This window comes from Mandrillus leucophaeus, unplaced genomic scaffold (assembly GCF_000951045.1).
Source record: "Mandrillus leucophaeus isolate KB7577 unplaced genomic scaffold, Mleu.le_1.0 Scaffold281, whole genome shotgun sequence".
NCBI classification, from domain to species: domain Eukaryota; kingdom Metazoa; phylum Chordata; class Mammalia; order Primates; family Cercopithecidae; genus Mandrillus; species Mandrillus leucophaeus.
In genome coordinates, this window is record NW_012102932.1 from 156,257 (window position 1) to 269,399 (window position 113,143).

The 113,143-nt window shown below is 41.8% G+C and overlaps 1 protein-coding gene across 1 annotated transcript; it reads left to right on the forward strand.

The window, feature by feature from the left end:
• The first annotated feature begins 24,333 nt into the window (after positions 1–24,333).
• ZNF366 (zinc finger protein 366) lies at positions 24,334–92,013 on the forward strand. Its single transcript, XM_011985218.1, has 5 exons — positions 24,334–24,813; positions 70,844–72,189; positions 75,430–75,621; positions 84,480–84,654; positions 87,634–92,013. Exons 2-5 carry the CDS (start codon positions 70,858–70,860, stop codon positions 88,167–88,169), a joined length of 2,235 nt encoding a protein of 744 aa, XP_011840608.1. The 5' UTR covers positions 24,334–24,813; positions 70,844–70,857; the 3' UTR covers positions 88,170–92,013.
• The last annotated feature ends 21,130 nt before the right edge of the window (positions 92,014–113,143 follow it).

Here is a 113,143-nt window from a genome sequence, read left to right on the forward strand (position 1 = left end):
TTTTTGTATTTTTAGTAGAGATGGGGTTTCACCGTGTTAGCCAGGATGATCTCGATCTCCTGACCTCGTGATCCGCCTGCCTCAGCCTCCCAAAGTACTGGGACTACAGGCGTGAGCCACTGCGCCCGGCCTTTTGTGTCATTTTTTAGAGTGTCTTACATCTAAACAAGTTAATTTCCTCTCAGAGGCCATTTGCCAGGGCTCCTTGCCTACACGCAGGAGAATGCTGACAGAATCTTCCCACAGGCTAGGGCTGGGCAAGCAGAGCCGGGCTTCCAGGTCAGAAGTCCTTCAGAACTATTTCCCTGGAGGCAAAAGCAGACCCAGAAGCTGCCTCTTCTATGTGTTGGCCTGGACTCTCTAGTGGCTGCTCAGCTTCCCAGAAAACCTCCCTCTGTAGTCATAGAGAGTTTCACTGCCTGGTCATTAGTTCACCTTGGTGGCAGAGGCATCCAAACCCACTTCAAGTGGCAGGAATTCAAAATAGCTCTCCAGCTCAAAGACATCTTGGATATCGGAGAAGGAAAAAAGAAAAAGAAAAAAGAGAGAGAGAGAGAGAAAGCTAATAGAGCTGGTCTTTGGGAATGCATTTTCTTCTTGGAAGCCTGCATGCAACTTTACGACTGGTTCTTACGTAAAATGTCATTAGACTGGAAATAACCCACTCGGTATGCCCTCTTGGCGTCATTCCACCCACATTGAACAATGTAACACTTTCCTTTCCCAACCCTCTCCATCTGCTTCTGCTACCAGAATATTGCCTGGCCTCAGAAAGTACACAGAGGGATGGCCTCCCTTCCTGACGTGTTACCCCTAATCCTTCCACTCCCACCACAAAGGAAAGGCCAATCATAATTCACTCTTCAAATGCATGGCCACTCAGAGGAGTCTGAAGAAACTTGGGACTCTATTGGAAAAGAGGAAGGGAGAAGAAATTGTTGCGCAGATAGCCAACTATATCTTCACTTGAATATTTTTAGTAAACCTACTTGTATATTAATATGTTTTCAAATATTTGTTAATAATTGACAACATGGATCATAATGCACTTGTTCTCAAACTTGACTGCGTACGGCAATCATGTGGGGAGTTTGAGAAAATGCTGATGCCTGGGTGCTTCCTCCAGAGGTTCTGGTTTAATTGATCTGGGACACAGCCTGGGCAATGGGATTTTAAAAAGCTCTCAGGTGATTCCAATATACAGAAAAATTTGAGAACCATTGTCATAGTCTGAATGTGTCCCCCAAAAAGCATGTGTTGGGAACTTAATCCTCAGTGCAATGGTGCTAGGAGGCAGGGCCTCATGAAAGATGTTTAGGTCATGGGCACTCCACCCTCATGAATGGATTAATGTTGATTATAAAAGGGCTTGAGACAGTAAGTTTGATCCACCATGGATAACACAGGAAGAAGGTCTTCACTGGATGCCAGCCCCTTGATCTTTGACTTCCCTGCCTCCAGAACTGTGAGCCAATCAATTTCTGTTTATTATAAATTACCCAGTCTGTGGTATTCTGCAATAGAAGCACAAAATAGACTAAGACGTAGTCCATCACTATTTTACACATACCATCTAGAAAACAGAACCAGAAAGGTAGTTGCAGTTAAAAGCTAATGTCAATAAAGCCAGACCATTCATAAATGATATATTTTTAATCTATTGTAATTGGTATGATCTGCCATGTGTACGAACAAAGTTAAAACTCCATTTTAGTGTTTGAAATAATCATTTGAGTCTCCTCTCTGTGCCCCCCACATGCTAATCAGTAGAAAACCCTGCCTCCTTCTCTAGGAATCCCCCTCATTCTGACCTTGAAATTGTCCAGGAAAATCTTGGCGCTTACTGAGTACCAAGTGCCAGTCCTGATTCTAATCATGGATAAAAAAATGTGGGCTGTGTTCACTCCTCCAGCAGGCCCTTCGTCTTCTCCTGCCATTGCTTCTGTGCCTGCCACATGATGCCATTTCATTAAGACAGATGTACGTGTGCTGTCTGCTGCTACCAAGATCCCTCTGCCAGAAGCAGCCAGCAATAGTTTTTTGACTATTATAAAAATAATAAAGCTACACTTCACTAGGTACCCACTGTGTGTTTTTATTCACTCTTGCAAGTCCTTAACTCAAAGGAAAAAAAAATTGTTTTGTTTTGTTAGCTGGTGAGATGAAACTTGAGCTAGAAAAGTTTTCTTTTAAAACTTGCTACTGACTTCTTTACCTGCCTGTAATCTAAGTATGCCCTCTTAATTATACAAACATAAGATGAGTAGGCACTTAATACTCTGGAAGTTTAAATGACATTTATAACTTAAAAAAAAACTTTACTTTTTGTTGTAGTACCTCTTTTTATGCAGAATTGGCCCATAGAGACTTAAACGTTTTATAGAGATGGAGGTAAAGAAGGCTTCTGGAATAAGAGAGAGAGAAGATCTCTCCTCTTTTGAAGTTCAATATGGTTTTGACTGAAGTATACCAGCAGGACAAGGCCTTGAGGGCCCTATCAGGGTAACCCACAGCAAGGGAAGGTGTGGAAGGGGCTCTGGCCCCTGCCCAGGGCTCGCTAGCAGTCTTGGATATTCCTGTTTGGAGAGCTGGTTCAGCTCACCATGTGTCTGAGACTAGAACACATCCGCAACTCCCCAGGAATAAGGGGATGAGGTGAGTGTGAGCCAAAATGCTTATCTTGGGAACTCCAACAGGGGGCCTCACCCAGTCCATTAACAACCCTGAATGCAGCAGGAAGAGGGGGCAGCTGCAGTCCCAAACACGCATGCTGGGACACTGTCTAGATGGGCAGCCACTAGCCACACATGGCTTTTGAGCCTCTGAAATGTGGCTATTCTGAATGGAGACATGTGCTCGAAGTGTAAAATGCATATTAGATTTTGAGGACTTACTGTAAAACGGTATCATAAAATTTCTCAATTTTTATGTTTATTACCTGTCAAAATAATATTTTGCACATATTGGGTTAAATACGCTATATTATTAGACTTAATTTCATCTTAATGGGGTTATTAAATATAATTAAGAATCCCATATGTGGCACGTATTTGTGGCTTGTATTACATTCCTATTGGACAGTGCTGGTCTAGAAGATCCCATTGTCACTGCTGGAGCCATTTGGAAGCAGGTACTATCATTAGGATGTCTTAGTTTCAAGGAGTAACAACCCCAACTCAAAGTGGTATTAATAATAAAGAAATGCATTATCTCACAGCAGTTCAAGGCTAGAAAGCACCTCAAACTTTGTTTTGAACACCATGGCTTGCTGGCATCATTAGACCCAGTGCTTCTCACTTTCCCACTTTGCTGTCATCTGGCTCATGCGAGGTCAATGTGTATCTATGGAAGTCCCAAGTGTCCATCTAATGTCCAGAGAAAACCGGGGCGGGGGGGTGCGTTTTCTTATCTCTCTTATTAGAAGTGGAGACATCTTTTTAGATGTCTACTTAGCCAAAATTGGGTCACATAAGTTTTGCTGAACCACTCACTGGCAAAGTCATTGGATGCTGAATGGCTTGGAGTAATCTACAGTGAGAAGTCTGTTGGGGAGGAAAGAACCAAGGCCATGATAGGAGGAAAGAACATTTTGGACCAACTAACCCCTGATGTTCTTGGACAATTTAGCGAAAGATCACAGGTCTCACAAGGACTACTACATATTCTGCTACTGAGACAGGGCTTATTTAGTTTGAAACACAAAAGAGATGTTATTGTGTTTGTATTCACAGGCTATTGTAGCTTAACAAACAAATAACTTTATATAAATAGACAAACAAAGCAAATAAAATCCCATAGTTCAATGTGGCAGAATGGAAAGAGCACTGTATCCAAATATGGCAATCTAGAGACTTGGCTTTGCTAATACCTTGACTACTAATTTGTTGTGGCAGCTGTAAAGCTAAGCTAACTTTTCTGTGCTTCTGCTGGTTAACCTCTAACATGAATGTCCAAAGATTATGAATCCATATGGCAAAATAATCACATGAATCCTTCATTTGTTCTCTAATACAAACATATAACGCATGGTGATAGAAATGGAATATAACACATTTTTAAAATACACGTCTTAGAGAAAACAGGAACATCTCTTTTAAAAATAAAAAAATAGCAAATATTTGGAAAGTTGAAGTTATGGGGCACATAGGGAGTAGGTGCTGTCAAATTTCCTTTGGAAATGAGGGTCAAGAGAACTCTATTCATCATGGGAGACCAAGCTCCTTGAATTAAGCTGGACAGCACCTCCATCCAGGGAACTGGGGACTGAAATTTTTCTGCTTGACCACATAGCTATGGCTAGAAACATTCTACTTGCGTAGAGAGGAGCCCACGTAATAAAGAGAACCAGGCTAGCACAGGGCACAGGTGTAATGCGTTACCTGCTTGAACTGAATGACTGGAACTTTCATGTAAGACTATCCTGAAGGTGTGAAGTCCGGAAGGCCAGGCTGAGGCAACCATGGGAAGGAACAGGCATTCAGGAAAGTTGCATGCAGGATGAAATCTCAAATAAAATCTACAAAGCACACAGAAAAATTCATTGCAACACAAATCCCTTATGAGATTCAACGAGTGAGAATTCATACCCAAAGAAATTGGAATGACATATAAATTTCAAATAACTTTAAACTTAACATGCTTAGAATTCTTAAAGAGATTAAGGATGTATTAATAGCATTCTTTCGATATTAAATTGGAGGTTATATGGCAAGAACAAGAAGATATAAAATAAGCTTGTTGAAAATTAAATTTTATTCCTTGAATTAGGAAAAATCACACTCAAAAAATAAACCTTAATACTTAGCATAAACAAGAGACTGGGCAGACCTGAAGGCAGAACAAAAGAATTGGAAGATTACACTGAGAGGGGTCATACAGAACTTAGCCTAGACCTAGCCTAGAAAGAAGAGATAGAATAAAAGAGTTCAGGTAAAAGAAAAATAGACAGAGAAATACAGACCACACATCCAATGGGAGTTCCAGAAGGAATGAATCATAAAAATTGGGCAGAAAAACTACTTAAAAGTATAATAACAGAAAAAAATTAATTGAAAAAATATAAAAATCCTCAGACTGAAAAATCATCCTGAATGCTTAAGAGGACAAAAATAAATAAAAATAAAATTTACATTTAGATAGAGTGGTCTAAAATTAAAATGGATGTTAAACAATTAAAAAGGTGTCTTGATTTTATGAATTTATTTTGAGGCTCAAATGAACAATGGGTGGGAAGGTGCCCTGTGGAGAAGAGCGGGTAATGCTACGATGTGCTGCGGTTAGAGGTGATAATCAGTCATATCTCCCCCCAACTCTAAGTTTGGAATCAGTTGAGAAATAGTCACAAAAGATGGAGAATGAAGATACAAATATCACCTTTATTATGGATAAGCTAGATTGGAGAACACTATCCACCTTCAACCAAGATGATTCTGATACATGGGGGGCTGGCCGCAGCGGCTCACGCCTGTAATCTCAACACTTTGGGAAGCCGAGGTGGGAGGATCACTCGAGGTTAGGAGTTTGAGACTAGCCTGGCCAATATGGTGAAACCCTGTCTCTATTAAAAATACAAAATTTAGCTAGGCGTGGTGGCACGCACCCACACAGGAGGCTGATGCAGGAGAATTGCTTGAACCCAGAAGGTGGAGGCTGCAGTGAGCCAAGATCGCACCACTGCACTCCAGCCTGGACAACAGCATGAGAGACAAAGGGAATCACTTGCTGCATTCCTTTTCTTTTTCTTTTTGGGGACAGGGCCTTGCTCTGTCACCCAGGCTGGAGTGCAGTGGTGTAATCTCGGCTCACTGCAACCTCTGCCTCCCAGGCTCAAACAATTCTCCTGCCTCAGCCTCCCCAGTAGCTGGGATTACACCTGCCACCACACCTGGCTAATTTTTAAATTTTTTTTTCAGAGAAGGGGGTCTCACTATGTTGCCCAGGCTGGTCTCAAACTCCTGGACTCAAGCAATCCTTTTATGTTGGCCTCCCAAAGTGCTGGGATTACAAGTATAAACCACCATGCATGTCCACTGTACTCATTTTATATTGCTGTGTAATACATATTTTAAATTTAATAGCTGAAAACACAGATTTATGATGTCACCATTCCCACACATCAGGAATCTAGACATTGCTTAACTGGATCCTCTGCTTGGGGCCTCACAAGATTGTCTGCAAAGAATTGACCAGATCTCCTTCCTTCCTGGAGCTCAGAGTCCTCTCCTAAGCCTAGGGGGATGTTGAGCAAGAGTTAGTTCCTTGTGGTTACAGGACTGAGGCTGGAAGTTTCTAGAGACTTCCCACAATTCCCTGCTTTGTGACTCTCAACATATGCAGTTGACATGATGGCAACTTGCTTCTTCAAGGCCAGCAGGAAAGTCTTGCTTCTTCAGTCTGCTAAAACTTCTATCACAACATAATTATAGGGTGATAGCCCTACATCTTTGTTGTATAATCTAATCTAATCAAGGGAGTGATAGCCCATCACTTTTGCCACATTTGGTTGGATAGAAGCAAGTCACAGGTTCATCAACACCTATAGGGAGTGGATTACACAGGGCTTGAACATCAGGCAGCAGGAATTATCGGCAGTCACCCTGAGGTCTGTCCAACACACTCACTGTCCTAATTTATAAAATGGGAATATTTCACAAATGGGAATATTTGTTATGATTATCAAATAAAATAATAATATGAGAAAGGACTTGACACAAAGAAAATGCTCAGTAATGTGAAATACCCTTTTCTGGCCCAAGAAGAGGGTCAGTGACGATCAGACCACAGGGTAGTAATCTAAATTTTTAGCCAATGCCTCAGTGCTGAAGTAGATTGTCCAAGGACTGTATTTTTAAAAACACAGAGAGGATATGTCATCTGCCCAAGGTCCTATAATGATAGAGCACAGACAACACAGAGTCTTTGTCTGACTTCACAGTCAGCACATCACAGTGCCCACCTGCTCCTGTCCAAGGACCTGAGGCCTCTCAGTTCCCCTGTAGCCCTACAATTTATGTCACTCTGGAGGTCCACCCCAGGGCTCTGCTTTTTAAACTAAGTCTGGAATCTCTAGATTTCTTTATGTACCCCTTCCTCAAATTTGAACATACATCCCCAAAATGTGTATCTGTGTTTGATTGTTTATAAATTATACATACAAGCTATCATATTAGTTTATTATAAAACATACCCAAAAGAACTTTTCAAAGGATAGAAAACATGTAATAAACCATACGTTAAAGTTTTCTGCTAATTGCAATGGCTCTCTTCTTCATGAGCTGATTTTAGTTGGGGTTTCCATTAACGATTGATGGTTTAAATCTATACTTCAAATAACCTTCTTGATGGAGTTCAATACCCTTTGGCCTCAGTGTAGGCTTCTTTGTGGATCTGATTCAATTATCATTATTTTTATTTTGTAATATGATTGAAGGAGTAGGAAAAAATGTCCGCTCTGCCATTTTCTTAATTTTTGCAGAATTATTAATTGCATTATTATTAATTGCACTATTATTCTATTTAACTTATTATGCTATTTAACTTGTAATCCTATTTAGTTTGTAATTTAGAGGGCAGGAGTCTTTTAAACAATTGTTTGTTGGCAATATACAAACTGTATTGTGTCACAATACACTAAACGCCAGTGAAGGAGTGATAGTATAATCGTCAACCACTTCACAGTGTGAATTCCCACTTTTCCTTCAGGATAGCTCAAGTTCTGTTTGTGATCCATGACCAGCTTGTATATGCACCAAGTGAGAGTACCAGTGCCATTATGTATACTAAATGTTGATCAATCTAGATTGCTTATGGGGGAGGATGAATAAAAATAACTTTGGAAGTTCTGCAAGCCTGTCTTTAGAGACCAGTGAATAGGATTTTTCAGTTGTGAATCCAAGTTAATCAATATTGGAGATTCTGGCATCAATATGAATAGTCATTTTGAAAAGGTATTTAGAACACCTTTGCCACCTCTAATGTATAACATTTCCGTATGTCACTTAAGAGATCTTGCCAAGTGAGATAAATGAAGCTTAAGAGAATTCAGTTTTATCTCAGCAGAGGGCGTCCCTTCCTTCAACAAGAGGCTGTCTTAAGACCTAGAACCTAAGTAAAGAGGTCATGAGAATAATCTCTAAGTCTAAAAGGACTAAATTAAGCTCATCCATTATCCAACCTAATGTCCTCATTTCCTGTGTGAGCTGAAGTCCAGGGAACTGCTCAGAATTCCATGGTTAGCTGATGACTAAAGCAGGACTGGAATTCAGGCCTCCTATCCTCAGCTCAGGGCATTCTCCAATATTCCCCACAGCCCTTTAATGCACATTTCTTAGGAAATATTTATTAGGAATATTAAGGCTAGCTCATTTACATTTAATGGAATCACTGATAAATGTGGGTTTTCATCTAGCATCTTATCTCATGATTAATATGTTCTACCTCTTCTATGATTCTTTTTCTCATCTCTTGACTTCTTTTGGATCAACTAAGATATTTTAGTCATTAATCTTTCCCCTTACTATTTTGGAAGATTTACAATAACTATCTATTCTTTTAGTGGCTGGCCTAAAAATTATTATCATTTTCTGTTTATTATTTTATTTTTAACCTTTCATTGTTATCCAAATATAATATAACTGTTAATCTCTATCATTGGCCTATACAATTCAGAAAGCTTAGAACACTTCAATCCCATCTATCTACATCCCAATTAATTGGCACTTGTCACAACTTAACATTCTACATAATTTTTAAATTCTATATTTTTATTGTTTTTTCATCTTCATTTCTTCCTGAATCTCACATTTTCCATCTGGATCATTTTACTTGTCCCTTAAATACATCCTTTAAATTTTTCCAAACCCATTTTTTTTTAAAAAAGTATTTATCTTTACCATATATAATATAAATGGATATATAACATAATAATATATTAATAAATAGAATATCTCCTGGGAATAGAAATCTAAGTGAGCAATTATTTTCTGTCAACATGTTGACAATATTATTTTACTGTCTTCTGACTTATTAACTTTAAAAAAATCAGTTGTCAACTTAATTTTATTTCTTTAAAGGTAATATGTCCTTTTCTCTATGGCTGCTTTTATCATATGGTGTGCTTACTGTTCAGTTTCTTTGGTTTTCTATGGTTTCACTATAATGCTTCTGGCAGTGCTATTCTTTACATTTATATTGTGTAAGCTCCATTAGGCTTCTTGAATCTATTGATTGATGTCTTTTATTAATCCTTAATATTCTTGGCTATCATATCTTAAAACATTGCCTTTAGCTTATTCTGTCTGTTTTCTCCTTTGAATACAGCAGAATTATTTTATAGTTTGTGACTAATAATTCCAACAGACATTATTTCCAGTGATTATGGGTCTATTTGTGTTGTCTGTTGTTTCTGCTGGTGTTGTTCAATGAGCTCTGTTTCCATGTATGACTGGCTGTTTTTGACAATGTGTTGGACATTGTGTTTTAAAGATTATTTGTACTAATTTTCACAATAATTTGAGGCCTAGCATAACATCATCTTCTTCCAAAGAGGATTTTCCTTTGCCTCTGCCAGACACTTGAGGTGCTACCAGTCTGGGTCTATCTCAAACCAAATTCAAGGCTTGCAGTTTCCTGGACCACCCAAATGACATAAAGCCAAATCAAAAATTCTTTGCAGGGATTAGCTCACTCATGATTTACCTTACCTGGATCCTTTGGGATCCCAATTTAAAATGGTCATGGTTTATTAAAATCCTGACTTCTGGTGGATCACAGGTCTTGCCTTTTGCCTCGTGGTCCCAGGAATTTGCCAAAAATACATTTCTTTAGGATTAGCAAATGTTCCTAGGGCAAAATCAGATTCAGATGTTGGTCTCACTCTCTTGGTTCTCCTCTTCTAGATTTTGTTTTTGTAATTCCTCAATATATTGTTAACACTTTGATTCTTTTGAGAAGATTTTTAATACTTCATTCAGTTCTTTATGTTTCCTTAGTGGGAGGATTGGTCCAAATTTTCTAATCATCAATTGTTGTGAGTAGAAGTTTCAGTTTATGTATTTATTAGAAGAAAGAATATTTTTCATAGTTTTCTATTTCTACTTTATGTTTATGAAATTGTTAGTCACTATAGAGCACTTTATATATACCAAGAATATGTGTGTGTGTGTATATATATACATATATATATGTAACATATCCTACATAACCAAAATTGTTATATAGCATTTATCAAGTCCCTTTAAAGGACTCAATCTGGTGTAATATGAAATTGTTTATAAGATAATTTTAAGTTGTGACTACTTCAGGTGTTTGATATTCAGTATGATAAATGTGTGCTTTACCAACTCATAAAAATATAATGGAAGATTCAGGGATCTGTATGTAACATACATACATAATGTCATATCTCACCAAAGATGCTTACTCTTCCCACTGAATAAAAGTGTCTTCCCCTTCCCTGGTCTCTTTCAGGTCTTTTCCTGTCTCTTATACACATCTAGATGTGTATAAGAGACAGGAATGAAAGTGTCTTCCCCTTCCCTGGTCTCTTTCAGGTCTTTTCTGTTATCCTCATTTTCTCAGTGAAGCCTTTCCTATATATCCTATTTAAAATTGCAAACTCCCCCACCCCATTCCTGCATTTCTTAATCTAATCTTGTTTTTTTGCTTTTCTCCATCATACATACTTATATACTAAACATTATATATCCTGGCTCTATCTATCACTGCCTCTCCAATCTTGATAAATCTACTTAACCTCTCAATTCCTCATTTTCCCTAGACGTAAAAGAGTGTGAAGAAAAGCATCCCACTCTTTTTCATCTGAATGTCTCACATTGAGTATGGTGATAGATCACAAAGAGGGTTAAATTTTAATAAGATCATTACCATTATTGTTGCATAATAACTTTTTTTTATATTAATGTGCTGGATTGTAAGAAATGACCAAAAATTCCTCCTATCTATATATGCACACATACAGTCTAATCTCCATTCTTTTAAATCTGGATAGCCTTATGACCTGCTTTGTGGTGGAAATGACTGTATGTTTTAACTGCAGGCTTCAAGAGCCTACATAACATCCATTCTTACCCTCCTAGAACCCTGAGACATTTATGTGAAAAAGTCTGGGTTAGCTTCCTTGAGAATGAGAGACCACATGAGAAGAGAGGCCCAGCCAACTTCTTGCATCAATTACCGGTGAGTGAGAATGTCTTTGACCATATAATCCCAGTCAAGCCACTAGAAGAATGCAACCACAAGTGTAACAATAAACAAGACCAGCAGAAGAGCTGCCCAGCAGTCCAAGCCCCAACTGCTGACCCATAGAACCATGAGAAAATAAATAGAAAACTGAAACAAAAAGTATTTGCTAAAGAGCAAAATTGGCTATGTCAGAAAATATTTGAATAGTTATTTGTTCAAGAAGCAAAAAAATAAGAGTTATACTCCCTTTTATAGTAATAAACCCCTACCTAACCAACTTTTCTGCAGATAATAATTTAAAACTTTAGAAAAACAGAAAAATATCTGAGGGGAAATAAAAGCAGGCAGATATTACAGAAGAGTCTATACTTGAAGAAGGAAATACCATGAGTTAATTTTTATGTTTTTCTTTTTTACAGCTTTAATCCTGAGAGCAGGCTATAGCTGGTGTGACATGGGGGTCACTGAAACTCAGATAGAAACCCACAGTCTTCCTGGCTTGCAGAACCAAATGTCAGAGTTCAAGGCAACCACAGCTTCTTGAAAATGAGAGGGAAATTCCATGAAGGAGATAATCACAGAGAGAGAGAGACAGAGAGAGAGAGAGAGAACACCCAAATGCTGCCTAGAAATTTCTGGTTGAATCCTATGTCTCACATTTGTGGGACAGAGCTCAGGTCTCTCAGCTGAGGCTAAGAAAACAACTTGGATTTGAGCTGCTGCCCAATTCAGGGCATACAGAATTTGCAATTTTAATTCAGCCAAGATAACTACCTGCCTAGAAAAAGCTGCACAATATTCTTCAGAATAGCATAACAGAATACAGAGTCTCTTCAATATATCATTTATAATAGCCAGAATACTTTCCAAAATTGCTCAACATTTGAAGAAGAAAAATGTGACCCGTTCTCAAGAGAAAAAAACAATTTAGAGATAATGCAGGTGATATAATTGGCAGACTAGATTTTAAAGTGGTTATTGTAACTATACTCAAGGACATAAAGAAAAACATACTCCTAGTAAATGAAAAGATAAGAAAGCTCAATAAAGAACTAAAAACTACTTTTTTTCTTAAAAGAATCAAATAAAAATTCCAGAATTAAAAATTATAATATCTAAAATAAAAAATTTACTGGTTGGCCTTAACAGTAAAATAGAAATAACAGCAAAAAGTTAGTAAGCTTTAAAATCATTCAATAGAAGTTATTCAATATGCAGAGCAGAGAGGAGACATTGAAAAACAATGAGCAGGTCCTCTGGGAACAGTGGACAATATCAATAGGTCTAATACATATATGTAACTGGAGTCAGAGAAGGAGAAGAGAAAAAAATAGGTCAGAAAAAATGTTTGAAAAAAAAGTGTAGGTGAAAATTATTCAAATTTAGAGAAAGGCATGAAGTTACAAATTTGGGAAGGAGAGTAATTCCCAAGCAGAAGAGGATTAAACACACACCTACACACACACCCCACACACAGGAACATCAGAGTCAAAGTGTTAAAAACCAGAGTTTGGAAGAATAATCTTGAAAGAACACAAAGGATCTTATTGTAGACTCATTCTACACCAAATAAAATACTACATCCAGAGTTTCATGAACTGTTTTTATTCAGGAAATTTTCAGTGTAGGAGAAATTGTGGCTTTTCACTGGAGAAACAAATCCTGGGTGTGAGAAGCTGATCCACACTGTCAGAGACCAAGGAGGTGGGTGGCCGAGGAGGAGACTAGCAGCCTTTCACTTCCATTTCAGCTGGGGAAGAGCTTCTGGAGGAGACAGGATGCTGTGAGCTCTCTGGAAGACAGTAAGATTTTGACATAAATAACTCTAAAATCAGGGAAAGAGAAGTGAGATCCTCATGGTAAACTTGAGAATGACCCAACCAGAGAATCTAGTGCCTTGGAGCCAAGGGAGTTTTTGAAATGGAATTAGTAGAAAGAAATTTGGGGGGAATGGGGAAGGCCCAGAAGATTTTAATCCTTACAGCATGTATTTCCTCATATGCTTTCCCTCCTTTCTCCCACGATTTAGCATAACCCTATTCAGGGTGGATCACTTTGAAATATAAGGAGGTAGATTCTTTCCCTTCCTTTTCACCAATAGATCAGAAATGTCTGGGGGTAGCTCCCCTGGGGAATGTGTGGCCTCGTTTTGACAAATGTGGACCTCATAATTCATAGAGAATGATGTTAATAATTGAAAACAAATAAATAAGAAAACCTCCAAATGTAAACCCAAAGTTTGCTGCTTGTTATAATTACGTTTTTCATACTAGACTGGAAATAAGGCTATTGTGTTTTTGTTTGTAGTGTAAGCCTCTTTTTCTCTTTTTATTCCCCCTCCTTTACTTCCCCATCCCTGCATCCCACACCATCTTGTTTTAGGGGCAATATTCCCAAGAGAGGGTAGTAGTCCAAGACATAGCTGGAGGCTGGTTGCCGAGGTTGAGGCAAGGGCCTGGTGTGATCCCAGGCTGAGCACCAGTGGGGAATAGTGCAACGTAGCAGCATCATGGCCGGTCTTCCAGCCCGTCTGCAGCTCTTCCTGGAACACAGGCCTTTTCCTGTGTTTGAACTCACCGCCAATGGCTGTCCTACCAAAGGTAAACAGCAGCAGTCTAAGCAAACTACTCTGTTTCCAAAAGAAAGCTTTTAACTTTTCTTCTGGAGGAGGCAGGAGGGGGTTGTTTGAGGACTGGGTGGAGGAGAGAGAGGAGGTTAGACCAGAGGAAACACAAGTGACCCTGGAGCCTTGCCCTGCTGTGTTTCTTTCTTTTCTTTTCTTTTTTTTTCTTTTCACTGCTCTCATTATTTTTGGCTGGCTCCTTTGTGCGTGCTGCCTCTATTCACTGACAGCTGCTTTGAACATCAGTCATATCAGGTCATGTGCCAAGCTGTGCGCCTCTGGTCACATCGCTCTGAGGCCTCCGGTTTTTCAGCTTCAAAGCACCTCACAAGCAGCGACTCGCCTCCTTCGGGGAGGGTGTTAAAAAAAGGGGAAGCCTGGGACAGACTCATGAAATCTCTGGTGTTAACGCTGGAAGCTTCGATCTCATTTGGCAGAGGAAGAAATTAGGACCGAAGAAGAGCGACAGAGGCCTACTTCCAGGGTCTTGTGGTCAGTAAATTGAAGGATTGGGGGTAGAAGCCAGATCTGTTCTTGTCTAGTCTGAAGGTATTCTTCTCACTCTTTGGATTTCAAAACATATTTCTTAAGAAGTCTTAGCCTACCTCAAAAGTGCCTCATTGATGATGACGTTTTGAGAGTGAGATGGGTGAAGGGGTGGGGAAAGGAGGATACTCCATGGACAGAACCATCCTCCTCCAAGTGGAGCCTCTTCTCTTTGGCCTCATTTACTCACATATTCATTCATTCAAAGTTGCTTGTTGAACAAATTTCACATGCCAGGTGGCTTCCAGACACCGGAATACAGCAGTGACCCAGCAAAGTCTGATTCCCATGAAACTTACATTCTGTTGTTTGAATTTATTTCCAACAAGGATTATTTTTTGGTGAAAGAGTTCTGTTGATTTTTTTTTTTCCTTTAAGGAAAATAACATCTTTTCAACATCTAGCCTTCAGAGTATTAACTGGTATTCATTAAGCACTTGCAACACTAAGTATAGTCATCATCTGAAGCAAATTAGCTGGTGAGCTTCTAACCCATGGTAATGTAAAATCTATAAAGAAAAGACACCTAAAAAGAGAATTTGCCTAGACAGCATCACCTCCACTCACTAAAAAATATGGGAAAGAAATAAACAAGTTGATGGCATAGATGGTGAGTTGAACTCCTGTGGCTTGTAGTCTACAAAGGGACTCAATACATTCACTTTTTTGTTATCCCATACATGATATAGGGTGGTGAAAAAATATGTGACTATTTTACAACAGACCCCCTTCACTGGTGGTGTGGTGAAGGCGGATGCAGCAGTTAACAGCCTTAGTTAGTTTCAGAGTCAAACTTTGAGAGCCACCCACCTGTGAATATTCCTACCTGGGATTTTTGGTTTGAAAAGTTAGAGCCAAAATTGTAAACTAGCAGCCTCTCAGCTGCTGAGTTTATCACTTATCTTTTGCTGCATAACAAATTATACCAAAACTTACTGGTTTTAAAATAAATGTTTATTATCTCATAGTTTCTGTGGGGGCAGGAATTCAGAAACAGCTTATCTGAGTGGTTTGGCTGAGGAGCTCTGATGAGGTTGCATTCACTGTGGCAGGGGCTGCCATGGTCTAAAAGTGTGCCTGGCCTGGATGCTGGATCCATTGCCAAGACAGTGCACTCAGAAGGCTGTTAGTGGGAGCCCTCAATTTCTCTCCATGTGACCCTCTCCAGAGATTACTTGGGTATCCTCATGACATGGCTGCTAATTTTCCCCCAAAGCAAGCAATCCAAGAAAGTGTAAAAAAGGAGGGAACTCCAATGCCTTCAATGATTGTGTCTTCTAAGTCCCTTACTGTCACTTCTGCCTTATCCTGCTTTTATGTCCAACTCACACTGAAAGAATGGGTAATTAGATGTCATCTCTCAAAGAAAGGAATATCAAAGAATTTAGAGATGTATTTTAAAACCCTAACACTAGGTCCCCTTCACATATATAATTTATTTTTTTCTTAAGTTATTTTATTTTATTTTGAGAGGGTCTTGCTCTGTTGCCAAGGCTTGAGTGCAACGGAGCAATCACTGCTCACTGCAGCCTTAACCTCCCAGGCTCAAGCAATCCTCCCACCTCAGCCTCCCAAGTAGCTGGGACTACAGGCATGTACCACTCTGCCCAGCTAATTTTCTTGTTTTTCTTCTGTAGAGACGGGTCTTGCTATGTTGACCAGGCTGGTTTCAAACTCCTGGCCTCAAGCAATTCTGTGGTCTTGGCCGCCCAAAGTGTTGGGATTACAAGCCTGAGCTACCATGCCCGGCCCAATTCTAAAATTTTTAAATTGTAGATTCCACATAAATATTCAGATTTTTTCTTATTTATTTTTTTTTTTTAAATCTGGTCACACTAGGCCTACATGCTCACAAAGCACTTTATATTGAACACAAACTCTTCAATTTGCCATACTCCCCACCAAATCCTCTGTATTAAACATGGCACACTTATTTAACACATGTATGTTACCTGCTTGCATGATTTAAATAGTTGAGTTTAGCTCTAAGTACTATCTAGATCTAATGAGACTGGAAGACATGGCAATGGAATTGAAGAAGGAAGAAAGCTGACCCCCGGTGTGAGTTGAATCCCAGAAGATTGGGAAATGAGACAGGTTGTAGGTTTTCTTAGAACGACAGCAACCTTGCATTATACCTACATAGGGCTGTAGAGATGACAGGGGCAACTGTGGCAATCTGGGCATGAGGCAATAGGTCAAACAGACTTGGCAGATGTTCCTGTGACGGAACCTGACACTGAGTGTGTAGAGTCACCAGGGGAACCAGCCCCCTTTGACAGGACCATGAATGACCCAGCATGGATCAAGGCTTGGGGCTGTCTTCCTAAGACTGCCTGAGCCCTAGGTCTGGGACAACCTAAGGAAGGGTGTGGGATCCATGAAAAATAATGATATAGAACTGTTAGCGAACTTTGTCAAGCAGAGGAACTCTAATCATACTTAATTTAATGTATAAAAATAAAGAAAGTTATTTCCTGTCCCTGGTGTGCCACAAACACATAAATAAGCATTTAGAATGCTTAAAGAGAGCCTACAAGCAGAAGAAAAGTCCCTTACAACCTCTCTGGAGGAGACTGTGAAAAGGTGAGCTTCATTGAATTACAGAAATGAAGACTGCAGAATGATTGGCCTAATAATAAACCCACAGTTGACAGTGCAGTCAAAAGGCTGTTAGTAGGAGACCTCCATTTCTCTCCACATGGCCCTCTCCCTAGGTTACCTGGGTATCCTCAAGACATGGCTGCTAATATCCCCCCAAAGCAAGCAATCCAAGAGAGAGTAAACAAGGTCATGCCTGTAATCCTAGCACTTTGGGAGGCTGAGGCAGGCAGATTATCTGAGGTCAGGAGTTTGAGACCAGCCTGGCCAACATGATGAAACCCCGTCTCTACCAAAAATACAAAAATTAGCTGGGCATGGTGGTGCATGCCTGTAATCCCAGCTACTAGTGGCAGCTGAGGCAGGAGGATCACTTGAACCTGAAAGGCAGAGGTTGCCGTAAACTGAGATCGTGCCACTGCATTCCAAGCTGGGCAACAGAGCGAGACTCTGTCTCAAAAAAAAAAAAAAAAAAAAAGAGTAAACAAGGAGGACTTGTTTTACTTTTAATATTACTACAACCACTCCCCAACTAAAAATGCCTGTTTGCTCGTATCAGATATTTGGAGTTCAGACTGCATGTTCCTTGGTTAAGTCCACAAGCCAGTTGTGATATGGTGAAATATATATTTGGCCTTGGTCCCTATTTCCTGGCATACAACTCCTAAAATCTTTGGAATCTTCAAAATGATGTGTCTTTTGGTATGCTAATGAGTTTACAAGTGGCTGGCAACCCAAGGTAGCCTCAGGATGGGGGCTGGTCACAGGAAAGACCAAGTTGTAATTACAGAGTTGGGACTCTCAGCCTCACCCCCCAACCTCCAGGAAGGGGAGAGGGGCTGAAAGTTAAACTGATCATCAATGGCCAATGATGTAGCCAATCATGCCTGCATAATGAAGCTTTCATAACAACCCAAAAGGACTGGGTTTGAGAGCTTCCGGATGGCATGCCCAGAAAGGACATGGAAGTTCTTCCCTATTCCTCCATATTTTGCCCTATCCAATTCTTCATCTGGTGTTCATTGGTATCCTTTGTAATATCCTTAGTAATAAACCAGTAAATGTAAGTAAGTCTGCACCTGAGTTCTGTGAGCTACTCTAGCAAATTAACTGAACCTGAGGAGGGAGTCATGGGCACCCTGATTTATAGCTGATTAGTCAGAAGTACAGGTGAAACAACCTGGGGCTTTTGACTGGCACCTGAAGTGGAGGAAAGTATCATAGGACTGAATCCTCAACCTGTGGGATCTGATGTCTCTAGGTTGACAGTGTGGACACTGAATTGAATTAAAACACTCTACTGGTGTCTGCTGCAGAATTGGTTGATTCCTAGGTGTGTGGGGAAAACTCCCACACATCTGGTGTCAGAAGTGTTCTGTGTTGTGAAAGACTAGCAGGAAAAATGGAGTGTTTTTTCCTATATCCTCAGACCAGTTCTTAAAACCATAATGTGCTGGAACTCTGTTATAACACCAGCAATCTACCAAGTGTAACAGTTTTCTTAGAAATTTCAGCCTGGGTTCCACACGGAATGCCTAGGGTACATTTTCTCCAACGCTAGTAGTTCAAACACTGAGTTCTACTCCATCCCTCCCACTTACCACTCCTGGGCTAGCTTGGAGGATGCCACTAGCTTTTTGGTAACAGCACTGGGTGTGTGTTAAAGGAAAAGGAGCTCTCCGTTGGGTGAGTGTTGAGAAATTCAGACATGGGACAATGACAGCAAGGCAAGCAGACAGGAGGCTGGGGTGGAATAAAGAGGGGTGGGCACTCAGCTTTGGAGGCTCTGGAAATTGGGGATGGCAGGGGAATGGTAGATATTGCTGTTTGAAAGTAGGAAGCTTTCATAAGCCAGTTATTCTTAGGCTAGGCATTGCCTATATTCATTCTCCAATAGACTCTGTTCATACAACATCCGAGTGCAGCTCTTAAACTTGGTCGTCCTATGACATCTCCAGGCACCAACACTGAAATCGCCTTTGCAAAAATTATAACTGAGGAAATTATGACAGTGAAAGAGATCAGACCTAATTGACTCCATCTTGCTTCTAACCTTTAAGCTATCCTTGTTCATTCCTGGGCATAGGCTGAACTAACTTTGGGAAGGAATTCAGCTCATGGTTTGACTGAAACAAAATTGATAATAGCCCTTTCCGGAAAAGACCCCCTTCTTGCCTGGGGACCAGTCTGCCTTTACAGGACTAACAAATAGCTACAAGATTAGAAATTACAGTTTAGAGGTCATGTAGCCTCTGGCTCCAAGAGTCTGAACCTCCCCAGATTGCTCCTGGGGACAACATCACTATTGTCAAGTCTAAAATCAGTGTGTGAGGTATTTTGCAAACTCTGCAGTGGATGGATCAGCTGACACCATCCAGACCAGTAATATGGCTCAACCAGTTCTGCCATCCCACCCAGGAACAGAAGACAGCAAGAAGACCTGACTTCCACCCGCTGTGATTCCATCTCCAACCTGACCAATCAGCACTCCCCACTTCCCAAGCCCCTACCCGCCAAATTATATTTAAAAACACTGATTCCCAAATGCTAGGGGAGACTGATTTGAGTAATAATAAAACTCCGGTCTCCCTCACAGCCGACTCTGCGTGAATTACTCTTTCTCCACTGCAATTCTTCTGTCTTGATAAATGGGTTCTGTCTAGGCAGCAGGCAAGGTGAACCCACTGGGCGGTTACAACATGTCCACCTATGTCTCTTGATAGGCCTTACTGGCAGGATCGAACTTAGCCTAGACTTTACAGCGGCTCATCTGCTTCCACTCTTGCCCCCCTTCATTCTTTGCATAGTGACCAAAATAGTCTTTCTGAAATGCAAACCTGATCATTCTATCCCCTTAGTAAAATCTTTAATGATTTCCCACCCTTCTCAGGATCAAGGTCACAATTTGAACCCAGACCTGTCCGACTGGGCCTTGCATGAGCTGCCCCTCACCATCTTCCCTGACTCATGGTCATTCTTGAGGTCTCAGCTGACATGCCATTTTCGGGAGGAGCCTCCTGACCTTCTTGTGCACATTTGGTACCCTGCTATATGCTCTTGTAACTCCCACACTTAATCTTCAGAGCACTAACCGCCATGGTAACTGTTTAGGTATTCAGGTATGGTTTGTTTGATTTTTTTTAATGTATCTCTCCTCTACGAGGCAATAAAATCCAGAAGCACGTTAACCACACCTAGCATGGGGCTTCCTGGTCCTAAAGACATGCTTATTAAAGAGCTGCCCAATGAACCTTTGTGTCTTTTATATTATAAAACATGTGGTTCTCCAATTTTAGGGAGCAGTCATTAGTTTTTACCATGAGCCATGCAGTGTTAGTTTAGAGAAAAAGGTAGGTTAGCTTTGTGGTTAAAAATTAGGGCTCCGAGCCAGAATTCCCTGGGTTTGAAATCTTACTATTTGTGTGGTATCAAGGAGGTAGTATGATGTCTCCTTTGCTCAGTTTCTTCATCTATAAAAAGGGCAAGGGGACAGTGGACGATAATAGCACCTACTTCATAGGACTGTTGTGATGACTAAGTTGGTTTGAAGTGTGAAGTGTTTAGAAGTGTCTGGCACATGGTAAGTATGTGAAAGATGTTAACCTATTCTTATTTACTCCAAACACTGTAAAAAATAGATGTGTTCTTATCCCCACTTGTCATATGAAAAAAACTGTATGCATAAAATAGACTTGCTTCAATAACCTGTCTAAATGAATCCTTCATGTCATCTTTTCATGCTAAATAAAACTTAAAAGGAAGAAAGAAATGAACATTCTCACATTTTTGAGAGTTGGGACTTGGAGGCTTTTGGGGTTTGGCAAGTTGAAGACAATAAATCAAAGAAACAAAGGAAGTTTCAAAGCAGTTTCAGTCCGGGGACTGTGCCATCCCTCCTGCACTTTGATATAACAAAACTTAGCATGTTCGTGAGAAACCCAGAGCGGGGAGGAGAGACATATTTTCCATCAAATCTGTAGTGGAGATGGGGAGCTGCTGGAGCGTGACTCAGAGCAGCAGGAACTAGCATCTCCAGGTTGCTACAGGAAGTGAGAACAGTGGCTCCTAACCAGTGCCCAAGCGCCTCAGGAACTCTGCCAGTGTCTCCAAAGGCATGGCCATGTCCTCAAATCAAAGTCTTTTGATTTCTTTTTTTAAATCTATGCTACGCATCCCCTTTGAGAGGAAGTGGGTGCCAAAGGATACCAAACAGAAAGATTGTGAGTCACTGGAGTGGCCAGTCTTCCTGGAGAGAGATGAGTCCTGCATCAGTCTTCTAAAAAGACATCTGGCAGGGACAGGGATATTCCTGGCAGCTCATTTGTAATGGCTCCAAACTAGAAACAATCCCATGTCTGTCTTAAGTAGAACAGACATATAAATGGTTGTATATTCACAGAATGAAACCCTATCCAGCAATGAGAGTGAATGAACCACAACTATACTCAACAACAGGGACGAATCCCACGAATATACTATCGAGGCAAAGAAACCAAACAAAGTGCAAGCCAATACCATTTTCATGTAGATTCAAAACCAAGTAATGTGCATCCATGTCAGGTGCTAGAAGTCAGGGCACCGGACAGGAGGTAGTGACAGGAGGGGCTTGGGGGCCTCTGTCCTCTTTCTTAATCTGAGCGCTGGCTACTCAGATATGTTCCTTTTGTGAAGTTCCCTGACTGGTACACTTACGTTTTGTGCACTTTTCTGAATAATATGTTCTATTCCAAACCTTTCTCCATTCTCTCCTACCCTGCTACCTCCATGACCTGAAATCAAGTTAGTCTGGGAGTCAACAGATGACCCCAGAGTCTGTGTCATTGGAAACTGGTGCCATACAAATTAGGACACTTCAGAGGCAGGACGCCATTTTGAGTAGAGCTCCTATTTCTGTGGTGCTGGTTCTGAGGGTTGGGGTCACAGCATTGTCCTCACCTTGGTTTCCCTCCTGTCCTCCTATCTAGTCCCAGGGATGGGCAGCCCCTCTCTCTATTCAAGTGATCTCTATAATACGCTTTGCAACATGGGGCTTTCCTGAGGGGTGAGAGCCAAGGCCATGTGCCATTCCTGCTCATGTGTCCCAGTTGGATCCTTCACTTTCAGTCAGGATCCAGATAGGCCAGGACAGAACTAGAGCTCCAGTGGGCTGATCAGAAATCTCTCCTGCCAAACCTAATGGGAGGGTTGGGAATTTCTGCTCCTGACACCCAGTGGGTGGTTTCACAAGTTTTGGAGGGTGACTGCTCAGGTGATTGGCAGCATGGGGAAACAGGGAAAAGCCTTTTCTGTGACTCTCACAGGCAGGGTTGCAACGCAGTGTGAGCATGGAGCAGCTTGACACAAGGCAGCGTTGAGAGTCTCCTGGGTAGCTGCAGGGATGATGTCTGATCCCGACTGGATGCTACCCCATTCAGTCAAAGCCACGCAACCTGATATGGCACATGTCCCCATCCAGGCTGTCTGGGTGGGTCAGCTGGCCTGGAGACAACAACACGGCCTCAACGTGACAGTCCCCACATTCTGCAGACTTAAAAGGGAAATCCTTTGGATTCTGCCTGGACTCCTGGGGCTCAGCTCTGGCCTTGCCCTTGGGGTTGCAAAGAGGAATAAAAATATAGGAAGGCCTGTGTGTAGCTGCGATGGATTCTTCAAATGATCAGAGGCCGTTTCCTGCCTGTGAGGAGTTGGTACCCTGAGCTTCTTGTTCCTTGGATCCCTCCTTTCCTCTGCTGCTGATGCCCCCAACACCTCGCCCCCTCCCTATTGCTTCTCCTCACCCCACCTCAATCCCCCGGATGTCTACTTTTTTTATTGTGAATTTCAGCTGCCTGCTTGTTTCACCTCCAGTTACTCAAAGGTTTGCCCCAGTGTTGCTCCCCCTTTAAAAGACTCCATTCCTAGGCCTTCCTGCTCCATTCTCTCGTGCGCTTCCCTGGCTTTCTCGGATTTTCATTTTCATTTCCCTTCCCATTTCTACAAAGGCAGGATGCAGAGGAAGGCCAGCAGAGGGCAAAGAGCCCGAGAGCCGGGATCAGGAGACAGGAACGTGTTGGCGTGTGGCTATGGGCAAACCATAGATACTGTCTCTGGTCATCCATGTTCCCCACTGTTGGTGAGGCTGGGTCACCCAGGCCAGAACTCCAGTGCTGTGGGGTGTGCAGTGTTGGTGCTGTGGTGGATGCAAAGAATGGGACTCTGCCCTGGCTTGCGCACACCTACGGAGTAACAAAATCTTCATGTCTCTCTCTAATACATGCACACATATTCAGGTAGCTAGGTAGACAGAGAGATAGATAGATATGTAGCTAGATTAGATAGATGATGGGTGGATAGATAGATAGATATGTAGCTAGATTAGATAGATGATGGATGGATAGATAGATAGATGATAGATAGATAGATAGGTAGATAAATAGATGATAGACAGATAGATAGATAATAGAAAAAATGTGTCAGAATAAAAACATAATCCTATAGGCCAATAAGGACTCAGTCAAAATCTTACAGGGTCACTGAATCAAAATCATTCTTCCCCTTAACTTACTTTCATGACTCTCTGCAATCAGGTGTATCTGTCCACCCCGTTTTTTTCACAATTGAGTGAAATGAGGAAGTAGTGTAAGGCCGGTTTTTCTTTTGCTGCCACAAAGGTCTACATAGCTGCTGGTTCCTGTTCACAGTGAAAATGGTCCTAACCAGATGAATGAGGGACACAAGAGACATAACACAAATCAGAGAAGTTAAAACCAAGCTTATTCCTAAATGCAATTAAACCTAAGCAGAGTTCATGCCTGCCTGCTGAAGCCCCAAGTCTTCTACGTTGATAAAGGGTGCGCCCTCCATTTTCTCTGCTCCTGCCTCCCCCATCTTTTTTCAAACACCGTGGCTGATTTATCTAAGCCCTATGCTGCCTCGCAGTATTTTGAAAACAAATTAGAAAGCTCCTTCCAGTTTTCCAGAGGTGATTAAATCCAAGAAGCCTTAGGAATGTAGAGGATAGAATAATATAAACAACAGATCTGAGATAACCATGTCCGGCAGCAGTTGCGGTTAGTTGCTTCTTTTCCTTTTTCATCCATCAGTGATGGAAGCTGGATTGAGTCCACTGCGTAAAGTTCGGTGGGCATAAATCTGCTATTTGATCCTGGAAAAACTCTGAGGATCTAGAGTCAGTGAGGAATTGCAGCAATGCTGGAGTTTCAAAGGGCCTAGGAAAAGCCAGGAGTCCTGGCTGACCAGCCCGACACTGTCTTACAGGCTGCAGGTTTACCTCAGTTAGCACAACAGGCCAAGCTCTCCCTTGCTCTAAGTCGACATGACATGATTTGTTCCCTTTCGGCTGTGTCAGTTCTGCAAACCAGATAGCAGAGGCTGCAGGCTCAGGAGAGCCTGCCTGTCTGGAACACCGTTTGTTTGGACAGGCCAGGCCACTAAGGCGTTTCATCTCTTTAAAACTCCCAGGGCAGACAGCATATTTGAGGAATTCCTTTTTTCAAAGATTTTTTTTTTTTTTTGCCCCTTCCAACATTTTGTTTAAGAGAAAATGAGATGTCTATCTTCTGTTTCCTTATTTTTTTTCAGGAAAGCAAAGGGTTGTTGACTTCCTCCCTCTCCCCTCCCTTCCTTCCTTCTTCCCGAAGGTACTCATCTGAGAAAAAGAGAACGAAGTATTGTTCCTGTTCTCTTTCTTAAGTCATTCGAAACACTGTCCCTGCGAGTTCTTTAAGTTCCCTGCAATCTGTACACAAGAGAAAGAGGGAGAGAGAGAGGGAGAGAGACAGAGAGAGCAGGGATCAGGTAAAGGAGTGGGGCTGCTGCAGCCATTCAGACCTCAGGAGCTGGTAAGTTACCCATGCAATCATTTCTGCTTCCATTTCAAGGTTCCTGGGTGGATACTGCTGTGGGCATCTTCAACAGAAAATACCTTACAGGGTATAGTCCTTAACCAAAGGATATGAGTGATAGATGGCCCAGAATTTAAGCTAATACTTTTTTTTTTGGTAAGAGAATACTGATGCCTTGCAGAGCTAAGGCTTGCAAAACTAGAAATAGAATTACATTGGGACTAAGGAGGACACTGTGTTAAATCTGAATTTTGGCACAGATCATGTGGCTGGGTGAACCAGGAGCCACTGGCATGTGAGATGTGTCCCACTGGAGAATTTGCTTTTCCTCAGTACTGTGTCCTGGGAATCTTATCAGGGTATCTGTCAAGGACTGTGGGTTTGCTCTGGGGTTTTTGTTAACACGTTGCCTGGATTGAGGTGCCCTTCTCCTGTTCTTTTCTTTCCATTCAGCATCCCCCTAAAGGAGGACTGTTAATTGTTGTATGATGGGTATTCTGCATCACTGAAGTAGGAGGGAAAGAGAGAAGGGAATGTCACTTGGAAATAGTTCTGCATGTGGGGAGCTTATGTGTTCAGGTTCCCCATGCGTGTTGAGTGTAAATTTATTATTCTCTGTCAGTGGAAGATGTCATCTGCCACATGACAGAAGGCAAAGGTTTTGGGGCATATAGCTTTAGTTTTGGAAAACGATATGCAACTAGAATGGGAGGATTAAGATGGATTGTTTATGTCAGTAGGTGGGAAAAACTAAGTTATAGACGCAATTGAAAAACATTCACCCAGTGCCTGGTTTTCCAAGCACCAAAGAGGGCATAGCAAGCTAGTTAAGCTTATATACACAACTTGTTTTTAAAAGTCTAACTTGCTTCGATTAAATTTGTCATAAAGGATAATGTTACCAGGAACCCATCATCACAAGCCATGAGGGAGCCGAAATCATGTTGTCAAAAATAGGTCAGCAAGGTCACTCTGCGAGACTCGTTATGTTTCCCAATATTGATACTTTAATTCAGAGAGATGTCGAATGGATAAAAGCCAATGGCCATGCATACTTTTAAAAAATATTCACTGCTATGAAATTTACTGATTAAAATCATCTGGGATGTGAAGAATAAGATAAAAATAGCTGGACTCTCATTTTTAAAATTAATTTGGCTAGACTATGCTTTAACCACATTCTAGTAATTAATCTTTATTCAAAATTGAACCATCATCTTACTAAGGATGAGAAAACATGATAAAACTAGACTGTGATGTAGCTTTTGTTCCATTAGTCAGACCTCTTTTTTCTTCTCCTTTTTTTAAGAGACTTTCTTTAGGAGCACCATAAAATGAGCAATATAAAGAGACGTGAATAGTGTTTGCCAGCTTGCGGATGCAAAATTATTCTAATAACAATTGAAAATTTTTTACAGCTACCCTACCACCTCCCCTAACTACTTCATTTTCATAGATCTTCAGATCAAAAGGTAGCTGGAATAGATTGTCGAGGGCATTTTTGCATCATTTATCAGCAACTGTGGCCCCAGAAGAAAATGCAGGTCTGCGATCTTGACTTGCTCCTTTCAGTTTCATTTCTCTTGATAATGTATTGAATTTTGTGCTCAACAAAAACAACATCACAGAACACATTCTAGTTTTGTTTATTGAGTAAAAGCATCAGATGCAACACAATAGGAAACAAATGACAGCAGAGTCATTTGTTAAAGACAAGGAAGGCAATTAAATTAAAGACAAGGAAAGCACAAGATGGGTAGGCCAGTGGCTCAGAAAACAGCCCCAATGCTAGCATTAGTATTCACTGTGGCTTGAGATTAAGAAGCTGAGGATATGCAGTTTTCTTTTAAAGAAAAAAGTGTATTCAATATTTCCATTTAAGTTGTTAAGTCATTGCTGTGAAAATATTTCTTGGATACCGGGGGAAAAGAATTTTGGCTACCCGAAAAATAAAAGCCATCAACTAGTTTAGTCTAAGTCACTACCACTCAATCTATCTTTACTCACTCAACTCCAAGGAGTGAGTTGGCATTTGTGGAAACTTCCAGTGTGTGATTCTTTGGGGGTCATCAGAGGGCTCTTTTGTGATATCATTGGGGGAATTCCAGTTTGAAGTGATCCAGAATTTGAGACACACAATATTTTATTCGTTAATTTCTGCCAAAAGTGTGCACATAACTAAATTACAATTTCTTATGCACATTTTAAGTTATGTTAGGATGTGTGTCCTGTAGATCTGTGTGCTGGGATGTGAGTCAAATTAGAGTGAGTAGAGCACAGGCTCTGTTGTTATACTAATTTTGGTTTGAATTTCAGCTTCATTGCCTACTGATTATGGCCCTCAGGGCAGGTATTTAACTGTTCTAAGTCTCAGTGCCCCCAAATGTAAAATTGCATCAACATAATGGAGTTGTGAGGATTAAATACAACTATTGACATAAAACACTTAACATAATATTTGGCAAGTAGTAGGAGTCAATCAGCGTCAGTTATATACTTTTTAAGAGTCATATATTAACACTTAAGAGTACTGTATTTTGTTAATACAGATAATAGAATGAGTCTCCTATAATCTGTGTCATTATTCTTGCTTGATACTATATCAAGGATCTGACAGAGCAGATATTATTCCTCACAGCTTTAGAGTTGGGCACACATTGAGTGAAGATATTCTGAACTCTAAATTCTTATAAAATAAAAGAGTGTAGAGTTTAGTGTATTGACATTCATCTTCACTAGTGGCAGAAATGGCAGATTTAACTTCATTGAATGCAGCTATATTCAACACAGCTCAATGCAGGGGCAAGTTTGTCTTGGGATAAAAGTTTTCAACTTAGATGAACGTGCAAAGAGACTTCAGTTATATTGTAGACATTTTATTCTCCCTTTCACCCACTTCCCCAACTGCTTGAGCTCTGTGTTATTGGTGACCTTTTCCCTGGTTGTGGAGGGCTGGAGACACTTTTTTTGGAGACCATCGTGGTTGTACCATGACTCAGCTAAAGAGAAAAGGACTTAAAGTGACACATTCTCCTCCTGCCCAGGGCTGAGCACACTTGGGGTTCTCTCTCCTCAAACATTCTAATAGTGAGCCACTCGCCTTCACACACAGAAATAGAACACTGTATCACCATGGGTGTGCGTGGGTGTGCGTGTGTGTGCGTGCGCACGCACACGTGTGTGTGTGGTGCCTGATTGATCCAACTGCTATTTTTCTTTCACTCTAAACTTTAAGACCTGTATGACCATTAGTTTGTCAAGTAACAATGATACTTTTTCTTAGGTCTTAGTTAAATTTCTCTCCACTTTCCAAAAGCAAAACACACAACAGCAAAAACAACAAAAAAACTACCACCAATAACCAAAGCCATTCAGGTCCTTTTGTTAGACTGAGAGCTTGTGATACAACAGATACGTATTTGGACACTTCACCTTAGGGACAAATCAAAGCTGAGTTGTTCTGCACTAACGTGTAAAAGGTGCCCTCTCATGTGGCTTGGTGGAGTAGAAAAAGACCAGATTGGGAGTCAGAATGCTGCTGTTCTCATCCAATCTCTGCATTTCCTAGATGCATGACTTGACAGGTTTCTTTACTTGCTTGGACCTCAATTTTCTCATCTGTGAAATGACAAAATGGGATAAATAAGTAATTTTCGAGGGGTGTGTGTGTGTGTGTGTGTGTGTGTGTGTGTGTATTAGAAGTCACCTGGGGGCTTGTTTACAGTCTCCCCCTGCCCTACCCACTTCATGGGATGATCTATGAGACTCTTGCTGACATGCTGTGATTCTCTAAAACAGATGGTCAATGTCTTGCTCCGTCTTCTTCAGGGTGGCATTAACTGTAAATGCTCGTTTGAAGAGCCATGCTTTCAAATGGAATTCTTATCCAGCACTGGATGTTCTCTCTAGAAGGTAGTTCTGAGTATATCAAATGTTATTTTAGAAGCTATTAGTATTATGAAATAAGGAATGTCCTAGCCGGTTGAGCAATCTGATGATAATGATCAATGTTCTAGAACCATATGTAAATCACAAGATCAATTACTTAGATCTGTAAACATTATAAATCAATATAAATAGCACTTTTTTTCTGACACAGAGTCAGGCTCTGTCACCCAGGCTGGAGTACAGTGGCACAATCTCAGCTCACTGCAATCTCTGCCTCCCAGGTTCAAGCGATTCTCCTGTCTCAGCCTCCCGAGTAGCTGGAATTACAGCTGCCTGCCACCGCGCCTGGTTGATTTTTTGTATTTTTAGTAGAAACGGGGATTCACCATGTTGGCCAGGTTAGTCTTGAACTCCTGATCTCAAGTGATCCACCCGCCTCGGCCTCCCAAAATGCTGGATTACAGACATGAGCTACTGCGCCCTGTTGAATAGCACTTTTTGATTTATCCATTCCTATATTATTTGCATCTTAGAGTGAGCATGTATTTGTTAATCAAGAAAAACACAAATACTAAGCTTTTTCTATTCCCTTTAAAAAATATTAGTAGATTCTATTTCATGAGGTTTTGTTTCTTAGTTTTTTACAATGTGTGCTGAGATGAGCCTATTTTACAAGTTAGATCCTTGTCCTTAATTTAATGGTGAGTAGAAAGGTAAAAAGATTGATAATGGTGTTTGAAAAACCAGCATTCACACGTCATATTGTATGCTTCAGTTATAAGGAAAATATAAACCTTATAGGAAAAGTTGTTCTAATTTTCCTGATTTGGTTTTTACCTAAATCACTCTTTTTTTTCTTGTATGATTATATGGATAATGAAGTAAAGCAGTAATGGACACAGATCTCCCTCTGACAGTAACATAGAGGCAACAAATAATTTTAATGTGCACCCTCAGAAACAACTAGCCTAATGATGTCTGTTCTTTTTGACTACTCAAAAACCAAATACATTTACATAAAGCAATGGTATTTACATAAAAGAATAAGAACACTTCTTCATCCAGCATTATGTGTAATACAAGGTTCACAAGAAAGTAAGCACCACGAGGACAAGGACTTTATTTTGTCCACTGTTGTTTGCCCAGGGCCTACAATAGCACAGAGCCTGTCATAGATGCACAATAAATATTTGTTAGATGAGTTCATGAATCAGCGGGCTGTAGAGTGAAAGATGCTATCTTTATACAAGGCCAAATGAAGCTGTCAATTTGTAAAAAAAAAAAAAAAAAGAAAAAGAAAAAGTTAGTCAAACTTTTTTGGAGTCTAGACAATGCCAAACTGCCAGCTTGATGTATTTATCCCTCACCTGAATTGACTGGAATTATATGGGCTTGTTCTGCTGTTGTGTGCATGGGGCTGCTACATGTGTATTAAAATGTCATCTTGGCAAGCACCCCCAACCATTTGTTCATGGGAAATTAACATTTATCAGATAGATACACAGAAAAGACTGTTGTTGCATTTTATTTTCCATTTATTTTCCGGGCAGATGATGGGTTTGCAAATTGTTTTTGGCGAAAGAGAGCACGGTCATTTGTTTTTCCTTGACTAAAAGAGCTGTGAGCCAGGATCCAGCCTTGTAGGAAATGTTCAACTCTCTGGTTTGTTATAGGCAAAGGCTGTGAACTCAAGCTAAAGGAATGCCACTTGGGCTGAACTGACAAAACACCATGGGGTAAATTCAGGGAGAGAAATGTGATACCCTTGTTGAGCACAATGCCCTTTCCTTTCTTTAATTCAATGCAATTGAAGAAAGCCAAAACCACTGGATCGAGGCAGTTTTATACTTACTTGGCAAATTTAAAGTGGCAAATCTACATGCCTAATACCAAAAGTTGGGATTTTGGATGATGCTTTTTACATTTAACAACATTGGGGTTCTAGGTGTCTGTTAATTGGAGTAGAAACCGAAAAGGCTCTTTCTATTAACATTGATAAAATCTGTCTTTAGTGTCAAGTACCAGGGCACACAAAGATAATTCTGGACAATTCTCCTATATTCCTTTGATAGATTATGGCCCCACTCTGACCTCATTCTGTGATGGCCACTGATACTAAATGGGAGAGTGATTTACCAACAGCGGCACTACCACCACCAGTGCCAGCAATTAAGGAGCAGTCATTACTAGGTTTGGGGCCTCCTCAGAACTTTAGACACTTCATTTCACTTACCCCATTCTCAAGTACGTGCCTTATTCTCCTCATCTTAGAGGTGAAGAAAGGCAACCACCTTGTTTAACAGATAAACTAGAGAAAGTACGTGATTTGCTCAAGGTCAGTAAATTAATGTTGCTTGTTTTCAGTTTCCTTAGTAAGGAAAAAGTGTCATCTGTAGCTAATAATTTCTTTAAGAAAATGTGTATCCTTTAAGGTAGTAGCCTTCAAATGGGGTCTAAGGACCAACAGCATGACACCACCCAGAAGCTTGTTAGAAATGTGGAATCAATCCCAGCTCCACCGCAGATCTACTGAAGCAGAATCAGCATTTTAATAAGATCTCCAAGTGACCAGTTGCACATTCAAGTTTGAGCAGCACTGCCTTATGGTTCTGAACTGTTGCACACAATTTGATCTGGGAATGTAGGTCCCTATTCCAAGGAGTTACAAAGCCATTTGTTAACTTTGACCTTGTCCAAGACAACATACCTCCCTATTAAATAGTGGTATTACTGTACCAGTCTCCCATCTATTCAGCTGTGAGCAACAGTAGGCATGATTTCTGTGATCTCCCCCATGAAGTTAACTCCATTTCATGGGATCCTAGCACTCTCAGAGAGGAAAGGTTGATGGTATTATTTTCAGGTGCTTTCTGAGCACCAATCATCAGAGTTACCTGAGGCAGATTTCTAGGCCCTTCCCCAGATCTAACAAAGTTGAAGAGGGGACCAAGGCTTTGCTTACTATTCAAGCTACTGGCTCAGGGTAAGAAAGCCCCCGGGGAGGGTAGTGATGAGTATTTAAGGGAGATTACCCTAAAAAATAGTTTAGCTTTTTTCAGTAGCTTGAAAAAAACATTTAAAACAGCAGTGCACGCATGAGGGAACCGCAGAGTTCTTCCAGGAAGAAAAGGTACTCTGCCGGTTTCTTCCTTTGAATGCTTGAGAATGGGGACGAGAAATCTTGCCGTCTGCCCTGTGTCTTCCTCAGGGAGAAAGGGAGGATCCCCTTCTCTAGCATCACAGCCAAGGAGGAGACGCCAGTCCACACGCCTCCCTCTTCCCAGTGAGAAAACTCTGTGGAAAGAATCTTTAGAGTTTCCTTTGCACTGGGGACTCACCGTTCTCTCCTGGAACAGAAATCAAGAGGGGACTATTGTTGGAGGGGTGGGGGAAGGAAGCAGCGCCGGAAGAGAGCGAGGGAGAGGACCGGAATCGCCTCTGGTTCGCTGAAGCCCGGACAAAATGGGGCCTCTGCCCGGATGGAGCCCATGGCATCTCTCCCGTTACTGAGGACCTCTGGCCACCTTCCATGGAAAGTGAAGGGAGATGAGGAATTTCAGGTTTTCAGCGCTGTTTGGTGGAACACCTACCTCCGTAGGGTCCACCACTTGTTTCTTGCTGTTTTTCTAGTTCAGGCATTTTCTTTCCCACAGCACAGTGGAATTTCCTCCTTTCACCCCTACTTCCAGGGAATTTTTTCAGTTGTTTTTTCTCTTTTTTAAGTACAAAGAAGGGTCTTCTAGCATTATCCTAAAAAATGTATATATTGAACATTTTTAGGGTACTGAAGAGTTCTATGCGTAATCTATAAAGGCAGGGTTCCTGAAGTGCTAGAATTTGAATTCTTAGGGTGAGGAACATGTGAACAGTTCTGAAAGGTTGCTGGCAGGTATATCCAGAATCTCACCTCCTACCTGGCTTTTCAGAGATCTGGGCAAGGAGGGACTATTCCTGGCATTGTCTTTCTTGACATTCAGGAAACATTCAGTGATGCAGCAGGCAGGCAAGCAGGCGTCTCCTCCAACATGGTCTGCAGCCCTCCTGGCACCCAGTGATTTCATGGCACAATCACCTGTCTCTGACTGGGAGAAGTCTCCAGGGGCAGAGAGTTCTTCTGGTGGCAGCCTGGACCCCAGATCTAAATGGGGATGTTTGTGAAGGAATAGAGACACCAGTTTTGTGGGTAACAAAGTTCTGCTCAAAACTGCATCATTTTGCAGAAGGTAATCCCATTCCATGTGTCTTCACATCCTCCATATATTCAGACACATCCCACTATTCAGAATGACTGACATTGGCTCTTTTCCCCCTTGAGTCTCCTAGGAGAGAAATTTCAGCATCACATCTTTAATACAAGCAGTTGGGAAGGACATTTAATGGTGAGAAAATCCCATTTCAGAAGGATTAGGACATAAAATGCCAAATGTATTTGCTCTTCAAGCAATATGGATATTTTGGGAGGGGTTGTGCTTTGCTGAAGTGCTATCACTATGTACATGGTACATGTACCTTACGCTTGTGTACACATACACACACTGCCGACACAAAATCATTGGCTCTTATAAAAGATTATGAGCCAATGGGTTAGCCCCAAATTGTGTGACTCGAGAATGTAGTATCTGATGTTCAATCTCTTAAACTTCCAAACAGATTTACTGTCCTAATTATATTTTTCTTAGCAATGTTAAAAAGAGTTTGAATATTGTTAACTAGTGGGGGCAGGGAGAAAATGAGAGAAGATTCAAGTGTTACTACAAGCAATTCATAAAGCACTTCATTCACTTACTGTGTGTTGTTTTGAGAATGTGAGTAACGCAGGAAAGAATGCTACTTAGAGTCAGAGAATAGAGGATTGAGTGTACATACTGACACATGAATGGAACTAAAATGCATATGGGAATTTAGTATATCATAAAAATAACATGTATATCAGTGGAGAAAGTTAAATTATGTAATTAACGAGATTGGGACAACGGGGTAGCTATTTGGAAAAAAAAAACTTATATTCCTACTTGATTTTTTAAATTAAAATAAATTCCAGATAGATCAAAGACTTAAAATGTTAAAAACAAAAATATATGTGAACTTAAAATTTTGCTTTAAAAAGTCTTAAATGAAACAAAGAAAACATAAAAACTGTAGAGATTTTTTTTTTTTTTTGAATTGCAGAGTAGGAAGGGCCTTTCTAGTTTTACACAGAAGCCTTAACATTTATCATGCATTTTATTGCATTACAATAAAAAGCTTCTGCAGGGCCAAAACTCAATAAACAAAGTCAAAAGACAAACAAAAAACCGGAGGAAGCATTTGCAACATGTATCACAAAGAGCTTAGTATAAACAGAAAAATGAGCAAACGACATGAAACACATACGTCACATAAAATGAAATATAGTTGGCTTATCAACATGCACAAAATAAAAGATATTTTAATTCATAATAAGAAGATGCAAATTAAAACTATGAGATATCAATTTTTATTTACTTTATCGACAAAGATGAAACATTTGTTAACCCATTTTTCTCTGGGGTTCTGGAGAGAGCTCTCAGATATTTCTGGTGTAACTGTGAATTAGCAGAACATCTACAGAGAGCAGTTTGTGAATGTCTATCAAAATGTAACATTGACTCCTCTTGAATTTATCCTGTATAAATAAGATGCAAAAAGACAGACCTACAATGCAATGTATCTTCCACAGCATTATTTGGACAGAAAATAATTAGAAATAGTACAATTGTCCATCAATAACAGACGAGTTAATTTAGTACAATGGAATATTGTGCAGACCTACCAAATGAGGGAACATAATAGAGTCCAGAAATGGACTCTCGGTATATGTTCCATTGATTTGACAAAGGTGCCAATGAGGGGAAAATAGTCTTTTAAACAAATGATACTGAAACGATTCCATGTCTATAACAAAAGAGAAAATGAACTTTGGCCCTTATCTCACACTATACACATATATTAACTTGGAGTAGATCATAGGCCTGAATATAAGAGTTAGAACTATAACATTTCTATAGGGAAACACAGGAGAAAATCTTTGTAACTTTGGCTTAGGCAAAGATTTCTTAGTTATGATGCAAAACATGAAATACATGAAAACATTGATAAATTGGACTTTATCAAAATTAAAGACTTTTGCTCTTCAAGAAAAAGATACCGTTATAAAAAAAAAAAAAAAAAGACAAGCAACAAACTAGGAGAAAATATTTGTGAAACGTATATCTGATAAAGGACTTGTTTTAAGAATATCTGATAAAGGGCTTGTTTTATACATATTTTAAAACTCTTAAAATTCATAATAAGGCAAACAACCCAATTTAAAAATGGACACACATTTTGAATAAATACTTAAAAAAGATATAGAAATGGCAAATCAGCACATCGAAGATACACAAAATTGTTAGATTATGAAAATGCAAACTAAAACCATGATGAGCTGTCACTACACACCCAGTAAAATGTCTAAAACCAAAAAGATGGAAAATATGAAGTGTTGGTAAGGACGTGGAGAAACTGAAATTCCCATATGTTGTTGGTAGGAATGTAAAAGGGTATTGCCTCTTTGGAAAACAGTTTGGTAGTTTCTTAAATAGTTAAATATATGCTTACCATACAACTCGGTCATTTTACTCCTGGGTAACTACACTCAAAAACTGAAATCACGCGTTCCCATGAAGACTTGTGAGCAATGTTCACTGCAGCATTATTTATAATGCCCCCAACTGGAAACAATCCAAAGGCTCATAAATTGGTGAGTGGATAAGCAAAAGCTGGTTTATCTATGCAGTGGAATACTACTCAACAATAAAAAGGAACTATTGACATATGCAACAATGGATGAATCTAAAAATCATCATACTAAGAGAAAGAAACCAGACACAATATTATTAAAGGAACCAGACACACAGTACCTGTTGAATGATTTTGTTTATAAGAAATTTCTAAAAGCACAAAACTGTAGAGACAGAAAGTAGATGAGTGCTTTCCTGGGACCAGGGGTGGGAGCAAGATCAGCTGCTAATGGACATAATGGAACTTACTGGAGTGATGAAATTATTCCAAAATTGGATTTTTTTATGGTTGCACAACTGTATAAATTTTCTAAAACACCTCATACTACATATTTTAAAACACATGAATTGTATATCATGTAAATTATACCTCAATAAAGCTGTTTAACTTGAAAAAAAAAATGAGGCAGCTTTATAAGTTCTGATAAGGGAGCAATCTCCAACCTATATAGTTAAGTAAAAAGGCCGGGGTACTCTAATTCTACAGTGTATCATTTTTGTTAAAAAAAAAAAAAAGAAAAGAAAAAAGAAAACAAAGTGTATTTTTCATGTGTATAGAATATCTCCAGAAAGATACAATAGACTTGCTGATAGAATTTACCTTTGGACGAGGGAGTAGGATGGCTGGGAGACAGGGATGTAAGGAAACATTTAACTATATTTCCTTTTTGTACCAGGATGGGGTGGGGTTTTTGAGACCCATGTGAGCCATACCAGCTCTTTTATAGTGGGCAAATGTCTGAGCCTTTGTTTTCTCATCTGTAAAATAAAGCCAATCTTTAAAGATACTTCTGATTTTAAGTACCATGCTCTGAGAATTTCTTTAGGGATGAGCATCTCTCGCCTGCCGACATTCTTCTCGTTCTTTCCCTGCCAGCATGTCACCAAATGCCACATATAAAACCACAACCAAAGGCTTTGTTCCTTTTCATTCAGTTGTCTCTCAGTTTATTGGGGCCATGTTCTCTAGTCACATATGTAAAATATGTCAACCACAGTGAAACGGCAGCCTAGAAAGCTAGGGGCAAACACACAAGACAGTATACAGTATACAGGAGCAGTTACAACCATGTCCTAGGGGCAGCTGCTTGAGATGAAACCCCAGCCACCTTGCTTGCTGGCAGCGTGACCGTGGGGCGTTCACCTGTGCGGTTTCTTCATCTGTATAACAGGTATAAAATAGCATCCCCTCTTTGGGTAGGAATTTAGAGTGATAATTCATGTAATTAGTAATATTAAATAAGCAGTTAGCCTTTTTAATTATTAATCTGAACTCCCCTACTCATGGGACCAGGAGCTTTCCTGGGAGTCGGGGAAAGAAAGGCATGTCAGTTAACAGGTTGTATATTCATTACCACTGTGAACTGGGAGTCCTGGCAGTGATGAAATGGCTTATTTTTTCATGCAACAACCCAAAGGGAGAGGCAGGAGTAAATTCTGCTCCCCACAAGCCAATATCAATGAGGGAAACTTCTTCAAGAAACTTCTTCCAAGATTCTATCTCCTGGAGTCAGTTTCATCCTGAAAATGTGAAGAAGGCAAGCTGTAAAACTACAAGATTGTGACATTATGCGGGGGGTTGAGCCAGTTAAGTTACAGTGAGTTTCAGTTTACATGATAAATGTGCCTTAAATTACATTTGGATTAAAATATTACTGAATATTAATATGGGGACACTTGCATAACCTCCTTGCCATGGTAGTCATTCGACAAAAATGAGTTGTTGCTTCAAATCAAACGAAACCAAGCCAAACACCTCTAATTACCATGAAATGTGCATGCCCCTGTTTCCCAACTTCAGTCTCAGTGCAGAAGCAAGGGTTTTATCTAAATCCAGACAATTATCTGTGAATCCCTGTAACTTCAAGGGTCTCAGTCATGGATAGTAGCCCTCCTGACACCAAAAGAAAAAAGAAAAAAAAAAAAAATCTCTGACAGCTTTTAAAGGAGCTGAATTTCCCCTGTGTGTATAAGGTGATAGCAGACTCCTTTTCATGATCAGATCACATTTTAGAACCGGATTCTAGAAGGCACAGTTCAGTTTAGTGGTTGCTCTGCTTAATAATTCTTTCGTGTCTGTCTTTTCTTCTTAACTACATCAGAACTGTGTTTGTCAGGAACCGTATTTTAAATGATGTTTGTACTCTCTAGGACAAGAGGCTCTCCAAATTCTTGCTGGTCTCACATTAATTCTTTCAGATCCTTTGAAGAAATAACAGCTCTTATTATCCCCGTTTTAGAGATGAGGAAACTACAGCTCAGAGAGAGTAAAGGATTCGGCGAAGTCATATAGCTCCATGGATCTTCAGGAAAATGTGAAGTAGGGGAATGTAGAGTTATTGCAAAGAGGCTGTATGTAGACGTCAAGTGCTTAATGTTTTTCGACTGACTAAATAATGGTTTAGAAGTATATGGACCTCTGTTTATGTTATAGTACATGTTATGTTATGGTTATGTTACAGTAATTAACTCATTCATTGATTAAATATAAATTTTAAGACTGGGCGTGGTGGCTCATGCCTGTAATCCCAGCACTTTGGGGGGCCAAGGTGGACGGATCACAAAGTCAGGAGTTTGAGACAGGCCTGGCCAACATGGTGAAACCCCACCTCTACTAAAAATACACACACACACAAAAAGCTGGGCCTGGTGGCTGACACCTGTAATCCCAGCTACTTGGGAGGCTGAGGCAGAGGAATTGCTTAAACCCAGGAGGCGGTGATTGCAGTGAGCTGAGATCATGCCACTGAACTCCAGCCTGGGCAACAGAGCAAGACTCTGCCTCAGGAGAAAAAGAAAAAAAAAATGTTAATGTTACTGAATTCAAAATAGCTTTTATTTTGTATTTTTCTAACTTATTAGTAAGGTGCAAAATGGGTTTATTTTTTAAACTTACAAGAGGTCCTTCATCTGAGAAGTCTGGAATCCGCTGAAGTAGACCAAAGCTACGGCTCACTAACAAACTGCAGAAGGTGTGTTTAGAAGAATCTAGGTCTTCTGGTAGCAAAGAACATTTCTATTCTTCAGTTGCTACCTATAATAGGTTTGCATACTTGATCAAAGTCTAGAAAATGGTGGAAGTATTGATCATCATTGTTTAATTTCTTCCTTCATCGAACAACTATCTCCCAAAAAACTTCTAATTCTTTCCTTTATTATCTGTGTGACCTTGGGAAATTTGCTTAACTTATTTGTGTCCTAGTCTCCTCATTGACAAGGTAAGGAGAATAGTAGTACTTACCTCAGAGGGTGCTGTGATGGTCACATGAGTTAATGCCTGTGATGTCTTTAGCACATTCTTGTCACATAGGAAATACTCAGCAAATATTATTGTTGCTGAATACTTGAGACTGTTTTTGACACATAGTTGGGGCTCGATAGACATTTTTGGAATGAATTAGTAAATAAATGAAAATGTGAAGTAGGAATAAGGGCAGTTCTATATATATAATTTTTTAATTACAATTCCTTGGTCACAGGCAGGCAATTAGGACAGCTGCTTTTGTGCCGAGGCTACATTTGGGGAATATTCATTTCGGTGAGCTCAAGCTAGAGAGCTGATGATGTTTCTGTATTTTCTGGCCCAGCAGACTTTACAGGTTTATCAGCTTTATCTGCTAGATGTATCACAACGTGCATTTAAGGGATCAGGCGGGAAGAATTTGGGCTTGGAACTGATGTGAAGTAAAGGCTTTATTCCTCATTAAAAACCATAAGAGGGAACAAGGCCGTTAGACCCTTCAAATGGGAGAAGAGAAGCGATGCTTTCTTGCCACAAACCAAAATGCTGAGGACCACAGCTGTAAGAAGGTCAAAGGAAGTTAGAATGACCTTTCATAGCAGGCTCAGTGTTTAGCCAGCTTAAGATTTTACTTTCAGATCATCCCAGGGATAGCTATTTGGTTTACTACATGAATAACCTTCTAGCCTTATAGAAACAGTTGTTTTTGCTTTTGTTTTGTTTTTGCTTTTGTTTTGTTTTTGTGAGGTTTTGAAAGTAGAAAAAAAGAACCTATTGCTTGACTTTAAAAGATGAGCTGTCCTGAGTTTCAGCACTGGCTGACATGGTTGGTTTTTGTTGTTGTTGTTGTTGTTTATTGTTTAACAAAGGTATCTGGCAAATGGGCCAATGAAGAAAAAATCAGTTTCTCAGACTCCACTGCTTTTACCAAGACTAGGTAGTAATCAGATGACAAGTCATAGTGATACCCTGTGCTGATGCTACAGACACTAAAGTAAGACCCATTTTCTCCCTTACAGAACTTTCTAGGCATAGTTACAATAAGGGACGTTAATATGCTTCCCTGTCACCTATATTCACTGATCCCGTGTCTACCCACTGGGATCAAATGAAACAAATCAAGTTCTTTTAAATGTCAGCTCTTAAGTATTTAAACATAAGCCATCAAGAATCTAGGTCTCCAACACACTTCCTTATTAACATACTAGGGAACTCTAGCCATCTAAGTAAGGTATGGTTTTATGTCTCCTCACCAGTAGGTCACATTGCTTTGCACACTCTCTAATTTGTTCCTCTCCATAATGTTTGACCCAGAACCCTCCTCCACCACCACCATCCCAGTGGTTTTGGCCAGTACAGAGTGGAGCTGGGCTCTCCAGGGCCAATATTCAGTATTCAGGGTCAGAGCAACTGCTGGAATTCTTCCTCAAAAAGCCCAGTGAAGGGACCTGGAGTAAATAAATAAGAAACTTGAAACAAAATGGTTGATTTTCTTTATTATATTTTTAGATCCCCAGCCCTAATCTTGTCTCAGGTCTTCCTCCTTTCTCTGTGGAACCATGAGAATATTTTCTAACCAGTGTTGTTAGAAAAACCAAATACTAGTATACTTGCCGTTTATTAAGTGTCTTTTTCTGGTGTTTTAAATTTATTATTTTATGAAATCTTATAATAACCAGGCAAGTTGGGTTATTAGTATTTTTTATCCCCATTTTCCATAGGAGGAAACTGTGGCTTAGAGATTAAGTAACTTGCCACAGTTCTAGAATTCAAACCCAGGGCTGCCTAACTCCAAGCTTCTGCTCCTTCTCACACATCACTCAATGTCTCTGTGATATATTAATAACATACTTGGACATAGTTAGTACTTTGGCTGGTCATGCTAGGTGCTCAATAAATGTTAGTTTCCCTTTTTCTCATCATCCTTCCTCTTCTCCCAAATAATCACATGCAACCTAAAAATGAAGAAGAGGGCTTAGAGTGGACACAAGTGTGTGCCAGGTTCCCAAAGTGGTCAGATAACATGAATTCTGCAATGACGTGCCTTTGGCCATGTACACCCCTTCTGTGGGGCTGTGGGCCAGCTCTACCTCTATTAACATGTACTAGGCCAACTCGTTTACTATCAAGGAATGTCTGGCAGTTCTTTCTAACCAATCCCTACCCCATATAGTTTCTCCTTATTTCTTCAAATAATTCTATGCACTCCCTAAACCATTCCATTAAATCCAGTGACTTTTGAGAGCTCCACAGCAGCTCAGAGCTGACCCTGTCTTCTTTGGACTCAGAGTCCACAGGTCAGGGAAAGATGTAGATAGCACATGCCATCAGGGAGAAGAGGGTCTCAGGGCAGATTTCTCTTTGGCTCCTCCTACCATTGCTGGGGTTCTTTGCGCTCCTCTGAAAGCTGCATACTATGTTACGTACAGCAACTATCATGCTCAAGTTCAGTAGTTCTCAACTGGGGGCAGTCCAGTGCCTACAGAGGTATTTGGAAATAGGGAGGGTGCTTTCTGGTTTTCACAATTACTAAGGGGCACTTTTAGCATCTGGTAGCTGGGGGTGGGCAGGGATGCTAAAATTCTGCAATGCACACAACAATCTGGCATGATGAAAAATGGACCCCAGGCCGGGCGTGGTGGCTCACGCCTGTAATCCTAGCATTTTGGGAGGCCAAGGCAGGTGGATCACAAGGTAAGGAGTTTGAGACCGGCCTGGCCAATATGGTGAAACCCCATCTCTACTAAAAATACAAAAAAAAAAAAAAAAATTAGCCGGGCATGATGGCGTGTGCCTGTAGTCCCAGCTGCTTGGGAGGCTGAGGCAGAAGAATCACTTGAATCCGGGAGGCGGAGGTTGCAGTGAGCTGAGATTGCACCACTGCACTCCAGCCTGGGTGACAGAGCAAGACTCTGTCTCAAAAAAAAAAAAAAAAAAAAGAAAAAGAAAAATGGACCCCAAATAGCAATGCTGTTGCCCCCATTGAGAAGGCCAGAGCCACCACTGTCTTCTTGCCATTGTCCCTCCATGCCCAGCACAGTGCCCATCCCTTCACAAAAACTAAGTACAAATCTCATGAATGAATGCTCTCCTTGGTACCTTGCCATCTTTCAGCATGTCTCCTCTCCCACGGGAGCTGTCCTGCTTGCCTATCATTTCTGGAACCGACTTTAAAAGTGAAGGCTTTATTCAGCTCTATCTCATCTGTTTTCCATTCCTTTTTCCTTCCCTTATTCTCAAAATTTTCAAAATTGACCTTCTAAATTGACCAATTATGATTTACCCTTTGAGTAAAACTCAAAGACGTGGCTTTGTAGGGTAATTTTAGGTAGGAGCTTTTATCTCCACAATAGAAGTAAACACTCCAAAAAGGTATTTACCTTGATGGTCTAATTGACTAGGTTGTTAAATGATTAAGTGATTTGGCCAAAGCAGCAACAGTGGCCCTTGACTTCCCTTCTCTGACCCTTGAAGCTACTCTTGAAGCCTGGAACTTGTGGAGGAAGGGAAGGGGTCTTAAAGAGTCAGCAAGGAAGAAGCTCAAGCTCAAGCGCTGACCTCTTCATCATCCCTGCTGAAATGTCAGGAAAGCTGGTACTAAGCAGACCAAGGACTGCAGCTCCCTCCTGACAGATAACCTGCTGAAAGAGAGTCAGAAATGTGTCCCCATGAGATGCCTGTATCCTGATTCCAGTTAAGTGATAGGAGCATGATGCTGCTGCAGTATGGAGCATTATCTGTGGTTGGAAATTTTCAGAGGTCATGGGTTTTACTTTCTGGCTGATTCCCTTGAGAAGACCCTTAGCTTTTTTCTTTTTCATAAATTTCAGAGAGAAGGTTCTCTTCCCATGATGGGAATTCCCAACTCTGCTCCATTCAGGGGCTCTCCCATTTTCTTAAAGGGTATTAGGGAATACTTTTAAAGGTCTTAAAACAAAGTTCATTCTCATTCTTCTCAAATTGAAAACAACTTTCTGAAGGGTAGCAAAGCTCAGGGCTGGTAAGTGTGGGCTGGGAAAAATCATGGAGTGGAGAAATTTGGTAAGAGGGGAAAGAACAAACATTTACTTAGCACTTGCCATGTGCCATGCACATTACCTATTCGGTACATTATTTAATCTTCCTCCAGTTCCACAAAGAAATACATTAGTCTGGATGGACGAGGTTATGCTCCATTAACAAACAACCCCTAAATCTCCCGGCTTTTTAAAAAAGAAAGAAAACAAGAATATATGCCTTACTTGTATTACATATCCACTATATGAATCCAGATCATCTTACCTTTAGGCCCTAGACTGACAAAATAACTGCTATCTGAAATGTTTCAGGTTGCTATGGCAGAGAGAGAGAAAATAATATGAGATTGTGGACTATTTCTTTCTTTTTTCTTAATTTCTTTTTTGAGATGGGGTCTTGTGTTGCTCAGGCTGATCTTGAGCTCCTGGGCTCAAGTGATCCACCCACCTTGGCCTCCCAAAGGACTGAGATTACAGGCATGAGCCACCACGTCTGGCCAGAATTGTGGGCTATTTGTTAAAGATTCCACAAGGAAATGACACATGTCACTTGTGCTCATGTGCTCACATTTTTTTATCCAAAGCAAGTCATTTGCCATGCCCGCCTATAAAGGGATAGAAAAATGCAATACAATCATGTGCCCAAAAGAAGAGCTAGAAATATTTCATGAATAAAGTATTCTTGTCTCTGTTTTATAGCTGAGGAACTGAGGCTTAGGGAAGTTAGGAAGTGATGGAGCTGGCTTTCAAGGCCAAGCGTGTGATGTCAGCTCCTGAGCTCTTTGCTCTCCTATAGTGGGTGCATTTCACAAGCATGTTCCATACATGGTATCCAACCTCTTCTCCAAATGCGGTTGCTGGGCTAAAGTGTTCTTGGGGCTTACGGGGGTATGCACATGCCCCAGATGTGGACAGGTTAAAGCGAAAGCTAAATCACTGTGGCTCAGCTATTATTTCATTTTACCCACTTCAATTCTCCTTCAAGGGATTCAACACATTCGAGGTGAAATCATATGTAAAAGAAGTGGTATCTTTGACCACATGCTAGATTTTTCTTTTTAATCCTAGTCTCAAGTATCATAGATTTCCTTGCTTATTACTTTTATTGGTTAAATAATAAGAGAGCAGTTGCTCTATTCTTACTTTGGTAAGGCTGCTGCCTGGTGGATGTTCATAACCCAGGGAAAAGAATGTCCCCAAATTCCCTCTATTTCTTTCACCCAAAACAGTCTCCAGGAAGGAAAAAAACCTTTGTTCAAAGGAGCAATAAAATAACAAGACTGAAAGACTGATTCCACCAGCCCTTAGAAAATCAAGTCCAGCATTTCTTCCTCCTGGAACCCAGAGGAAGCACCCTGTTATGTAAGTTCTTTGTTTTCTTTCTTTCTTTCAGATAGGGTCTCACTCTGTTGTCACCCAGGCAGGACTACAATGGTGCAGTCTCAGCTCACTTCAACCTCTGCCTCCTGGGTTCAGGCGATTCTTTCCCCTCAGCCTCCCCAGTAGCTGGGACTACAGGCGTGCACAACCACACCTGGCTAATTTTTTTGTATTTTTAGTAGAGATGGGGTTTCACCATGTTGGCCAGGCTGGCCTCGAACTCCTGACCTCAAGTGATTCACCCACCTCAGCTTCCCAAAGCATTGGGATTACAGCTGTGAGCCACCGCACCCAGCACCCTGTTATGTCAGTTCTTCTCAGATGTATCTATTTCTAATGGGAGGGAAAAGTCTGAAGAAGAAATCCTAAGCAGCCAGCCACAGGTAGAATTTCAGACTTTAACCTCTCCTGGTATTTCGCATTTTGCTCTGTAACATACCCATATTTGTCCACTACTGCATAACCCAAAAGACACTCTAACTTATTCTGTGGTTTCCACCACACCTAGGAACTTGAACTTAAGCCTTCCCCATCTTTTAATGTCAATATGCTTACCATCTGAAAGTGGGTCCCTGAGGGAGAGGGACAAGGGTTGCTGTCAGGCTAGGGGCATGGCGGTTGCCCCTTGGTAGCTAGAGTATCCCAGAAGCCAAAGAGGATGAAGGAAAGGAGGAGGAGGGGTGGGGGATTGGGGGGAGAAGAAGAACTGTGAAATGATATCAGAAAACTAGGAATAACCCCAAATATGGCCTAAAAAAGCACATGGAAATGACTTGGAACCAAATTACTGAAAACATAGTTGTTAGGGGACTACATATATTATTCATTATATTGTTCTGATTCATTAAAGAAGACAAAGTACTTTGTCCAGAGCAAAGCAGGTTTTAGCCTGAGGCAAATTGTTTAACCTTGCTAGGGTCCAATCCATAAAGCAGAGCTCAAGCGCTGCTCAGCCTAATGAGGTGTAAAGTTTGCAAAACTCTTTGAAGGCAGAGAGTTCAATTTGACTATTATGCATTATTGGATAAAATGCCAGTTTAGGAAGAAACTGTCCAGTAGCATTATATGTGCCTTAACTGGTAGCCAACCAGTAGAGCTGGTTGTCGAAGCTTCATGACAGAAAGAACCCAATTGTTGATCACTTAAAATGGAAAATAAGCATCTGGGTGTGGTGGCTTATGCCTGTAATCCCAGCACTTTGGGAAGCTGAGGCGGGTAGATCACCTGAGGTCAGGAGTTTGAGACCAGACTGGCCAACGTGGTGAAACCCCATCTCTACTAAAATACAAAAATTATCTGGGTGTGGTGGCACTCGCTTGTAATCCCAGCTACTCAGGAGGCTGAGGCAGGAAAATCGCTTAAACCCGGGATGCAGAGGTTGCAGTGAGCCCAGATCGGGCAACTGCACTCCAGCCTGGGTGACAGAACAAGACTCCATCTCAAAAAAACAAAGAAATAAGGCAGGCAGTAACAAATGGCATGCACCATTACAGCATTGGCTTGGTTCGGAGACAGATTCCTGAGCTAAAGAAGGCCTCATTTACTGGAATGGAAAAATATAAGGCCAGGAAATTGCTCAGAGGTCTCCTGTCTTTTCCTGTATACATGGGATGCACTAAGTGTTGGCTACTGTTTTGGATCAGAATCTCAGTTTTAGAAATAGCCCAAGTCTGTCCTTGGGAAGGGAGAGAATGTTGTGGTATATTTGCGTGTGGTGGTGTGGGGCAGAGGAGGTACAGAGGATGTTGGGAGGAGCCAGTTAGACCCTGCCTGAATCCAAACTGTTTCCTTGGGCCTCACAGTCATCAGAACTGAGCTGTAAGATTGGGCGGCCAATCTGAGTGCAGGGAGCCTCCAAGTCTCCTGAACTAGCACCGAGGTAGAGCCGAGTTGGTCCCACTGACAGCACAGGCCAATTCTGCATGTTCAAGTCCAATGGCTGGTCTCAAGTCTGCCTATTTTTCAGGTGCATAGGCTGAGCTTTAGTCTCACAGACAACAGATATTTGCCAGGCAACAACCTCTCACCAAACATTATTTTAGACAGTAGGAATATATAAGGAAACAAAAGACAAATATTCCTGTGTACAGGGAGTTTGCATTCTAGTGGAGGAAAATGAACAATGAATACAGTAAGGTACACAGTGTGTTAGAAGATATGGAGAAAAATTAAATCAGGAAGGAGAGAGAATAGGGAGTGCTTGGCAGCCGGAGTTCAGGTGGCCTCACTTCAGACGCGGTATTGAGCAAAAACTTGAAGGAAGCAAAAGAGGCATGTGGGTATCTGGGGGAAGAGCTGTCCAGGCAGAAAGAACAGCAAGTGAAAGGCCCTGGGGTGGGAGAATGGCTGGTGTGTGCCAGGAACAACCAGAGGCTGGAGAGTGGGAGTGGAAGAAGCAAGTGAGCGGGTGGTAGGGCATGAGGTCGTAGGAGTAACAGGGAGAAACTTCATGTAGAGACTTGTAGGCCACTGTGTAGACTGTGGCTTTTACTCTGAAATAGATGGAAAATCACTAGAGAGTTTGGGGCAGGAGAATGACAAGATCTGATTTACATTTTAATAGAACCTGCCTGACTATTGTGTTGAGTAGATAGGAGCCCAAGGGAGAAGACAGGAGAAGAGTCAGGAGGCTGTTACAGTGATCCTGGAAGGAACCTCTGGTGGCTTGACCAGGGTAGAGGCAGTGGAAGTGGTGAGAAGTGCTTGGATTCTGGACAGATATTGAAAAGGGAGCACATAGGATTTGCTAATTCATATACCAGGGTACTCAGGTGGCCTGTCCAGGAACACATTAGTGAACTGGGAAGAGGTAATAAAGAAGGAAGGGACATAGCTAGAGCAGGCAGGACTCCAGTTGTTCTTCCTTTGTTCCTTTCTTTAACTGAGGGTCTGTTATGGGGCAGGCACAATAGTGACTGTGAACTAACAGGATCCCTGACCTCATGGAGCAAACAGTATGGAAAGAGTCAGACATTAAGTGAATAATCACACAACAAATCCATGTAAAATGACACTCTAACTTAATGTGCTGAGTGTCGGTGTTGAAAAATATTATTTCAGCATTTAATCAAGAGAATACAATAATTACTAAATATTTTTAATTTTTTTTACTAAATTTTTGAAATCCAGTGTGCATTTTACATGTGCAGCATATCTCTATCCAGGTTAGCTGCATTTGATGTGCTCAAAAGCCACATGTGGCTAATAAGTACTGAATTATACAGCACAGCTCTAAACCATCAAGCCACACACATTTTAAAGTCATGAACAAAGCGCTGGAAATATAGGTCCTTCTCCAGTAATTTTGAAAGTAGGTAATACCTTAAATAGAGCCTCTTGCATTTTAAAATTGAATACTTTGTCATTAATTAGCTGTGTGCATTTGGGGACATCAGCTTACTACCCTTTGCCTCAGTCTGTAATAAGGAAGTGTGATGGGGCTGGGTAATGTGTACCTACCCTTTCAGTCTTAATGATCATTGACTCTGGATAAGGAAGTCCAAATAGTTTTTCCTGCTCTTGTCATCGCTCCTGAAGAGACCTTTCCTTTCAACCTTAACTCTTCTATGGTATCTGAAAGGTGGAATTTGACTAGTTCAATAGTGAACTGACAAAACTCCAAAATGGCCTTCACTCCAAAGCAAAGAGTTGAATTTTTCTAGAGAAATATGAATACTGACTATTTAAATGATTAATGAAACTATTGAGTTTTAGGTATAATATACTATTGTGGCTAAGTTTTAAGAAAAAGTCCCCATGTTTAAGAGATATGTTCTGAAATATTTATAAATGAAATAATATGATGTCATGGATCTGCTTCAAAAGCGTCCCAGTTGGAAGGTGGGGAAGGGAGTGGGGTATAGATGAAATGAGATTGGTCATGAATTGAAACTAAGTATAAGCACAGATATTATCCTGTCTACTTTCACAGTTTGAACTTTTCCATAACAAAAAGCTTTTTTTTAAGTAGATCTTCAGACTTTCTTATATTTTAAACTTTCCTTTAAATACTGTGTATCCCTCATGGTACAGAAGAGAAAATCTGCTTGAGGGCCAGGAGCACGTGATTCTTACTTAATACTCCAGTGGGATGAAGCCCTGGGCCCATCATTCCCATCATAGTTTAAATATCTCTGGCAGTTTTAGCGGTAACACAACTTTATTCTCTCATCCTTGCCCCATACAGTTTAGGATCAGTATTTAGAAGTGAAAGGCTGTCTCCACTGTGATTCAAGGAGAACCCCAAACTCTGCCAGAGCCACACAGGTGTCCAGGGAGCATGGTGATATATCATGGGTTTGTACAAAGTACACTGAAAATCTAGAAAGGTGCAGATGCTTGGCTCACAGGCACAAATAATGTTACTTCTTCCTCATATTGTGGAAGCTACGTGCCACAGAGACAGGTAGGGGCTATCTGAGAAAGGATCTCAGAGGGAATGTGACCTCAAAGGCCAGGAAGTCAGCATCTGGGACCCACCACAGGGGTGGGTATAGGTTTCTTGTTACCCTGGGTTGCCTGGGCATTATCTAAATGTCTGGCATAATGCTCTAAGTTCAGTGGGAGCTTTCTGGTCTCACCTGTTCACTTTACCCTCTCAAACATCATGATAGAGGATGAAGAAGCTGGACCTCATCTCTGAGTTTCTACCCAAGACATTGTGAGGGGCTGAATGGTAAATGGAGACCAAGGGACAACATTGCAGGATTGACACCTTCAGGTACCTTTGCCTGACCGGCATAGATCTTCTAGCTTCAACACCACTAGATGCCTGACTTCTCACCATGAATTACAGCATTCACTCATTTTTACTTCCAAAGGAAGACTACTGCTAATTTCTTTAAAACAGTGTCTACAAAGAAAGAGAACAGGACTCAGTCTGGGAATGTTTTCCTTTTGCATTTTCATCAGCCAAAAAAGTATTGAGTTTAGGGTACCAACATACGGTGCAAATGTTAATTTTAAGGGAAATTGGCACACTCAGCATGCTAAACTGTGCTACTTTCTACACATGTGATACTTGGCTTCAGTGGTGGCAATACAGTGCCAGATTTTCTTAAATGTCAGGCATTTTAAGAGATGGGTTTCTCAGAATTTAAAATCATACACACACACACACACACACACACACACACACAAAATAGAAATGCGACTCTGATGTTTCTAAATAAAATAAATTTGACCCCCATAGGAAAACAAGGCAACAGCTCTCTGGAGCCTGTAGTGGACCATGGGTTGACTCTCAAACACCTACACAGTGCTGTTTTAAGCTATAAGCAATATATTGTAATCCCATAGTACATTAACATGATGATAATCTGCAACATAGCATATCCAATCTTTACGGCACATAGATGGTTTCCCTTGAAGGTGCCCCCTGTCTGTTGAAAGAACTCACTTATGGCTGGGCACTGTGACTCAAGCCTGTAATCCCAGCACTTTGGGAGGCCAAGGTGGGTGGATCGGGAGGTTAGGAGATCAAGACCATCCTGGCTAACACGGTGAAACCCCGTCTCTACTAAAAATACAAAAAATTACCCGGGCGTGGTGGTGGGCGCCTGTAGTCCCAGCTACTTGGGAGGCTGAGGCAGGAGAATGGCGTGAACCCGGGAGGCAGAGCTTGCAGTGAGCCAAGATCGCACCACTGCACTCCAGCCCTGGCGACAGAGCAAGACTCCATCTCAAAACAAACAAACAAAAACAAACAAACAAACAAAAAAAACTCACTTATGCTACCTAAATCAGAGAAGCAGGTGAGAATTATCCAGAGGAGTCCCAGCAAACGTCAGCATTTGGTAATCCTTATTGTCAGAATAGTCCAATACTTTAATACATTGAGCTGAGCCTGGAACCCCACACTTCTTCTTACTAAACTTCCCCTTGACTACTTTGGTTTATCAAGTTTATCCTAAGCACAGATCTGACTCTTTCAACTTCATTGGCTCATTACATGATCTTGGGGGATCTTTTCTAGGTCATCACCCACGTCATAGAGAAAACATTCATTTCAAGACTGTTTTGTCTCTACTTATGAGTCCGAGTCCAGATTTCTAGTTATTTTCATACTCCTGGAAGAGCAAGAAACCTAATGGTATACTTCCCAATGGACTGATGAAACAGTGCAGGGGAGGAGGAAATTGAGAAGGATACAAAGCTTTACAGGGACTAGGATAGAGCCAAAGTCATCCGGCAGGAAGGAATATACGAACTGAGATTCCTGACATGTGGGCTCTAGAACTTTAAAACTCTCATATCTTGCCCATGCCTCTATCATGAATAAACATGAATAAAACCTGAATTAGAGGATATCAGAAATGCTTTCCCATGCTCTAAACATTCTATAATTAAATATCTTCCCCTCAGGGGTTTTGGGGGAACTAAACGTACTAATGGGTATGAAAATTTTTGAAATAATTGAGAGTTATCTCAGTGTAAGTTAGCACAACGTCATGAAATAATTATCTCAATAAACCTAGAATTGTTTCTTTTTCTTATTATAGTGTTGGGTCAAATGTAGGAGCTTACTTAATGTCAGGTGGAAAATAAAAGGTGTCATAGAAGACAAAAAGACACATTTATAGAAATGAATAATGTAAGTATAAATTAAGTTGACCTTTTGGGAAAACAATTTAGCATTATGTATTAAGACCTGAAAATTAATATACTTTCACTCTGTAATTCTATTTCTAGATAATCTAATCTAAGGAAATGATAGAGACGTAACAAGGATTTATGAACAAAGTTGTCTACTGCAGTGCTATTTGTCTAATGCATAGAGATATGTAGTAAGTAGTGCTGTAAAAGAAAATATATTCATGCATAGTAAAAGAGTTGAAAGAAACAGACCAAAATATTAACACAGTAACTCTTGGTGGTAGCATTATTGATTATTTTAATTTTCTCTCTTAGATATTTCAGCATTCTATTTACAATGGTAATAAATTTATACTATTTAAAGGTCATTAAAAATAAATTGTATAAATTTGTTCACCTTAATCTAATCCTGGTACCAACACATTTTGTCTTTTAATATGTCTGATCAGTAGCCAGCTTATCTGAACTGCTTTCAGGGCTTTCTTCTGTTCTTTGCTAACCATGAGGCTGCATGGGCTTTATATTATGGCTATTATTTGCCAACAGCCCTCTGACACCCAGAGAGCTGAGTCACCTGTCCATTTTAGGGTGTCCACACATGGTGTTCCTTCCGTCCTTCAATATTCCCTTCATTCTTTCTCCACACGAAGTTCACAAGCTGTGAAGTGGCCCAGGGCTCACTTCTTCGGCAATATGATATACAGGAGCTCTTCAAGTGTGGCTTGCTTAATCCTCCCTACGAAGCAGTCTTCACTCACGTTGAATTTTCCATTAATTTCTACAGAATAGCTATTTACTCTGAGAACCCAAAGGTTTTAGAAACTATAGGCGATTCTGCAAAGTCTAGATTGAATTTGCTCATATTTTGTTGTTATTAAAAAGACTCAAATGAATTCTCTCTTTCCAGGTGAGACCCTCAGTAGAAAGGTATTTTGTTATTTATTCATTCCATTATTTATTTATGCGTTCAAATTAGTTCTGTCTTAGGTTCACCTCACCAGTTCTTCAATCAGCATAAATGAAGATGAAAACTTAAAAGGTTCATTTCCCAAATGCCCATTAAATGTTATCTAACATACTCCTTTTATAAGGAAGCTAGAGAAGGTTAGTGATGAAACAGAATCAGCCTGTTACTCCACCAAGACAAGGGGATTGTGGGGAGGGAGGGAGTACAGAAAGGGAGGGATATTGATTGAAATCCACCAGAACCAACTCATTCCAAACCACTAAAAGTCGAAAAGCTCCAAGGAACAGAAAATAAGTTATGGGAGATCATTTAAAAGAACTCTTCTTTTGCCAAACCTTCCAAGAAAATATTCTTTATGCAGAATCTTCTTCTAGATTCAGTCTGTGGCATCCAGTCTCTCAGAATAGGCCCCTCAGTGTCTTAACTGGCTTTCCCTCAGTACCTCATCAATTTGTCACACAATTCTTATTCAATTTAGATCCAGCTATTTCTGCACACTTTCACATTGATTTGGAAAATGTCCTTCACACTTTGGTTTTAGTCTCTACTCATGAAGTGTCATTTGCATTAGGATGATTTAGTTTCATGAATGGATTTTTCTCATGTATGATTTTGCCTTAGATGAGCCTTGGAACGCGTATACCACATTCCAGCCATTGCTGCAAAACAAGACTTTGTGAGCCTGCTTGCATCTCCTCCTTAAATATATCTGTTTTTTCACCCTTTGTTCACGTTCTCAGGTTGAAGTCTTGGTTATATTTGTATGTGTTGTTTTCACAAGTTTTAAACCTGAAATTCAGTCCAATCTCTGTCTCCAGTCTTATACCCTCCAGTCGTCTAAGCTGTCTCAGGCAGGTGTGTGTTTACATAGGGAGATTACACATGCTTGTGCACACACACTTGTGCAACTTAAATATGCCAGATATGTCCTGTATATTTTGTCTAAACATCTCTATTACTGGTGATTCCATGATAATTAGGTATCTGGTGTTACTTGAAACTAGCCCCCAGAAAAGTTTTAAAACATTTGTCATTAGTATTGTTCTTCTACATTGCATTTTGGTGGCTGTTGCCCAGTTTTCCACTTTAAATTGTCACTTTTCTGATTGATTTACAGAAGCTTTCAGACATTGAATAATGTTAATTATTTGTCACATGTTGAAAAAAATTTTTGTGGTTTGTCATTTCCTTTTAAATTTTATGTGATTTTTGACATACAGGATTTTCTTATTTTAATTTTTTTAATTTTTAATTTTTTAATTTTTTTAATAAATAGAGACAGGGTCTCCTTATGTTGCTCAGGCTGGTCTCAAACTCCTAGGCTCAAGCCATCCTCCTGCCTCGGACCTCCAAAGTGCTGGGATTACTGGTGTAAGCCACCATGCCCAGGCAGGATTTGTTTTCTTATATAATCAGGTTACTCAACCTTCCTAGTTTCTGACTTTTAGTCAGAGGTTAAAAAATCATAGGGGTAAGGCAGACTCACTAAAGCCATCTCTACCAATGAGTTGGAGCTTTGGACTTGGAATGAAGCTTTTACAGTGTTTCCTATTGCAATAGTATTGTTGAAATAAATGGGCAAGGGTTAGGTCTGGGATAAAGGGCTGGATTTACACTCATCCTCAGGAGGAAGAGCCCATTTGAAACTAGAACAGAAGTAGAAGGAAAATCTCTTGGAGGAAAGCAGGGAGGGGGGCGGGGATGGTGATCAAACAAGTGTTTATAAGAGTCATTTATGTGACTAGAAATTGGATGACTATTCTGTAACCTTTTCCAAGTTCCTGGGCTTTGGACTGATTTCAGGGGATTTTTAGAGGCCAATGTCTTCCCAGACTTGAGCCATCTGAATGATTCAGTAGACAAAGTCCCCTTGGGGTGGGCAAACCCTTTCAATGGCCAGTTCCCTAGCAGGTGCTACCACTTTACATTTGCAGAATATTCCCCCCCTTTGCAAAAATCTTTCACCTACTCTATCTTGCTTGATTATTACAGCAATCATGTAAAATGAGTAGATTTACTAGGACTTCCTTTTCTTTTCAAGGGGTGAAAATAAATAGAAACTCAAATTTAACTGACTTTCCAAATTCAGCGATTGAGTTAAGCAAGGTGAGGTGTGCAGCTCACTCTAAAGGAGCAGTATGGACTAATGAAAGGTGTACAGGCAAAGAAATTGGGCACATTTGGGGTGGAATGCCAGCTCCGTCACTTACTCACTCCCTGACTTCAGGCAGGCCAGTTCCCCTCTGCACTTTGATTTCTCATCTATAAAATGGAATAATGGCACCTGTCTTGCAGGACTGATGCAGGGATTAAATAATACAATGCTCCATTTCCTTCCATTATTCTATCTTTGTAGTTGTGTATGTTTTTGTGTGCCACCTTGAAACTTGCATAGAAGGGGTGGTATATCAAGACACTGAATAAATGGGAGAGTGTGAAGGGCCCCCACACAGGGCCTGGTCCTCTTTCACTGCCCAGCTTACAAACTCCTGGGAGCTATGACGCCCTTGGAGGCTTTCCCCTGAAGGTTTCTTATGTAGTCTTACAATCCTACTCACTCAAATGTCTTTTACCGCCAAAACATTAAGAGTATTGTTGGAATTCAGAAATAGGATTCATTTAAAAAAAAAAAAAAGACCCTCAATTATTTACCCAGAAGGCCATTATATAAGTGGGCTCAATGACTGTTTGCAATAGTTCTTATGTCATGACTAAGAGCAGAAATTGGCAAACTATAGACCCAGGTCAAATCCAGCCCACCACTTTTTTTTGTTTTTTGTTTTTTTTGTAAATAAAGTTTTATTAAAACACAGCCATTTTCACTTGTTTATGTGGTGACTGTGGCTGCTTTCATTGCCACTGGCAGGATTGAGTAGTTGCAACAGAGACTGTGTGCCTCAGAAAGCTGAAAATATTTACTGTCTGATCCCTTATAGTAAAGTGTTGCCAACCCATGGCTAAGAACTGCTACTTCCAGGCTATGTGACCTTAGATAAGTCATTTACATTTCTTGTGCCTCAAATTCCTTATCTAGCAAATAGGGATAATTGTACTGATTAAACCATAGAATCCATGTAAAAGACTTGCATGTGGTAAGTCCCCAGTTAATAACAGCTATCATTATTATTACTAGAATTGTTGATTTGCAGCGAAGCTCTTTGGGTAAAACACTAACCCAGGAACAGAAACCTATTTGGTCACGCTCAGTTTCAAAGGTCTCTCCTGCAGATATCAATAGCAGCTAGAATGGTCATCCTTCCTTGTCACAAAAATGTTTTCTTAAGATCAGCCATTTCAATGTTATTAGCTCAACTTCCAGGACATTAAAAGCATACCCTGCCATTCCTCCACACTTAATGTAGATGTTTGAATCAGTGCCACTGGATATTTTCCAATAGTCTGTGTACCCTCTCTGGGAGAGAAGGAATTGAATGAGGCATTTTGTTGAAATTAAATGTCAAGAGTACCAGCTGCTTCTTTCTAAAAATATGAGCTAGATATTCCAAAAGGTGTGAACCATCAATCAAAGTACAAGGGAAGATTTTGCATTTAGTTGTTTGTTGTTAGAAATTTTTTTTAATGTTGTAAAGAAAACCAACCTTTTGACAAATGGCATTGAAAGCCATTAAGGGAGTTGAAAAACCAGCAGTTCCACTTTGTCTCCTCTATATGGTGGGAAATGCTTTCTCAATGTAAAGAAATCGTATCCAGCAGTCCAACCAGCATATGGAGGTGATTTCCAAGACAGAAGTGAAAAAAAAAAAATCCCACAGCCCAACCTTTCAGAAGTATCATAGTCATGCAGAGAGAAAACGTCCTGCCCTCTTCCTCATTGTTTAACTTTGTGGGTTAGAAGAGCCATCCCTGTGGGGGTAGCATATCTCCAACTCAGCTTCTCATCTAGTGGCTGGGGAGGGTCTTGATGTGGGATGGAGAGAAGTCTTCCACTCAGGACTCACATGCATACAAATGGTGCACCTGTGAGCACTCCCCACTGCCACCAGGGGAGAGCACAATCTGTTCAGGACCTTTCCTTTGTGATTACCTGGACCCCAGATGGCCATTGCCTGGGCTATGCCTCATCAACTCAATCTTGACATACAGAAAAATTTTCTCCACACCTCCAACACCCTATCATTAGTATCCTGGGTGGGTGGTGGAAAGGGAGGGATGACTATAAGTCATAGGGCTTCTTCCATCAGAATGTCTCCTCTGCCATGCTCACCCACTCACCATGACCATTCACACTTCCCTTATTGCAGAGACTTGTCGTTTACATTGAACAGAGATTCACTGAGCACTCCCTACAGTACTTTTCAGCCTAGGGTGGCCATGAGAATCACCTACAATACAAAGCTCTTAAAAAACATTGATGCCTGACCCCCACCAAGAGATCGTGAGGTGATTTTGGTCTGGGAAGGAGCCTAGGTTTCCATTTTTTAAGGGAGGTGGGCATTGTATGTTTAAAACTTCCCAAGTGATTCTCGTGTGCTGACCTACCACGTGCCAGCCATTCTTCTACAGGCATACAACAGTGAACATAGGCCAGGTACCTGGTCTCATGAAACTTAGAATCTAGTGGGGCAAGTCAGAGGATAAACATATGAATGGCCGAGATATTTTTTATGGTGCTACCAGGAAAATAAAACTTGAGGCTGAGAAAGAGAGAGCCAGGGATGCAGAGATTTGTAACTTTAGAGTGGTCAGGGCATCATTGTTATGGAGTCATACTTTGCTTCTTTGCACGTGATGAGCTCAGTGCTACAACAGGGCTGCACTCAGATCCTGCTCCTTGTTCATGATGGCAAGTGTCACTGCATTCCCCAAGCCCAGATTTTACAGGCTGATGGACAATGAGAGCCTCTGATTGGGCAGATCAGCCCAAATCAACCACTGCTGCTGGAAGCCACCTTAGAGGGCATGGCTTACCCTCAGTGATTTGGTTCCAGAATGCTACAGCCCTCTTTGTCTTTTACCTACTACTAAATCAATAGCAGAACTTCTTTGACTACCTCACTCCAATGTGATATCCTATTATCAGTATCATCTATTGAATACAATTTTCTGACTTGTATATTGATAGTACTAAAAGCAGATCAAAACTCACTTATTCTGTACAGGCCCTCTGCAAGATAATGGTCTCATTGAATGAATTGCTAAGGTAGGCACTATTAGCTGAGTTTCATAAATGTGGAAACCAAGCCTCTGAAAGGTTAAGAGAATTTAGTGCGGCTTACCTCTGTACTCCTTTTAGGTTCCTTCCGGCTCAGACAATCTGTGGTCCTATGATCTTTAGTGAGTGGTAGCAAGCCTCTGAGGGAAGGCATTTCATCGTACACATCTTTCTTTGCAGAAGACCCCCTTCTCTCCCACCCACCATAGGCCTTGCTTGTGGTGGGCAGCAAATATATCAGAGACCAGTCCGTGAAGGCAGCTTGATGCTCATCTTGAGTCCCTGAGCCCTGTAGGAAGGTCTTCAGGCTGCAGGCTTCAGGATTGCTGCTCATAAGCTCTTGTATGTCAGAGCAAAGATGGTAACTCTGGCTTTTCTTCTCAAGACTCCAGGGTGAAGTTCTCAGTAAGCAACTTTGAGCCTCTTCAAAGAAGCTCCCAAAGCATCTCACAGGCTTTTGTAAAGGCTTCTGTGGGTCTTTGCCCCAAGATCTGTCCCCTGGACAGAAAAAATTCACCAGAAAAATTCTTTTATGCTACCCCTCCTTTCTTTCTAATTAAATTTTTAAAAATTGAGATTAAAATGCCAAATAAAGAGTCATTGTAATTCCTAGACTAGGAATTGTTATTCAATAAGGCAGACTTAGAATTCCAAGTAGTAAGTGGATTCTGTGGTTAAAGATGTGGAGGATTCCATACAGAGAAGGAAATTCCAGTAAGGTTACTAAGGGAACTATATCTTGGAAGGGATCCCCCTGTTTTGTAATGTAATGCACACACAAAGAATTGGCAACTTGGATTACTTTACATGGCTTGTGTGTGTGTGTGTGTGCACATGCATGAGTGTATGTTTGAGACAAAAAGAAAGCAAGGTTATGAATGTGATGAAATCTCATTAAAAAAATTAATGTAGAAAACTGAGAAATTACAGTAACCTTCCTTTCTGAATTTAGACTTTCCCTCCCTTACTCTGATTTCCTTTTTGATTTTCACAGTTTAAGTCCCAAAAGAGAGATACAAACCTGTCCAAGATATAAGTCTTGTGATTATTTCAATTTAGTTGAAGAATATTTAAACCCTCACAGGTTTAATCAACAGTGTCATTTCCCCCCTTCTCCTGTCCTTTCTCCTTTGTGTGCAGTGGAGAACCACAGCCCTCCAAGGAGACTTTCGGGATGGCTTAGCTGCCCCAGCTCAGTGCCGGAGCCTGAGAGCTCCAAGCCTTTTAATTGACCTTTGTGGTGCTTCTGAGACAGTGTCTGTCAGAAACTCCTGATCTCATCTTCTTGAGGCCAAAGACACAGATTGAAGGGGTTAAACGTTGATCTCCAGTACCAACAAATGCTCTTTAAACAATGTGCAAATTCAACATAGTGCTCACAGCAATAAATAAGCCATAATGATAATGTTTGCTGCTGCAAATTTCTCCACGTGGCAAATTAATTCATTCTGATTCTGAACTGGCAACCAATGGCAATATTAATTTACCAGATGGAGATACAACCTAAATTCACATGTGCTCTTCAAGCCACAGACAAACCTCTGTTCAAAAGCAGATACAGCAATGCATAGTAAGAGGATCACAACCAAGCAAGGGACATCTACTAAGTATCTTCATGGTGATCAGTAAAGTGCAATGTGCGATGACAGAAGAGAGTATGAATCCTAGGCTGCAGGGAGCTTAAGCACTGGTTCAGCACTAAATCTAAACACAAAATAATCAGAGTGCAATATAGGGGGAAAAACATACATTTAACCCAGGGATTAGTGGGTTTAATGTCATAGGATTTGAAACAAGAGACAGATAACTGAGTAGGGAGCAAAGGTTTCTGGGAAGAAGCTGAACTTAAGTTCAGCCTGGAAGAATGGAATGGATTAATGAAAAGAACATTCCTGGATGGCCAATCAATCTAAACAAAGGCAACGAGGAAGGTATTATTATGCCCCTTGTGGACAACAGTGAAAGTCTGATCTGACTGCAGTTGGCAGGATTTTAGAGAGAAGGGGAACAGAGTTGAACTTGATCATGGAGAACTTTGACAGTCAGGTAGAAGAGTTGACATTTGATTTGCTCTGTATATCAGATAAAGATTGTGTTTAGCTACAGGCCACAGGACTCTGAATACATTTGCTTAACCAAGTAAAGGATTCATTTTCTCAAATAACAAGAAGACCAGCACCAAGTGGGCACAGGAGCTCCACACTGACAATCTCCCCCTACCTCTTGACCACACATGGTAGGAGGCATTGTTGCTTCATGGTTCCAATAAGGCTGCTCCTCCTCCAGTCTCATATCCACATTCCAAGCAGTTTTATCTACTATTTATTGTAAAAAAAAAAACCAAAAAAACAAACAAACAAAAAAAACAGAACAAAATCCTCTTAAGACTAGCAAATCATAGCAATTTTAAAATTCGTCACTTAAAAATGTTAAGTACCAGTCATTGTATAAGATAGTGACGATGCAGAAAGGTTTAGGAAATGGTCCCTGGCTTCAAGGAGATCCCAGTGTTGTGGGAGGTTAGATTATGCAATATCCCATGAGGAAGCTCCCTCGAGGGTGTGGGCACAATCTGTGGGAGCTGAGAGGAAGGGAGACTGATTCTGTCTGAGGGCTGGGGCATGCTTTGTACTTTGTGGTTCTACAGTGGTACAAATAGGATTGGACTTTTCATTTACCCTGAAAGCAGCTTTTAAGCAACTCAACTACATTAGGGACCTGGGGAAGGACTTTACATTGTCAAAATCTAAAGGGCTCACCCTTGACATGCCAGAGTGCCTTCTCAGCATTGGAGAAGAAGTCAGGGAGAAACTCGGAGAGCTGGAATGGAGAAACTGGATTAATCATATTTGCAGTGTGTAATTCTGTAATTACTGCGAATGTTTCCAACTGATTCTTCTTTATTTCAAGGCTAACTGAAGTTCATTTTTGGACTTACACTTACTGGCTTTCTTAATGCAGTTAATTGAAGGTCAGTCTAATTTTGCAAGTCCCCAAATTCTTCCTCTGTTCTACAGAACATACTGGTAGGGAAGGCTGTGGCACTGGTTGGGAAAGGGGAAACTTTTTCTGTCAACCTTCACATCCAAAGATAGTCCTTCATCCTTTTCATGTTGTTTTAACTGACATTTTAATGAGTAAGAAAAACAAACAAACAAAAAAAAACACAAAAAAAACAAGAGAAAAGAACATTTTGACATTTTGAAAGAAAATAGTTTCTGATGTTAGTCAAGGACATGTAGTTCTGCTTTTTGTTCTCTCATGTTCAGTAAATCAACCAACCAGTTCAATATTCTTCTAGTAGCTCCTAAAACATTTTGCGCCACATCTGGTTGTCAGTTCCTTCCACTAGATGGTGAGTTCCTTGAGCCTAGTGTTCGGTTTATGAGACACTGTCCTCCTGGCACCCAGCATAGTGCAGACACAGAAGAGACACTTGAAGCAGTTTGCTGAGTGAATACTTGCAGGGAGGTTCCTCACAGTCTGAGTCTTTATTGTGGTTTGTATTTGTTTTCCTGATGATACAAGCCTGTGTCATAAAGCTGTATGCCCAAAGTATAAACTAGGGTGAAGTCTGACAGAAGCATCCAAAGAACTTAGGCAGAGACTGAGGTTGGAGGATCACTTGAGGCCAGGAGTTCAAGACCAGCCTGGGCAACAAAGTGAGACCCCCATCTCAATTTTTTTTAAGATCCTGGGGAGAAAAATCAAGAAGCCCATTAAAATGCCTCAAGGGAATTTTTCAGAGCTCAAAAGGAAGGGAATCCCAAGTCTAATTTTGTCTGAGTGTTTGCTGTTTGAAAACCAATATGAATTTTTACATTTTTAATGCAAGTATTTGAATAGCTAAGTCATCTACAGTGTATAGAAGTATAAGTTGCAAAAGTATACCATTGAAAATTTCCTTTCTACCCAGGGCACTGAACAGCTGCAGAGTCACCCACCTATAGACTATGATGGGAACAGCCCCTCCATAAATTGGTAACTCAGCTGCTTCACTCCCAAGCCTTCCTCCTTCAGCCATACAGTCCTTTTCCCCAGAGACAGCAGATAATATCAGATTCTTCTATTTCCTTCTAGAGGTAGGCTATCTGTACATGTACACAAGGAGATAAGTGCATGTATTTTATAAGTATGTATATTTTATAAGAATGATTTTAGTGAGCAGAATCAATAGAAAAAAATCAATATGAAGCAGATGAATGAGAAGACTTGGAACTATAAAAATGTCAAGTGGGGAGAAAAGGTATCCAGATGCAGAGTGATCATTCATCAGAAGGCAGAAATATAGCAAGAAATCTATCTACATAAAATAAAAAAAAACAGTGAACAGTGGGGTCACAGACCCATCTGCCCATGAGGATGGGCTTTTCCACAAAGCGAATGAGCGTTTGCATGGAGAGTCATGGGGAATCTGCAGCTATTGAGTCAGTGAGGGAAATCATGGTGGCCTGCCCTTCCAGGACACGCTGTGTTTGCGGGAATGTGGGCATGTTTTGCTCTGGTGGCATACTCACTCAGAGACTCATTGGCATTTGCCCACCGTCACCTTGGCCATTTTCAGAACCCTCCCACACTCCTTTATGCTATTTCAGTGAAACAGGACATTCTATCTTTCATATCAAAGAAACACGCCACTCATTGGCCAAGGAGCCTGAGCCAGGATGAAGCAGGGGCCATCCATTCTGAGGAGCACTACCCCAGTCCCTGCTATGCTGTGGCTAAAGCACCTTCCTCATGGGAGATGTTCTTAGCAGTTAATTTATGTGAGGTTGACTTGGGATAAACTGGGACAGGACAAGTCAACCAGTTAGTCCTGTCTTCTGGAAATAGCAAAATTTTGCTTGGGATCAGGGAGCAAGAGAAAGCTAGGACATGGTTATTTGTCAAGTAAATTTTCAAGTAATGATGAGATTTGAACCATACATGAGGCACCAGGCAAGTTTCTGACTTTCTAACCAGATTATATTAGAAATATAGGACATCTACCCACACAGAAAGGTGACAGGCAGCACAGGATCCTGCCAATGAGTGGAACATCCAACAATTGTGATAGGCTTCAGAGAAGTGAGGGGTTTGCTTCTGGCTCTTGTGGAAAGGAAGGTTTCACCTAGAAGTCTCCATAAAGACTCCACTAGGGAAGGTTCTCTCCTTCTCCTGCCCTGCAGAATCTTGCAACAATATGGTGGATACAGCCAATGAAATGTCAAAGAAAGAAAGTAGCTGGCTGCTCAGGTAGGCTGCATGGGAGAGCAGCATCCGGTGGGGCCATGGCAACTTAGGATTTGGCGGGCAAGTGTGGAGAATATTATAATAAACAACTTCCATGTTGTCAGAGAACTCAGTTCATCAAGCTTAGGGGAAATGATGCACCACAGTGACCTATCAATACCTATCTTCCGATTTACAAGAAGTAGAAGTATATTTTCTAATGGCCAGAATGATCTTGTCCACTGATACTACTTTATTATTATTATTATTTATTTTTTAAATCGGGGTCTTGCTGTGTTGCCCAGGTTAGAATGCAGTGGCATGATCATGGCTCACTGCAGCCTTGAAATCCTGGGCTCAAGCAATCTTCCCACCTCAGCCTCCTGAGTAGCTGGGAATGCAGGCCCATACCACCGTACCTGGCTAAGTTTGTTGTTGTTGTTGTTTGCAGAGACAGTGATCTCAAACTCCTGGCCTCAAGCAATCCTCTGGCCTCAGCCTCCCTAGTGGCTAGGATTACAGGCGTGAGCCACTGTGCCAGGCTCCAGATGATTTTGCATTTCAAAGAATGTTAGGGCAATTATAGAAGATTGTTTACTGAACGTGCAATCAGGGCAAAAGACTACCTTGAAGGATAACTTAATGCATCATCCCTGCCCCCACAATATTCTTGCTGAATAGACTACACACACAAAAAAATGCTGGTATCTGCCATATTCAAAGTCTCCCCTTTGAATAGAGCAGGAATTAAGATTATTAAATTCACATAACCCCGGTCCCCTCTGTATATATTATATGAATATCATTGGACACATTCCACAAATATGAATTGATTATTGGGTGGGGTCTGGTCACCTTGACTATTGCTGGATGTTTTCCAAATATCCTCATACACACTTTTAATAACAGTGTGCAGAATAGCATTTTTGCATATTTCTTTTATATTTTTAAACTTATTTTTAATTTAAATTCAGTAAAATTCATTCCTTTGGTTCTTTAAATTTTGACAAATACAGAGTTGTGTAATTACCACCAGAAGCAAAATACAAAATATTTCTATCAACTTCTCCCCACCTAATATTTCCTTGAGTTATACTTTTAAAATAGGTTCTTTCCATAGATGGCTAACCTCATCAATTATGTGTTGATTCTCAGCACTTTTGCTTGCAGATTGTAATATTTTCTGGTACTATCTACCAATTCTGGAGCCCACCAGACTGAATATGCTGTCATTTTCAGAGGTGGACAAAAAGAAGGTTTCTAACATGCATATGTATTTTTTGTGTAGCTAGGAGTAACTTTATCAAATTTATTTGTCTGTGAACATGAACAAACAACATATATTCTAAAGATATTCCCTCCAAAGAAAGTTGGAGAAAAATTCTAACATTCTACTTAGAGCACCATCTATTATAGATATACTAGCTCTGAGGTTGGAGAAGAGAACTGCTAAGTCATATCTCCAATTCATTTCCTTCCTTTAAATGGGTCACGAGGACAGAGATAACCCCAACACGCTGGCAGCTGTTCCAAGCTCAAATGATTATATTCACTCCTGCTTTCCAGAAACTAGGTCTAGGTATTCAGCACTTAAAAGAAAAACTTCTGTTTCCCATATGAAACCCACATCCATTTTAACCTATGCAAGTTAGTAGCTGGATCTGTTGTTGATAATTTTTTTACTAAGAGCTTCTTATCAATGTATACATTTAAGATACACAAATGGTAAACATGCAAGTTAATTATGGACTATTTAAACAATACACAATTGTTTATATTATGTCTTTATATTATGAACATATTATATTATGTCTTCGTTGTATTTAGGAACTTTCAAAAAATTGATTTTGTGAGTTCAGTTGGCTATTTCACATGTGAACAAGTTTCATCAACAATTCATGTTTTCTGGCCACCTAGAGGACTTGGCCCACATCATGGGCTGACAGATTATTTTTATAACAAAATGAGAGGAATTGGGGTTTATAAATTAAATGGGGGCCAGAAGGGCATCTGAAAGGGTCCTGGGGCCTGCTCCAGCATCAGGTTACCTCTTTTTGGTTCTACCACTGACCCAGAGAGTGACGAGGCAGAACATTCACTTTTTTGACCACATACTGCTCTATCTGCCAGCTATCTTTCGAGACCCTTCTATTCCTGCCAATCACAGGAATGCCAGACTGAATCATTACTTGCCAAACATCTACAAATGAAGAACTCAGCAGTATAAGTTCATATATATTAAGATAATTATGCTGAAACGTTAGAACATTACAAGACTTAAAAATCCCTCTTCAGAGGAGCCTCACTAGGAGATCCTTTGTATGAACACAGAAGATGACTGCCAGTTCATGTCTCTCCTCCTCTGCCTGCCTGTGGTCTTCCCCACCCCCTACCCTTTGTTTCTCTTCACACTGCTGTTTATTCTCACCAATTTCCTTGACTCTCACCTTTTCCCTGCTTCCACCTCTGTTGAGAACAGAGCTCTGGGGTACATCACATAAGTAAACTGCCACTCTCATATTACAAGGGAAGTCAGGGCCTCCAAGAGTAAAATGTAACATTTTCCAATGAAAATAGGAAAGCTTCAAGGAATGAAGAGTTCATTTTCTCTCTTTCATGGAAGAGTGAATATTCTTTTGTGAATTTCAGGACCAACAGAAGTCAGTGTGGTGGAGGAGAGATAAAGAGATTTGCCCCTGGCATGCTGGCTCACTGTGACTCTTTCAACATTTACTGGAATGACCTTTGATTTGAATGAGAACCACAAAATACCAGTAATTTTATCTGGGGAATATTTATATTTTGGTGCAGTAGGTGAATTCCCAATTAAAGACCATTATTAACAGCATATTTCCCCCCAAACTAAATGTGGTTTTGTCTTGGTTAGGCCTTGGATTTCTCTCATTGGTCCTTACGGGTCAAAGAGGAGATTTTGGTTTTGGTTTTAAAATTCATTCATTCCCTATTTCCCTATTTCTTCGTAACGAACTCCTATGCATAATAGCAGTTAAGGAAGCTATCTGAGTCCCAGATTCCTTTAACACAGATTAACCCAATAGGTTCCTTTTTAAACTACTTGTTTCTTGATTTATAGCCTATTGGGTTTGGGTGATGCATTGTAGAAAGCCAGGGACCTTAGAACAATGTCTGACCATAACAATGAAAATGTATGATTATTTCAAAATCTTCTCCCTCTTATTAGTACAAAGAATGGGCTGCTATTAATTTCCCAAACATTTTTTTAGGTGGAAGAGTGCAGGGTGACCACCCACTCTTGCTTTACATTTCCCTTTCTCAATCCAGGAATCTTTCTTTCTACCCATGACTGCCCTTTGGACTTTTCAGGAATCTGTTTTCTGGCTGGGTTGCAGAATTTGGTGGCACTTTGATAATGGCTCTCCAGTGTTAGTGTAGCCAGGATTTAGGGCTTACCCTGAATCTGAGAGTTAGTTCAGAGAATAGTGCGCTTGAATGAGGAGGGTAAGCAACAGCTCATACAAAGCCTGTGTATCAAGTTCTTTTCATAATAACTACCTAATAACTTATAGATGTGCTGATGATTTCATTAGGGACATACTGAAAGTCATCCACAGTCTAAATAATGCAAGATAAAATCATACATTTTAAAACTTCATGGGGAGACTTTAAAAACAAGAACCACCCATTTCTTCTTTCATCCCAAAGCAGTTGATTGGGCATCTACTTTGAGCCACGCACCATCCCGGGAACTGAAGATGCAGCAGTGACTAAAACAGACCCAGTCCCTGTCTTCACAGTCTAGCAGGAATTGTAAGAGCTGGTTTGCTAATGTTGATCCAGCACTATTCTAGTGTCTGAGACTTTGGGTTTGACAAACAGGTCCTCCTGTCCCTAGGAAGGTGACCTCTGACGTTAGATGTGGGGCATTGTTTCAGTTTCTCACACACTGGCTGAAATAGCTCATGAGATCAGCCTTTGCTTCAAATCCTCATTCATCAAAGCAGACTATTATTAACATAAGCTTGAAAACATCTCCGTAATAGCAAAAACAGCCATAGAGAAGGGATGGGGAGGTATTCTTTAACTGTATGGTTTATTGCCACATGGTATGAATAACTCACCCTAGCCTTATCCATGGCCTTCTTGAGTGTGGCTCACCTTCGCTGCTGTGACAAGACCAACTCAGGATAAATGGGTAAAGTCTTGGTTAACTTGCAAGGCAGAGGCCCAGATGCCATCAGTGGTGATCAAGAGCTTCAGCTTAGAAAACAGACATGATGTCAGACAGCATCAAACCACTGATCACAACCCAGTCCCCCTCTCCTGTCCACTCTTTCTCACTCCTTAAGGGCAGCATACTGTCTAGTGTTTAACATACTTTCTCACACACATTGTAAATTTCCAACTACCCTATGGGGATATCCTAACTTCCATTTCATGAATGAGAAAATCAAACCTCAGAAGTAACTTACTCAGTCTCCCACAGCTGCTAGCACAAAGCCCACATTCAAACCTAGACCTTCAGGCTCCAAACCAGCACTTTTTCCATTATCCCACACCCAGCGGCTTTTACATTTTCAGTTCTTCTTTCTTTTTGCATGTTGTTTCAACTCTTCCTGATGTGGAACTGTCTTACAACCTGCTAGTTTTCTCCAGGGCCTCTGGAGGCAGCCATGGATCAATGACTTAGCAGGGCTTGCCCCACCTCCTCATGTTTTGGGTCTCCTAACCAGATTGCCATCCCCAAGCCTCTCCTGCCTCCTGCATAAGAGTCCTGTCAGTTTTATGGGTGCCTGTGGGTCTACTGTAACAAATAGAGGCGAGCATGTGGGTGGTACACATTGCGGTTTTCTATGAATCTATTAATATTTTTGCGGAGGACACCCTGAATTTTAACTTGACTGATTTCAAGATAAATTACCTCCTCAGGGAGATATCCTTCCCGGCTTTTCCCTTCAACACTCCCCTTCCCCAGGATGGATTTGTTTGCTAGATTTTGTTGTTGTTGTTGTTGTTGTTTTACCATCTAGGGCTTCTCCTTATCACCTGGTGCTGGTGCTCAAAGGCAGGGATATTAATAGCTAGAAGCAGCCACAGCTGATTTCTGTCTCAGGCAGGCCAAAGGGAAATCAGATCTACTTCTCCTTGACCTCTGTAGGGACTGGTGATGATCCTTAAGGTCCTTATGCATCTGTATTCAGAAAGGGACTGCTGTTTTAAATGTCTGTAAAAATTTCCCTGGATAGATCCTACGTTTTTTTTTTTTTTTTAAGACAGAGTCTTGCTCTGTCGCCCAGACTAGAGTGCAGTGGTGCAATCTCGGCTCACTGCAACCTCCGACTCCTGGGTTCAAGCGATTGTCCTGACTCAGCCTCCCAAGTGGCGGGGATTACAGGCGCCCACCACTGCACCTGGCTAATTTTTGAATTTTTAATAGAGATGGGTTTCACCATCTTGGCCAGGCTGGTCTCAAACTCCTGACCTCGTGATCCACCTGCCTCGGCCTCCCAAAGTGCTGGGATTACAGGCTTGAGCCATCACACCCGGCTGAGATCCTACTTTTTAAAAAACTTTCTGGGTTTCTGATTTTATTCTAGTGTGCACAGACTACTATTTTAAGAGTGGGAGAATCATTATATATACACACAGAAACTGGGGGAAATTAATATTATGAGATTAAAATATATAAAAAATTAAAATGTATGCACCTAAAGTCTCTGCATTTGGGGACATAATTGTGCCATTTATGTTTAAAAAAAATAACCACATCATCTCTGTTCAACATTTTTTTTTTGGCTTTACCAGGACAATGGTGATAAAAATTCAAATGCTGAAAATAACTATGCTTTTGAGATTAACATTATATTAGGGGTATATTACAACTCCTAATGTATTAAAAGGAAAAAATTAGTTGATTATGTCATAACTAAAAACAAAAATATTAAACAAAGGCAATAATAACGTGCATAGACTGAAATACCTTCCGTTTCAAAATTAGTGATAACATTCCTTTCCAAGTCAGTAGCTTTCCAGTATAAGCTACAGCCCGTTGTATAAAGATACAACACGTCATTAGCCACGTCCTTAAGAAGAAGTACCTTCTTAATAATAAAATACACAGGAAACTCAGTGCATTTTGGCTCAGGTTCTGACATGTTTCTTTTTCGCTAATTCTCAACCCAAGCTCTCTAGTATGTACTAGGAATTATTGCCTCTTTTAATCAGAGCAGAACTTTAAAAGAGAACCCGTTTGCTTCTCGATGGGCTCTTCAACGGTTTGCCATAGGTACTTGTAGTCTGGAAGAGACTTTTTCAATCTGAGCAGCCTTTCTACTAAAAGAAATTTATCTCCCAAGAGGTTATAAAATCAACTATGTTCCAAATGAAATAATAAGGAAAGGATCTGCCGTTTTCCCCTCCAATTCAGCAGGACCCATTTAGTCTTGTTGAAAGTCAATTATTTTTATAGATGGAACAAATTCTTGGGCCTGGGCCACACCCTCTATAACTCTATGTGAATCTAGAGATCAGAACCTTCTGGATTGCAAACTAAGAGATGAATTAGTAAACAAGAAAAGCCATCAAAGAACCTCTATTTCCCCATCCTCCTGCTGGTCCTTTCTGATAGCAGCAGCACAACTCTCATTTCACTCACCCACACCCCTCCGGGTCTCATAAAGCTAGACATTTCATTCTCCCACTGCCCTCGTCACTTCCTATAATTGCCTGGCCCTTGAGGCAGCAGTAGAAGAAGATCTAGCACTGCAGTAAGAATCTTTTAAGACACAGGTTGGGCCTCCCATTTGCTGAACACACAAGCTCTTGCTCATAATTACTAAGCCCCAAACCCATGGTTAGAAAGATAAGCCAGGGCTATCTTTTCACTCACATAAACGCAAAGCAAGTATTAAGTATTATTTTTTAGTTATCTGTCCAGTTTCACAAACAGCTTTAAATAGTGCCCAGATAGTTATATAATAAGGCACATATTTTTTCCTCATTGGATTGTTTGTGTATAGACTAGGTAACCAAACAAAAAAAAGGCTCATTTTTGTTTTAATTGCACTGCAGCTCTCAAGCCTCCCAAAAAGACACACATGCTATTTAAGAATTTAAGAATATCTGGATCATTGTAAAAGCTGTATCTGACTCACCAAGGATCATAGAAAATCACTGAAAACTGTTGGCCCTCTCACCCCTGGGACCTTCACCCCATATTGCCTTGTTTGTAGACAATCCTGGGGGCTAGAGCCCTGAGTTAGTCTAAGACTCTATATCAGCCCTGTCTCCACTGGCCCTACATCAGACCTTACACCTGGCCAAGCCAACTGGCTCCATGGGAGCCTCTGATGAGCAAAAGGGATAATCCCATTCAAACTCAGAGGATTTGGGTAGAACTGACCCTCGCTGGAAATGTGGAGTTGCACTTGGTTCATTCTGTCAGTATCTATATGAAGAAGACAGAAAACTGGCAGGGCCAGACGCAGTGGCTCAAGCCTGTAATCTCAGAACTATGGGAGGCTGAGGCGGGTGGATCACTTGAGGTTGGGAGTTCAAGACCAGCCTGGCCAACAAACCCCATCTCTACTAAGAATGCAAAAATTAACAGGCCATGGTGGTGCACGCCTGTAATCTCAGCTACTCGGGAGGCTGAGGCACAAGAATCACTTGAACCCAGGAGGCAGAGGTTTCAGTAAGCTGTGTGCCACTGCACTGCACTTCAGCCTGGGCGACACAGCCAGACTCCATCTCCAAACAAAAGAAAAAAGAAAGAAAGAAAACTGGCAAGGAGACATGTGAAAAACACAGCCCCTGGTTCAGACTCTAGTCCCACCACCAGCTCTTTCAGACAGGCCTATGTATGTCATCAGGACCCAGTAACTGGCTGTGTCAGCAGGGGAAGTGTCAGGCACCACAGGAGTCACCAAGCCTGCCCTTTATTTTGACACCTATCTGAAAGGAGAGACCTATGTGTGGCTTTATTTCACATAATAAAGGAATATTTCATTCTAGCTTGCTTCAGGTTTAAGACTGTAATGTGTGCATTGCCAGGGTGACTTTATAACATTGAGCTACTCGACATGCTTTCTAAAATCATGTTTATGTCATTAACTGAGTAGCATACCTTACTCAGAGTGGATATTCAGAAATGATTAGATCTGAGTTAAGCATTAACATCCCTTCTCCCATGAGGCTTTGAATATCCTCATTTCCAGCAGCAAAGGTCCAAGCAAGGGAGTAGCAGTGAAAATTGGTTTCCTCACACACACACAAAAAAAGACCCTAAAAGTCACTTTCCAATCACCATTAGTAGATGCAATTACATCTCAGATTGAAAAGCTGCAGCAGAATGGGTCTGGTGCTCACTCCTTCAGTGAGTACCTGTGTAACCTGAGAATGTCATTTCATTTGTCTGGACTTTGGTACCCTGATCTTAAATGGGGACAATGACCAGATGAGTTCTCAGGTTTCTTCCCAAACTAGTCCACTTCCCTTCCTACCATCACCCCTTTTGGTTTTGTGGCTGGATTTACACTGGAGCCCAGTTCGATTCAGCCCTAGGGTCACCCCAAGAGGCCAGTGCTACCCATATTGATAACTGGATTTTCAAGGAGAAAGAAAAGCGATATTTTGAACAGCCCTAGGATAAATGAGGGTTCATATTAAGCAAGTATTACTCTTCATAAACTAGTACTGATAAATAGCCAGAACCCTTAAGGGAAAAGAGGATTTAAAACAAAACCAAATCAAAACACACAAGTTTATTTCTCTTTAAAGGAAAATTGCCAAGGATGCAGAAGGAAATGAAGATGATCAAAGATGAGGATGTGCATTTCAACTTGGCTGTGAGGAAGACCCCCTCCTTTCCCCACTGCCTGCAGCCAGTGGTTTCTCGGGGAAAGGCTCCCCAAAGACACCCCTTCCCAGAAGCTCTCCGAGGGCCATTTGCCCAGTTTCGGTATGAACCTCCTCCAGGAGACCTAGATGGGTTCCCCGGGGTCTTCGAAGGAGCGGGGTCTAGGAAACGGAAGAGCATGCCCACCAAGGTGCCCTATAACCACCCTGCAGAAGAAGCCACCCTCGCCCTCCACTCCGAGGAGAACAAAAACCACGGCCTTCCCAACCTCCCTTTGCTGTTCCCGCAGCCCCCGCGCCCCAAGTATGACTCTCAGATGATCGACCTGTGCAACGTGGGCTTCCAATTCTACCGCAGCGTGGAACACTTGGGGGGCAAGACCGTCAAGCAGGAGCCCATTAAGCCCAGCGCCGTGTGGCCCCAGCCGACGCCGACTCCATTCCTGCCCACGCCCTACCCATACTACCCCAAAGTCCACCCGGGCCTCATGTTCCCCTTCTTCGTGCCGTCGTCCTCGCCCTTCCCCTTCAGCCGGCACACCTTCCTGCCCAAGCAGCCCCCGGAACCTCTGCTGCCCCGGAAAGCCGAGCCCCAGGAGAGCGAGGAGACCAAGCAGAAGGTGGAGAGGGTGGACGTGAACGTGCAGATCGATGACAGCTACTACGTGGACGTGGGCGGCGCGCAGAAGCGCTGGCAGTGCCCCACCTGCGAGAAGTCGTACACCTCCAAGTACAACCTGGTCACCCACATCCTGGGCCACAGTGGGATCAAGCCGCACGCGTGCACGCACTGCGGGAAGCTCTTCAAGCAGCTCAGCCACCTGCACACGCACATGCTGACCCATCAGGGCACGCGGCCCCACAAGTGCCAGGTGTGCCACAAGGCCTTCACCCAGACCAGCCACCTGAAGCGCCACATGATGCAGCACAGTGAGGTGAAGCCGCACAACTGCCGCGTGTGCGGCCGCGGCTTTGCCTACCCCAGCGAGCTCAAGGCCCACGAAGCTAAGCACGCCAGTGGGCGCGAGAACATCTGTGTGGAGTGCGGCCTTGACTTCCCCACCCTGGCCCAGCTGAAGAGACACCTCACCACGCACCGAGGCCCCATCCAGTACAACTGCTCCGAGTGCGACAAGACCTTCCAGTACCCGAGCCAGCTGCAGAACCACATGATGAAGCACAAGGACATCCGGCCCTACATCTGCTCCGAGTGCGGCATGGAGTTCGTGCAGCCGCACCACCTCAAGCAGCACTCCCTCACCCACAAGGTACCGCGGGGCCCCTGGTGGGGTGGGCGGGGCCTTGGGAAGAGGAGTGGGGCCATGAGCAGACCCCTGGGGAGCAGGACGCCTGTGCCGCTCTGCATCTGACCCCGAGGAGCTGGGCAACCCCGGATAAGCCGTCCCTTGGCTAAGCCCTGAGGTCCTTCCTCACGTTTAAATAGGAGAGAAGGATTCTCAACCAAACCCTTTCCCCCACCAGCCTTCTAGACTCTAAGGTAGGCCTAGAAATAAATAATGCAGACGTTTGCAGAGGAGGATGAGGAAGGATGCTCCCTAGCCTCCAAGAATCTTGCAGATTCTGCTTCTAGAAACTTCATCCAAGGCACTAGAATGAGTGTGTCATCAGACCCTAAATCAGCTCTGTGCCTGGGATGTGCCAGGGAGCACCTTCTGGAGAATTCTCTTGGTCTCGTAGTGTTGAAGCAGTGGAAAACAACTTTTTGCATTGTTTTCTCCCTCAACTGTGAGACCCGCTTCATATGCAAGCTCTCCAAGGGAAGCAGAGCTTGGCCAAGGCTGGCAGGGCCTATGCCTCCCTGTGTTGAACCCGTTCCTAGTTGGGTGAAGGGCCCTGTGGTTTATATTGTAGGAGGCATGAGAAAGCATCCTTCTCTGGTTTTGTTTGATCTTCTCCGTGCTCAGGTCTTCAAGGGGAAATACAGGCCCAAGAGTCTAAGTTCAGCCCAGTTTGCAAACATAGCCCTAGAGTCATTCAGCCTGAACTAAAATAAGGCCCTAGTGGTGTCCCTGAAATCTTACCTCAGCTAAACTATGGAAACTGCTTTGAGCCTCCAAGAGGGAGTTTTGCCCCCACTGACTCCTACTCTCACACCCTTAACCTCAAGTGGTTTTCTTGGCAGGAAAGACTTCTAGCAAGCCAGAGCTTCTAAAGCATTCTTTAATTCTGAAAGGTCAGCAGAGGACTTTGCCCAGTCAAGATAATGTTTCTCTGTGCTATAATAGGTTTCACTTGTTAGGTTAGGACAACACACAGGGTATTTTCTGGCTCTGCAGCTGAGATGAAATGTGTGGCTGCCTTGTGGGCTCTGCACAAACAGGTCCTGCCCTACAAAAGGCACCTGTAGATACCATCCAAAGGGGAATCACCTGCCAAGTGCAGGAACCATCAACAAAGGACCCAGACTGGGATTCAGTCGCAAGGGGGACCATTCGCTAACTTCAGGGGCTCCTTTATATGTGGGAAAGGAATCAAAAGTGCATTTTAGAGTATATAAAGATCCTGTAAGATGGTAGAAAATGAAGTCAAAACGGGAGAAACAGCCTGGTGTCTGAAATAAGTTTCATTTGAATTAGAAAACAAAATATATTTTAATGAGAGGTGTAAGCAAACAGTGAGAGGTAGTATTTGTTGAACACTTGCTGTATGACAGGTGTTTCACTCTTTATTCAATCCTCATTTACTTCTCAACAACTCTAAGAGCTACTCCCCATCTGCACTTGAAGACACTGAGGCATGGCAGGTCACTCAGGAATCTCTGGCACAGGCATCTGTGCCTTGGCCACTCTATGGTGAGCACTTCCTCTTTTCCACCTGCTTCTCTGTTCACACCGCTGACCACCTGACAGACTCCGACTCTGTGATTCCACTGATCTTATCAGAGAAATAACAGCTTCCTTTGTTGCTTCAAAGTTGTGTCCAGGCTCCTGCTCATTTGCATTCTAGGCCAGCCCACAGGTGAATCTTACTTTGGACACAGAATTCTCTTTAAAGAATTCTGAAAACAGTGATAAAAAAATTCTCCTTGGTTTCAGGACAAATGGATCAGAGCCAAGCCCAGAAAAAATCTTGAGAGAAGAAAGATGCTAAAATAAAATTTAAAATCCATTAAGAAAATGTTTTTCATAAATTTTATAATTTTAAACTCAGTGTTTAAATATGCACTACATTTTAAAAATTCATCTCCTTAGGCAGAATCAAAGTTGAATTTCTAAAGGAGGTTGATTTCTAGGTCTCCTTATTAATATAAATGCATACTCATGTAACATCATCTGGACTAGACAGTGCTTGAGTTAGAAAGAACCCCAGGGTTCTCACGACCCACCACTTCATCTTGAGATGAGAAGCCTTCATTAAAAAAAGCCACAGGACTCATCTAAGGTTTTACAGTCAGGGAATAGACAGGCAGAGACCTGAATCCACCCTTTAGTACCATGGGCCCGCCAGAACTGCAGAGTGATTCTTTCTTACCTTGACTCAAAGTAAAGAAATGGAAACATAGACAGAGAGAGTCAGAGATGAGCTTAGAATCCCTCCTTCCCTCCTTCAGCCACTATGACTATCAGGCAATATGGATTTCATCAGGTACAGTTGTTAACTAAGCAACTTGTTCCAATCCTATGGTAACTTTCAGTTTAGTGCCCTGGTTCTCTAAATTTTTGTTCCCAAAAGTCATTCTGGGTCAAGACCTCTTGCAAAGGCCTTTGCGGGGAAGTAATGGATAGTCAGGATTAGTGAATGCCCGGCTTAAGCTGTGAGTCCCTGTAAATGCTCTCAATTAAGGGCCTTGGTTCAAACACACCTTCATGCACAGAAAGGAAACAAGAAAGCCTCCTGTCCTGTTCCTTAATGCAGAAAGCTATCTCTTGCCAAACTTCTTTATAAGAAGGAGCTGGCTTAGGGGAGGCTCCATAACCATGTCATTGTGGAGGTCAGTGTGGCCTGTGGGAACCCAGGGGACCAGCTTGAGAGGGTGATTATCAAGTTGTAATTTACTGAAGTGTGGATATAAGATGTTCTGGGATTTTCAAGTCCGTTAATGAGAACCCAAGAGAACACTGGTTTCCATCGAGTAAATAATAATATCATTTTGGAAGATTTTATTTTTTCATTATCATGAAAGCTGGATTATAGACTCGTATTGCATATCAGCCCACAGTGCTCTTAACAAAAGCCTGTTAATCCTCAAGAACTATCACTAGAGACTTAACCCCAGCAGCAGCTGGAACAACGAAAGCAATAGCTTTCTTTTCCTCTAACAGCCTGGCTAGTTTATGGTTTTCAGAAGGGGAAAAAAAGGATTATATAATCAACACTTTTCAAGAAAATAGCAATTTAACAAGGCTGAAGCTACACCATTTGAAACTCAACATCTATCACCAAGCTCTTTGTGGATTGATGTAGCAGAGAGGAAAATGAAGTCTATGATCCTGATGAAAGCATGCTACCTGTCAATCACCACTTTTCTGAATCTTCCCTCCCTGCAGGGTGTGAAGGAGCACAAGTGTGGAATTTGTGGGCGGGAGTTCACCCTGCTGGCCAACATGAAGCGACACGTGCTGATCCATACCAACATCCGCGCCTACCAGTGTCACCTCTGCTACAAGAGCTTCGTGCAGAAGCAGACCCTCAAGGCACACATGATCGTCCACTCTGATGTGAAGCCTTTCAAATGCAAGGTGGGCAGTGGGACTTGAGAGGAACCAGAGAGTTGCGCAAATGCCTGATAGGAAAGGGTCCCCAGGGAGCCTTCTACTCTATTTCATCAGTGGGGCTACGGGGGCTCAGAATAGGTCCGTGGCCAACCCCAGGTCCCATCTGCCACTCTGCGCCTCTGCACATCCCACTTATGTCATGCCAGGCTGGAGGTCCCTAAGGAGCCTGCCCTGTTTGTCTCACTATGGCATCAGTGCCCAGGGGTGGAGCCAGGCACGAGGGAAAGGTCTGAGCGTGGAAGGCCCTTTTGAAGAAGGAGGCTGTTAAGGGCTGCAGGTGATGTGGAGAGCCTTTGTTTTAGAGAGGAGAAAGCAAGTTTAGCCTTCTGCTTACAAGGCAATGAACAGGAAATAGAAAGGAGTCAGAGAAGCTTCTAGCACAGCCTCCCCCCTGCTGCTGCCTCCACTCCTCTCCTTGCCTCTTGACACTTGGGCTGAGCCATATGTATACTTTGAGGGCAGGCCTCCCAGAGAGGATGAGAGGGACTTCAAAGCTAGCCCCTCAGAGGCCCTCAGAAATGCTTGCTGGGGCTGTGGAATAACTGTGAGCACAGTCACTTCAAGTGCCTTTCACCTACTGCTAAGTGCCATGTAGCACAGGGATGGAGCATCTTAGTTAAAATATCTGTTAGACTAATTTGGTTGAGTTTGTATTTCATCAGCTGAGAAAATGTGTGAGCTGGAGATTGGTAAAGCCCAAGGCGCTGATGGGCATTACTCGGAAATGCTCTGGCTCCCCGAGGCTGTCCCCACCCCACAAGAGTGTTTCCTCTCTCTACTTCTAAAATGAGGAGAGAGCATTGGCCATGACTGGGTTTAATCCGAGTGATGTACTGGCCAAGTGTCATCCGGTCATGAAGAAGGCTGAGGGGGAAGAAGAGGGAAATTACCACATTCAGATATCATTAGAGCCCTTCTGTTTGAAATGGAGGTTTTCTCTCTGTGCTACTGGGTGCCTAATCAGGTTCAAATGATACTCTGCTGATCCACACTCCTGAAGTGGGGTTCCCTGCTTCCAGGGGCTGTTCCTGCTTTAATACCTCTGCAGTGTGGCCCCACTTGAAGGAATCCCCTGTGAAGCTGACTTCTTTCCTGTGTTGGCAACTCTTGGAAGGGGTGAGGGGTCAGACACCAGAGCTTCCCTAGACCTGTGTGGGCATTGTCCAGAGGTGGGAGAGGGAGGCTTCTCCCTCCAGTCCTTTTCCTGCCACCCACTTCTGTTTCCCCTCCTTTTCTTCATGTTCCCAGTGGTTTGAAAGTCAATTTACATCCGTCTAAAGCGAGAGTCAGCTTCGTGCAGGACAGGCCACATATTTTTCAGGACTCAGTGCAAAATGGAAATGCAAGACTCCTTGTACAAACATTACTGGGAGTTTCAAGATGATGAAAGCAGAGCATTAAGCCAAACTCAGGAGCTTTCTGACTATGGGACCCTGTGTGATATGCCCATGAAGTGAGGCCTTGGCTGCATGCAGCGATGGACTCCATAGCCTCCTCTTCTCTCTCTCTTTGGGGACTTCTTTCATTTCCTTCCCACTTCATTGAGCCCCTAGAGCACTTCACATTTCACAGAGCTATTTCATCTTGTAAAGGGTTTGCTGTCTCCTACAATGGAGTTACAAGCAGGTCTCTTTGCCATTCTTCATTCCTTATGTTGAGTTTACTCTTGGGCTTCAAGCATTAACTGAATTTTTTATCTTATCAACTGATGGTGGTGGAGCAAAGTTGTTAAAATATGAAGGGAGCCATTAGCATAGTTTATAATCCCCTGAAAATTCACATCTGTCCAGTCAACCATCTCCTACCTCCACCTCGTCAATTCTGGTCCAGTGGTAGTGGTAAAACCAGGCAGAAAATGTTCCTGAAATATAAGGTTACGTCAGCAGGCAAAACGAATGTAGGCTGTGTGTGGCTTGAGGATACAGAGGCATTCTGCTTCTCTACCCTCAGGGGCTTGGAGGACTTCTTGGACCAGGTAGTATCTGAGGATCTGGAGGGTTCTCTCTAGTGTCAGTGCGCAAGAGACTGCAAGGTGCTATGTAACCTGGGCCCTTGATGCAATGAGCAATCCCAGCTTGATGTTTAGCTTCACGAACGATGGCTCCTTCCTCCTCCACTCCAATGATGATGCATCTACATGGTCCAAAGGGTGTCAGATGGTCAGCTTTACAGTTCAGAAACTGTTTTATCCATTTCTTGAGGTTAGATTAGGCTCCATGTCTGGTCCACACCATCAGAACCCATAAGAGAGTGGTTCATAATGTAGAATGACAGCTTTGAAACAATGCTCCCCTTATATTTTACAATGAGAGAGATGAGCCTGGCGCAGGAATTGGACTGGTCATTTGCAAAGGTTGCTTCTTCCTATTGGTAAGTCCTCTCAGGAGACCACACTAGAGGTCAGGAGGCTCCCTAGAGAGTGTCATCTATCATCAGACAAAAAGAACTGGATGTGAAAGGGCATTCTTGTCAAACAATGGAGAAGGTGGGCCTTCTCCATTCTTAGCCATTTGTGAAGCAAGAACAAGTGTCAGCCACCTTGACTCACAGCCCTCTGTCTCCGAGACAGTCCTCAAAGCATACAGTCAGGGCCTTCCTCTCCCTGTCCCCATCTCCTGTCAGTGTCACCCTGCTGGGTGCCGTCTTTGTACCATTGCCCTTCTTCATTTCAACAGACTTGCAGAGCATGTCTGGATTTACAGATTATGTCACAAGGCTCTTTGCATTTGTAAACTAGCTCCGGGTCACACTGTGGGGTGAGCCATCTCAAGATGCTGTCCAGTGGTTCTTGCTTCCCAACTGTGCTGTGCTAGATTCTTGGAAATTCGGCCTTGGGTGAAGGTTGTTGGGGATTTGGGAGTTGACAGAGGGATGAAGGGCCATTTGCCCGTTGCAATGCTGTTCACAGTCATCTGAGAGACATGGCTGGCTGGCTGCTCCGTGGTGTTGGAGGACAAGCCCAAGCAACTGAACTTGTGTTTTGTTGCCGTAACAGGGAAGAGCCATCCACTTCCTGTCCCGTGATTGACATGGCTGGGCAGAGAGGCAGTCTTCACTCTCTCCTTTACCCAAAAACTCACAGCAAGGAAGAGGCTTTTAGCAACCGATTCTAATTTTTTGGGATTCTCACCATTAAAATTCCTTCTTAACATACATCGTTCCTCCTGTCTCAATGTGAACTGATCTTCTCCAGGCCTGTGCTCAGTGGAAACAGCTGTCCCTAGCAAGCAGAAATGTTCACTCACTGTGGGATTAGGCATTAACAATAGGATGGAAAATTAGAGGAGAGGAAAGGTTTCCATTCCATGTTTCTTTTCTTTTTTTCGTTATAAAAAAGTTACTGCCCTTCTGGGCTCTTTTGCTATTGGCTGGACTTCTGGACTCGTGCTTCTTGGAGCCAGCTGGAGTTTTTCCAGAGACCTGCGCCTGTAGACTTAAGCCACTTTTCAGAAATATGCTTCCCAGATTCTGGGTAAGCACACAGGGGTTGATTTGGATCCTATCCTTGTGGTGGCCAAACTCCATCACAGCAAAGAACCAGCTGCCGTCTTTGGGAAACCTGTCCAGGAAAAGCAGCCGTCCAGAATTTCCGGGACAAATTCTCTTTTGAGATGGGTGAAGCCGGGAGCTGCCTGAGTTATGAATCACCAGGTCATCTGAAACCTTGTCTGTAGCATAAGACTGAAGGCCAGAGGGCAGAGCTGTCAGAATAGGGATGAGGTCTCCCCGCGGAGGGGCCCACCACTGTCGTCAAACTGGCTCCATTTTCCCCTCACTTTCTTTGACGCTCCAAGAAGGAAGAAACCAGATGCGGGGCTTTGAGGGGCCCAGTGCTTGGGGTCAGAGTTTTCAGGCTGGCATGGAGGGGGTTAAGGCAGTGACCAGATAGCAGCCTTTGGCAGCAAAGCCCTCCTCAGCAGAAGGAAGGATATAGCTGTATGAACTGCCTGCTTAACAATGCCTCACATGTCCCCAGGGGCCCGCCTGCAAATAGATTTCATCTTGCTTTCTCTTGTACTTTTCAAAGCTTCCTGTTTTCTCACGGTCCTTTTGGACAGTTTACAGTCTCTCTCTCCCTCCCTCCCTCTCTCTCCCTTTGAGGAAAGGAACACCCTTCTTATTAAAAGAGAGAGAGGGAGAAGAATGTGCGGGAAGGGCAGTTTCACGGAGGCCATTCTCCTCAGCTGCAGGCCACAGCTCTCTGACCTCTTCTTTCTGAATAGGAAAACACAGGCTTCCTGGTGCATCTCAGTTCTGAAGCTCACACCAGGCTGGCTGGGGCGAGGTAGTGTGCCGCTTCTGGCCCCAGCCCAGGGGCTGCCCGCACTATCACCCTGTCTGTGACCACGGCCGACTTCTCCATGGCTGTCAGCATGGCCACTGGGGTTCATGGCAACTGCCCAAGGTGCCTCCAGGACCTGGACCAGGGAGGAGAAGGGTGCCAGGAGGCTGGGATGAGGAGGCCCGGAGCACACGGGCATCCGCCAGCTGTTCAAAGGGCAGACTAAGAATTGGGAAGCCAAATAACTCTGCCCTCTCCCAGCCCTGAACCTTGGATGGAGCTTCTCTTTCCATCAGTTCCCAGACCTGGGGCAGGCACAACCGCTTACATTTCTACTACACTTCAAGCAGCCTAGTGGGTATTTAGTCAGCGGATTTCTTATTTGGCTCTTTCTTTAATATTCCCCTCATCTTCAAAGACCTTTCCATTTCTGGAATGTAAAAGAATCTACTATATACACAATAATGATAGTAAAAAGAGCTAATATTTATTGAGTTCTTACTATTTGCCAAGCCCTTCTTGTGAATTATCTCACTTGATCCTCACAACAACCTTCAGAGGAAACGATGATTATTATCAACATTATACAGAAGAGAAAATGGAGCAAGCTCTCTGTCCTTCTGGGTCTGCACCTCTGCTCTCTACTCTGACATCTCAAAGCCTAATAACCCATGCGACCCATGTTTAAAGGGCACTTTAAAATATTTGTTTCCATTTTTTATTAAATTTTGAGGTCCATCTCCACCTCAAAAAGTGGGTGGATGGAGAAGCTGAGATTTCACGTTGAAACACACTGACGGTGCTCCTTGGAGCGACTGAGAGGTCAAGCGGGGGCACTCTGGTGGAGAAGCGCACCTGCGCAATGAGATCAGAGTCCTCCCCACTTCAGTGGCTTCCTGAACCAACATCCACTCCTATTTTCATCTCCACAGACCTTGGCAGAGATGATTCAGCAAGTCCTGCTTGGGCACACTTTTAGCTTCACATCGCATGATTTAAGGAGGCCTTGACTTCAATGGCTGCTTTTCTCTGGAGAAGAAGCTAGAGATTTGGTGGTCCCTCCCATCCATTGCTCCTCCCTCTGGTCTAACTGCCCTCCCCTACTGTGACAATTCTGCTTAGGGCTTACATCTCAGACTCCACCCAAGAGCGCCGTGATTCACTGGCCCCATCCTCTTTCTCTGGCCTCTCTTTACTAACAGTGTCTGAGAGGTTTCTCTCTTGAGTTTCACAGACATAAAATACCTCCATACACTTGGGTGTTTTCACATGAGGACAATCTTCTGAGAAAGATGAGGTGGCCAAGTGTTCTGGATAAGAACCAAAAGGCTTGGTGGAGAGTCAGAGGCTGAGAGGAAGAAGCTAAGTACCTACCGCCCAGATGTGAGTGGAGCCCGAGTATCTCAGGTCCTGGGTTAATTGACTCTATCCTGCCACTGAGGAGTTTGGTTTGAAAATGAATAGGTTTTGTGGAAAAAGGATGAGAGCTGGTGATGGCTGCTTTTTAGAATTTTGCATGAAGTAATGCTATTTCCCTGACTTGTTTATTTCCCCAATCAAAGACTTAGGCATTCATGAAGTGTACTATATGTGTAGTCCTGTGCTTGATACTGAGTTGGCTACGAAGAAAAGGAAGTCAGCTTATTGGAGACTACCTGGGATGCTGTTTAGAGCCCAGATACCGTTTTACTAGGTGCACACCTCTGTGCATGGAGTTGGGGAAGGGAAATAGATGGGACACTGGGGCAGGTGAATTGCAAGGTCTGTAATACCCCAAGGTCCCAGAAGGTGTGGCAGCAACAAGAATTTGATTGAAGTGTCTGAAAATGTCTCATGAAGAGACTTTATCTTTGTGTACAACAAAGTGCACTTTACACATTTTTCATGGTTAGGCTAAAATTCCATCCCCTTTACAAAACCTTCTCAGACCAGTTCAGCCTCTAAGGCTTCAGCAACCACAGATAATAACTGAAAGAAGAATTTCTCTCATCATGCGAGCCAAGTGCAGAAGGTGCTTGTCACTTCTTTTCAATGGACTCTTTCTGGCCTATAGGACCACGAGACCCCGTTCATGCCTGGACTGGTATACTAGCCTAATTGATCTTCTGGCCTTCAGCTTCTCTCCCCCTACATGCCTTGTCCTTAACCACTCATGGCTTTTCATTTGATCCGTTCTTCCGTGGCTGTGTTTCCCACCCCTTTCCTCACTCAGCAGATGCTTACTGAGGAACTATGATGTGTCACACCAATACTAGGCAGATAATAAATAAAAAAGCAGACAAAGCTTCAATGCATGTTGCAGTCTCCTGAGTGAAAATATATATGAACCAAATACTGGTTATGCTCAGCAACTGTAACAGCAACTTCACTCCAAATAACCAGGAACCATCCCACAATCCAAATAAGGTATGCTTTTTCTAAAAATGACCCATGACTGGAAATTCTTAATGTAGAATCTCTAGCTTCAAAGCTTCTTTTTGGCCTAGCATGGTGGCTTACCCCTGTAATCCCAGCACTTTGGGAGGCTGAGGCAGAGGGATCACTTGAGGTCAGGAGTTTGGGACTGGCCTGGCCAACATGGACAGAGAAAGCCCATCTCTACTAAAGACAGAAAAATTAGCCAGGCACCTGTAGTCCCAGCTACTTGGGAGGCTGAGGCACAAGAATCTCTTGAACCTGGGAGGTGGAGGCTGCAGTGAGCCAAGATGGTACCACTGCACTCCAGCCTGGGCAACAGAGCGAGACTCTGTCTCAGAAAAAAAAAAAAAAAAAGACAGCTTTCAGCCATGATGGTGGAGAAGTGGGCAAATTAAGCTAATAAGCATAACTCTAATAGAACTTTTACACATATGCATGACTGAGCCACAGATTGATACATCTTAATAAATTATCTCAATTGAGAATAAAAGAGTCATCTATCCTGCATATTGCTTCTCTTGCGAAAGTTGGAGTTAGACCAGTTCTGTCATCCTTTTCTCCTCTTAGGTCACCATTTTCAAATGAATGTGGCATGCAGATGCTCTGTCTGGATGCTGAGCTTGGAACCCCACCCAGTAGGCCAAATTCATTCATGCTAGTAAGAGAGAGCAAAAGCAGGGAAAGTACTTACAATTCTCAAACATGAATCATTCAAGAATACAGAGCCAGCCATTCATTGTCCATACATGGACCCAGCATTCTTCTAGGCTAAACTCCCCAAATCATCATTGGAGAGGTCTATCTACTCTTGCAAGACGAACTCAACACTCATCTTCCGTAGCCAACTAATGAAATTGTTGCCTTCATCAATAAAAATTTAATCCAGAATCTTCAACATTGGCCCTAAAAATATATCTCAGTGGGGAAGGAAAACTGGTGTAAGCTCAGAGGATGCCTCACCCTGAGGGTCTCTGTGGCCTCTCTCATTACGTAGTGCTGCCCCAGCTCCACTGGCCTCTGAGGTTGGGGAGGGAAGGAGAATTCTTCTCTCGTAACATTCTTGTCCAATCACAGACACAAAATCACTGTTTGCATTCCTCCTACCACAGCCTGAAATTTTCCTGTTCTAGTAAGGCTGGGGACAACAAAAGCTCCCCCAAAGCAGTCTGCTTCTGGGTTCCTCTTTCTGCATATACAAAATCACCTGTGAGAAGAAAGTTCTGCTCTTCTTCCAAAAGCAGTTGGAGAACCAGTTGTCCTTCATGTATTTGCAGTTCGATTGAAATAGAATGATGAGAAAGAAAGAGTAAAACATGTTTACTTTTTGTACACTCTCACTACTTCAAATTTCTACCCAGAGAAAAGACACATTCCTTCCTGAGATGATTTCTCATTTTTTTAACTTTGAAATCCATACCAGTAATTAGAAAATAAAGCAATTTAAAAAGCATTGTGTGATACATCATATATAATAATACAGTGTATTCTTTTATTCTCTTCTGCCTGATACAGAAGAGTTGTGCTGGGAGACACACAATGTGGTCTGGTGGTTGACCATGTGGCCTCTGGCGTCTGATGGCCTGAGTTCATTAACCCAGCTTCAGCACCCACTACTTGTGTGCCTTGGCCAAGTGACGTAAGTCCTCAGATTGTGCATCTGTAAAATGGGGATGGTAACAGCCACCATCTCATATGATTGGTGTGAGAATTAAATAAGATATTCCATGGTAGACTTAGAACAATGCCTTCCATATTGCAACTGCTGCATAAATATTAAACACATAATCACATTCTTATTATTAAAGGAGGAACACTCGTAGCCACTGCTTTTCAGATCAGCTCTTCTCCTTTTCCAAAGCTTTCATTCAAAAGAAGTTTTACAAGCTTTGATATTTTTACTTTGTATTTAAAGGTTTCTAAACTCCAGGGACAAATCTCATGAATCTACCCCTACTTGCTCCACCTTTGAGGCTCCTTCCTGATTTCCTTATGGACATTTTCCTTGCAAGTAGATTAAAATGTCAAGGTCCAAACAAAGTAGAAGCGGTATCTGTGCTCCAGGGGCCTGGATGGGGCTTCACTCAGGCAGAGTAACCTGTGTTCTCATTCCCATCTTTGACAGCTTTGTGGGAAGGAGTTCAACCGGATGCACAACCTGATGGGCCACATGCACCTGCACTCGGACAGCAAACCCTTCAAGTGCCTCTATTGCCCAAGCAAATTCACCCTGAAGGGGAACCTGACACGCCACATGAAAGTCAAGCACGGAGTCATGGAGCGGGGCCTTCATTCCCAAGGTAATCACTCTTCTGGGAAGCCCCGCGAGTCAGTCCAGTGGACAGCAAATGGGAGCTGAGTTCATTTTATGGGGCATTACCTTGAGGGTTACTCTTGTCAAGACCACAGCAGAGTAGCAGGAGTAGCCTTCTAATGTTACTAGAAAAAAATCTGATGCTAATTTCTGAAGGTAGTAAGTACAAGTGAATTAGAGTAAATAGGACTGTCATCATGATGCCAGTTGGTACCATTATTGGTTCCTTTGTTCCAGACACTACATCAGGTGCCTTGTCGCTAATATTCATGGCAACTCCAGGCTGGAAGAACTTCTATTATTTCTATTTTACAGTGGGGCAATGAAGGCTTCAAGAGATCAGTTTGCCCAAAGTTGCTCTGCTGAAAAGTGGCAGAGTCAAGATTTGAACCTAGGCCTTTCTGACTCTGCAGACTTTATTGTACCCACTTCATGGCATTGCTGTGAATGGAAATGCAATTTTTCTTTCCTTTTTAGAAAACAGATGTGCAAGCCCTACTGTTAGCAGAACTATGTTGGTAGCAGGCTAGGTGTTTCCTACTTGTTCATGACCAGACACACCCAAGGACAATTTTCCTGCTTGGTAGGTAGGGCTGATTGGCCCATATGCAGAGCCGGGGTCTACACCTCCCCCACTGAGTCCTCACTGAACTAATGAAAAGTTCTTACCACCTTTACCTTCTCAGTCCCAGGGCCCTTGGGAGTGAAGAGTTTATGTTCCAGATCTACTGAATTCAGCCGGGTTGCTCCTTAACTGACTAATCAACCAGTCCTTCAATAAACAGGCAATAAATGCCCCTGTGTCCAAAGCAGTGAACTACACGCAGCAGCAGATACTAGGGGAAGGAAACCATCTGCCCTCTAGGATGTCTGTGCATGGGGAGAGAAGACAATTTTATGTGTAATTTACAAAATCATCTTAACAGCTTTTCGGTCACTAGTATCATCAAAGCACAGGGTGAGACCCCTTAGGGACATTATTGCTTGGCCCTACAATGCCATGAAAGAGACTATGTTATTCTTATTTTGTATAAGAGGAGACCAAGGCCTAGAGATGTTAGATAAACTGCTCAAGGTCAAACAGCAAGTCTGAAGACAGAACTGGGATTCCAGCTTAATTTCTGAATCAAGCCAGTGCTCACTACCCTAGGCAGAAACATGGGGTGATTTGTTTGTGTGCTGTTTCACTCACCTCCCTACAAAAGAGATGGTCGAGTGGGTGAGCATATTCATAAATAGATACACATATGCACACACAGTGTGAAACAAAATGGTTGTAGCTTTCAGGTTTTTCACAGTACCTACTGAGTTTCTAGTGACTCCTGGATGACAGGGAGCTGTGGTCACAAAACAAGGGCTGGAATTTGTTCAAAAGCCCTGAAAAAAAATGTAGTTAAAACAAAAACAATTTTGTTTTTCCTACAAACTTTTTTCTCTTGAATTATTCACTGAATCTCTAGTTGCCTGAGCCACTTCCCCAAGCTAGGCCTGGATTTTTCCAGAAGAAGTGAGGTTTGCTCTGTCATCAGGATGGGAGACATACAAGTCAATGAGGAGACCACACTCCATCTGAAAGCACGAACTGGTTGCCATGACTTACCCCACACTGCTGCTCAAATCCTAAAAGGCACCTAACAGCTCTGTTGTTCTGGAAAAATAACTGTCAGAGGGTTGCTTTGAAAAATTTTAACAGACTTTCAACAATCTTAGTGTTTTCATCTACAAAGGGTATTAGCTTTTATTTTTCACTCTAGCTTTTGAAATCGCTCAAAAATCATTAAAAAGATCTTTCCTGTCCCCTGACAAGATTAAAGATACAGACAGTTTCGTTGCCTGACAGCATCGAAAAGTGAACACAATTGAACATCATCGCCCCATCCTTCTTTTTTGCACCCCGCTCCCAGAAGCCTGGTCTAGCTGCACCCCAGGACCCCTCCCTTGCTGTTGCTCGTCCTCAGTGTCCAGCCTGTCCCTGGAGGCCTGCCTATTGACTCATCAAAGGTCAAGGTCTTAAAGATAGGATCAAATGAAACTGCCATGCTGAAAAGCCCATCCCTACAGCCCTGCAAACTGAAGCTCAAAGTGAGGCTTCCTTGAATCACTGTGCCCAACAGCAGGGACACTGGTGGTCAGACACAGGGGCTGTGTGAGCTCCTCAGAGGACCTCTTCGTGCCACCTCTACCCTGTCTATGAGTAGGCTGTTGGCATAGGGGCCACAGTCCTGGGGTGGTGTCTGCTGCCCCAAATGGGATATCTTTGTTTTGTTCAAGATGAAAATGCCTTTATTATTGATTTACTTTTTTTATGATAAAACGTATGCTCATGGTAAAAAATAAAACAAGAGTACATTAAAAGTGAAAAGAGAATGTTTGTTTTAAGATTTTGACATACTTCTTCAAGACATTTTTTGATAGAGATGGCTAGCTAGATAAAATCAGGTCTGCACTATAAATAAACACGCACACACAAACTTACATATATATTTTGTTTTTACTTAAAATACATAGCAAATATCTTTTTGTGATCATTAGTAGGTCTCCACATCACCTATGCATGGTTCACTATATGGATATATCATTATTTATTTAACCAAACCTCTATTATTAAATACAAAAATTTTTCACAGTTTGACTGTGATAAAAAATATGGTGATATGCATCCATACACGTGTTTTGTGCACCTGCCTGCCTATTTTTTCAGTTTACATTCTCAGTAGCATAATTGCTAAGTCAAAGCTTATTTTTAAAGCTTTCGGTGGATGTTGCCAAATTCACCTTAAAGGGATTAAACCAATGTGGACACTGTCTGTGACAAGCCTCCCATGACCACATCCTTACTGGGAATGATCTGTTTTTAAAATACGCAATCAGAATACATTAAACGGCCCTGGGCTGCTCCCCTTCCTCAAGGTTCCATTGCCCCAGCATTTCCTCAGGTGCATGAATTCTTACTCTGCTCTTGTAGGTCTGGGAAGGGGGAGAATCGCCCTGGCACAGACAGCCGGTGTCCTGAGGAGTCTGGAGCAGGAGGAGCCCTTTGACCTCTCTCAGAAGCACCGGACCAAGGTGCCCATGTTCCAGTCAGACGGGGAGAGTGCCCAGGGCAGCCACTGCCACGAGGAGGAAGAGGAGGATAACTGCTACGAGGTGGAACCCTACAGCCCTGGCCTGGCACCCCAGAGCCAGCAGCTCTGCACACCCGAGGATCTGTCCACCAAGCCAGAGCATGCACCGGAGGTGCTGGAGGAAACCTGCAAGGAGGAGAAGGAGGATGCATCCAAGGAAGAATGGGAGGAGAGCAGCAAGGGCGACCTTGGGGCAGAGGGTGGCCAGGAGAGAGACTATGCAGGCAGAGATGAGTGTCTCAGCCTCAGGGCTTTTCAGAGTACCCGGCGGGGTCCCTCTTTTTCTGATTACTTATACTTCAAGCACAGAGATGAGAGTTTGAAAGAATTACTGGAGAGGAAAATGGAAAAACAAGCAGTGCTTTTAGGTATCTAAGTGGATAGTTTTAAAATTACATTTGGAAAATGAGAACGAGGCAGTTCAAATATAGCTTTCTGCATGAACTGTCATTTTCTGGAGACTGGCAAATAGTACCAATCTCTACAAATGGCTTAGACTAAATGAGCAGGGATGTAGGTAATGGAAAGCCTTCTCAGGTCATTCACGGGGCCCTTGATACCCTTCACACATGTGCAGGGTCTTCTTCAGTGGTGTTTGATGCATCGCCAGTATAGTAAACTGTGAGTATTCTTCTAGATATCTAATCGTAAGCTGATGCTGAGGTGCTTTTAGAAATTCTACTTTCCTCTGATTTATATGCAATACATGGTAAATTTCTAATTGCAAAAATATGGTGCTTGAGGTGTCACCTTATTAATAACTAGGTGAATCCGTGAAGGTTATAATATTTTCCAGATAGATGAAAATATTAGTAGTTGTATATATAAAAATAGCCTTTATTCTAAACCAAAAATGTCAGAAATGGCACAGGAGGATGAAATGTTGAAGAGAATGCTCTCAAGTAGTTGCTGCAGATATAAGGTAAAATTTCAGGAGAAGAATAATTTTGACTAGGGAAACTGGTGACCTAGAATACTTAGATTCTCTTGTTCTATGTTGGCTGTCTTCATCAGATTGAGCATTTGGAGCATTTTTTTATCAGATGCTCTGATGATGTTCAGGGTCCTGGTTCCTCAGACAAACCCCCACTTCTCAAGCAGAGCTCCCTCCTGGAGACCATTGCTGTCTTGCTCTGAGGCCTCATGCCGCATAAGACAGAGGCAGGGGCCGGGCGCAGTGGCTCACGCCTGTAATCCCAGCACTTTGGGAGGCCGAGGCAGGCAGATCACTTGAGGTCAGGAGTTTGAGACCAACCTGGCCAACGTGGTGAAACCCCATCTCTACTAAAAATACAAAATTTAGTCAGGCGTGATGGCGGATGCCTGTAGTTCCAGCTACTCAGGAGGTTGAGGCAGGAGAATCGCTTGAACCCAGGAGGTGGAGGTTGCAGTGAGCTGAGATCATGCCACCGCACTACAGCCTGGGTGACAGAGTGAGTCTCTGCCTCAAAAAAAAAAAAAAAAAAAAGAAAAGGACAGATGCAGGAAGAGTTGTCACCAGTGACCAGGGGGTTTCACCTCAGAGCTAGAGCTGGGGGGTGACCTCAGAGAATTCTCCCAGAAATCTAACCTCTGACTTATTTGGGTTACTAGAATAGTTGACAGCTAATCATAAGTAAAGAAGACTCTGGACTATGTTCTCAGTGCTGGCTGTACATTAGAATCATCTGGGGTGACCTTTGAAAAAAAGACACCAAACTAAGGCCTCACCCATTAAGATTCTGATTTAATTGATCTGGAGTGGAGCCCCAGGACTGGAATTTTCCAGATTGCTCCAGGCAATTCTTATGTGCAGCCGAGATTGAGAAGATTGAGGGGACTAAAATAGAACTCACCATTTCTGTGGCTTCCAGGACACTTCCCAGAGACTTCATAAGTATTTCTGTTCCTAGCCTCAGACTCTTTAAGGTTGAGAACAGGAGACCTCACAATCATACTGCTGACTTAGGCCTTCTTACCTGTCTGTAAGAGCCATATGAGTGGACACACACTCTCTCTATATAGACACACACTTTTGACATTATACTAGAAGATGATGCCTGTGATGTTTATGGTCACTTACTATGTTGAAAAATGCATGGCTGGCCTATGGTGACTCATTATCTCTTCCCAGACTCTTGAACCATGATGCCAGTGAGTGGAAATGACTCTACTGGGTGGGATGGGCCCAGCAGGTCGGCCTTACTTAGGCACTGGCACTGAGAAAAGCAATACTGACCGGGTGTCATGTACGTGTGACTGCCCATAGCAATAACCCTCTGGTACTGTGTCTGTTTATGTAAAAACCTCTTGTTTGGTAGTTTTGACTCTTATTTGTAGAGCTAGGTACTGGTTATTATTGTGCTTCATCCTATCCCAGACTTCCCAATACATTCCTTTAGAAGACATGTCCATCTCCAACTGTTGGAGGCTGGCCTTTTCTGTAGGCCAAGGTTTGCTTCATTAGCCCCACCTGGTTGTCATCACTCACCTGTGTGTTGTGTCCATCTCTGACCCATTTCCCCTGCCATCTTGCCTAAAGCTTCTCCTGTCAGACTCCCCACCACCATGAAGTGCTAAGAGTACTGTGTCCTGAGGTAAGGGCACCTGCAACGGAGATGGTGAAGAGAAGACTGTGGGTTTTTGTGGTTACAAGCACAACTCTGGGTCAAAAACCCATTCCAAGTCCTCAGAGGGGCAAGTCCCTTCCACTCATTATTAATATAGCTCATCAGTACCTCTGATGAAATTGCCCAGGAGGCTGGCAGACTGGCCTGAGAGGCTTCTAGCTCTTAGGGTTCAGTTACACATTTATTCACACTGTGGCCATGTGTTGAGGACCTACTACGTGCTGTGTTTGACCACATGTCCTGCAGAATGCCATTTGGTTCTGAGTATGCCTGGCTGGAATGGGAACCAGGAAATTCTAGAGTAACAGGCTCTATTCCTTTCCAACCAAAACAAACCACATGGGAATGTTTGAGGGACCAGTTAGTGTTGAGATGGAGAGAGTATGGTCTAGAATGGTGGTTTTCAGATTGTGTTTTGAGGAGCCGGAGGTCATCTTTAGGCCTCTGAAAAGTGGTAGGGAGAGGAGAAACTCTCAACTCCCACACCCACCTCACTCCAAGCAGCTCAAGTTCCATCTGATTTATATGTTAGCATTCTAAATAAAATTTTATTTGGAGGGAGTAAAAAGGTCTAGGAGAAATAAAAACAATTTGTTACGGAGTGTATTCCAGTGCCTGTTTTCAGTTGTTGACTCTGGGCATAAGACACTTAATTAGATCTAACCTAATGGTTAATACAGAATTAACCTTCTGAGCACCAAGGCTAAAACCTTGGTTTTGTATGCTGTTGAGTGACCAACATCCTGGTTTGCCTAGGATGATCCTGGTTTAGACCTGTTGTCCCAGGATAATTATTCAAGTGTCACCTTAATTCTCAAAAGTATTCCAGTATAGGTGAGAAATTACATGAACACCTTATGCATGAGCACAGAGTTAAGGGAAGGGTTGGCCAACCTTGCCTAATGAGCTGATGAACCAGAAGGCAAGCCGTGAAGGAGAGTCCATGTGGGCCATCTCAGAGAACTAAGGGATGAAGCCTTCCAAGATTACCAGCATTCCAAAACCAGAATATCACATTGTGAGACTCGGAAAATAGGTCACTACCAAATGCTTTCCAGCCTTTTGACCACTGTCACTTTGAACCAATCAATGGACCAGCCAAGTGGCATATTTTTCTTTTATTCTTTTTATTCTTTCCTATGATTAACCCTCATGTTGCCTTTCAATTCCTCTTTCTCTCTCTTTTTAAAAATTTGACTCCCCATTGGCCATGAGACTAAGGCTGACCTTTCATGAACCCACAAGAGTAACTGGTATATTTGTATATGAGTAGTTGCATGAGAAAGCTCAATGTGCATACTGTATTTATTAAGCCCTGAAGGCATTTAATAAAATATTAACATGGTGTTTTGAATTATGATCTTTGTCTGCTTTGCTGGAACAAAATATAACAGAGCTAACATTTGAAATCCTTCGCATATTTGGACAACATTACACCAAATGTTGATTTTGTACAGAACCCTAGCTTGCTATTTAAAAACTAAAACTCTAAGTATATAGCAGCCCAAGTTGTGAATATTGCTTTCTGCTTCACTGAAAAAGCAGTTTACCTGAAAAGAACATGTAACCTATATTTTGTTAATTTAAGCAAATAAAGACATGTTGAAAAAACTGAGTTAATTATTTGCAGATACCTGAAATTTTGCAAGGTAGCTGCCATTGTCAACATATCACTCCTGCCATCATACCCTTGGCCAGGGTGGTTCCCAGTGCTTGGCTCCTCAGCCCCAGGAATACAAGTGTGTTTGATTCTCCCTCCCTCGGGGCTTCAGAAAGAGATGAATGAATTCCAATCCATCTGCAGGAAGGTGACATCTTCCTCATCCTGTTGCCCTTTCCTATTCAGAAAAAAATTATTCTGGAAGGATGTCACAGGCAAGTGGGAGGTGAAGGCAGAATTGTCTCATTCTGCCTCACATTCTTTGTAAAATGAAGTTCAACAAAAAGGCAGTAGATGCTATAAGCAAAAGCTCAAATTCTGCTCCCAGGTGGCCTGTGTTCAAAGTGTTCAAAGCCCAGCTTTCCCACTTCCAATCTTTGGGACCTGAGACCAATTCATGAACCACTTTGTGCCTCATTTCCTTTTCTGTAAGAGGGGACTAGGAACTCTACCTTTTTCACTGGGTTGTTGAAATGACTTAAAACATGCAAGACACTTGGAATGTGCTGGGCTCATGGTGATGCTCTGTTAAGAATTAGGCACTGCAAGGCTGGGCACGGTGGCTCACGCCTGTAATCCCCGCACTCTGGGAGGCCTAGGTGGGCAGATCACAAGGTCAAGAGATCGAGGCCAGCCTGGCCAACATGGTGAAACCTTGTCTCTACTAAAAATACAAAAATTAGCTGGGCGTGGTGGTGCGTGCCTGTAGTCCCAACTACTCGGAAGGCTGTGGCAGGAGAATTGCTTGAACCTGGGAGGCAGAGGTTGCAGTGAGCTGAGATCGCACCACTGCACTCTAGCCTGGCAACAGAGCAAGACTCCATCTTAAAAAAAAAAAAAAAAGAATTAGGCACTGCGATTGTCAACAATGTGGCCAGAAGACTGAGCACTCAGCTTCCCATCCTCAATAGAAACCTCACAAAGTTGTGTCAGCATGGGGGACTGTCCATTCCTGGGGAGCTTCCCTTTAAAACAGCAAAACTGCAGCACATATTGAACACTGTGATAGGCCAAGCACTGTGCCAGGTGGTTTACATACTCGCAAACATTATCCCTATTTTACCAAGAAGGAAATGGAAGTCCAGGAGAGTGAAATAACTTGCCCCAAATTACCTAGTTGGCAACTTACTCCTTTGTCTGTAGCAGGTAAAGCATATAGCCTATAGCATGTTGGGTTCTCCGGAAGCAGATGCTGAGACAAATTTGGATGGAAGCTACTTATCAAGGATGAATACCAGTAGGAAGAGGGAAGAGGAAAGAAAGGTTGAGCAGAGGGAGAAAGCAACCTGCAGTGCAGCCCTAACAAAGCCTCAGCTACTGTGGTGGGCAGCTCTGGGGGCAAATGTTGCCCATCAGAGTTATGCCAATTTGAACAGAAATGTCCATTCCTCTACACCCCTGCCTGGTTCAGTCACCAGATGTGGGCTTCCCCAGAAAGGGTGTGACTCTCTGCAGCTGGGCCAGACCCTGAGGGAGCTGGCAGCTGGAGGCTGTCTGCCAACTGCACTCTCATAACTCGGATGCAAGTACTTCCTTGAAGAGAGACTGCTCATCTCTGCCTCACCCCAGTCCACTTATTAATGCACATTCATGAAGCATCTCCTGCAGGTTCCAGTGGGCTTCTCTTCCTGATTGAAAACTTAGAAGAGAAGGTGAGCACAAATTTCAGCCCCTACAGCTGCAATGAGTCTAGGGACCAAAAGTGATACTCATTTTCTCTTTCTCCATTGCCCAGTCTAGACTCTCCTCACCATCAGATACCACCTCTGGCAGTCTTGGTGGCTTTCCTAGTGATTTCATCCAGGTTCTCATCTGCAAGAGGTCTGAGCCCTTGTCACCATGCTACTATGGACTGAATGTTTGTGTCCCTCCAAAATTCATATTTTGAAACCATAATCCCCAATGTGATGGTGTTTGGAGATAGGGTCTTTGGGAGGCAATTAGGTTTGGATTAAGTTATGTATGGGGCCCTCATGATGTGATTAGTGCCCTTAGAGGAAGAGGAGGAGACTAGGCCTTCTCTCTCTCTCCCATGTGAGAAGGTAGCAATGCAGCTGTCTGCAAACCAGGAACAAAGCCCTTACCAGACATTGATTCTGCCTGCACCTTGATCTGCACTTCCCAACCTCCAGAACTGTGAGAAATAGATGTTTGTTCTTTTAGCCGCAGAATGAGGTTGCTGTGCCTGTTCATTTAACATCACAAGTAGGCCAGGAAGTACCAAATGAGCCTAAGTAGGTCGTTAGGTTCCACACTATACTTCCTGGCCCACTCTGTAACAACAGCCCTACTTCCTCCTGATGATCAGGTCAATTACCTCTGCCAAGATGGTGACTCCTCTCCTTGTCTTCTGCACCCTGGAGGCAAGGAACAAAAGTGTCTGCAGCTGTAGCTTATAATTTAATGATACTCTTGCTATGTTCCAAGGTGAAAGTGTACCATCTTTGAGGATGGAAGTTTCTAACCTTGCAGAGCCCAGAGTTATGTGATAAGAAGTACAACACCCCCCCACCGCCCCAGGCAACCCGCCAATCATCCCAGAGTGTTATTGGGATTGATGGCAAGTGGGACCACTCCCACTTCCACTCCTGGTCCCTGGACCTATGCAGTCTTTCTATTGGGACATAGCACCATATAAAAGTATTTGATTCAATTATATACCAGAGGGTGGCACCCCATCCTTCCAGAGTATTTCCTCCAAGAAGCACCGTAGGGAGCTAGCCACTTCTGGGTGGTGCATATTTGATATGATCAGTAGATCCTGTGGCCAGGGCTCATTTCTAAACCTCAGTTACTATAAGCTGAAGGTCATGGCTTGATGCGATGTTATATAGGATTCTGTGCCAACATAGCAAGCATTCCATAACCCCATCCCTTGCATAGTAGTGCTGGCTAAGTTCCCATGAGCAGGAAAGCAAACATATACTCAGAGTATGTGTCTATGCCTGTAATAAGGAACCACTGGCTCCTCAGGATGAAACGAGCTCATTGGAACCAACATCTTACCAAGTGACTGACTGGTTTTCTTGAGCAACAGTGTCATATTAGAAGACCATCACCAGTCCTCATGGTTGGCATGTTGGATATTTAGCAGTGGTAGCAGCTAGATCAACCTTTGTAAATGCAGTTCTTGCTGCTGGACCTGTTGTAATCTCTACCAGTGTGGCTACTTTGTTCACGTGTTCTTTGCTCCAGCACTGGGGTGGCTAAAGTCAACTGGTGAGGTCATTTTTGTCTGCTGGGTTATTTAATGTCTATTCCATGGTAGATGCTATCTAATGATGTGTATTAACATGTGATATAAAGATTTTCCTACTTTGTGTTCACTCTCATATGTCTATCCACATACTCTACCTTAGACTGAGAATAATAGTGAATGCCTACTTTAAGTAAGATGGTGAAGAATTGCCTTTCTGAGGAAGTGAAATTTAATTTGAGAACTGAAGTAGAGAAGAAACAGGCCAGGGAAAGAGGGAAGAGCATTCCAGATGGAGCAGACGGCAGATGCAAAGGTCCTGTGAGATACGTAATGTGTATGTGTGTGTGTATATATATATATACGTGTGTGTTTGTGTGTGTGTGTGTGTGTATATATATATATATAATGGCCGGTTTAACAATTCATTGTATTAAGCATTTTGGCAAATAATTTTGTTTCTTCTTTTAGGAAACTGGTATCAACCTTATGTCAACTGAGGGGATAGATAAGGTAAAATCTATTCACCATCTTCGACCTGCACAGACTGTTGCTGTGTCATTTATCGTTGCTGAAGGACAGCTTCCCTTCCAACCTGCGGCAAGTCTAGTGAAGAAAACAGTTTCACTTGGAATGGCAGGTTACCCAACTCAGGACAATATTTAAAATTCTCAGCAGTGGTTTTGCAAGAGTGTCTACACACAGGATTGAGTTGATTACCTCTTTTCACCCCTTAAGACAGTGTGGTAGAGCACAGCAGGACAGGGTGAGTGCTGCAAGGTGAGGTTAACATAGAAAGCCATTGAGAAAGGAGGTGAAATAATGAGATTCAGTTATTTTGAAAGTTCATTCTGACTATAGTGTATAGGGTTGGAAGAAAGCCAGGATGATGTTGAACACCATCAAAAAGCAGTTTCCATAATCTCTGAGAGATAATACTGGCCTAGATTAAGGAGGTAGCAAATAATTTAGAAATGAATGGTTCAAAATCTGGTGTGGAGGTCCAATGAACTTGTTATACTGAAGGCAAATTGTAATAAGATGCATATTTTTCTAAGTTCAAAATAAAATGCCACTTGATATAAAGTCCATATCCTCACACAATGACTGAAGGGATCAATTAGATTTTGATGCTGTCATAAAAACCATGCTTTTCATTTAGTTGGCAGGAGGGCATATTTACTGAGTAATGTATGTAAAACTAAGTCCATCTGGTTTCTCTCAGTTTTGCCTACATTACAACTGGTGAAGAAGTAAATAGTCCAGACTGAGGAAGGCAACGAGGCTTCTCAGACTCAGATTCTGGGAAGAAATGACAGAATAACAATGCCAAATGAACATGGAGTTGGAAGATCAGAAAAGTAACAGAAAGGCTAGAATTTCAAGACCATCATGTGAGGCTGCAGAGTCCTTTTCATCTCCATAGACCTTGAGGACATCTTTGATGCAGCCAATAAAATAATACACCCATGAACATGAACTTGCACAAAGAGTTAACCATCTCTATTGTTTTTATTCACTAAATGGAGTCCAAACACATTTCCATTTTTAAAATACAGTTCTCAAAGGATGACAGTCCAGTTATCTGGAAAATTTTATCTAGTGATCATCTTAGTTAGCAATGGTGTAGAAAAAATGAGATATTGTCATATTTTAAGTCCCAAAGTTAACTGGCCCATGGCACCACTGATAGCACCTTAAGAAGAAACAAGAAAACAAAAACATGTGGAAGGAATTTGTTCCTGCCCTTAAGGAACACACTGTTCTCAGCTGGCCTGCTGAAGCTGGCAGGAACATGGCTAATGATTTCTGAAATCTCCTTTCTCCAAATCTCCAAGGCCTTAAAGCTAAAAATCTCTGTCCTGTGAAAACCCAGGTGTGAACACAGCCTGGTTCCCTGAAGCTCTGCAGCATTTCTTTTTCTTTTTTTCTTTTTTCTTTTTTTTTTTTTTTTTGAACATCAGAGCTGAGCCAAGAGTAACTTCCATTCCCGTTAAAAACTCACTCTGCAAGTGGAGGAAGACATGCTCATTTGATAGCTGGGGAGTGACCCTTATGGGGTCCCTGGGGACCCAGTATCAGTGGCGCTCACTGTTTCCTCTTCCCTGGATGCAACAATATATTAAGGGAGAAAACAAAAAAAGAGGAGGTTGGCTCTTTTCATGATTTTCCTTTTTAATTTTTGTTGAAAATGGAACAGTGTTCTCTTGATCCTTCAAACAAATGGAGGGGAAGTGGAAGCCCAAAAGGTTCTCTTACGTTCCCCAGAGAGGGTGGCTGCGTTTGTAGTGTGATGTGGGAAAGTCCTTGTGTATCTGCTGCATTGTCATGGGGTACCAATGTGATTTGCAGTAGGAAGTGTGGGATGAATAGAATTTTTATGTAAGAGAAAGTGATGGAGCCACATTCTTTGAATCAAAGATTTCCATTTGCCCTTCATCTCTAAGACGTGCTTCCCCTGATGCCACCCCTTATCTTTATTAGCCGATGAGAAAAAAACCTAAGAGTGCTCTCTGACCTGACCCAAACAACGAGTCCCAGCAGAACTCCTTGCTACTCAGAATGCACTTGGGCAATGAAAGTGAGAGAGGGAGGGTACTTGGCAGGACATGCCAGAGGTCACACAGGCAATGTGAAGGGGAGGCGGAGGGCTGTTACAATTTCTGGCATCATACCTAAAGAATCATTTTAAATGGACATTTGAAATACACCGTGTGACTCTTTTCACAGAGTGGATCTTAATAAACAAATGGTCTTTGGAGGAAAATGGATAGATATATTAAGAGACATCAAAAAGGATTACAAAGATAGTGCTTTCAGTTTAGAAATTCATCATATTAAGCATGCTGGCAAATGGTTTTGTTTCTTCTTCTAGAATGTAGCAGTAAAGAAACTGGTCTCTCCTGTGTCAAATGAGGCAAGATCTATTCATCATTCTGGACTTGCAGAAACAATTGCTGTGTCATTTATCATTGCTGAAGGACAGCTTCCCTTCCAAACTGTGGCAAGTCTAGCGAAGAAAACAGCTTCACTTGGAGTGGCGAGTTATTCAAGTCAGAATAATATTGCAAATCTTCAGCAGTGGTTTTACAAGACTGTATACATACGGCATGGAGTCAATTGCCTCTTCTCCCTCCTTAAAAACCAATTGAAAATAAAAGAAATATAAAATCCCCAGTAACGGCAAAGTCCTTATAGAAAAAAAAAAAAAAACAGCAAAAATCAAAGCAAAGTTATGCAGAGCCTCAGAAACAGATAATTACAACGTTAGCCTCCCCAAGGACATTCAAAAAACATTCGTCAGGTATACTGATGCATCTCTCTGAAGCACACTGTTAACAGGGTCTAATCCCCTTCGAAGTCACTCTAAGCCCCTCTCTGAAGACACAGGTGATTTTGTGGATTTCAAATGGCTTTATTTCCAAAAGCTCCATATGCCTCCATGCTATTAATCTTCTTACCTTCCTGCAGGGATAGTTTACTTTTGATCTCAGGTTTATCTACTCAAACGCTTTGCCTTATTCAGACTGTTAGCTCTCTGAGCAAAGGGCCTGGCTACTACTACACCATCTTCAGCAAGATTTTAAATATACTTGTGATTGGATACAGCCACTCTCTCTTCTTCTCTTTAGAATTCCATCAGACCAAGATTGATACATGAATTTATCAGGAGAAGCCTTCAAAAGGGCCTCTACAAAATGCCTCTGTTTTAAAAGATGCATTTTTCACTATGGTTAATTAAAACTCTTTCAGGAAGAGAGGAGCTTCCAGAATGATAATATAACGATGCCTTTTCCACTATGGTTAATTAAAACTAATTAAAACTCTTCCAGAATGATAATGTAAGGATGCCGGTGAAACTTCTCCCCCAGGGAGACATCTATTAACAGGTAAAAGACAATCATTCAAAAATCTCTGATGATTGGCCAAAGGGCTTACAACAGTTTAAGGAATATTTATTCAACAAATCTACAGAAACTCTGTAGTATCAATGAGAGGCCATGGCAATCAAGCTAGGATCTTCACCCTTCCACCTCCCCAGCTTCCAGATGGCTTGTCCAGTGGGCCTGGCAGCCAGGTGGCAAATCCCACCTCCCCAGCCTACACAGACAGATCTCTCCTGGGTGGGTATCCAGGCAACAGTTCCCCCCACCCTCAGCTGCTGCTCAGTGGGGAGGAGCTGAGTGGAGAAGCTGGTGAGGAGTGTAGTCCCTCTTTCCTCGCATTTCTGTGTTTTGGTGGAGCTGTTCTAGTAGGTTCGGCTGTGCACTGTGGAAGACCTACGCTGAAAGAGGTAGCAGAGCATGGTGGTGATGGTTGTACAACATTGTGAATACAATTAATCCGTTCATAGGTTTTACAACATCATCTTTATTATTGTAGAAATACAGGCTGGGTGCGGTGGCTCACGCCTGTAATCCTAGCACTTTGGGAGGCCAAGGCGGGCAGATGGCCTGAGCTCAGGAGTTCGGGACCAGCCTAAGCAACATGGTGAAACCCCTTCTCTACCAAAAATACCAAAAAAAAAAATTTAGCCGGGCGTGGCTGTGTTCTCCTGTAGTCCCAGCTACTCGGGAGGCTGAGGCAGGAGAATTGCTTGAACCTGGGAGGCCAAGGTTGCAATGAGCCAAGATCGCGCACTGCACTCCAGTCTGTGTGACAGAGCAAGATGCGGTCTCCAAAGAAAAAAAGAAAAAAGAAATACATACATAAAATAAAATTTATCATTTTAAGTATATAATTCAATGCAGTAAGTATATTCTTAATGTTGTGCACTCACCCCCACTATTTATTACCAGAAAATTTTCATTATCCCAAACAGAAACTCTGCACCCATTAAACAATAATTCCCACTATCTCTTTTCCCCAGCCCCTGGTAATCTCTATTCTACTTTCTGACTCTGAATTTGACTACTCAGGTACTCTATATAAGTGGAATTACACAGTATGTGTCCTTTATGTTAGGTTTATTTTACTAGCATAATGTTTTCAAAGTTCATGCATGTTATAGCACATGTCAGAATTTCCTTCATTTTTAAGGTTGAATAATATTTCATTATATATATTCATACTACATTTTGTTTATCCATTTATCCATCAGTGAATGTTTGGGTTGTTTCTACCTTTTGGCTGTTGTGAATAATGCTCCTATGAACACTGGGGTACAAATATTTGTTTGAGTCTCAGTTTTCAGTTCTTTCCATTTTGATTTTCAGTGTATACTGTCTTGATTCATTTTCTGCTGCTATGAAAGAATACCACAGACTGAGTAATTTATAAACAATACAAGTTTGCTTGGCTTATGGTTCTGGAGACCGGGAAGTCCAAGATTGAGGGACTAGCATCTGGTGAGGGCTTTGTTGCTGCATCATACCATGGCAGAAGGCATCACACCATGGCAGAAGGCATCACATGGGTGAGAGAGAGAAAGGGTCCAAACTCATCCTTTTATCAGGAACTCACTCCCAAGATAATGGCATTAATCCATGTATGAGGGCAGAGTCTTCAGGACCTGACCACCTATTAAAGGTTCCACCTCTGAACAATGTTGCAGTGGGGATTAAGATTCCAACCCATGAACTTTGAGGCACACGTTCACACCATAGCATATACCTAGAAGTGGAATTGCTGGGTCATGTGGTAATATTCTATCTTTAACTTTTTGTGGTACTGCCAAACTGTTTTCTACAGACATTGCACCATTTTAAATTCCCTCCAGCAATGCACAAAGGTTCCATTATCCCCACATCCTCATTCAACACTTGTTATTTTTCATGTTTTAATAATAGCCATCCCAATGGGTGTGAAGTGTATCTCACTGTGGTCATAATTTTTTTTTTTTTTTTTTTGAGACGGAGTCTCGCTGTTGTCGCCCAGGCTGGAGTGCAGTGGCCGGCTCTCAGCTCACTGCAAGCTCCGCCTCCCGGGTTTACGCCATTCTCCTGCCTCAGCCTCCCGAGTAGCTGGGACTACAGGCGCCCGCCACCTCGCCGGGCTAGTTTTTTGTATTTTTTAGTAGAGACGGGGTTTCACCGTGTTAGCCAGGATGGTCTCGATCTCCTGACCTCGTGATCCGCCCATCTTGGCCTCCCAAAGTGCTGGGATTACAGGCTTGAGCCACCGCGCCCGGCTGGTCATAATTTTTTAATTAAAGCACTTGAATTCCTTTATATATTCAGCTGTTAATGCTGGGATCCATATTTACTTTCATAATCTCCCTTCTTTTCACATGAATATAAAAATAGAAAATAAAAGATGAACTGTACCTGTTCCTTGTAAATAGAAACTGGATGCCCAGTGAATTATATGGGGTTTATTCCTACAGCTGTGCTGTTGTTCTGTACTTCTTATTCTTCAAACAACAAGGAGCCTATCTGGGTTTTGAATAGAAGCTTTGTCTTAGTCCATTTTGTGTTGCTATAAAGGAATATCTGAGGCTAGGTAATTTACAAAGAAAAGAGGTTTATTTGGCTCATGGTTCTGCAGGTTGTTCAAGAAGCATGGTGCCAGCATCTGCTCTAGTGAAGGTCATAAGCTGCTTCCACTCAGGGCAGAAGGTGAAGGGGAGCCAGCATGTGCAGACACCCCATGGCAAGAGAGGAGGCAAGAGAGAAAGGAGGTGCAGACGCTTTTCAATAACCAGCTCTCTCAGGAACTAACAGAGGGAGAATTCACACCTCTCTGCCCAGGGCGGGTGGGCACTAGTCCATTCATGAGGGAGCCCAAGCTCTGCCATGGCCCAAACACCTACCATTAGGCCCTACCTCCAACATTGGGAATCAATTTCAACATGAGAATTCAAGGGGAAGAACATCCAAACTATATGAAGTCTTTATTCCAGTTAGGGCATTTTCTTCTGCTTTACCATTCCATTTTCTGTTTCCACCCTGCATCCTATTTTCCCTTTATCCTGAGTTGCAAGGTGACCTAATAGCTAACTGTGCCCTTGGTTGACCTCCATAAAATTTACATCACAAATATTGTGAGTTAATCTTTCCTAGGACTTGTCTGTGAATAGTAGACAAGCACTGCATCCCCTTTGTGGGGGTGGAGGTGGCGATGTGCAGGCACAGGGAAGTAGCGGAACACGTATCCAACCAGGATTCAAGTTCCTGGGTCTACCCCTTTGTCGAAGTTTGCACATTTTAAACTGTAAAAGCTTCAGAAAGCAAGCAAGCAAAAACCCCAAAAAACCTCTATGGGGCTTTTGTTTGTTTAGAGAGAAAGAACCAATGTGGCTAAGTACTCACATGAGGCATTTAGTGATAAAAGCCTATACTTAGCCACTGAAAATACGCTATAGTCATCATATGCAAAGCCTTGATACTTTGTCTGAAAGCTAAAAATTTGTCTGTAGTATTTGCCGACCAAGACTTTTCCCTTTGAAATCAAAACAAGAGGACCCACAGCTTCATTTACTCATTCAATGAATGTTCACTGGGCACCTGCTACATGATAGGCACTGTGCTGGGGAGGCTCTGGAGACCCCAGAATAAGCATTACAGACGCAGTCACTGTCCTAAATGAACTTAACAGTTTTGTGAGGCCATTATCAGTCCGTCAATCTGACTACCCTAATAAGCAACAATACATAAGCTATACAGAAAGCTCCCAAATTATAAGCAGAATGATTAAATTCCTTTCAAGGCAATGATCTAGAATTCTACTTATGTAAATTAGGTATAATATTAACATCTATTACAATTATTACTTAAATTCATACAATAGGTTGAGGTTGTCAATCTAGACACCTCTCCCCTACCCCAACTTTTAAATGTCTTCCCTGGCAGTAGAAATTCCTTTTCTGATGCTTTCCATGGTAACACTGGAGAAGGACTTGAGTGCTAAGTATTCTAAGAACCATGAAACATGATTCCTGACCACAAGCAGTTTATTTCAATTCATGTAAGCAATAAAGTGTAACATTTCTCTTGGCATAAGGTACATGGTTTAAGAAGGAATTTTAAAAGTCAAGTCTTACATTTATATTCAACTTTAAAATGTCCAAATCCCTCACACCTTTAGCTTTGATCCTTAGGGAGCTCATAAAAGCCCATTGACTTGTACAGTTATTTGTATGAAGACACAGAATGATTTATTTGAGACCTCATCCCCTGGGCCTTCACCCCCCGGCAAGCTTATGGAGAGTCAACACTAGAATACATGTTTCTCAATAGCAGCCGCAGATCTTTCCATCCTACCATGTTCAAACTTGCATTCCAGAAAGAATCACATTTCCCCTTAAATTACTCCTGGCCACCGTGGGCCCAGGAAACAGCAGAGCTGAAGGGTTCTAGTGAAAGAACCTGGCTTTGACTTCAAGACAGACTCCTTGTGAATCCTGGCTCTGCCACCTGTTAGCTGTGGAACCGGGGTTATGTGCACTTTACTTATTCTTTTTGAGCCAGTTACCTCCCCTACAATAATTCAGGGTGGTGGTGACAAGCACAGGCTGTGGACTAGGGAATACCTGGGCTCTGGTCCTGGCTCTGTCTTACACTAGCTGTGTAGCCCTGGGGAAATTATTCCTTCCATCTAAGCTTCAGTTTCTTCATCTGAAAAACTGGGACTCATATAGTATGAACCTCATAGAATTGTGAGACGTAAATGGGATAATGCCTGTAAATACCTGAAGAAAAATAAGCACCCAATACATGTTAGCTCTTATTACACCTACTCCGGTGACTACACAGGCATGTGCCTAGTGTGGGGCCTGACACACAGCTGATCCACAAACCATCACGTCAGTTTCCCTCCTCTGTGTCCCTAGGCTGACCAAACACAAATGTGAGATCATTAATATTACTCCAGGTGTGATGGCATAATGTTAGGGAGAATTCTTTTACATCTGCCTTCTCATTTTACTCTATTCCCCAGGATTCCCCATACAAGCAGATCACTCTTGCTAGTGACAGACACACACACCTCTCCCCACCACGTAACCCAATCAGCTGCAGGGAGACAGATTCTTGGCCTAAGCAGACTAGCATTTGCATTCTCTTCCTGTGAACTCCATCAGAGGGCATCTGGAGGGAAAGTACCTCTCCAGCTGTGACAGACAGTCAAGAAGAATGACAGAACCAGGTGCACTTACTGACATTTCTAACACCAGCCCCAAATGACAGCACATTCATGCCGACTTATGAGAAACTCTTGGATTTATGTTGCTTCCAGCACATTTAGCAGGGATAGCTTCTAACTTTTAGAGGAAGAACAAATCTAACAAGCAGGGCTCAAAGACTTTTAAGGTTTTTATTACACAAGACAAACACTTGGATTTTACTCCAGGCCTGTAGTGTGGCATAGAGAGTGGTGTTTTTAAAACTGCAGGTCATGACCCATTAGTAGATTGTAAAATTAAGTGAGTTGATTCCAGCATTTTTACAAAATGGAATAGACTAGAATAGGAACTATCAGAAAGTATTATGCATAATAAGGCTAAGTGCTTTTGGTGAGGCTTTTTTAAAAGATATACGTAGATGGGTGGATGGTTGGATGGATTGTATTGTCAATGTGTTTCATACTGTTAGCCATGGTCAAAATAGACTGGAAGTCACTGAAACACTAGATGTACATAAAAACATATGTGCATTTTATCAAAACAAAGAAAACCACTCTGGATTAAAGAAGTACATGAAGATAGTGGAAAACTCACATCATTCAGCCAATGACCTCTAATCGTAATGGTATAATTTTACTTCATCACAAAAAAAATTGTGTCTATGTGTGAGAGAAAAATGAAAAGATAGAGGGAGTTCACCCAAGAATGTATTCCTATCCTCAGTGACCTCAGGGCAGTTTCTCCCCTGCAACTGGAGCTGTGTCGTTGAGGGAGAAAAACCAACTGATTGGATTTAGCTCTCTTGAGTCCCAGCTGGTGGGGATAATTGATCTTCAACTTCTGAAGGGTGAAGACCAAGTCTTTCATTTCTTTTTGGCCCTCACACTATGTTTTATCACATTAGGTGTTTGAGAACTTTTTATTGACCTAAGAGTCTATGTAGGACACAGTAATGGACTTGTTGAAATAGTGCTGTTTTACTGTTTTTAATAACACACTCATAAAGTTTTTAGCTATTTTCTCTGAGTTTACATAAAGTGCTCCTTGTCTGATGAGTACAGTAGGGGCTCCAAGCAGCTTACAGTAGGTAGAGGTTACAGTACTTGAGTGAGAACTAGGGGTAGGTAGATGATGCATAAAAGATCAGGCAACTCCTGTAGACACTGAGGGAGAAGCCTGGATATCAGCAATTCCAATTCTACAGATTTGTTCTGTGTTTTTATATGTATGTGCACAAAAAGGTGATCGTACACATAGGTACCTTGAAGCATGCTTTTAAACACTAAAATAATCTAAATGTCCATCCATAGGGGATTGTCTAAATAAATTGTTGTACCTACCTCCATACAGTGGAATACTATATAGTTGTGAAAAAGAATAAGGAAGCTCTTTATGTACTGATATGGGACAGTTTCTAATAGGATTAAAAATAAAATGGTTATATTTTAAAAAAATAATAACTGTGACTCTACAGTATCATCGCAGCTTCAGAAGCTCTCATATGGCCAGCTGAGGACCTCCTTGAAACTGCATCCCAGCTCAACTTCTACCTTTGCCCAAACCTATTTCTTTCTCTTCTGTTCCACAGGTCCAGAGGCATAAAGAATCACCCCAAAACTTAGTTGCTTAGGGAATCACCCCAAAACTTAATTGCTTAAGGAATCACCCCAAAACTTAGTTGCTTAAAACAACAATACGCATTAAAATCTCATGGGTCAGGAATTGGGGAGTGGCTTATCTGGGTTGATTCGGCGTGTGGTCTCTAATGAGGTTGTGGTCAAGGTGTCAGCTGGGTCTGTTTCCCCCACCCCAGGCAGAAACTGGTGGGAAGTGCCCTTAGTTAAGCTGACTGTGCTTATCATGCCTGAGGGATGGATGGGTAGTGAGAACACCAATGAAGCTGCAACTAAGCCATTTTGGAAAAGAAGCATGCCTTCAGTTCTAACAGCCTGCAGAGGAGGAAATTCTGTTACCCAGATCAATCTCCCCTCTGGCCATGGCTTCAGTCTGCTTTCTTTTATTGTGTCTACCGTGGGCATGGAGAACATGTGCTCATCATTATTTCCCCATTATCCTTTTTAGACTTAGACGGTGATGAACTCCTTTCTCTAATAAGGTTAAATTATCTCATTCTTCATTCTTTTCATTATTTTTTCTACTTGCATGGGTAAAAGTGGAAATATAGCCTGGAAATCTGAATTGTACTCTCTTTAAATAATTTTTGTATATTATATTATTGGGGTCGGAGTGTGTGTCCTGTCCTCCTCACAAACACCTTTTTCACAGTTCTCTGCATCTTTTTCAGCACAACTTAATCATCAGTGGAGTAAACTAATCTAATTGTGAGGAGGTGGGTTGAGGATTCTTGCCTCTCTATAGCCATTAGACCACATCTCCTTCAACCTTAAAGCTACCCCAAAATAAATACAAAATCTAACTGAATCTGCCTTAATTAAGCCCCCTAGTCCCTTCTCCCAACAACATTGTCAACCCAGAGATCATCCAAATAGATGTTTAGGAGTGGCTGCTGGTCTTGGCATACTGCATGATAAGCCAAACCTTTGACTTTCCAGCGTCTACTCATTAAGGGGAACAGCCCCTGATAAGATTCTAGAGCTCTTCATTTTTACTTTGCTTCAGGTTAAGAGAACGGAGGGTGTTTCTTTTTAGGGGATTAGTTGTTCTTATTGGTCTGCCCAGTGCTTTTAGCACAGGTGTCATACCTCAGAGAGTCACTTACATAAAAGAGAAAGCTCTCATCTCCCAGCTCCACTTATGGCAAAATGGCCTTTCTTTAGTCCTGCCTTTTCTACTGTCTTCTTGTGCTGTTCTCGAATTCCTGGACCACGGATCTGGCCTCCCTCATTTTGACTCTTAGATACACTCTCTTAAATGTTGTTTCACCTTCAGCTTCCTTTATGTCTAAGTACCCCAGAAAGTGACCTTACCTAGTAAATGCCAGAGCCTGGGATCCACTCCATGGCTGCTTGCTTGGCCATTGTCAGATCTTATGGCTTCATTAAAGGCAGTTGAAAGGAAAGGAAAATTGGATCATGAGCAAGTTTCACATTTCCAGATTAGCTGTCTCGAAAAATAAAAGGGCATCCCGATGACAGATTCCAGAACAATCTCCTCATGGGAATCACCATTTATCTTAGCAGCTGTGGTTTCTCAAGAGTGACCAAAGTCCAAGCCTTTCTGGGGTTGATGACACCTGTGTATGACATTTAGGACTTCTTTTGTTCCCTGCCTCAGTCTCAAATACAGTGCCTAAAGGTCAGAAGGCTTTACAAAATAATCTCCCAGTTCAACTGTAATTCTAATTTGCTGGGCAGGGGAGAGCTCCAGGATAGCATGAGAAAACTCACTAACAGGAATATTTCTCAAGGAATCTTGCTTTTCCTATTACCATGTTACTCCCTTAATCTCATTCTTCCAACCCCTATTATCACCTCTTAGCATTTTGTCTTTGAATTAATGATTCTAAGAATTACTTTTACTCTTCCAACATCTATATGCCCACTAATTTTCCAGGTGGAAGATGTGTTTTGTGGAGCTTATCCATAGTGAGAATAAGGAGATGACACAGTCAATTCAGAACTGTGTCACCTGTTTGACAATATCTGAAAAGGAGAGCCCAGCCTAAGCCTGCTACCACCCATCTATGTGCTCACATGGGAACAAGTGATAAAGTCAAGATAAATTTACATCTGTCTCTATTCTAGATAGGAAATTTAAGAACTAGGCACCATTTTTTTATCCTTCTTGTTGAAGATTCTGTCTTTAAAAGAAGACAGTTGTGAGATGTGAGTGGTAGCTACATGGCTGGCATACCATGGCTTAGGATAAGTTCCTGGCAAAGATTGAGAGCCACTTATGAAGGCTTGAAGGAATTAATTTAAAAAGAAAAATAAATGGAAACCCTAAAATCATGAGGAAGAAGAAAAAGTCTAAGGAAAACTATAAAGATATGAAACAAAGATGCAACAGAATATTGAGTGCTGGGTGGTCAGCATCCATATGGGAGAGATTATTAATGTTATTGAGGGGACAATTAACAATTTTCGAGAAGAAATAGTGGGAAAGTTTCAGGGATAATATTTGTGATTCCCAATGGCTATAGAATAAGCCCCAAATGTGATTGATTGATTGCTAAAGTAATTTAATAGGTTAATATGAGGCAAATGCTTTTGTTGATACTCCTTTCTAAAAGATTTGGGGCCACAAGGCAATAGAATTTTAGTGGTATTGTTAAAACTGGCACAGATATTGCCAGTATTCTGGGACTTCTACCACTTGGATACTGTGGGAAGTCTCATCCTGCTGAAAGCAGAACATCTCATAAATTTCTAATATCCTTTGCTAATAACATCTTTTCTCAGGAGCGGCTGGATCAATAAAGGAAATACGGCCAACTCTTAACTCTGAGCAAAAAGGTAGAACTTATTAGTAAAGTGGAAATGAGGTGAACCTTGGGAGATAGTAGCTACAGTGGATATCGGTTGTTCTTCAGCATTCTATCATGTATTCACCCCACTACAGGTAATTGCACCCAATTTCCTCTGGGGGCATTACCTCCTCCCCATTGCATGTAGCCTTATTGGACATGCAAATCAGAATTCCCTAGCCTCCCCTAGCCAAGAGCTAGGCATCTGACCTATGCTTGGCCAATCAGACTCACCATCTCTCTTAAGATTTTTAATCTGAAGTATATGAAGGGTCTTCAAAATTACACATCTAGATGTGTATAAGAGACAGCTGCATGATAAGCCAAACCTTTGACTTTCCAGCGTACTAACTTGTTATAACATATCTGAATAGGGTCTGGTCTGAGTCATGTGAAGGATAAGACTTCAATTTGAAAAGAAGACATATCAGAGCAACATGAAATCTGCTAAAAATGAAGAAAGAACAAACATCAAATTTATGATGAAGCTTGGGTGGCAGAATGGTGAAATCATCGATGCTTTACAAAAAGTTTAAAGGCACAATGTTTCCAAGAAATCAGCAGTTTACAGATGGATAGCTCGTTTTAAGAAGGGATGGGACAATGTTGAAGATGAAACCAGCAGCAGCAGACCATCCACAACAATTAAAAAAAAAAAAAAAAATCTTGTTCTTCCCACAATTGAAGAGGGCCAACAATTAAGTGCCCTAATTGAAGAGGGCTGACAATTAACAGCTGAAATAATGGCCAACACCACAAACACCTCAATTGGTTCAGCTTATACATGTGACTGAAGAATTAAAATTGAGCAAACTTTCCATTCAATGAGTGCCAAAACTGTTGTGCCCAAATCAGCTGAAACAAGAGCAGAGCTCTCAATGGAAATTTTAAACAAGTGGGATCAAGATCCTGAAGCATTTCTTTGATGAACTGTAACAGAAAATGAAATGTGGCTTTACCAGTACAATCCTGAAGACAAAGCACAATCAGAGCAATGGCTACCAAGAGTGGGCCAGTCAAGAACAAAGGTCATGGAAACAGTGTTTTGGGATGCTCAACTCACTTAGCTTGTTGGCTTTCTGGAGAGCCATATAACAACAGAATCTGCTTACTATGAGAGTGTTCAAGAAAGCCAAAGCTTTAGCAGAAAATAAAAATAAAAATAAAATAAAAAAATAAAACCACACCTGGGAAAGCTTCACTGGAGAGTCCTTCTTTACCACAACAATGCTCCTGCTCATTCATCTCATCAAACATGGGCAATTTTGTGAAAGTTTTGATGGAAAATCTTTTGGCATCCACCTTACAGTCCTGATTTGGCTCTTTCTGACTTCTCTTTGTTTCCTTACCTTTAAAAAAAAAATTAAAGGGCACTCATTTTTGTTCAGTTAAAAATATAAATTAGACTTCATTGACATGGTCAAATTTCCAGGGCCCTCAGTTCTTTAGGGATGGACTAAATGGCTAGTATCATGGCTTACAAAAGTGTCTTGACCTTCTTGGAGCTTATGTTGAGACATAAAGTTTATATTTTTTAATTTTTATCTTTTAATTTTATTTTTCCACAAACTTTTGAAATCCTCTTTTATTAGCACCAGGACAGATTAATTCCTGCTGAATAAACTCCTGGAACCACCCTGATTCTGACTGTTGTATAGCCTGATTCTGACCATCAGCTTTAAGCTTCTTGATAATCCTCCCAACAAATTCCATTTTTGTTTGCTGTAGCCATAGCCTGTTTCTGCTGCTACTAACCTAAGAACCTTATTGAATGATATCTATATACTCTCCATTGTGTCCAGAAGAAAACAGAAGGCAGAATGAGGCGTCTCTCTGAGATTTCAAATATTCAAGGGAGAGATAGCTCTGTTAATACAGCTGGAGCCTTTATATAAAAGGAGAGGTGGCCTAAGAGTCTATAAAAAATGTGAAGATAATATTTTTAAAAAATGATCTTGGGGTAAAGGAAGAGAGACAGGAAGGTAAGGAAGCAAATGAGTAGCTAAGGCCACTTCAGTGGAATCAGATTGTAAAAGATCACACACACACACAAGATCAGAGAATAGTACCTGACCAGGAGAAAAAAAGAAAGATTGGTGGAGAGCAGTCAAAATCATAGCCAGAAGGCTAAAGCCAAGAAAAAATGAATCAAACTTATGAAAAAATCTAGAGGCATTGAAATGGCTTTTGTTGGATACAACCAGAGTGAAAATGGCCAGAATTGTGTAATGAGGCTCACGTTCTAAAGCTAATGGAAGATGGTGAGTAGAACTTCTTTATGGCTTCTATTTTGCTTCTGTCTTCTCTCTGAAAATGAAACAGCTTCAAAACCTGAAGGTGTAGAACAAACGTGGTTGCACTGAAGTCCAAGATAGGGGCCAAGATAGTAAGAAAACAGGGAGCCTTCATGAAAGACTTTGATTCTTCAGACTTGGATAAATTCTAGCTCAAGATGTAACAACTAATAAAAATAATTGTAGAATTGCTGCCATTAATTTTTGGGAAATCAAAAAGGGTAGATAAAGGGCCTGAAAATTGGAGATGGACAAGTGACTTTATTTCTGAAAGCCAGTAAGGTAATACAATTTTTTAAAATTATATATAATAGAGACAGGGTCTTACTATGTTGCTCAGGCTGGTCTTGAACTCCTGGGCGCAAGTGATCCTCCTGCCTCAGCCTCCCAAAGTGCTAGAATTACAGGCATGAGCCACCATGCCTGGCCAGTAGTACAGTATTGAAGTTTGGAATCTACAAATAGTCAATTTAATATGAAACCCGGTTATTTGGGAATTACAAGAGTTAGATCACCCTATCTCTAGGCTGCATATTGTCATAACTTAAACAGATAAAGCCACTGACACTATCCATCTGAATAACATAGAAAACTGGACTAAGAGTACAAGTACATGAATTTCTAACTGGTTGAAAACTGCTACACAACAAGTGCTGAATTGTGAATCAGTAGTCTTCCGGAGGGAAAAATATTGGGCTACGAAGCAGGATTCTGTTTTTGTTTGTATCACACAATATTTTATCAACACCATGCACAGAAGCCACTTTGTGGCTGACTCAGAGCTAGAAGGTATAGTAAATACACTAGATGTAAGACTGAATCTCAAAATTACTGCTATGGGTCATTTATGTGTGGAAATGTGTTTATGGATAATTTAGAAGGATATTTATTAAGATTCTAGAAAGATATATACCAAAGTATTCACAACGATTAACTATGGGTGGGTGGCATAATAAAATTTTAATGTTATTTTTTGTTTATCTGCACTTTATAATATTTTTGTAATGAGCAAATATTCCTTTCATTAAAAAATAATAAAAAAGATTTATTTCAAAAAGAAAAAACTTATGTTGGTTGATGCAATATGAAAACAAACCAGATGAAAATTAGCATGGATAGCTGTAAAGTCCTGCGTCAAGGTGGAAAAAAAAAAAAGTACTTACATAAGCATAAGACGGAGGCAAGAAGGGTCTGAAAACAGTTTGTTTGAAAAATATTTGGAAATCTTGGACACAAAGTGAATACATACCAAGAGGATAGACTAATGCAACCACAGGCAGTATTAATAGAATATCAAATTCTGGAAGAAGGAAAATGATGAGTCCAATGAATTGTCAGATTCCATGTGGAGCACTATGTCTAGTTCTGAGCCTCCATGGCCTACAGAAAGGTCAGAGGAGGGTCTTCCGGATAGTCACAGGTTTGAAGTCACTGTTCATTAAGACTTCTCTGGCCTAAGACAATTCACCTAGATCAGAAATTCTCAGAAGCCTTTTTAAAAATATTATTTAAGACTTTAATTAAAAGGTCCTTGCAGTTTGTCGACTTTTTTGAAAAATCAAGTCGTAAACTTTTATTACAAATTAAAAATGAAGTTCTTAAAAATCTCAACTTGACCAGATATGAAACAATTTAAAAACCTTTAAAGGTATATTGAAAAAAAAGGGAGGGAGGCTTAAAAATGTTTGTTATTACCAAAAAGAGATGTCTTTAGGTAAAAATAGTTTTTAAAAAACTGTCTGGAGGCAAGCGGATCACTTGAGCTCAGGAGTTCGAGACCAGCCTGGGCAACACGGCGAGACTCCCCTGCCCAGTCTCTAACAAAAAAGTGTAAAAATTAACCTGGCATGGGCCGGGCGCGGTGGCTCAGGCTAGTAATCCCAGCACTTTGGGAGACCGAGGCAGGCAGATCACGATATCAGGAGATCGAGACCATCCTGGCTAACATGGTGAAACCCCATCTCTACTAAAAAATACAAAAAACTAGCCGGGCGAGGTGGCGGGCGCCTGTAGTCCCAGCTACTCGGGAGGCTGAGGCAGGAGAATGGCGTGAACCCGGGAGGTGGAGCTTGCAGTGAGTCGA

Excerpts from the sequence above, each read along its gene's own strand:
- ZNF366 (XM_011985218.1), top strand. The coding sequence starts at position 70,858 with ATGCAGAAGGAAATGAAGATGATCAAAGATGAGGATGTGCATTTCAAC. Across the intron at positions 72,190-75,429 it reads AGCACTCCCTCACCCACAAG|GGTGTGAAGGAGCACAAGTG; the intron begins GTACCGCGGGGC and ends CCCTCCCTGCAG. Across the intron at positions 84,655-87,633 it reads GCGGGGCCTTCATTCCCAAG|GTCTGGGAAGGGGGAGAATC; the intron begins GTAATCACTCTT and ends CTGCTCTTGTAG.